This window comes from Parasteatoda tepidariorum, chromosome 2 (assembly GCF_043381705.1).
Source record: "Parasteatoda tepidariorum isolate YZ-2023 chromosome 2, CAS_Ptep_4.0, whole genome shotgun sequence".
NCBI lineage: Eukaryota > Metazoa > Arthropoda > Arachnida > Araneae > Theridiidae > Parasteatoda > Parasteatoda tepidariorum.
This window is the reverse complement of record NC_092205.1, coordinates 50,632,575-50,749,423: the sequence shown is the minus strand read 5'-3', so window position 1 is coordinate 50,749,423 and position 116,849 is coordinate 50,632,575. Positions and strand designations below refer to the sequence as shown.

The 116,849-nt window shown below is 28.2% G+C and overlaps 4 protein-coding genes and 2 non-coding genes across 7 annotated transcripts in view; 4 read left to right on the top strand and 2 right to left on the bottom strand.

Annotated features, from left to right (window-relative positions):
• LOC107456692 (cuticle protein 10.9-like) overlaps positions 1–32,945 on the bottom strand; it is a 56,537-nt gene extending 23,592 nt beyond the window's left edge. Inside the window, exon 1 of the mRNA XM_016074628.3 lies at positions 31,616–32,945. Coding sequence (XP_015930114.3) covers positions 32,131–32,589 — 459 coding nt within the window. The 5' untranslated portion in view covers positions 32,590–32,945 and the 3' untranslated portion in view covers positions 31,616–32,130. The remainder of the gene's footprint in view (positions 1–31,615) is intronic.
• Positions 7,655–7,726, top strand: TRNAE-CUC (transfer RNA glutamic acid (anticodon CUC)). The gene has a single exon. It is a non-coding gene; the product is annotated as a tRNA-Glu (tRNA).
• On the top strand, positions 17,890–18,868 carry LOC122269257 (cuticle protein 10.9-like). Its single transcript, XM_043041441.2, has one exon. It carries the CDS (start codon positions 18,213–18,215, stop codon positions 18,630–18,632), a length of 420 nt encoding a protein of 139 aa, XP_042897375.2. The 5' UTR covers positions 17,890–18,212; the 3' UTR covers positions 18,633–18,868.
• An 11,876-nt stretch (positions 32,946–44,821) lies between the features above and the next one.
• On the bottom strand, positions 44,822–45,790 carry LOC107456693 (cuticle protein 10.9-like). The gene has a single exon (XM_043041456.2). The coding sequence runs from the start codon at positions 45,481–45,483 to the stop codon at positions 44,995–44,997; it is 489 nt and encodes a 162-aa protein (XP_042897390.1). The 5' UTR covers positions 45,484–45,790; the 3' UTR covers positions 44,822–44,994.
• A 4,185-nt stretch (positions 45,791–49,975) lies between these two features.
• Positions 49,976–97,092, top strand: LOC107456694 (ADP-ribosylation factor-like 5). 2 transcript variants are annotated; one of them, XM_043041447.2, is made up of 6 exons: positions 49,976–50,006; positions 84,320–84,380; positions 86,050–86,197; positions 87,269–87,352; positions 88,439–88,590; positions 94,486–97,092. In XM_043041447.2, the coding sequence occupies exons 1-6, from the start codon at positions 49,991–49,993 to the stop codon at positions 94,535–94,537; spliced, it is 513 nt and encodes a 170-aa protein (XP_042897381.1). In that variant the 5' UTR covers positions 49,976–49,990; the 3' UTR covers positions 94,538–97,092. The 2 variants fall into 2 exon arrangements, with proteins under 2 accessions (XP_042897381.1, XP_015930118.1); XM_016074632.3 differs by lacking the exon at positions 49,976–50,006 and adding an exon at positions 58,501–58,763.
• Positions 97,093–102,605: 5,513 nt separating this feature from the next.
• TRNAV-UAC (transfer RNA valine (anticodon UAC)) lies at positions 102,606–102,678 on the top strand. Its single transcript has one exon. It is a non-coding gene; the product is annotated as a tRNA-Val (tRNA).
• Positions 102,679–116,849: the final 14,171 nt, after the last annotated feature.

Below are 116,849 nucleotides of genomic sequence, written 5' to 3'. Positions count from 1 at the left end.
CTATGTTGTGTATTATGTCATATTAAATTTCAATTATAACTAATATTCTTCTTGCTATTATGTAAATCTACTACCATCACATACAATATTTTCCTATTATTTAAGTGAAAAATGAAAGTTTCATCAGGAACATGAATCTCATAATTGATCACACAAATGCACGCTTCGGGCATTGTTCCAAGAAGATGGGAAGAAATCCTCTCTTAAGTGTAACTCATAGGGACGTTCTAAAATGTTAATCCGATTGACTCGAAATTAATTTCATTCAATTCACCATGAAAAAAACATAAAAGAATTTCGTTATTGCTTTTCTAGACGAAATTCAATTCCCCCCCTCAAATCCCTCCCCCCAATTCCCTTAGCGAGGGAAGTGTACAAAAAAAAGTAAAGGAGCTCTCAGACACTATTTAAAATATCAGAACAAATTTTTTTGTAAAGAAAATTTCTTGGCTGGCAATTATTCTGGAAAAACACCCTTGCCTTTGCTATAATTACTAGACTAATTATAAAATAAGTGTAAGTACTTTAACATCAATTTTTCCATAAAGGAATTAAGTATTGTATTATTAATGAAATATAGTGTATATTATTAAAAAAAATCAAAATCAAAATAATATTTTTAAAAACCACGTTTTTGTAGTGGAGAATAATAATTAAAAAACAAAAATTTTAAAAATGAAAAACGTGGGGCACATGAAATACATAACATTAACAGTATGTGTGCTGATGAGATTATGTGTATGTATATCAGTAATTATATCTGAATGTGGATGTGGTTGTGCATGTGTATGAGTAAGAAAATGTGTATATGTATGTGTATATGTACTGTTATGTATTTCATGCGCCTCACATTTTTCGTTTTTCAAATTTCTGTTTTTTAATTATTATTCTCCACTACAAAAACGTGGTTTTTAAAAATATTATTTTCTTTTGTACTCATTTCCAAAATCTTAATTTTTTCACTCACTGCACACAAAACTTTTCAACTGACATGTGACACTAATTTGAAATAATCGAATCGACAACAAAAGACAATCGCGAAAATATTAATTGTTTCTTTAATTTTAATTTTATTTTACTCTGTATGTCTTTTTTCTCTTCATTTTCATGCACTGTCATCCAATTCTGAAATATGTGCCAAATTTGAAGTCTGCAGCTAGTCGGGAAGTTTGTTTAAAATCGATTGCAAAATTCCACTCAAACAGACATACACAAAGGCAAGTTGATATAAACGTGATAAAAAAAAGAACAATATTTCTTATGTAACAGCCTGTTTATCATCAATAAACCAAAATAATTGAGAAACAATAGTGAGGGGTGGTTGAGGGAAGCGAGCAGATGGCAGATATAGCACCAAGTGATAACATTGATTAAAATAGAAAACTACTTGCAATAAATATCAAATTTAATAATTTTTTTAATAGATAACATTCAAAATCGTCACAAGACTTTTTTTAAAAAAACCACATCAAAATTTTGATATTTTTAAGGAAAATAAATATTTTTAGGCCGCATTTTGAACTTCAGCTGTTATTGTTATGGCCTAAATCTGAGATGGCTTCCAATCCAAAATTGAAGCTTCATATGTGTGTACCATGTTTTATTCTTCTATCATTACAGGCGCGATTGTTTCCCCTATCCGCAGTACTATATCACGATTTTAATAAACTTTGTTTCCATTATTAGAATTCGTATTTAATACTTTTCAGTCGGTGAAAACAATAAGCTTTGTTCACTCACGAGAAGTGTAAAAGGAATTTTATTCAAATTTCGCGAAACAGAGGAAATCGGAATTCACTTCCACGAGAAACGAATGCCATTTTTCTTTTGTCTTGGCTCACTGAAATCTTATTGTTACCATAAAGTTGAATTCTAGGAAATAATAACATTTTCTCATATAAAAAAAAGAAAGAAATACTCTAGTGTATTGAAAGAGGACATTTTTATGACTTTGATTCCGGTCCCACACTGTAGCAGAAAATAATAACATATTTCATTTTAAGCAGGTTTGAAAGTCACATTAAATACCTTTCCAAACTTGAATTTCTTCAATTAGACTGCTATAAGAGCATTGTTTAAACAAAGGACAAAATTAAGGTATAAAACGTAAATTTCTGAATTTGTATTAAGAAAATTAAGAGCTATGTAAATAAACAATGAATAGACTAATTATGCTAAAAAATTTTTAACAAAATCCCGATATGTATTAAAGTGTGAGATAAGTACTTGACTGAACGTACGTACGGAAGAACTTTTATACTCTTTATAAATGGAATATGTATTTAGAGGTAACGATATTTCCTAACTCTCCACACTTTTACTCTCTCCGTTGCCATGGTATCCGCAAATCTTTGCCAGTACGTTCCCACTTCTAAATTAAACGTAAATATAAAGAATTTTCGTAACCATGGTAACGGAGAGGGGGAAGTGTGAAGAGTTGAAAAACCGCGTAACATTGAAGCTTCTAATCTCTTGACAAAAAGTATTGTTAATGGTGAAAGAGGATTCAAGATCAATGAAAGTACGCTTCATGAAGGTGTTTATTCACAAGTCTAGTTTATCCCAATGGACACAGGAGTTCGCTTGCTTTCTGCGCAGGATTCAAAATTACAGGATTAGGGAGTTGAACATTGATAGTCATAAACTCGGTATTGTTCAACACCGGTTAAAAAAAAAAAAAACTTAAAAGATAATGAAATATTTTAAAAAGATATAAGAACCGGGAGGATTCCGGGGATAGAGCGTTCGCCTCTCAATCATTTGTCCAAGGTTCGAATCCCAACAGTGGCTGGTTGATACAAATATGCACTCGGCTTGCCCCGTTATCTATGGTGACGTAACATATCCTCAGTGGTCGGATTATGGAGTAGCGGAATATGGGTTAGAATCCCGCTATCGTAGGGTTAGCCGTGGGAAGTTTTCATAGTCTTCCTCCCCATGTAACGCAAATGCTGCGTTCTCTTCTGCGTTGGGTTCAAAATCACAAGGTTACGGAATTGAGCATTTGTAATGGTATATTTTATATGGTTCTTATAAATTTATATGATATTAATACCATATAAAGATATTAAATTTCAATTATAACTAATATTCTTCTTGCTATTATGTAAATCTACTACCATCACATACAATATTTTCCTATTATTTAAGTGAAAAATGAAAGTTTCATCAGGAACATGAATCTCATAATTGATCACACAAATGCACGCTTCGGGCATTGTTCCAAGAAGATGGGAAGAAATCCTCTCTTAAGTGTAACTCATAGGGCGTCCATAATTTGACGCCCCTTCATTATCTCCTCGCGATACAATTGCCTAGAAAGGTGTTATAGAAGCATCAATAACTTCTCCCCCGCAATTTATTTACACGAAGAATTTCATTCCTTGCTTGACATCAAAATGCTTACAAATTGTACCTCTGCCAAAATTATGCATTTTATGAAGGAAACGCGTGTCTTGTATTATTACATAAAAATGAACAAAAATAAAGGGAAAGCAGAATTAGGACACTATAATAATTTCAACATGAAATTAAAGGTCGTCGTATGTATTTGTTTAGATGATTTTGTTTTGAAGTTTTATTTGCATAATCAAATAAGACAACTGGTGGCATTCTGGATCAAAAAATGCATCGGGAAAAAAAAGCATGATTGGCGAAGATTCCGTTTTGATTCAAAGTTATAAGATAAAATTTATGTTCAGAGATTGTTATTCAGTTGCTTTTTTTCGATTATTAAACAAAAAACAAGTTATATTTACTTTTGTAATAAATTTTATATACAATTTCGTACAATTGACATACGAAGTACAATATACATTGTGTACTGTATGAACCAGGTTATCTGGTGGAGTTCTAGATTCCAAAAGGGCGGGAATAAAGCATGATAGGCAAAGATTCAGTTTTGATTTTTTAAAGTTATAAGATAAATTTTATCCTTAGAGATTGTTATTCAGTTGCTGTTTTTCGATTATTAAACGAAAAATAAGTTATATTTATTTTTGTAATAAATTTTATTTAAAATTTCGTTCAATTAACATACGAAATATAATATACGTTCTGTACTGTATGAAACAGGTTACCTGGTGGAGTTCTAGATTCCAAAAGGGCCGGAATAAAGCATGATTGACAAAGATTTAATTTTGATATACAATTAAAAGATAAAATTTATACTTAAAGATTGTTATTTGGTTACCGTTTTTCAGTCGTTAAATGATATAAGAGTTATTTTTATAATAAACTAGTTGACTCCCCGTCCTGAGTACAGGTTGAATAATAAGAAAAAAAGAAAAAAAGTCAATAAATCAGTATTGAATTACGAAATCTTGCACAAAACTGATGAAGTACCAAGCTTACCAAAATACTTAGTATATCTATATAATAGGCCGGGATAGCCTGGTCGGTAGGGCGCTGGGCCCATGTCCGAGAGTTCTTGGGCTCGAACCCCGAAGGCCGAAACTCCCCGTGAAGTAAAGTGACTGATGTACGTTAAATCTGTCGAGTCGCAAAAGTCCTCAGAGGTATTGACTTGTTATGTTCCCATAACCCTCTGGGGGTACTGGATTGGAAATCGATCGTTCTCTGATTCAGGTTAAAATTACGATTTGTGGATGAATGAATGGATGTATGAATGGGTCCGCCCTATAAACGGGTGCGACGTATGGTGTGGCAGAAGTCGAATTCTTGGCCATATATGGCACCACTGAAAAACAAGAAACGCACACTTTGCCTTAAATTTGCTCGGTTTCACCACGCAGATTTGACCGTGTGGCAAGTGGCATTCGCAACAACAATAACAACATATCTATATAATTATTGTCTATTATAAGCAATTATAACATTTATCACTTTCAAGCTAATATAGAATTAATAATTATCAATTCTCAACCTGTTATTGATTGTAATTTGGCACATTCCTTGTGTTGAAAAGAATTTATATAACAAATCTGGTTTTTTTATTTAGTTTTATTTACTGTTCGAATTGTTCCATAAGTGCATCGTTTTATGGCATTCGCAAAATGTTGCATCGATTAAAAAAAGAAAACAAAAATCTTATATTAGAATAAAAGCAATTTGCATTTACGAAAGAGTTTCTGCGTTAAACCATTTATTTTCTCATTTAAAAGGTATTTAGGAGTTAATTAATTAATTCGAGACATAAAATAAGAAGTTCCTATGTTGTGTATTATGTCTTCATTTTTTACGTTGCCAAATTAATGCATTAATAATTTAAATAATGCGAATGCAGTGTGCCATTGACAATTTTCTTCGTTAGAGCTTAAATAATGATTGTGTTTGAACTTTTCGATATTTGAATTGAATGTGAGGCACTATGTTGACAAAACTTACAGGAAATTTTTTTAAGGAATAATTTAGACTTACTTTTTAACTTGCGATTATACTTCTATTTCTTATTAAAAATTTTGATTCAATAGAGTTTGAAAGGCAACTAAAAATTTTTAAAAAAAATCAATACCTATACCTTAAAAGTAATATAGAAAATTTGTGTTCCTTCTTCCTTTTAAATAGATCACCATTCTTTGTTGGCCACCATCATTCTGACCAATATTTACTTCATACAATCAAATGACCAATTACTAATCCAATTGACCAATAATTACTAAACTCATGTGCAATGTGAATTTACTTAATCGGAATGGTGCAAAACTGTTAGTCTAACTTTTACACAAATTGGCTAATTGTATAATCCAGTTCTCTGCAAACAGCCTCCACCATTTTGTAATTTACTATGATATTGAAAAGTTTCCAGTATTTTTTAATGCTTAATGCAGTGACATAAATTTAAGCTAATTAAAAAATGTGTCACCTATTGCTTAATTAACGATTTATTTCATGCAGTTTGCAGTAAGCTCAGAGAAATGAAAGCTTATTAAAAATAGCCTTATTAAAGGATTATGGCGACAAGCTTAAGCAAATTCAGTTTGATTGAATAATTCTTCGCATATTTCTTAATTACCATGAAGTCATATATCCTGAATGTAATCAACGTAAAAAAATATCAGGCTAAAAAACTTTTTCAATCAGCCTGGTGCATTCTAAAGTTTCACTGATGTTTGCATAGATCGGATTTTTCAAATAGCCTTAAAACATATAACCTATAGAGAGCATATTCACGAAGATATAGATGATTAAACTTTCTTTCAGGTCTCATAATTCTAACAGACGAAACATACAGGAGGAAAAATTTTATTTTAAAAATTTAAATAGTTCCTATAAATTTAGGGGTCCTAAACTATGGGGGGAAAAGTAGAAAATTTGCTACCGGCAAGTGGCCAACTTCAAAACATGTAGTTACTTTTTCAACATTTGAAAGTTTTATAAGCTATTAAATAAACCTAATAATGTAGGCATTTCTTTTGAAATATTTCTTAAAATATGGTAAACAATACAAGATTCAGTTCTAAAACAAAAAATAATTTTACGCGACAAGCCTGAAATAAAATTTCTTCAGGATATTAAAAAATAATTATACTTTCACATTTATTAAAAAAATAATAAAATGCACAGGGAATGTATTTTTTGACGAAAAAATGTAGTGATCGGGTGACCGCTGCCAGAAAATTTTTTGATCGCCATTTGTTGCATTCAGTCGCCGTTTGGCGACATTTAATTCTGCCCTATGACCTAAACTGTACCCCTCAGGCTTTATAATAAATCAAACTCTAATTAAAATTTAAATCAGGCAAAAGAATATTTAAAATAATTTAACTAGAAAATAATTATATAAAAATTTAAACAAAATGTCATACAAAATTCAATAAAATGCTGAAAAACTTTATTTTAAACTTTGAAATAAAAGCCAATTTGAAACTTTTAGTTCATATCATCCGTTTTTCAGTTTATATATATTTTTATTTTGACAAAAATATTTTTACTTTAATCTCTTATTATGCTGTTGTCTTATTTCGCTATGATAGATATCAATTATTGCATAGATTCATAATTTTAAAAAAACTCACAATTTCGCAATAAAGTTTTACGTTTCATCAATTGTCACTTTCACTTATTAAACAAATTAAAGCAGAAATTTATATTCCACAATTTTTATAACTTACAATGCAAAAATAATATTTTAAAACATTTAGAAAAGTTTCTAATTTACTAATTATGAAACTTTAAGTTACGAAACCTTAAATTATAAAACGTTAAACTAATTATAAACATTCTTTCTTGTTAAACATTCGAAGAACATTAAAACATTCGAAGTTGGCCAAAGAAAGAGTAGAAAAGAAGCTTTTTTTTCCGCATCTATATCCGTCCATCTTTCCATTCCTCTAGCGATTCTAGCCTCTCATTTTTATCCCTTCTACTTTTTCTGTTTTGTTTTCTTATTAATTAATTTAATAGCATAGAGATTCTTTATATGTAACTTCAAAATCGCTTTTTTTAAAAGTAAAGGCAACTCACATTTGCTTGAGGTCGGTATAGAAAAATACTGCACTCAATTGCAAGCAATTTTACCTTAATTTTCAATGGTTAGGTTATACAATTCGTTTCATTATAGTTGTTGATAACTATTTGAACAATCGAAGTTATTCTATGATTTGAGAATGATAAACTAGAAAACACTTCTCATTGTGTATTATGAAAAATAATTTTTTTTTACATATTTATTGTTAAATCATTTGCAAGTAAGTCCCTCGTGGTCTAGTGGTTAGGATACCTGGCTCTCACCCAGGAGGCCCGGGTTCAATTCCCGGCGTGGGAATGAATTTTTTTTTCCTTTTTAAAATTAATATTAAAATCTTTTTAGTTAGAAAATATAATATAATTCAAAACAATTGAAATTGTAACACTTAATTCTTCAAAAACTAGAAGTTCAGCTTTTTCTCTAAAGAAATTTTTTTAAAATGAAATGTTAAACTGAGTAGAAACGTTTCTATTCTAACCAAATATAGTTAACTTCTTAACTTAATTACCTCTAAGTGAGTTATCCAAAGGCATGGCCAAGAGTCAAGGCATGGCCCCCTTCTAGTTGGCCATGATCAAGGCCACTCAGTAAGTTTGTGATGTCCCCCACGGAAATTCTAGAATCCATGCAGTTGCTCAGATTTATATTAAATTCAAATCTTTTACATTAATTTCAATTCTTTTTTGAGGGAAGTAAAATGTCTTTGCTTTAGGTAATCTGTTTTATTAATTGAAATTCATGTACCGGACGCATGCATGTGATTCAATAATAAAGCTAAAATGATTTTAATTTTTTTTTATTCATTATTATTTGTTGTCCTTCCCGGTGGCTTTATGTTATTAAATTGAGTAAAATACGTTTTTTGTAGTTCATTCTATCAGAATTGAGATTAACTATATTCAGCATCACTGGCCATGATGTTATTGCTCGCGGTCATTTCATTATAGTCAGAATTTACCACTATCAAGTAGTTTTCTCCGGTACATATCCCTTTCGAGAGGCCGTAAGACCAATACTGAGCAGTTTTAATAATTGTCAAATATATCACTATAATACTTTATACGTGTTCTGACTGAATACCCGTTCATAGTACAAGGTGGTAAAAAGTACTCAGCCAATATATCAGAACTAAACAACGCTACGAAATCCTACTCAAAATTGAAAGACTTATACTAAAGCTGTTAAGCGTGAATATTATCAAATAAAAGCAAATAGTCGACTCAGTGTTATTTGTCATTATTTTTTAATATTCGTTTTTGCAGACTTTATTATAAGCTTCTTAATCACATATTGAAAAAAGTCGTATTTCATAATTACAATTTTTCTTGCTTATTATTCGTTAACGAATATTATATAATATAAAATTAGCAAACTTTTCGTACTTTCACTCGGGAAATAAAACAAATTTAAACATCATTTGTCTTGTGTTGTTTTATGAATTCTAACCAAATAGGAAACTATCTTCGCAAATAAACATCAGACGTCGTTAAAGTGCTGAAATTTTTATTATTTGGAAACCTAATAAAATAAACAACTAAGTCTTATTTCCAAAAGAAATAAAAATTTAATGACATTGTAGACGCTTATTTACTCTTAACGACAACCTACTTTGATATGATTTAAATTTCATGAATATTTATGCTTGAATGCAGAAAATTTCTGTGCATTAAATAATAATTAGAGAAAGGCGTTGCACTTAAGGACAGTTTGAAAACAAATATTTTTATTTTTACTTGGGTAAAGATTATAGTAGAAATAAAAGTAATATCTTATTGCTTACCATTTAAAGAATCTATAAATACTTTAAAACTAAAAATGTATTATTTGATTAGGGAGTAATAAATTATTTTTTCACAAAAAGATACCTTGCAAGGTATCTCAAGGTACAGTACTATGATGTAAATAAAAATCAAAAATAAACTAAATGAAAAAAAAAACCTTGGTACTAAATGAGAAATAAACAAAATATAGCAAATAAATCTTATTTAACGAATATTAAGTACAAAGCATTACAGAAAAAATTTAAAAAGGCTTCTGCATCTACCAGAGACATATCTAAAATTCGCAGGGAACTTGAGTGATTGTTACTGACGCACTGGGAACCTTATTTCTGAGGGTGAAGGCAATTTGCATATTATCCCATCTTCATCTATTTCATACATCGTTTCATTTCTTAAAAGGAAAGTGTTCGTTCCCGTTTTATCAAGGTATTGGGTTCGTCCTATAAGGTACAACTTCAATTTAGTCCCTAGTTAAAACACGAAGAAGAAAGACAAAAATATAGTTTGTAAAAGTCTGTGCGGTTAGTTGTTCAGATTAGTTAACCATACTATTAAGTAGAAAATTAAAAATTCAACTACTATCATAATATTTGACACTAATCAATTAGGAAAAAACAAAGAAATTTTTTTTTGAAATAATAATAATTTAATGTTTTTCCTTCTATTTTCTTGCTCCTATAAATCGAACTTTAAAGTTGCTAGCTACTATACACTAACTCTTGGTGGCTAAGGGAATGTAGTGTATCTACCACTACAAAAATGTAATTCCAATTCATTAGTATATAAGACATCTTAACTCGATTCTATGGTGGGGTAGCTTTTCATAGATGAAGGTTGACATTGTCGACAACAACTCGCCCCACAGGAGCAACTATGTCAGGATAGTTCTGTTAGTCACCACCTATTGGTGGTGGGGCTATCCCAAGGTACCAAGGTAAAGTTTTATATAACATAAGGTGGAACCTCTTAATTGACGGGCAACATTCAAAGGTTCAGCAAAACTTAGTGTGGTTATTAGTATAGAAACTCAGTAAGTAGCAATGACTAATGATAAAAATATCAACATTTTTATTTCAGCATTGATTGGAAAAAATATTGTGTAAAAAACAGCTTATAACTTCTTGCAAAAATTTAGCAGACATTAATAACATACACTTGTCCAAGGTACGGAAGCACAGAGACTATGGTGACATAGGAAAATCCTTTATACACTAAACATAATCGTAGAAACCAAATCAATATCGTTTGCACATGTGATGATCTAATTAGATGCAAGAAGGAATAACAGTGGTAAGTTTAGTTGTAACATGCCTACTTCCTTGAGGAAATCTAACAATACCTCTAAAACGGAGGTAATGTACGTCGTAGATTGATCTTATCAATAGAAGTCATAATGTGGCGTTATCTTTCTATCGCCATCTATAAAATTAAAATAAATAAACATTTATTCAGCTGGCAAGAATTAAAATCGATTATGTCTTCGTCATCAGTGAATTTGATTTCCTGCTATCTATGGCCAATGCATGTCAAAACAATTCTTCCCATTTACCTCTCAAAATCTTGATATAGCTAAGAATTCTGAAAGGGTGTTGAAAATTATTTTTCATACCAAAAAAATAAGTAAATAAATTGAAGCAGAATATCTTCAGCATCTCTCTTGATTATGAAAGAAAGGTAAAATTATTTTTGATAGAACTTCATCACACGGTTAAAAAAAAAAATACTTAAAGCGTAACAATACTGTTTAAAAAATATTAATCTGATTGTTTTTCAAGTATTAACTCACAAGTTTCAGATTTAAGGCATCGAATATCAATAAATAAGTAATGAATATTGAGTGCACTGTGAAAAATTACGAATCAAATTACAGTAGAAAGTACCAGAACTTTGGGTGCATCAAATTCATTTTGCAGTAAAATTCACCACAAACCATTTCACCTTACTTTCTACAGTCATATTTAATTAGAGTGATTCAGCTATTTCACTGTATTACTATAAAAAAATTATGGTATATCAGATTTTTGAAGTTCGTGATATGATCTAAAATTCTTCAGCGTATAGTTTATGATCATCATCGTATCGGATATAATTCTCATCGTGTAGTACATAATTCATTACAATTGCTTTAAATATTTTTTTTATTAACATAAGTCATGGATCTTAATAATACTTCGAATAAAGTGTTAGAAATTACTTACTTTCAAGTGAAAGTGAAATTTTTTATCAATTTGAATATTCTCTTCTTTTTGAATTCTTCGTTCCGGTCATGCTTCTTCGAAGCTCAAAGGAAAACTTTTATTTTAAAATTCATGATGAACGCAAGAATTCAGGTTACCAAGAAATATTTTTAATCCAAAAAATATAAAACTGAAACTTTAGAACGGCTTAACGTTACTCACTTCTTAGACGTACAGGAGAAAAATGGTTATTTCAGTAAGCAAACGTTTTCTAATAGCATTGATGGTAACAGCACTTGCTGTGGAAGTGCATATGCAAACACCAGTGCAGTCAGTTCTCAAGCAGCCTGCACAATTTACCAAACCTTTTACTTATGGTTATGAATTTGGTGATGGATTGGGAATGTCCCAGTATCGACATGAATCTTCTGATGAAAATGGATTTGTTACTGGCAGTTATGGCTACCGGGATCCATATGGCGTGTACAGGAGAGTTCAATACAATGCTGGTGTCGATGGATTTCGTGCCAATATTTTGAGCAATGAGCCAGGACTTGCAAGTCATGTACCTGCTGATGCGCCTTATTCCGCTCTACCACCTCCACCAGCAGCCGTAGTTCAAAGTTTCAGAAGAATACCTGTATTTACTGCAATTCGAAAATGAACATAGTGTATGAATCTACTGGATTTTCGAAATATTGTGTGTTTTAGGATACGGAATATCATTTCAATGTTTCTTGGGGTATGAAATTTAAAAAAATACTAAAATCTGCAGAGTGTGTGGTACAGAATTATTTAATAGTAGACAAAATTTTGAGGCAACTGCATTTTCAATGGTTATGAATTTTTTGTGAAATATTGTTCAGTAATTTTTACGTTAGCATTCAGTAACTTTTGATTTCCGAATTTATATACTTAATTTTGATATTGCAAATAAGTTATAATTCATATTTAAAGTTTTATCTGTTAATATATTTTAGAATAATTCAAAAGTAATAAAATGTTTTCTATGTATGTTTGGTAAAGACAATCGCATTTATGATGCACAAAATGGCCCACATTTAAAAGCTTTTTCAACGAAATTTATATAAGTTTACATTTTTTAAGCAGTTAGAGGGATTTTTATTAATATTTAAATAATATTTTAAATATCTAAATCATTAAAATTTTAAACAATTTTATTACTTAAATTACTATTTGTTTTCTTTTTATTGTTAAGTCTTGAAAGCGAATTAGATGCCAGTTATATTCGGTAATACCATAAAATTACTTTTTTCTTCTTAAATAAATCGAAAGAAAGCATTTGTTTTTAAAGTTAAAACGTTCTAGATAAACTTCAAAATGTAATTTAATGGTTTCAGGTGTTACCGGCGTTTTAGATCAGTCCCCCCCTAAAAAATAACACTTTGTAAATATTATTGAATTTTCAAAACTAAAAAAATATTTAAAAAAATCTATTCATTTTATCGGAGTCAGCGAAATAGTTTTATTACAGCTTTATAGCCGTAGCCTCGCTTGGAGTCTACAGGAAAGTTGAATACACCGCCGGTGTAGATAGATTTCGGGCTAACATACTGAGCAATGAACCAGGGCTAACTAGCCACATCCCCGCACTTGTCTCGTATTCTGTTGAAGCACCAACCTTAACAGCCATTGCTCAAAACATTCGAAGAATTCTGCTTTTGCGAGTAATTAAGAAACGAATAACAAAAGTTGTTCCTATGTTTCTTTTAAACAAAGTGTTTTTAAATAATGCTGTTGGTTTACAAAAAATTTTATCATTATTTTAATTTCGCTTATTTTCTTTAAAAAAAAGCCATTTGAACTTATTGCCTATCTCTAGTCTTATCCCAGGCATTTTTTAAATAACTAGTTTTATCACGGAAGTAAATTTTAACCATTTTGGAAGCTTTAAGTTCAAGAAATATTTGACACCTGTATCGACTTTATATTTTAAAAAAGCAATTAGTAATTAGTCTCTAAATATTATTTTTGTTTAGTTAAGGTTTCCAGCTGTTGTGTTAAGTTTTAGCAAAGGTAAGTTTAGTTAAAGTTTCCAATTGGCTCTTCAAAAAGCAATAAATATTTAATATCTAAATACTATTTCTGTTTAGTCAAGGTTCCCATTTATTTCATCAGTTCTTCAAAAAACAATTAGCAATTAGTAATTAGTCTCTTGACATTATTCCTGTATAGTCATGGTTCCCATTTGTTTCATTGGTTCTACAAAAAGCAATTAATAATTTGTCTCTTGATATTATTCCTGTATAGTCATGGTTCCCATTTGTTTCATTGGTTCTAGAAAAAGAAATTAATAATTTGTCGAGATATTATTTCTGTTTTTTCAAAGCTCTCATTTGTACAGATGGTGCATAAATAATTTCTGACAAATTGAGAATGAGAAATTTATCAGAAACTATTTGTGCTTGGTTACAATCATCGCTTGTATTTAATTCTAAATATAATGGTACCAATTTTCAAAAAAGAAATTATTTTACAAACTTTTTACTTTTAAAACAAAGCTATTGATATCATATACTTTTTGCAACAAAAAAAAAAAAGAAAGAAAGAAAGAAATAACAAACATGACTTTTAAAGCACTATTGCCATAATATCAATTTCAACCCATTTAAATGCTTTATTGAAAAATTATTAATAACCTTAATAACAAACTTAAATATTTGATTAAATTCCAAATTGCATAGCGTTGTTTCAATTGCAGTAGTAGAATTTAAGATATTTATAATTTTATTTTTTTCAAGTTTAATTCAATCGTCAATTTTTTTTCCTTTTTGCATATTGTAGAATTTGTACATGCTAGAGCTCATTGTTTAAAATAGATTCCTACAAAATACGCATTCATTATGAATAGTGAAGAAAATTATAAAGCTTGATAAATAAGTTGAAACGCCAAGATGGTCCATCATTTTAAAGAATGAAAACATTTAAAAAAAAAAAATTCAAAGTATTTATTGTATGTGCATTTGTCACATAGTAGAGTATTAAAACTGAATAGTATATTGATCTTTATCTAGAAACAAAAATTGCGAAATTGTGCCAAAAATGTTTCATACATGCATATTATGTAACGTTATAATAAAATTTATTGTGAGATTACTCATTTTAAGGTTTCATGATTTAATTATTTTATCAATAAATGTTTTTATAATTCTTCTGAATTAATGTAAATATGCCTAACTTGCTAAATGATATTAAATATTTATACCTTACTGCATTAGAGACCTAGGAATTATTTAATTTTTTCATCAATTGTTCTGACAAAGAATTATACTATTAAATCTTATTGCGTAATGTAATTATAAATTAAAAAGAAAAAGTGTTTTCTCTTTGTATTTATTATCAAAATTTCCTGTCTTTACAATATCTTTGCTAATAAAATTATTTTTTGTAAAAATTGTTTTAATCTTTCTTGAAAAATTACATTTAAAAAAAAAGAAAGACGGCTGATATCATGTTTCATAAATAAGATATTTGAAAACTTTGATGTGGACTTAATTATAATTTCAATGCACTTTTGCATTTATTTTAGCTATGAAAGATTTTATTCAAACTGTGTATTTTCCTTAATTTCAAATTTAGAGCTCTTATAAACGTTCTGTATATAAAAGAAATCTGTAATGGATTAAAAAAAAAGTTTTTACACACATAATGGTGTGCTCTTTCATAATTTCAAATTTTCAAAAAAAAATTCTAAAGTGAAAGTAAAATAATTTCTATTGAAAGCTTTCTTATATTTGATTAATGCATTTTTTTAAACATTTTGGTTCTGTTTTATTATTTCTTTCATTTTTTGCTAACATTGCGAATACATTATTTTCTTTCATGTGTTTGGGACACAGAAAGACTTTTTTCTTTTAAATTTACACACAGTAAAAATTATTCATAATTAGTATAAAACGAGACAATATTTTCGCTTCCAATTTCTATTCAGTTGTAATTTTAATTTTTCTTTAAAGAAAAGAGAGAGAGAGATCTAGAAATAATGATTAACAAAAAACAACACCTATTTATACTGGGGAAAGTCTAGAAGTAGTTTTGGCTTTCCTGCAGGAATTCAAATAATATGTATTGTTCCCGATCTCTCTTAAGAATAATATAGTGTCGCCATCTGTTGAACATTTTAACCAGTTTTTTAATTCCCTTATTTTTTTTCCAGCAGAAACAAGGTTGAGAAATAACTTTTCATTAATTTGTTTGCATCTAAATTGAACAACAAAAAAAATTCGATGAAGTATAATTTTAGAAAAAAAAAATCGATTTTTTTTTGTACCTTAAAAAAATATAGCTTTTTCACTAGAATTTTAATATCTTCATTAACGTATTTATAAAAAAATAAGCGTTATTGTATTTCAATAAAAGTCAAGTTTCATTTCCAATAAGTAGATATCTAATTTTTATTAATATTTTAAAATGTAATGTTCATCGTAATTCATTCAATAAATACTTGTGTTTTAGTTCGTTTATAAGAATCCACACCCAAAAATATCACAAGAATAATGAATAAATTTATAAGAATATGTGAAAAAATCAGAACAGATGAAGTAGATTATTTCCTAGTAAATAAATAATGTTTTACATAGTAATAAAATGATGGATTATAAAATGGATGATGCATGATAATGATAAAAATGGATTATTTTCATAATTTTAAAATGTTCGATTATTTTTAGACTAATTTTTGTCTTTTTTTAATACAAATTTTAAAATTTAAATAGAAATGTTAAATTGTAGCAAGTTAGTAAAATCATAAATTATAAAAGGTGTCTATATCAGCGAGCAAGATTTCAAAATTTTTTAATGAATAGAATTTTTTATGAACCCGACGAAAAAAGTAAACAAATGCTGCTACACATTATACTTAATATTTTCAATTAAATAAATTTTTCAACTTTTCGAACCAAATTTTTCGACTTTTATGCAATAATATGTACTTTTCAAAAATACAATTTTGAAAGCATTGAAATACATTAAATAGTGAAAAAAAAAAAACATTTTCTTACAGGTCAAAAAGAAAAAAAGAAAGAAAAAATGCTATCGTTTATTTCCCGAGTACGTTTTACCTATTCATCTATAAACTCGTCGAAATCATTTATTTATCCCTCTCAAACTTGAATTCAGGATGTTTCTAACAAAAGACACTTTAAATAAATATTAATTTATAGGGATTAAATTAATTCACCTTTACGTGACCCTTTATTAATGGTAGTACACATTTAGAGCATATATGCTACTCTTTTTATTTCTGATAATAAATTTTTATTCATTATTATAAGAAGAAAAAAAAAACAGTTGAAGCAATTAATTGCAAATAAAATATAGTAATGTGAAAACTATTTTGTTATAAAAAAACATTAAAAAAACATTCAAGCTCTAAATATTTTATTGCTACTTACGTTGTAATGATATTGCGTATAATTTATCGTAAGATTCGTGTTCCTTCACTATATTTTATTCGCACGTAAAATTAAATAGGTGATTGCAAAAAAATTATTGCTACTGTCTTATGCCACTAGTCAAAACTGACCAGCCGATTTTTAAGGCAGAGGGGTGTGCTTCTTCTTGTTTTCTAGTGGCACCATCTACAGTCAAGAATTCTACCACACACATACGTCATGCCCGTTTTACAGGGAGGACACATTCACACGCAATCCATCCATTCGCAGATCGTAATTTTGATCTGAACTAGAGCACGATCAATCCCCTGTCCATTACCCCCAGAGATATATGTTTGTAATGGGAACTTAAAGGACTTTGTGACCCCGACAGATTTAGCGCGCACCAGGAACCATTTTGTACACGGGGAGTCTTCGACCGGCTGGGATGGTGCTCACGTTCTCTTGAACATATGCCTGAAGCCCTACCATCTAAGCTATCTCGGTCTATAGAAAAATTATATTCCTTTTTNATGCATACCAAAACAATTCTTCCCATTTACCTCAAAATCTTGACATAGCTAAGAATTCTGAAAGGGTGTTGAAAATTATTTTTCATACCAAAAAAATAAGTAAATAAATTGAAGCAGAATATCTTCAGCATCTCTCTTGATTATGAAAGAATGGTAAAATTATTTTTGATAGAACTTCATCACACGGTTAAAAAAAAAAATACTTAAAGCGTAACAATACTGTTTAAAAAATATTAATCTGATTGTTTTTCAAGTATTAACTCACAAGTTTCAGATTTAAGGCATCGAATATCAATAAATAAGTAATGAATATTGAGTGCACTGTGAAAAATTACGAATCAAATTACAGTAGAAAGTACCAGAACTTTGGGTGCATCAAATTCATTTTGCAGTAAAATTCACCACAAACCATTTCACCTTACTTTCTACAGTCATATTTAATTAGAGTGATTCAGCTATTTCACTGTATTACTATAAAAAAATTATGGTATATCAGATTTTTTAAGTTCGTGATATGATCTAAAATTCTTCAGCGTATAGTTTATGATCATCATCGTATCGGATATAATTCTCATCGTGTAGTACATAATTCATTACAATTGCTTTAAATATTTTTCTTATTAACATAAGTCATAGACCTTAATAATACTTCGAATAAAGTGTTAGAAATTACTTACTTTCAAGTGAAAAGGAAATTTTTTATCAATTTAAATATTCTCTCCTTTTTGAATTCTTCGTTCCGGTCATGCTTCTTCGAAGCTCAAAAGAAAACTTTTATTTTAAAATTCATGATGAAGCAAGAATTCAGGTTACCAAGAAATATTTTTAATCCGAAAAATATAAAACTGAAACTTTAGAACGGCTTAACGTTACTCACTTCTTAGACGTACAGGAGAAAAATGGTTATTTCAGTAAGCAAACGTTTTCTAATAGCATTGATGGTAACAGCACTTGCTGTGGAAGTGCATATGCAAACACCAGTGCAGTCAGTTCTCAAGCAGCCTGCACAATTTACCAAACCTTTTACTTATGGTTATGAATTTGGTGATGGATTGGGAATGTCCCAGTATCGACATGAATCTTCTGATGAAAATGGATTTGTTACTGGCAGTTATGGCTACCGGGATCCATATGGCGTGTACAGGAGAGTTCAATACAATGCTGGTGTCGATGGATTTCGTGCCAATATTTTGAGCAATGAGCCAGGACTTGCAAGTCATGTACCTGCTGATGCGCCTTATTCCGCTCTACCACCTCCACCAGCAGCCGTAGTTCAAAGTTTCAGAAGAATACCTGTATTTACTGCAATTCGAAAATGAACATAGTGTATGAATCTACTGGATTTTCGAAATATTGTGTGTTTTAGGATACGGAATATCATTTCAATGTTTCTTGGGGTATGAAATTTAAAAAAATACTAAAATCTGCAGAGTGTGTGGTACAGAATTATTTAATAGTAGACAAAATTTTGAGGCAACTGCATTTTCAATGGTTATGAATTTTTTGTAAAATATTGTTCAGTAATTTTTATGTTAGCATTCAGTAACTTTTGATTTCCGAATTTATATACTTAATTTTGTTATTGCAAATAAGTTATAATTCATATTTAAAGTTTTATCTGATAATATATTATAGAATAATTCAAAAGTAATAAAATATTTTCTATGTATGTTTGGGAAAGACAATCGCATTTATGATGCACAAAATGGCCCACATTTAAAAGCTTTTTCAACGAAATTTATAAAAGTTTACATTTTTTAAGCAGTTAGAAGGATTTTTATTAATATTTAAATAATATTTTAATTATTTTAATTGCTAAAATTTTAAACAATTTTATTATTTAAATTATTTGGTTTCTTTTTATTGTTAAGTCTGAAAAGCGAATTAGATGCTAGTTATATTCAGTAATACCATAAAATAACTTTTTTTCTTAAATAAATGGAAAGGAAGCATTTGTTTTTTAAGTTAAAACGTCCTAGATAAGCTTTAAAATGTAATTTAATGGTTGCAAGTGTTACCGGCGTTTTAGATCAGTTTTTCGCTCCCCCCCCCAAAAAAAAAACAATTTGTAAATGTTATTGAATTTTCAAAAATAAAAAATATATATTTAAAAAAATCTATTCATTTTATCGGAGTCGGTGAAATAGTTTTAATACGGCTATAAAGATTCGCTTAGAGTCTACAGGAAAGTTGAATAGATGTAGATGGATTTCGGGCTAACATGCTGCGCAATGAACCAGGGCTAACAAGTCACATCCTCTCGCATGTCTCGTATTCTGTTGAAGCACCAACATTAACAGCCATTGCTCAAAGCATTCGAAGAATTCCGAGTAATTAAGAAATGAGTAACAAAGGTTGTGCCGATGTTTCATTTAAACAAAGTGTTTTTAAATAATGACGTTGGTTTACAAAAAATTTTATCATTATTTCAATTCCGCCTATTTAAAAAAAAATAAATAAATAAAGACATTTGAACTTATTGTCTATCTCTAGTCCTATCCCAGGCATATTTTAAATAACTAGTTTTATCACGGAAGTCAATTTTAACCATTTTGAAAGCTTTCCGTTCAAGAAATATTCGACACCTGTATCGGTTTTATATTTTAAAAAAGCAATTAGTAATTAGTCTCTAAATATTATTTCTGTTTAGTTAAGGTTTCCAGTTGTTATGTTAAGGTTTAGTTAAAGTAAGTTTAGTTAAAGTTTTCAATTGGTTCTTCAAAAAGCAATTAGTTATTAGTCTGTAGAAATTATTTCTCCTTATTCGATTATCACGTTTGTTTCAATGTTTCTTCAAAAAGCAATTAGTAATTAGTATGTAAATATGATTTCTGTTTAGTTAAGGTTCCAATTTTTATCATTGGTTCTTTAAAAATCAATTAGTAATTAGTTTCGCGATATTATTTCTGTTTTTTCAAAGCTCTCATTTGTACAGATGGTGCATAAATAATTTCTGACAAATTGAGAATGAGAAATTTATCAGAAACTATTTGTGCTTATTTACATATATGTTAGAGTTCATTGTTTAAAATTGGTTCCTACACAATACGCATATATTATGAATAGTTAAGAAATTATAAAGCTTGATAAATACACTGAAACGCAAAGGTGGTCCATAGTTTTAAAAGGATGAATTTAAAAAAGTGCAGAGTATTTATTGTATATGTATTTGTCGCACATCAGAATATACTGCATAGTATATTGAGATCAATTTACTGTATAGTACATTGATCTTTATATGGAAAAAAAGATTGAAAATTGTGCCAAAAATGGTTCATACATGCATATTATATAACATTATAGTAAAACATTTTCTGAAATTATTTATATCTGTTTGAGGTTTTCTGATTAAACTATTTTATCCTTAAATGTTTTTACAATTTTTCTGAATTGATGTAAATATGCCTAACTTGCTATATGATGTTAAATATTTATACCTTACTGCATTATAGACTTCAGAAATATTTAATTTTTTCATCAATTGACCTGGCAGAGAGAATTTTACTATTGAGATTTACTATTTATTTACTTTTAAAGAGAATTTTACTATTAAAAGAGAAAATTTTACTGTTGAAGAATTTTACTATTATTTACTATAATGCTATTATAAATGAAAAAGAAAAAGTTTTTTTTCTTTTCTTTGTATCTATTATCCAAATTTTCTGTCTTTAAAACTATATCGTTGTCAATAAAAAAAAATGTTATCGAAATAGTTTTTGACTATTCTTGAAAAAATATTTGAAAATTACAGTAAAAAAAAAAGCTGATAGCATGTTTGATAAATACGATGTTTGATGACGTTGACGTGGACTTCATTATAATTTCAATGCATTTTATTTTAGCTGTAAAAGATTTTATCTGATCCGTATGATTTCGTTTATTTCAGAATTAGAGGACTTAGAAGCGTGATGCTATGTAAAAGAAAATCTGTAATGGATGAAAAAAAGTTTTTACATAAATAATAAAGCATAATTACTTTATTATTTATGCAAATATAAGCTCTTTCATAATTACAATAAAAAAAATCTAAAGTAAAAATAAAATAATTTCTCTTTCAAGCTTTTTTTTTAATAATGCATTTTTTAGTACATTTTGTTTCTGTTTCATTATTTCTTACATTTTTGCTAACATTGAGAATACATTAGTTTTCATGCGTTCGGAATGCAGTTAAAAAGACTTCTTTTTTTTTTCCATTTACAAACAGTTAAAATTATTTATAACTAGCATAAAACGAAGCAATATTTTCGCATGCAATCTCTATCCAGTTGTAATTTCAATTTTTCTTTAAAAAAAAAAAAAAAAAAAGATGAAAAAAGAGAGAGAGAGAGAGTGATCTAGAATACTGGGGTAGTCTAGAAGTAGTTTTGGCTTTCCTGCTGGAATTCAAGCAATATGTATTGTTCTAGATCTCTACTTAAGAATGTTATAGTGTCGCCATCTGTTGAACATTTTGACAAACATTTTAATTCCCTAATTCTTCTTCCAGCAGAAACAAGGTTGAGAAATAACTTTTTTATTATTTTGTTTGCACCTAAATTGAACAAAAAAAAATTCAATGAAGTAAGCTTATTCAAAGATGGAAAAGTTAAATTTTTTTTACCTTAAAAAATGTAGTTTTTTTTCACTAGAATTTTAATAACTCCATATAGTATTTATAAGAAATAAAAATAAAAAGCGTTATCAATAAAAGTTAAGTTTAATTTCCACTAGGTAGACATTTAATTTTTATTAATGTCTTAAAATGTGATGTTTATTGAAATTCATTCAATAAATACTTGTGTTCTAATTCGTTTAGAAAAATACGTACTCAAGAATATCATAAGAATTTAGAATAAATGTATATGAATATGTAAAAAAAATAAATATAGATTAACTAGATTGTTTCATAGTAAATGAATAATGGTTTACATGAAAATAAAATAAATAGGATTATTTTTAAAATTTTAACACAGATTTTAAATTGGAGCTGGTTGATAAAACCGTAAACCATTTAAAATGTATATATCAGCAGGCAAGATTTCAAAATTTTTGAATGAATAAAATTTTTATAAACCTGTCAAAAAAAGATAAACAAATGCCGACGCACATAATACTCAATACTTTCATTTGAATAAATTTTTAAACATTTCAAATCAAAATTTACGACTTTTCTTCAATAACATGTACTTTTCAAAAATCCAATTTTGAAAGTATTGAAATATATTTATAATATAGTGGGGGGGGGGGGCNCTTTGTCAAAAAAAAAAAAAAAAGAAAATTCTATCGGCTGTTTCCCGAGTACGTTTTACCAATTCATCTATAAATTTATCGAAATCATTCATTTATCATCCCTCTCATACTTGAATTCAGGATGTTTCTAAATGAAGACATTTTAAGTAAATATTAATTTATTATTAATAAATTTTTATTCTGAAAAAAAAAATAGTTGAGGCAATTAAAAGCATATAAAAAATAGGAGTGCAAAAGCTATTTCTTTATAAAAAAAATACGTTGCAATGATGTCGCGTATAGTTTATTATAAGATGCTTGTTGCATCACTTTATTTTACATTAAATAGGTGATTGCAAAAAAATTATTACTGTTTTCTTATGCCACTTGTCAAAACTGACAAGCCTATTTTTAAGGCAGAGGGGCCCGTTTCTTCTTGCTTTCTAGAGGCGCCATCTATAGTCAAGAATTCGACTTTTACCACACTCATACGTCATGCAATTTACAGGGAGGACACATTCTCACACCATCCATCCATTCGCAGATCGTAATTTTGATCTGAACTAGGGCACGATTAATCTTCAGTCCAGTACCCCCAGTGGTATTGATTTTTATTGGGAACTTGGAGGATTTTGTGACCCCGATAGATTTAACGCTCACCAGGCACCATTTTGTACTTGGGGAGTTTTCGGCCTGCAGGGATGGAACTAATATTCTCTAGAACATGTGCCCAACGCTCTACAAACCAGGCTAAAAAATGATATTCTTTTTTTTTGGGGGGGGGAGGTTACACTACTTTTTCTTAGAGCAAATTTTATTTATTTTGTGTAAAACAAATACTTTTCATTTTATGCTACGTTTATTACCTACTAATTATTACCTATTATTATTATTTTTTTAATTTAAATACTTTATAAAAAGAACACGAAAAAGATTAACAAGTTTCTTTAAATTGGAGAGAAATTTCCTGCATTTAACAGAAAATTCTAAATAAAATTTTCAATGCAGAAAAGGCAAATTCTGTAAAGCATTTATTTGTAGTACAATAAAAAAATGATATAAAATTTCAATTGTAATTTGTAGCTATGTGTGCTTAAAAATTATTTTAAAAAAATAAAGCATAACAAGTCTATCAAATTTTTCTAAAAAAAAAATTCTTCCTTTAAAAAATCGTTGGTTCCTGGGATAAATTCATGTAGTAATATTCATGGAAATAGTAATATTCTTGCAGTAATATTCATTATATTCACGGATTCCTTTTAATATTCATGAAGTGGGTTCATAGCAAAAATCTTTTGCTTTAAAGGCTTGTCGCTCATTTTTGAAGCATATTAGTCATTTGCAAATTAATTTGAATTTTTTTTATCTACTGTGCTAATTTTTCATTCGATCTTTGTCAAATTTAATTTTCAAAATTTTTCGTTATTCTTCAACATGTTTTGTTTTAAATGGTTAAAACACACAACCTTTTGCAACTTAATCAAAGATGAGTTTAAACGAAATAATTTTAAGGTTATATTTTAAAAACAAATTGGTTAATCTGCATTACTTAATCTATAGATTTTGAAACTAATCATAATGGAATCGTTGGTTCGTTCATAATAGTTCTTTTTTTAAATATATATAAATAAGTTTTTTTTTATTTATTTTTTTTGCTGTAAAATTGTAATGCTGCATCTGTTGCGTTTACCAAGGACAAAAGATATAAGAATAACCAATATAATTTTTTTTTTTTTTTTTTTTTTTTTTGCAATAGCTGAGACCTGGAGAGATTTCTTCGATATTTTTGAGTAGCCATTGAGACTATATACTTTTTTTAGTGCATTTTTTAAATTTTCCAAACAAGATTCGAAAGCATGATTTTGCTTTGTTCAATGTGGGAGAGTGTGTTTACTGGTAGGAAAATTTTTAGATCATAGAAGTATTATGTTCGAGCATCTATCTCATCCTCGCTAAACCTGGTATGCATAGTTTCTTTTTCCTTTTGCCATACTTTATGCAAATTTGTGTTTAAAAGTTTGTTCGTATAGACACCAAATAACTTTCTTAATCAAATAAATTGATTATTTTATACGCATTGTGGTTCTGTTTAATATTAACAGTTATGTTATTGTTTGGTGTCAATTTTCTATTTTTTATTTATTTTATAACCGTTGATGAACAGCCAACCCAATTTTTGAGTTTACGGCTACAAATATTCAACTCCGTACCCTTGTAATTTTGAACCCAATTCAGAAGATAGAACTTCAGGATCAAGGAAGGGTAGAAATTTCCCGCTTTTGCGTTGCATGGAGAAGAAAACCACGAAAACCTCCCACGGTTAGCTTGGTGGCAAGGGGACTCAAAAGCAAAATCCGCCTACCACTGAGGATATCAATTTAATATTTGGCAATATTGTTTAGCGTAAAGCACCATTTCATCTAATTCTTTTAATTCTTATTATTCTGATAGAATCATTACGAGCGCATACCCTCTCGTGCATGAGTACACCAATTCATTAATTACAATTGGGATTTAAATAAATATTCGCTAAATGAAAAAAAGAATAACGATAAAACAATTTTATTCCTGATAGCTCAGTAATTTTTAGTAGTAATGGAGTTCCCCGCAGTATTATAATTCAACAAATATTTATTTAAATAACAATTGTAAATAGTGAATTATAGTGCACTTATGCACAGGCATAATAGGACTTGAAATAGATAAACAATAATTTTTTGAACGACAATGCATATTATTAAAGTAAACAAAGCAATTGGATACCCGCAAGTGACGTCATCGTAGGTAAATTGTGGTATTTGTCGATTCAGAAAGTCGCTTACAGATATCCAATCAAATCTGATTTAAATCACATGATTAGGCATAATCACTTCTCTTCTTCTCCAATTTACAAGTACTTAATTGTATGAAGAAAAGTTTATGTCCTGTCTATAAGCATTTACCAGAACCATGAACAAAAATAGTTATTATTTAATCATGAATTGTATTCTGGAATGTTTAGGAAAATTAGAAAAAACCTGGTTGGTGGATAAAACCGGTAAAAATAGCTTAAGAGTAAATTTATTGTACAAATAAAAATTCAACCAATTTAATTCATGGAATAATTTATAGAAAAAAAAATGCCTTAAGGACAGTTTCGTCCGATTTTTTCCTATTTAATACAAATGTAATTTAAAACACATTTCAACCTCAAAGAGTTTTAATTTTTAATAATATAAATTCCAAATCTTTTTATTGAAAAATTCTATTTGAACTCTAAATTCACAATATTTTTACTATTACATTAACTTATGACTTAAACTTATCAACTTTTTATGCTTACTTTAACTCATTTCTGTAAGGCATTAACTTTTTATTTACTTAAACTTATTATTTTTTTATTACTTTCTTATCTTTGATTTTAATAATGAACACCATTATTAAAAAAAAAATCAGTGTTTACCGTCTTTATCATTAATTTTAATTTACGTGTAGAAACAAAATAAAATAATCAAATTTAAATTAATATTATAAGACATTTGGCGAAATAGTTAAAGTTAATACACACACTTTTCACTGCTTTAGTTTTGTAACTATCCAAAATAGCTATGATAGTAAAAGACTGTTTAGAATCAAAAATAAAAAAAAACAGTTTTCAAATCTTCATCATCTAATCAAATCATATTTAAAAATTTATTTATTTCATTAGTTTTTAAATTTGCTTTTCAGAAAATTGTAAAAATCAATCATTTATTAAATGAAAAAATCTGAAGAAAAGCAGTTACTAAAGTTACAAATGTAATTCATTTATTTTTCAACAATAATTGAAGCAGAAATCATTGAAAAAGATAATTATTTTTGTCATAAGGATTTTTATGCGTTTTAGAGTGTTTCATTTCAACTCTCTTCAATGAATGAAATATGCGATTATTTCTTTTCTTTCCTGTTAGTTTAATGGTGAATTAATTGCTGTTATAATGCAATGTTGCGTTACGAACAGTTGTATCATGATAAATGAGAAAGTTTGATTTGATTAATGCATGAAACAATCCTTTTAAAGCTAGATAAAAGAGAAATAATCTTCTGAATTAATCATATTTAAAGCATAATATCGAAAAATAAATAATTTTATAATAATTATGTTTTGAAAGATTTTCATCCTTTCTTTTTAATGCTCAAAGCCTCTTATAATAAATTCTTCACTTTTTTCTTTTTTCTTTCACTTTTTACTTTTTCTAGTGTATTATTTTTTTTAATGAATAAAATTTTTACGCATTTTTATTTATGCGAATGGATTTATATGATGCATTTTATGCTTCAATTAATATTTTCTTAGAATTTTTTGATTAGAAATTAAAAAGTCTTATTTTTTATAAGGTTTTTCTCAAACGATAGGAATATTTCAACTGAAAATTTAAAGGAAGAGTTTAATAAAATTGATTGAATTGTAACTCTACATTCAGGTAAAAGTAAATTTTTTCTTTAAGTTTTTAAATTTTGTTTCTATTAAAACATTTTTTTTTAAATTCCTCCATATCAAAAAATTTTTTTCGTGTGTAAGAGAAAATGCCCATTAACCCAGAAAGAATGATTTTAAATTTTAGCTACTTCTTATAGTACAGTTGATCATTTTTCCAATCCAGCAATCCTCTTATTTCGTTTTTCAATGTACCTTTTTTAAGAAACTACTAATGATATCGCTTTGAAATTTTTTGGGAATATTTGAGATTATGTCTGTTGTATGCTGTAATAATGTTTAAGCGTTAAGAGGAATACTTTTTGAGTTATAAAAGTTTTTGATGAATTAAAAACAATAAACTAACTTTTCAAAAAATTAAAAGTTTTTAATTTTTTTAAAAGAATTAAAATTAAAAGTATGCCATAGATATGTATTAAGAGTTATCACAGTGTAAACATACATATGTAAATATTCTGTGGAAAAAAAACTGAAGCAGTTCATAATTTCTTTTTACTTTCGTTAATTAAGGTGCATCAAAAAAATAAATGTTTCAGCATTATTAGTATACTCCCCTAAATAGAATGCGTTTACACAAAATTTTAATAATTATACATTTTCGAAACAAAATGCTCCTTTCTATTAATCAACTTTTAGACTTTTATGGAAGAAAAACTTTAGAAGAAGATCCAAAGAGAAGGTTTATGACCATTATAGCTGATTCTGGGAAAAATTGAATTAGAGCACGGAGAGGAGCTGTTTTTCCCGGATTTTCTGAGTAATAACTCTCGGGGGAACCGATTTTCTGTTTTTTTTTTTTTTTTTTTTTTNTTTTTTTTTTTTTTTTTTTTTTTTTTTTTTTTTTTTTTTTTTTTTTTTTTTTTTTTTTTTGCTAAAACTTAGTAATCCTCAAAATGTTTTCGTAATTATTGCGTCTAATCGTAATTATTGCAAAAAAGTAAACGTAAACTGTTTTACTTTTTGTTCCTCTTGCTTCTGCCCAAACTTGTATTTTCCATGATTATATCTCTGCAACAAAAACGCGAGACACAAAAATAATGTTTATAAAAACACAATGTAATTAATTATACTTCAGATCAAAATATAAATGCTTATATTATAGTTAGACAAAACTATATTTTTTGAGCAAAATAAATTCTAATAATGAAGTACTTATGGTACCACATTTTCCGTTTTGGGAAAAAATGGTCCTTTTAAAGAAATTTTGTCACAAAATCCGTCAAAAAATAAAAATAGATTTCAGAAAAAGGGTTTTATTTTATAGGCATAAAGCATAAAAAATAAGACTAATATTTTTGTTTCTCAAGAAGTTTTGCTTGCCTTCAAAATTGCAGCTTTCTGGTTCTAAAATTGTTTAAAAAATGAAAATTAAGTTCAGAAGGTAGCTTTTATTTCAGAGGCATGAATCTTTAAGGGCATAAACTTATTGGTAAGACAAAAATGAAGTTACGAAGTTTGATTTTAGATGAGATATGAGATGACGTTGGATAATAATATTACGAATAATTATAATATGAATAATAATAATATGAATGATTATAATATGAACAATAATAATATGAATATTAATAATATTGCGTACTAATAATATGAATAATTGTAAAATATTTATTTAAATAGTCAAAAATATTATGCTATATAATAACATTCGCCTATCAAGTGTTATGTCTTGCAGTAATAAAATCTTAATTGCTCACTAAACTTTACCTGTCTAGTTATTTTTCATTTCAAGTTCGTTAGGCAGGTTCTGATTTTTATCACTTGTTTGCCCTATTACCAACAGATAGAAGATAAAATTCTTACGTTATTTAATTATTTATTTATAGACTAGCAAAAAAAAATTTTATTTTCATTTTTTGCTAATCACGGAAGAAAGAAAAAAAAAATTTAACACACTAATAAAATGAACATGATTGCATGTGATAACTTCATTATATTTCCCTCTCTCCCCCATAAAAGGGAAAAAAGTATGATATCATAAACAGTAGTTTATATTGAATATAAAATTTTTAAAAAATATCGAAAAATAGCGGTTTTTTAAAATGAATGGTAGTTGCAAAATAAAAACTTTTCTTAGAGGTAAAAATGTTTAGTGCTGCAATCTATCGAGGACTTTTGGTAACCTTAAAAGAATTTATATTGCATTGCAAGTAAAATTTAGAAATCATTTATTGCAATAAATAAAATAAAATAATTTTTTTATATCAAAGTGTAAAAAAAATTTATTGGCTTATTTAATGAGTAATGTGATTTTTCTCCCTGTCATCAAACGTATAAGAGGAAAAGATCTACAGCTTTTATCGCCTGTCTGTTCTATAATTAAAAATTTTCAAGATAATCTCCGAATTCTTTAAATTCAGCAATTTCATTAAACTAACAGTCAAATTATTGAACCAAAATTAATGAAAAAGTTTAAATTATCCTTTTTAGTGCATTTCTTTTAAAGTTTCATCAGAGCACTCAATTATTGAGGAAAAAATTATTGGTTTATTTAATGAGTCATGTGATTTTTCTCCCTGTCATCAAACGTATAAGAAGGAAAGATCTACAGCTTTTATCGCCTGTCTGTTCTATAATTAAAAAATTTCAAGATAATCTCCGAATTCTTTAAATTCAGCAATTTCATGAAATTAACAGTCAAATTATTGAACCAAAATTAATGAAAAAATTTAAAATATCCTTTTTAGTGCATTTCTTTTAACGTTTCATCAGAGCACTCAATTATTTCTAATTGATGGACTCTTATAAAAATGTACGCTTACGTAAGACGGGACAAAGGCCTAAAACAAAATTTTATTCATCTTTTAACGATTCCATCTTAGATAGAATTAACTGCAATATGCAAAAAAATGTATACAGAGTGGCTAAACGCAATTAAAATTAAGCACTGAAGCATCTTGGAAAAATAATTATTAAATCTATTACTGGCTATCCAATTAATGTCTTGTGCCGATCAATCTATAATTATTATTACTCTATTGTAATATATATATTATTGACTCTGGTGAAAGAAGCACTTTATTAAGTAATTTGTATGAACAGTATGAAATTTCTGTAAAAAAAGTATTTGTGATTTTACTATTTTATAATCATTTTTTGAGAACAAAGCAATGCACTGTTAAAAATACCTCTGTTTTAGCAATATAGTAAATTTTTCCAAGGAATTTTTTTTTTGTTAATGTTTAGCTTTTGTTTTTTCAGAATATTTATTTAAAAGCTTTCCCACTATTGCACACCTCCGTGTTCGTTATTTCCATGCCAACAGCTTCCCGCGTTCATTTCGGATCATTTCACTATCTGAATCGATCGGCATCAGAAATTAAAATTTAGCACAATAAGTCTAACAACCCTTATTTCTGCTGATTAATAAATGTATTTTAAGAACAAACTATTTAACTCTCATACTGAAGAAAAGTTTGGACAAAACTACCAGAAAATAGTAAAATTTACAGTGCCTCTGGTTTCATACGAACACCAAAAAGCTCGATAATTTTTACGGAAGCGCTTTGGTAATGATTTTGGTAAAATTAACTTTAATTTTGTTTTATAATATGTGATATAATTTGATAGAGAGTGTAAAATTTGGTAACTTTATATGAAAACATTCTATGAAAACCATTTCTTCGGTGAAATTTAATTTTCAGTCTTGTATTTTTTATTCAACGTTTGGTAATAAGAAAAATGATTTTGTAACCAAATATGCCATTGCCGTAAATTAAGTAATTTTACCATTTTTTTTCTCCATGCAGTATTGTCACATATTTCTTATGCCGCTTATGGGCGTATATTTTTCTCAAACGTAGAAGAAAAATTTCAATTTGAAATTGGTAAGAGCAATATTTTCCATTTATTTATGTTTATTTATTTCTTAATACTAAACATAGCATATATTTGAAAGGAAAATTAAAATGGAGGAAAAATGTATGAAGTATATTTCTATCACTTATATTTTTATTGGTAGTTATTTAAATTTAAGAAAACAAGTTTGAATTCCTCATATATTTAAGTTTGGATAATTTATCCTAAAATTATCACTTCTATCAGTTACTAACGGGTAAAAAAAGAAAACAAAAACTGATTATATGCATAGATTTGTCTGCTCGTGATTTGTTTTGTGAAATTCATTCATTGGGTCAGTGCCGTGTTTAAATTCTCGTTTTAAATGCAATAGAAGCTTGTCGATATTTAGACTAAAGAGATTCATTATTTCACCATCAGACGCATTCACAATTTAAACAATCATTTGCATAGAGAGAATTCTGATTAGGTTAGTTTGTTTATGTTATATTGAGATATCAGTAAGAATTCATAACTATGAACAGCGCACAATGCTATCTCAATTAATTATTTAAAAGTAGATTGTGGTAATAATCCCTTGGAAATGATATAAAGTTTCCTTTCATAATTATGATTTAATTGAACTCTTTAAGCACTAGAAATTAAAATCATTATGACTTTGGTTAAATAAAGTTCAGTTATCCTTTGATGTGAAATATTATTACAAACATGAAACATTACAAACTAGACTTTTACAAACTAGTTAATTTTAAGGAAACTTGCTTGAAATTGGGAGTTCGAAATTCCTAAATCATACATTGATTTTTAGTTTATACATATCAAATAAAAAAATGTACTTACCTAACAGTTTTGTTTCTCCTTCAAATCCTTTGCCATCATAATTTTCTAATTGAAAGAAAACCACATCTGGTGCAAAGCATCTTGTAATTACCTATTGTTAGAAAACTGAAACTAAACCTAATAATATGAACTACCAAGTCAAAATAATGATTATTACTTTGAAAGTATAATGAATAAAAATAGTTTACGAGCACTTAAAATTTATTCATAAATATTGGCACGTACAACAGATTCAAATAAGAATTTAATGCAGAAACAGACATTGAGGGTACATGTATTGACATAGCTGCTCTTTAAATTTAAGACACTGCACACAATACTCATAAGTAATCACATTATACGTCACTCGATAAGAAATATCATTCAATAAATAAATAAAGTCTTATTTCTAAAATAAGACGCAGTTCAGTTTGATATCAATACTGCAGCACGTGGAAAGAACGACGTGTTCGTGTTAGTTCAAATAGAATGAGCAATTAGCCTTTGAAAAGTTCTTAAGAATCATCGATTTGAAATTACGCCTTAGCATTTCTGGGATTAATATCATCTTGTAAGTCTTGGTTAACAACACCTTCGGGTGGTGGTTCAACGATAAAAAGTGCATCAGCAACGTTCTGATTGGCCGTACCAGGCTCATTACTTCGAATTACAGCTCTATATCCATTATCATCAGCAGTGTACTCAACTTTTCTGTAAACACCGAAAGGATCCATATAACCATAGCTGCCCTTAACTGCTCCAGAGCCATCAGAAGATTCACTTCGGTATTGACTCATTCCAAATCCGTCTTCCAATTCAAAACCAAACTGATATGGTTTAACTGTATAGGGACCATCTTGGTCCTGTCTGTCTATTCTATCCCTATCTGATCTTGAAAGAGCACCAATACGCCTATCTTTTTCTTGAATTGGCGTTGGGGCGCCAGCTGCAAAACCGACCAAAGCCAAGAGAGAAGCAAGAACACAGAGATGCATGTTGCTAGAAGCTGAAAGCTTGAAGTGATTTTTGACGAGATGGTATGATCTTATATAAGTTGTAAATGTGCGTGCATCTCTGCTGCGCTGAAGTAATTTTGTATCACGCTAGACAGATATTTAAAAAAGAGCATGAAAATCTCCCGGAATACGGTAATAAAAACCCGGTTTCATTCCTCACTGTCAAACAAAAAATAATAAACATTTTCTCTTTTGATGGACACTATTAGTTGACCTAGCGTTTGCCGACACGGAACTGAAAGGTCAGGGAATCGCACAGAGGAATATATTTCAATATTTACTACAGGATAATAAATTTTCGATTCATGCATATCAGCCAAGCATAAATAAAAAGGTTTGATCTTGAAAGTTTCCATTTGCCTTCTCTGCTATTGCATGTAAATTTATTTACATATTTATTTTATTCAAAAGATACTTTTTTTTGTGAACCAGATATCATAATATAACGATCGGCTCAAGTGTAAATTAGAGTAAAGCTTTAAAAAAGTTTAAATAATGCAATTGTTACTTCCTTTAATTTAAAAGAAATTTAATTTTTTTTTAAATGTTTACTGTTCTTGATGCAAAGTTAAGATTCAGTATGATTTTTTTAAAATTAAGAATCGGTTGTTCAATCTCAGGGGTGGCCAACTTTTTGGGTAAGAGAGATATTTATGGTAGAAAAATATATTATGCTTGCCATCTCCAATTTTTCCAACGTATTAAAACATTTAATTATGAGAAAAAATTTTATTTTTCATCATATATCACGTCTTTTCTGTATGACTAAATAGCAGAGATTAATTCTATTATTAATATAATTAATAATAGAATTAATAAAAATTAATATAATTAATAATGCAATGAATGCAAATAAATATAATTAATAATACAAAAATGCATACTTACGTTTTATTGTTTATAAATAGTTTAAAGATTCAATTGATTAGGTTATGAGTAAAGTGAAAATGAATAACTTGACGCACTTAATTCTAAATAATGGTTAAACAATTAGTAATTAATTAAGGTGATTTTTTTAATTTATTTTATGCAAGGTCATCTAGTTTACTAGGATTGGTTATTGATGATATGTATTTATTAAATTGACCATTTTTGGTGCGTACCAGTTGATCTCAAACGATATTTTGGTTTTGTTATGTTCATAATAGAAAACATTCGATCACAGTCACATGTTGAATCGATCTTTTAGCAGTTTTAAAGTTAATTCTGTTTGTTAAGTTATGCATAAAATAAAACTGAATAACTTGATTTATTAAGTTCTAAATAATACTTTCTTTGAGAAATCCGTAATTAATTAATAATCGACTATAATTACTGATTGATTACGGTTCTTTTCATAATTCTGAATGAAAAAAAAATTCCTACTTATTTTTCAATTTTTTCCCCCCAATCATCTAGCACATTAGGATGAGTAATTGGTTATACGAATAAAATTCAGCTTTTCTGATGCACGTCAGTTTTTATGTTTATAATAAGTTTGTTATGTTCATAATAGAAAACATTTTAGCACAAACACACATTTCAAGAGTTTTAAACGTTCAGTTTATTAGTATATGCATAAAATAAAAACGAATAATTTGATAATTTAAGTTCTAAGTAATTATTAAACAGTCAGTAATAGATAATTGTGGTTTTTATTGATTTTCTTGCCAGGTAATTTTTATTAGAGTAGTCATTATCATACTAACAAAATTAAGTGTTTTTGGTGCATATCAGGTAATTTTAAATAACATTTTTGTTTCATTTGATTCATCATAGAAAACATTTGAGCACAAACATATGTTGATTAAAACCTTTTACAATAAATGACAGCTAAATAGTGTAAGTTAAAACCTTGCTTGTTAGTACAATTTTCTAAAATTCAATCTAATTTCAGCAATCGGGTTCAATGAATCTTGACTAAAATCCTGAAGGCTACATTGTCATTTTTCTGTTCATTTAATTTATCGATAAGTCTTCATGTGCCACTTTGCCATGCTGCAGTGTGTGGCACATATGTTGGGGATTGACCTTTCATGTTCTGCGTCTACATTTGTTAAAATAGCCAGCTTTAATGCACCTTATCTCAGAAAATAATGAAACAATATTCAAAGACTTACTTTTTTGTCATAATATAAATTTTAACTCTGTGTATTTTTTAAAATTTTTTCTAAATGTTTCATTTATCTTTATATTTAGACACTCAGTCTTTATTAACTAAAGCATTTCCTGATTTCCAAATTTCAACTATAAAAGTAAAATGATCAAAATTTTGAATAAATTATTTTTTAATAATTAGAGAATAAAAATTAAAAAAACTCTTTGTATTAATCAATTCGATATTTTTTTAAAGTTAAACATTCTAATATAGACTGGAATAAAATATATATGACTCCATTTAAATCTTTGAAAAACATTTAAGGGATGTAATATAGGTATTTACTTATTTTTTTCCTACAACTTACGTGGCTCCCTCTGGTACTTTTATTGACTTCAATAAAATCGTTTTTTTTTCCGGCTTTGCAAAATTAAAAAAAAAAAAAACACGCACTCAATAACTTACTTATAATCACACGTACTTATATATACACGTACTTATAATCACACTCAATGTGTTATGAAACAACGTTTATCGTGCTTTAGAATTTTATATTAAATATCAACTGATTTTTAAAAAATTACCCACTATTATATAGTAATTTAGACACAGAGTTGTCAATGTGATGGGCAGGGGTTCGATCCTCAGTGGGTGCTTGAAGCCCGCCCAGCTTCAGATCGATGAGTATCCGCTTGCCTGGGAAGTAAATGCGACTTGGGCGCAATGCTGACCACATTACCCGATGATGTTGTTGGTCGTGAAATTGTGGATCTTTAATCTGCAGGACCCCCCTGGCCTAAAACAGTGATTAAACTGTTGTGGACGAGGTTGATTTGATTTCAGCGAGGCCATTGATTTGAGTGAGTGAAAAATGATTTACTTTTTTATTATGCAGCATATTTTTGAGATTTTCCTTTTAGAAAAATTATCGACCCATCAATCAACTAAATAAATTTTAAAAAATTACTATTATTTTTTGCATTTTAGTACTCTCCATTGAACGAAATCGTATGTTTATTCTGTTATCTAACAATAAAATATATCAGTGATAGATTTATTTAAATTAGCTTAAAAAAATAAACTTCTTTAAAAGAATTTCTGCTTCTCACATGATTCCGACGTAAGTAATTTCTGACTCAATTAAATAAATCTCTGATAATATAATGATAAAAATTTTACAAAATAAATCATCTTCTATTATATATCATATTTTTTTAAAACTTTCTGTTCTGAAAAATTATACTGTAAAAAAAGGGTTTCTCAAAATTGAGCAAAAAAATGTCATAATAGCTCCGAAATAAATATAATCGAATTTGAAAACTCCATCGACTCATTATTGAGAAAAGTGACATACTCATATTAGCATATACTCATATTTTAGACTATACCCACACTCGTTTATGCAACAATTTATTCAAAATGCGTCACTTTTGAGACAAATAAGTTTGTGCTGCTTTGATCACGTCACTGTGCTCAATATTGTGAGTACAAAGGTTTTTTTAAAAATTTATTTGCATCTTGAAATGTTTTTGATCTATTTTGAAGAAGCACTTTTTTATAGTGCATCGATCCGTCTATCAATAATAATAATAAAAAATATTATTATTTTGCATTTTAGTATACTTTCTACTGAATGATATCATAGGATTATACTATTACCTGTTACCAGGCAATAAAATATTTCAATATCAAATTTATTTAAAATAGCGTCAAACAAATAAGCAAGTCAATAACGCAAATTTTAATTTTTAACGGAAATTTTCATTAAGATATATTTTGTACCATTTTTCAAATGGGATGATATACCTTTTTTGTTTCTTAAAAAAAACTGCATGTTTAAACGCTATTTGAGTTGTAAATAAACAAAATTGAATTTATGTCTCAAAACGATTCAAGCAAGAAAAGTATAATTTACTTTTTTTCCTTTAACTGCACCTTTTTTTTCCAAATAGGGACTTCACAACTTTATTAGCGATTTCTACAAGGTGACAACACAATACAAAAAAAAAAAGCTATTGCCAACTTCTTACATGGGAAAAAGAACCAGATTGGCAAGTTTTTAAACGAGTAAAAAATGTTTTACTAATCAGGCTCTTAATCACATGCGATTCATGTGATTCTTAAAAAACCTAATTTTGAACGATTTGTATAAATTCTAATTTCTATTTTTCTTGATCTTCAATTAAAGTCAATTCCTTTTTAAGTTGCAGGTTTTATTTATTTCTTTATTAAGATAAGAAAAACTGGCTAGTAATTTGAGTATTTTAATTTCATCTGCATATCACTTCATATCACTTAAATGACTCACATAGCATACTTAAATTTTACCAGAAGATAATTCATGAGTTTTAAAGACATGATCCTTCGTAGATTTTTTATTACAAATAATTCCTATTTTTCCTAAAATGTTCAGCTAACTAAATTTAATTTTTAAATTAAAAATAAAGTTTTAATTTTTTTTAGTTTTAACACCTTGTAACTTGCATATTTATCAAATAAACGTGATAAATTTATCATTCATTTATATTTTAATACATCTATTGATAAAGTGATTTCACATAATATATATTTTAGGAATAGTAATTAACAATGTGACTTTTAAAATTAAGATACTCATTGCAGAATTTTTTGTATATGTAATGACAGTGAAAGTTTTATTAAGTTAATAAAAACTATTTAAATTAAGTAAACATTTAAGTCTACAAATGTTAAAAAAAATTGAAATAAATTATTTATTTAAATAAGTTATTTTGAAATAAAAGAGTAAATAAAAGGTTTAAAGATTAGAATAAGAAATTAGGATAATGGAAAGTCGATTTTTAGCAAAATATCATCTTTTTATTGTATGCATTAAAATTATTTATTTCTCTTTTATTGTAAAACTTGTGAGCATTGTATTTTATTAAAACAGCAACTTTACATTAGTCTTTTTGTTTTATTTTTCTATTATCCACCATGCACATAATAACCACAATGCACTCAACCACTTTTTATGCATTTATTTTAAAAAATCTATTAATTACAATAGTTTTTCAGATAAAAGAAATCACTTATATAAAAACATTCTTTCAAATATTACATTCAAATAAAAACCCAATGTTTAGATAAATATTTTTGATACATAATTATCACAAAAGATTCAAACAATAATTCATTTAAATAGTTCCCTAATCCATGTAAAGCAAAAGCAATCTGTTCAAAGCAAGTTTAAATTATAATATAAACGAAGAAAAAAATATTCCATTATACATATATTTTGAAGTATTCATAATAATAGCATTTAACTTTTTTTCCTGCTGTTTCTTTGCTTGAAAATATAGTGTTTCTGTAAAACTCGTTTTAAAACAGAGATTTCCTGGTTCATTGTTTATATTATCGCCTGCCATATCAAACTATACCAAAAATGCAACGTAATTTACTATTTTTCATTTGTTTATAATAGTTTAGGAATATTAATTTCCTTTCTATGCTCAATGAACAACAATGTACTAACAAAAAAATAATATCGATCATTAGAAAAGTTATGATTAAAAAAAACCTATAGGCAACAATTGGTGTAGTGCTTAAATTTGACATTTTTGTATAATAAGCTACATATTGCAAAAAAATAAATTTTTTTTTTTTAAATATTTTTTAATTACAACTTTGTTTCTTATTCGTTACAGCAAATATTTAGCCACAAATTATCGAATGTATTTGGAAATATTTTATATTCCATTGCCTTTTTTCGTATGGTTTAGATTTTGAGTAAAAGATATTTATTTAGTTTCGAGATCACCAAAGTGTTGCAGCTGGAACGAAAGCGTGTAAAACTCATACAAATCATTCCAAAACGAACTCACATCAAATATTATTATTACGGGATGATTTAATATTACGCCAAAGATAGACACGCGCTCAAACCCTTTTATGGAAAACCTTTGAAATTCGTAGTTTTTTTCTCAATTTGTTAACTAAAGTATCGTGACAGTTTGTGGTTTGTTCTCTAAACACTGTCAATAGCTTTTAAAAGCTACAAGCATGGAATTTTTTTTATCTTTATTAATTTTTAAAATATTTTTTACAAATTTGTAAAATTCAGTCTAAAAATAATTTTTTTAATGCATAGAAAATAAAATCGAAATGTTGAAACTAAATTAAAAGACGTTACGAGAAAATGATCTTAATGTTTAAAATAAAATAACTAAAACAGTTTGTATTCCCATATTAGATGAATGTAAATAAAAATAATAAATTTCAAATTTTAAATATTATTGCATGTGTTTAAAATAATTCATTAAAATTCAGAAGATAATCAATTAAATACACACGAATAAAAATATTTTTGAATATTATATTTCATACACGTTATAAATTGAAATTCCTTCAAATGTACCAAAAAATATCAAACTTTAATATCATTTCTATATTTTACAAAATAAGCTTTGGAAAAATTTATTTTACATATATTAATAAGATTTTACAAAATATAAAAAGCCTTCAAAATTACGAAATGTGTTATAAATAAGCAATATTAAGTATGTCTAAAAAATGAAATATTAAAAGATAATATTTACAAATGAACAGTAGTTATTATTACGCTAATCAAATCACTCTAAATTTACATCAAACTGAACTTGCGTAACTAAGCACAGCTTTATATAATATATTCACAGAACATATATAAATAAGCACTAATTAAACTTTTGTAAATAAACACAAACTGAACGTATGCACTGAGAAAAAAAGTATGGTTAAAACTACCAAAATATGGTAAAATTTACCGTGTTTCTGGTTCTATGAGAACACCGAAAAGCTCTAAAATTTTTACCGAAGCGCTTTTGTAATAATTTTAATAAAATTAACAACAATATATGTTGTGATAATATATGATTTGGTAAATATGGTAAAGTTTGGTAATTTTATTATACCTTTGACCATGGCAAGAAAAAAAAAACATTTATTCGGTTAAGAACTATAATTTTGAAAATGAGAATTTCTGGTAAATCGTTACCATATGAACGGAAAAATTACTAAATTAACGGTTTAAATAGCGTAGATTATGTTGTTTATTTTTTTTTACATGAAATGTCATTATCATACAGTACAGTATTTTTAACAGATTTTTTTTTTGCCGTTTGCAATTCAGCACAGTTTTATGTATTATGTTCCCATGCACTTTGATCAAAGAAGATCTAGCTTTTTTTAAAAACTCATTTGTATATATTTCAGTTTCACAATAAAGAAATAATAAAATAATGATAAATAATAAATATACTTTACAGTTTTGTCTTTTTTACTAAATGTGTGGTTATAAGATCTATAATTTTGAAAATCAGAATTTCTGGTAAACTGTTACCATATGAACCGAAAAATTACCAAATAAATTATTTAAATACAGTATGTATTTTGGATTTAATAACCAGAATTATAATTTTTCTACTAGATACGTGAGTACCATGCGGTACGTAATTTTACCAGAATTCTTTTCTCTGTACTTAAATAAACACAGGTTAATATATTATGTTCCCATGTACTTTGAGCAAATAAAATCAGTCTTTTTCTCAATTTCATTTTGTTGTATTTCAGTTTAACCATAAAAAATAGAAATCAACTATAATCCCGGTCACGCTATAGTTTTAATAATTCACAATTTTTTTAAATTACAGGCCTCATATAATCAGCAAACATTTAAATTGAATCAAAGAAATATTATTCAAATATTTGATATAAAATATTTAAATTTACTATAAATTTACTCCTAATTTAGAAAATCAGAATCTTTGATACTCCAAGCAAATATACTCCTTCAAAGCATATAACTTAGAAATATTTCAGTTTAAAGTGAAAGCGAATTAGAAATTCCTTCTCAGTTATTGAATATTATTAAGAATTATAAGTAATCATTTTATACATATTTCAAAGAGCTATTCAAATATATAATTCAAAGAGCTGTTCAAATATATACTGATCAAATAATGTCTTAGATTTAAATGGAAATATTTAAAATGCTTTTCTGACTTTAATGCATTTACCTTTGAAATACGTTGCATAAACTTCATGATTCTTCACTTGAACAAAATTTTATTTTAAGATTAGTTTACATTAGAAATGTAATGAATAAATTGTGCTCCGATAAAATAAATATTGTTGAAACTGCATAGTTGAAACTGAATTTTCTGGAAAATAATACTTTTAATAAATTATTTTAAAGGGTCGGAAGATGTGTTTAGAGAATGTATTTTTTATGACAAAATTGCATAGCAAAATTTGCTGTTCTGCTGATAATATACTGAATAAGGTTTGATAATTACAATCATGTGTGCACTGAAAAATGAAATTAACCAATAATAATAATTAATAAAAGGGAACTTTTTCCTGTCATCAATTTTCAATACAAAGATAAAATAAGAAATGTATAAATAAAAACACATATAAAAATCAAGGCTGCTTCGACTCAAAGACAGCATATCAACTTAAAAGTTCTGCCAATTACGTAAATAGTCATATAACAGAAAAATGCTGATAAAACAAAAGGAATTTTTGTTAAAAAGAATGAATTATTGCTTTTACCTTGCAACATTAAAATATTTAAGTATTAAAATTATTATAATGATAACCATGTACTGTGTACAATAACTATCAATTATTTTTGTAGCATGATAGCCATAAATATATTCAAATGCTAATAATAGACATTTTAGGTATTTAAAAGAGATCACAGTTGTAATTAATGCAATTAATTATATTGATCACAATTATAATAAATGCAAGTAATAAGAATTGTCATTGCTTGCTTTACTCCACGAACTCTACTATTGTTTAAATCTTTTTATCTTCATAAACCTTTCAATATATATATATATAACATTTCGTAAGTTCACTTTGCCAAATGTACATATTCAGAAAAAATTGAAAATTCCTGATAGATAAAAAACATTTCATGAAGAACTTGAGTTTAGCATTTAGTTTCGAAAATTATTTAGAATCTTGTACAGCTATAAAACAACATAATGGAAGATTATAAGTTAAAAATGAAAATCACATACTTGAAAACATAATTCCTTACATAAAGTTATTTTTTGAACTTATCAGAAATTATTCTTTTACGTATTTTCATTTTTATTTATTTATTTATTTATTTATTTATTTATTTTATCAGCATGGCTTTATTTACAATTTTACACTAGCTGGTTATATTTTTTCCGTTTTTAAATAATAGTTAACAATTTTGAATTTGCTAATAACAATTAGTAATTTGTAAGTAATTGTAAATTTTCTTATAAATTTTATTTTCTGATAAATTTTCTTACATTTTTTTCAATAGTTAGTAAAGCTTTAATTAAGTAACATAATAATTTTTATCGAAAAGTTTATTATTTAATGATTAATTTATTAATAATTTAGTTATTATTTGGAAATTAAAACATTATGAATTTCCAAATTTTATAAAAATTGGAAACTAAGTTAAATTTATAAATAGAAATAAAATTCGCAATACAAAATTTTATTTATAATAAAAGTTTAAAACAACTGTAAACCATGGTGGAAGAATGATTTATATCCCTTTTTTCACAAAAAATGAGGATTTGATCGCCACCTGTAATATTTTGAGGATTACTAAATTTCGACAAATCAATAACGTGAAAATTTGTTTCTCCTCGAGAGTTATTACTCAGTAAAGATGAGTCATNATTTAAATTGAATCAAAGAAATATTATTCAAATATTTGATATAAAATATTTAAATTTACTATAAATTTACTCCTAATTTAGAAAATCAGAATCTTTGATACTCCAAGCAAATATACTCCTTCAAAGCATATAACTTAGAAATATTTCAGTTTAAAGTGAAAGCGAATTAGAAATTCCTTCTCAGTTATTGAATATTATTAAGAATTATAAGTAATCATTTTATACATATTTCAAAGAGCTATTCAAATATATAATTCAAAGAGCTGTTCAAATATATACTGATCAAATAATGTCTTAGATTTAAATGGAAATATTTAAAATGCTTTTCTGACTTTAATGCATTTACCTTTGAAATACGTTGCATAAACTTCATGATTCTTCACTTGAACAAAATTTTATTTTAAGATTAGTTTACATTAGAAATGTAATGAATAAATTGTGCTCCGATAAAATAAATATTGTTGAAACTGCATAGTTGAAACTGAATTTTCAGGAAAATAATACTTTTAATAAATTATTTTAAAGGGTCGGAAGATGTGTTTAGAGAATGTATTTTTTATGACAAAATTGCATAGCAAAATTTGCTGTTCTGCTGATAATATACTGAATAAGGTTTGATAAGTACAATCATGTGTGTACTGAAAAATGAAACTAACCAATAATAATAATTAATAAAAAGGAAGTTTTTCCTGTCATAAATTTTCAATACAAAGATAAAATAAGAAAAGTATAAATAAAAGCACGTATAAAAATCAAGACTGCTTCGACTCAAAGACAGCATATCAACTTAAAAGTTCTGCCAATTACGTAAATAGTCATATAACAGAAAAATGCTGATAAAACAAAAGGAATTTTTGTTAAAAAGAATGAATTATTGCTTTTACCTTGCAACATTAAAATATTTAAGTATTAAAATTATTATAATGATAACCCTGTACTGTATACAATGACTATCAATTATTTTTGTAGCATGATAGCCATAAATATATTCAAATGCTAATTAATAGGCATTTTAGGTATTTAAAAGAAATCACAGTTGTAATTAATGCAATTAATTATATTGATCACAATTATTATAAATGCAATATAGTAAATACAATTATAATAAATGCAAGTAATAAGAATTGTCATTGCCTGCTTTACTCCACGAACTCTACTATTGTTTAAATCTTTTTATCTTCATAAACCTTTTAATATATATATATAACATTTCGTAAGCTCACTTTGCCAAATGAACATATTCAGAAAAAATTGAAATTTCCTGATAGATAGAAAAATTTTCATGAAGAACTTGAGTTTAGCATTTAGTTTCGAAAATTATTTAGAATCTTGTACAGCTATAAAACAACATAATGGAAGATTATAAGTTAAAAATAAAAATCACATACTTGAAAACATAATTTCTTACATAAAGTTATTTTTTGAACTTATCAGAAATTATTCTTTTACGTAATTTCATTTTTATTTATTTATTTTGTCAGCATGGCTTTATTTACAATTTTACACTAGCTGATTATATTTTTTCCTTTTTTAAATAATAGTTAGCAATTTTAAATTTACTAATAACAATTAGTAATTTGTAAGTAATTGTAAATTTTCTTATGGATTTTATTTTCTGATAAATTTTCTTATATTTTTTTAAATAGTTATTAAAGCTTTAATTAATAAGCTTTGATAATTTTTATCGAAAAATTTATTATTTAATGATTAATTTAATAGTAATTTAGTTATTATTTGTGAATTAAAACGTTATGAATTTCCAAATTATATAAAAATTGCAAACTAAATTAAATTTATAAATATAAATAAGATTCGCAATACAAAACTTAATTTATAATAAAAGTTTAAAACAAGTGTAAACCAGGTGGAAAAATGATTTATGTTCCTCTTTTTACAAAAATGAGGACCTTTAGTATTTTGAGGATTACTAAATATTAACAAATCAATAACGTGAAAAATCATTTCTCCCCGAGAGTTATTACAGTAAAAATGAGTCACACTGTGGAAAAAAACTTCGTTTCAACGAATCACCTTTTCCTTACCGTTATTTAACTTCACAGAGCATCATCAGATGTAGTTTTTCTATTTAATATAAAATTGGATTTAAAAAAAATTTACAAACTATTTTATTTTATATCCAAATTAAATTTATACTAATTTGAAACAAATGATAATAAAACGAATTTATTCACTAAAAGAATCTTTTAAAGTACGGAGTAGTGAATTAACTTAATTAAACTGGATTAAAGTAGACATAATTAAAGTGGATCTGAAAGTTCCAGTTCAAGACTATTTCCTTAAAGAAAATAATAATTATTAAAATAAACGGGAAAAAAACACCACTATCACAGATAGATTCAAAATTAATACTATACAGGAAAAATAGTATTTTGTAAGAAAGTTATTGTAATTACATGCAATTACATCAAACTATATGATGCATAAAAATCGCAACCACGTATGTATTGCCATAAACATAATCTCAAGATGCCCCAATTAGTTACCCTTTACCTTTTAAAATTTTCTGTAGCTAATTTTCAATTCAAAAATTATAGTTTAATCATCAACATGGTAGGCAGCATCCTGAACTGAATGGAATCCCATAACAACGTTCGATCAAAGAATTTCACACATTCACTTCCCTGGCCTGTTCGAAGTCACAGCATTCGGTGACACATTTGGATCGGAAGACACTACTATGACAGCGTCACCATTATTCAAAGCTTCGACGCCTGGTTCATTAGACTGAATCACGACACGATATCCATTAATGTCGGCAGTGTAATTAACAGTTCGATATATACCTTCCATGTCTTTGTAACCGTAACTTCCCTTAATTATTCCAGTACCATCAGATTCTTCATGGCGATGTTGGCTGTTTCCAAGACCGTCTTCAGATTGGTAACCAAAAACATACGGATAGGGTGGATCATCTTCAGCAGAAGCAGAATCTGGTATGCCCATCTGCTTCTCGCCAGGAACTGGAGCTGAACTAGTATGGAACACACAAAAGCCTAAGGTTAGTGCTACAAATTGCTCCAAAAGAGACATCTCATTCCTCGTCTCACTACAGCAAAACAAGCTTAAGCAGGAAGTGCCATTGTTTATATATCTGAGAATCATGTCGCTGTGACTTAGTTATGGATTCAATAATGCGATATCCGACCCTCGCGGAGGTCTTGAAAGTCAATTCAACCTAAAGTTGGTCACCTAGAAATCTCAAGAAAAGGTGCTAATTCAGCAATTGAAGTGAAAGTAGAAGCGAAAACAAAGATCATAAATATACATGAAATGGATTATGGTAAAGTGAGAGTTGACAAAGATTTGTTTACTTTTTTGATGATATATAAGGCATTGTTTTGAGAAATTTGTAATGGGTTAAAATAATCTACATACATATTTGGAAGAAAAGTGAAAAGGAAATCTTTCTTCTTTTTTCCTCAACCAAACTTTCTTTCTACTTTTTGGAATTTTAAGTTTTATGTTCAGTAATACATTGTTCATTTACAAAAAGATAGTTTTGTTGTTTCCCGTCATTTAACCTTCAAACACACCTAAGAAATTTTAATTGAACAATGATTTTTGCTTTCAAATTTTTCTGCTTTCAAATTCTTAAACAAAAGTTACGGTATTTCATATCTTTAGTATCTTTAACTCAAATATTTTTTCTTCTATTTTCAAACTACAGCATAAGCGACCTAACTAAATGATATCCATAATTATTTTGAAATAATTAAATTTTATCACGATTATTGCAAAACAGCAAATAACTAACAATGGCTTGACAAAAGCACTTTTAATAACTCCTATAATTAGTTTACTGAAGTGATTCCTTATATAATGATAAGTCAGTCTCTTTTATTTTCAGCAACGTTTTTTTTTCCTTACCTTTTCGAAATCAATCTTAAGCATATGCATAAAACATTAACTATTTTAAATTTATCGTTTTAAGAAATTGAAGTAGTTAGAAAAATATGGAATTTTAATTTTTTGATCTAGATCATGAGTCTATGTTATTTTATTCCTAAATTATAATTAAAAAAGACTCTTAAATTATTAATGACGACCGTTCGATTTTCGCTCACGTTTTATCTTCGATTGAAGGATCCTTTGAGCTCAAAAGTTCAAACATTCAATCCCGTAACTTCGCGAATAAATAAAGGACTTTCTTAAAGTGAGTTTTATCATGCTTTTTCAAAAGGAAGTTTTAAATCATTTGAAGCATGCAATGGTATGACAAAATGCAATACAAGGTATTCTTCCTCGTATTATTGCCAATAACATGCATGCTTGAACTATAAAATCATTTTCGAGAAATCGTCTAAATAGAAACCATTTTACCTATCAAACTTACAACTTTTTCTTAATTCAAGAAAAGGCTGCAAGTTTGATAGTATTCTAGGTAAAAATATCTAACTTTACCTATTCTAGACTTTCGTATTTGTTACTACATGAGGTGTTGCATTCTCCTCCATGAGCAATACCACTCAACTCAAGAGCTCTGATCTGTTGCGAAAAATGAAAAACTGCAGCTTAGTGAATTTGAAGGAAAAAGTAATAACGCACCGCATTGATAGCGTCTGAAATGAAGAAATCAATCAATCAATTAATTATCTTCCATCCAGAGATATATTGTAGAAGATAATATGTCTCTGGAAGATAATATATCTCTGGAAGATAATATTTCTCTGGTTGTAACATCGAGTCAGATAATCGGATTAGCTGTTTAAAACCGGTAATAAAAAAAATTACTAAATAATAAAAAGTATAATCCTTATAATGGAAAAAATCTAATTTATTAACATTTCATATTTTTTTATAAAAACTTAAATTACAAACACCTATTCATGATCAACACTTAATAAATTTTAAGTATGAAACACTTAGATAAATAAATAGCTGTAAAATAAGTATTCAATTTATAAATTATAAGTTTAAAGTATGCTAGCTAAATATGTTTGTTAAATATGTAAATTTATAATATGTATAATTCATATTTATTATCCAGTGTAGAATTTATATTATTGATAAAATAATTTATATTAAGTTACATTATAAATATGTACCTATTTCATGGTCTGGAATTGAAACCTCGACGTAGATTAGGAGACAAGATTTTAGTTAACTTAAATCTCCTTTTGTTGTAAGAAAAACAATGAAACCTCATTTGATATCTTTAAACAATTATAATTTTTGTAATTTATAAATTCTAAAAGATTGTGAGCCTTAAATAAACTGATTTAAGATTTGATTTAAGTTTAATATCATGACATAAATAAAGCGTAAGTTTTGTTTTGTTCCGAGTGTTATTTCTTATATGGCTATATTTAGGTGAAATATCACCGTTTATTCATTTTCAGCTTGCATAATAGCATGCTTGTGAAGTTTTTGTAATTCGTTTGTAGTTGTCCAATTTGTTTGCTAGTCTAAATTCGTTTGCAGATAAATTGGAGGAATGCTACTAATTGTAAACACTACAAGCAAAATAATACTTGAAGTCGAGGGTTTTTAAGTTTAGGGGTAAAAATAATTTGGCAGCGATAACTAGGACGTTTTGCGATGAATTTTGAGCCTTAGCGCTACCTAATCTTAGCTTTATACTGTTCTCTATCCAGAACATTTTCTTCTTTTTATAGTTTGATACAATAAAAATGAAGGTGAAGTTTTTTTGTAACAAATTTTATACATTCAATATTTTTTAAAGGAGTGACACAAGAAACTTAATTTTTCTTAATTGGGTTTTAGCTACTCGAGAAGAAGAAATCGTGATTTGGCCCTAACATGTGATTTAGGGAGCATTCACACTGCATTCGATTGCCTTATGTGCAAATGGTTAAAAACTAAAAGTAATTAGAGTTGGGCAAAACGAATCATCAAAGTAATGCGAATCAATTCACTTTGATTATTCGAATCAGTGAGTGGTTCTATAATGAAATTGATAAAAATGAGATAAAAATGATTTATCTATTATGAAACTGACATTAAAATATTTCTTTTCTCCATTTTTTTGGCAGTATTTATGTGCCTCAATTTCATTTTATAGTCTTCTAAAAAAGTATTAAAATTATTCTTCGTATTTACCTTACCGTTGAAAGGATGATTTAAGATTATCGTGTTAATTTTGATACAAATATAGTGCAAAAAAAAAAACACACGAAGAAGGAAAAAAAATAATAAAAGTTGAACTAGCTCGTTGCGTTTACCAGTCCCCGAATTGCTTTTGTAATTTCTTTCGAACTGCTTTTTTAATAGTAACACATTCAACTATTTTGAAATTTTTATGAATAGTGGTACATTTTTTATTTGCATCCTGTGAAACCTTAGATCTATATACTTTTTGGAGGGCCATGAAGAAACTTATTGCTTTAGTACCTGTACAAGTACATTATCTTCCTACAATCTCAATTAGTCAAGCATCCCAAGTGGTAATAACAGCTTAACAAGCATCTACCACAGCGCTGACGTCAAATATCCTCATTAGTCGACGGATTTTGAATAAGAATCCCTTTGTTGTCGAGCTAACCACGGGAGGTTTTCGTAGTTTTCCTCTCCCTCCAACACATATGTGGGTTAGTTTCATTAAAAAGTTCTCCACGATAGCTGGTTTGATCCAGGAGCTCCCTTGTTTTGCTTTGGGCTCAAAATTTCTAGATTACGGAGTTACACTTTGATAATTGTCAAAAAACACTACATATTTTTTTTAACCTATTTTGTAAAAAAGAATAACATATAAAAAATAAAAGGAACATGTCACAGTGTTGTGTGACGGTTTTTTATGTAAATAATTTAAATTTAATTTAATCTTTCATAGTTGATAGTATTTGTACTTTTCCTTTTTTTTCTCTTTTCATTTTTTATCCCTATTTTTTTTCTGTGAAGAGAATTGGAAATGTTTCTTTTACTTTTACGTTAATAACACATTTTTGTGTCATCTTTTTTCACCTTTTGCAATTCAAGGTCGCCTGACCCCACTGTCCTTCTCAAGGACGACATTCTTTTCCCTCACTTTCTAAATTTACGTCACCACTTAACTTCTTCTCCCATCACTTTCACGTAACCTTCAATTTTGCACGTGGTGATTCTGGTTCCAGCCGGATTTTTAGATTTTCTTAGAATTTTTGGGGTGTTCACGCCTTTTTTTGGGGACTTCTTCCCTTTGGCACCTTATTTGGTATGATGTGGGAGTACTCATTTACATTGATTGGTTTTGCTTTACCCGTCCTGTGATCCAATCACAGTCGTCCTCTCCTCCTTCTCCTAGATAACTTGAATTTTCCCGCGCTTAAGGGGACGCCATTATTATTTTTATCGTTTTTGGTACTGTCAAGTACACTTCTCTCGGGGATTGCGGCGTGGCTGGTGAGCTGACCTCCGTGGTCAGTGAGCCATGCCAAACCCCCCCAAAGCTACATTTTTTGGGCCATTTCCCCCCCCCTTTCTCTCTTATCATTTTATATATATGAATTTGGCCAATTCTTACCAAAATTGATTATCTATACCCTTCTCACTCAGGGTATTTCGTTTGTCCCCTGTAAAAAAATATAATAAATGTAATGCTCATCGAGAATCTGTCTCCCTGTTTTTTTTTCTTTACGGTGTGTTAATACCACGACAACTCAAAGATGTTTTCATGATTGTCCATCGAGGTGAGTAACTCTTCCGTTTTTTATTTGTATTTATTTGACTAGAGGGTAGTTACCACTCATTTATTGTTGTGTATAATTTCATAGATGTTATTCAGTCGTCTTTTAACTTTATCTGGGTCTGGTNTCAAAGATGTTTTCATGATTGTCCATCGAGGTGAGTAACTCTTCCGTTTTTTATTTGTATTTATTTGACTAGAGGGTAGTTACCACTCATTTATTGTTGTGTATAATTTCATTGATGTTATTCAGTCGTCCTTTAACTTTATCTTGACCACGAGCCCTTGCTGTTGGGTTAATTCCAGTGGCACTTTAGCAATGTTTCCTTCCACTATTTTCGAACACTTTTGGCCTTTCCGTACATCAACTAATGATGATCCAAATTTATTATCAAAATTCATTATTTAATTAATCTCTTTTAATTCCTTTATTTGTTTTAAACTTTATCGACTGAATACCTCTATCAAATTTATATAACCCATTTCTCTGAATATAATATATTTTAATTGTAACAACCCCCCTTTTCTTAATATATTTAATATCGGTACCTCCTAATTTATAATCAATTTAACATCGGTACATATGAAATTGTTTAAAATTAATTTTACTTTGGTACGGAACACTAGAATGAATGCATGGGAGTTGCTCCAGAGCTAAGACTGCCGCGAATCATTTAGAAAAAAATGGGTTTACTTCTCAGAAGGTGTGATTTTTTTACTTATTAATATATAAATTATTGTTACTTTTTTTTATCCTTAACAACAGGGCGACCCTGGCCGAGCGATATCGCCCGCTAAATGCTGTGCAAAGCGTGAAAGTAGTTACACTGAATGTTATCCTGGTTCCCGTAGCTACCCTGAAAATATCTTTATGCTGTCCTTCTCTGTATTGTGCTATCTGTCTTTCGATTTGACAAAAGTTTATAAACCTAAAGTGAGCACACAAGCCTGCAAATGTATGTAATTCCATTTTTTGTCGTATGCCTGTTTAGGCAGAGGTGGTGCGATTGTTCTTGTTTTTAAGTGGCGCCATCTATGGCCAAGATCTTCTGCCACACCATTCACACAGCCACAACCCGTTCTTAGGGCGGTTAACATTCACACACACAAAGGAGAAGAACATAGAACACACAGAGAGAAAGATACTTCCATGCCTTGCCCGGGATTCGAATCCAGAACCTTTCTGATGCAAGGACAGTTCCCTGCTTTCTGCACAGACCGGTCTGCATATAATTCCAATGAACCAATTGTAAACAACTAATGTTCCACTCCTTCCAGCTTCCCAACTCCCAAGAATTTTAAATTCCGAGAAGGGGCTGATCGGCAGATTGTTGGCTCGGCATTAATTTAGATGACGGTAGAGATTTTATTGATTCCTGTTTCAATTGATTTGCTTTTCTTTTTTCTGAAAGTGCTGTTTCCAAAAGGATTCATACTTTTCGTCTTTATTTTTTCATACATTAAATTATATTTTTTTCGTACGCTGTACTTTTATTTTTTATTGTTCAAATATCACATTTAATCTGTAAATATGAAATGAATAATTTTTTTAAAATCAAAAATGGGACAAAAGACAAGTTACAGTAAAACACTCGGCTTGCGCTAGAATAACGCAGTGACAGGGCTGAATTTGAATCAAGTGACTCAAATAACTGATTCAAATCATGGGATTTTGATTAGTGATTCAAGTCAAGGGATTCAGAGCAGTTAATTCAGATCAGTGGTACGAATACAGAGATTTGGATCAATGATTTTGAATCAAATAAATTGGACCAATGAGTGATTCAAATCACTGATTCAAATTATATGCTTCGGATTTTTCCTCGAATAAACTGATCAGGATCACAATTTAAATCAAGTGGTTTCAGAGCAATAATTCGAATCATGCGATCCTGATCAGAGATTGAAATCAAGTGATTCAAATCAATGATTCAAATGTTGTGATTCAAATAACTGTTTGTTATGAAGTGATTCAGATCAATGATTCGAATCAAGTGATTCGAATGATACGATTTGGTGCACTAACCGAATAAATTATGCAGATAACTGATTCAAATCATGCGATTCGGATCTCTGATTCGAATCACTGATTCTTATGAAGTTATTCGAATCACTGACTCGAATCATGCGATTCAGATTACTGTTCATATGAAGTGGTTCAAATCAGTGATTCGAATCAAATGACTCAAATCGTTGATTCGAATCAGGTGATGCACCTCAATGATTTGAATCATGTGATTTGGATGAATAATTGAATCAAGTTTGAAACATGCTATATGGATCAATGATTCAAATCAGTGATTCAAATTATGTGACTCGGATCACTGATACAAATCATGTGATCATTGATTTTTATGAAGTCATTTGTATAGCTGATTCGAATCATGAGATTTGGATCACTGTTCGAATCAAGTGATTAATATTAGTGATTAAAATTGATCCAGATCAATGATAAAGTGATCCAGATCAATGATTCGAAACAAGTGATTCAGGTCAGTAATTCGAATCAAGATATTCAGAAATATTTTTCAAATCATGTGAATTGAATCACTTTACGAACCAAGTGATTCAGATCAGTGATTCGAATTACGCCATTTGGATCAAAGTTTTGAAAGAGATTCAAATCAAGTGATTCTAATAACTCTGATTCTTATGAGGTGATTCAGATCTCTAATTTGAATCATGCGATTTATATCACTATTCGAATCAGATATACTGATACACGTCATGTGTTTCAAATCTCTGATTCTTACTAAGTCATTCGGATCACTGATTCGAATCGTGATATTCGAACTACTATTCAAATCAAGTGATTCAGATCAGTGATTCGAATCAAGTGATTTAAATCACTGATTCAAACCATGTGATTCGAATGACTAATTGTTATGCACTGATTCAGATCACTGATTCGAACCACGTGATTTGGATTACTATTCGAATCAAGTGATTCGAATCATTGATTCTCAGGAAGTGATTCGAATCATTCGATTTGGAGCACCATCCAAATCAAATGATTCAGATAACTTATTCAAATCAAGCGATTCGGATCCCTGATTCGTTTCACATGATTCGAATCATTGATTCTTATGAAGTGAATCAGAGCAATGATTCGAATTATGTGATCCGGATCGCTATTCAAATCAAGTGGTTCATATCAGTGATCCAAATCATGATTCAAATTAAGTCAAATCATGATTCGAATTCACATTAGTGATCCAAATCATAATTCGGATCAATGATTCGAATAAAGTGATTCAAATCACTGATTCAAATCCTGTGATTCGATTCGGATCTCTAATACGAATCATATGATCATTGATTCTCATAAAGTCATTTGAATGACTGATTCGAATCATGTGATTCAGATCACTATTTGAATCAAGTAATTCGGATGGTTGATCTAGAAAATAATTCAAATCATGCTATTTGGAGCACTATCAGAATCAAATAATTAACGTAACTGATTCAAATCATGCGATTCATGCATGATTGATTGATTGAATCAATGATTCTTATGTAGCGGATCACTGATTCGAATCATGCAGGTAGATTACAATTCAAATGAAGTGGTTCAGATCAGTGATTCGAATCAAGTGATTCAGGCAAGTAATTCGAATCGAGAGATTAGATGTTTGATACCAAGTCATTTGGCTCACTTTTCCTATCAAGTTCTTCAGATCATAAATTCGAATCATGCCATTTGGATAAATAATTCAAATCCAGTAATTCAAATCACTTATTCAAATTATGTGATTGGAATAACTGATTCTTTTGAAGTAATTAAGATCACTGATTGGAATCATGCGATTCAGGTCACCATTCGAATCATGCGACTTGAATATTCATATTCGAATCATGTCATTTGAATCACTGATTCTTATGAAGTCATTCGGATCACATTTCGCATGTGAGATTTGGATCACTTTTCGAATCAAGTGGCTCAGATCAGTGATTCGTACCCTGCCATTTAGATCAATGTTTCGAATCAAGTGATTTCGATTACTATTCAAATCAAATATTTAAGAACAGTGATTTGAATCAAGTGATTTAAATCACTGATGATGGAATCAAGTGATTGCGATCATTGATTCAAGTCAATAATTCCAATTGTCTGATTTGGATCACTTTTCAAATCAAATGATTCAGATCAGTGATTCAAATCATGCCATTTGGATCAATGATTTGAACCAAGTGGTTCAAATAACTGAATCTTAAGAATTAATTTAGATCACTGATTTGAATCATGCGAGTCGGATCACTATTTAAATCAAGTGATTTCTATCAAGTTCTTGAGATATCATTTCGAATCCAGCTATTTTGATCACTGATTTGAATAACATGAATTAAACGACTTAATGGCGAATCATGTGAATCGAATTAAATTATTCAAAAAAAGTCGAAATTGCAAAAAATTTACTTTCCTATCAATATTTTTCCTTTAGCTAATGTCGATAGAAAAAAATTTATTATTTTTTCTCGCTAAAGAATTCTCTCGCGCGTAAATAAATGTACTTATTACATATTTCGTATAATTATATTGTATATTTTGCTAAATGCTATAAAAAAACTTTTAACTATGGTAAATTTTAAGAAACTACAAAATAAATTTTTTGTTTTATACTTATTTTTTTATCTGAATTCATTGAATTCTTTAATTGGAAAATTTCAAGTCCTTAATAATGAATGTGTTATAATCTTTCAAATTTTACTAGATATTTTTAACTGTGTATGACATTGTATCACTGTGAAACAAACCTGACTAAAATTTAAGAAACAGTTATTCACTGTAATTTAAATCTATTTCGGTAAAATGAACTTAATTTGAATAAACTGATGCGGATCACTGATTCGAATCTTGATTCCAATCATTTGCAAGTTGGTGATTTGTATCACCGAATCAATTCAGTGATTGGAGTCACTGATTCGACTCATCGAATGAGTACCCAACTCTACATGTAAGATGAACTGTTCGTGTGTGCGTGAATCGAAACGATGTGTGGTTGCAAATGTGAATCACATTTAGTGAGATTGCTTCATTACCACTTCATACTGGATGCCTCTCACAAGATGCGAAAAATAAATCGCATGAACGTATTTAGAAAAGCCTGATTGTCGTGTTTTTTGCGGGTAAATATCAGGTCAACACTAAGGAACCGTTCTAACTGCATGCAAATTTGCTAATGCGTACAATATCGTAGTACAATCCTATACAACTGAAAAGAAAAGGGGAGGGAAGGGAGAAGGGCCAATGGCATGAAACCCTTAGATGGCGTCTCTCCCTAGATGGCGTATTCGAGCGTTGCGATAGCTAATAGTTTTGTTCCTTTTTGAAATATTTTGCTTCGAAAGCAGCAGTTTTTGAGTTTAAAATATATTTAATTAGCTAGAGTAACGAAAGGTGTAATAAAATTCACTGTTTGCGTTTGGCACGCTATAACGGTTGCCTCAANTCGGTCCCTACGCAGACTGATCCAAGTGGTCACCCACCCGCACACTGACCACAGCCAGTGATGCTTGACTTCGGTGATCTGCTGGGAACCGTGTCTTAACGATCAGTCCACTGCGGGACGTCAAGACTGGGGAACCGTTCTAACTGCATTCAAATTTGCAGATGCGCATGAGTACGTGGCGGCAGTCACTCATAAAAATTATGCAACGATAGTTCGTTCACCAGGAGTGGGCACTTGGCTCCGCCTACATCACGTGATATCCGACGATACTATTTCGCTATTTTGGGGTGAAGGTAGTCAACAATGCTGAACAAGGTTGCTATTTGGCTATTGTATGACAAAAATATTTATTTCGCAATCTTTATGTGCATTTTTTTAACATTAAATATTTCATAAATTTGATGATATTTCTCTCTTTTCAGTGAATTGGAGATCGAAATGGGCTGCAGGTGGCATAGAGCAGAACTCCCTACCTATGGCAACACTTTGCATGCTTTCCCCAGTAGCGTGTGGAGAGTCATAGAGGAAGAAAGTACGTTAGTTTCTCTCTTGATTTTCATACAGATTAAAATCTCTTAAGTTGGTAAACTGTATGGAACTGAAAGCTACATTAAACATAGTTCTAAAGAAGAGCATCACGGAAATTTTAAAGAATATTTTTATGAAATGAAAGGGGAAAATATTAAGAAATGGAAAATATCGTAGTACAATCCTATACAACTGAAGAGAAAAGGGGAGGGAAGGAGAAGGGTCAAAGGCATGAAACCCCTAGATGGCGTCTCTCCCTAAATGGCTTATTCGAGCGTTGCGATCGCCAATAGTTTGTCCTTTTTGAAACATTTTGCTTCGAAAACAACAGTTTTTGAATTTAAAATATATTTAATTAGCTAGAGTAACGAAAGGTGTAACAGAATTCACTGTTTGCGTTTGGCACGCTATAAGGGTTGCCTCAATTTAAAGGGCGGAGATATTTTTCCTCTTTATCCCGCGCTGAAACTAATTCAGCGTCCGAGGAGGTGGAACCAAGTTCCAACTCCTGGTTAACGAACTATGATCAGGTTTTTAAAAGCATCTAGGAATTTTCATATTGAATTTTTCTCTTGTAATATTTCCGAAATCGCATCTGCGAATATTTTGTATGTTATGAGAATCGGTCTTCTTGTTTCCACTAGCAGTTTAAGAAAGCTTAAACGCTTGGAAAACCGGTTTAATTAAGCTAAAGTGAACATCAAGATGGTATGGATGGTGTTTTTTACACTAGGGAACGCTGCAAGCTCTATACTGCCTATACTTTCGGGTTACTGTTTCCCGTGTATTTTAAAGCCATTTGGCTCACAACGTGATCATTGTGTCTTGAAATTCTTTCAAACGTGGTATTTGATTATATATTACTCGTGTCTTCAATGCAAATAATGCTTTTGTTTACAATGCTAAAGGCGCGAACACTGACGTAAAATGGTGCGCAGCTTGCAACAAGAACAAACACTAATAAAGAAATGGAAAGAGGCCGAATAAGCACTGCCAAAAAAGCGAGTTATTCAAAATCTAGTAACCATGCCACCTTTTTTAACACTTGTAGTTGTAGTTAATTTACGTCGCACTAGAGCTGCACGTTGGGCTATTTGCGACGATCTGAGAAACACCCCTGAGGATGATCCGAAGACATGCCATCACGATTTTGATACTCTGCTAGGGGATGGCACCCACACTTCGGTAGCCTGACGACGTCGAGCACTTTACAGTAGAACAGTTTAACGAGGACCAATACCGCGCAACCTCGGTCCCTACGCAGATTGATCCAAGTGGTCACCCACCCGCACACTGACCACAGCCAGTGATGCTTAACTTCGGTGATCTGCTGGGAAACGTGTCTTAACGATCTGTCCACTGCGGGACCTTTTTTAACACTATGTGTATCGATAACTGAAGCAAATTTTCACATCATACTCACCGAAATTACTCAATAACATCAATATCTTAAGAAATACGGCAGATTTGAGCTCAGAAATTATCTGATTTACTCCTATTATCGAAAACAAAATTATCCGTTTGAAAATATCGCCTCGCAGAATGAGCTGTAGCAATTGCAAACTTTCTAACCGGTGCTAGAGCAGGTATACAGCTCGAGATTGTTATTGTTTACTTTTATATTGAATACACCATCCATAAACCTACTTGGAGAAAGAGTCTTAACACGCCACATATGCATTTCTCAGATGATGGATCATTGTAATATGTTCGAGATGTGAACGAGATGCGATGATATAAAATTCATGAGCATCTTCACTGAATGCAGTTGCCGCCTCCTCGATTAATGCCGAGAGAAAAAAAGAACCTGATTGGTAAGTCTCTCAGGGTGAAATACATTTTGCCAATTCGCGATCGCAACACTCGAATACGCCATCTGGGGAGAGACCGGTTTCATGCCTTTAGCCCTTCTCCCTTCCGTCTCCTCCTCGTTTCAGTTATATAGAAATGCACTACGATATTTTCGCTTTTCTTAATATTTTTCCTTTTTGCTTAATAAAAATATTTTCTAAAATTTCCGTGATACTTTTCTTTAGAACTATGTTTAATGTAGTTTTCAGTTCCATATAGTTTTTCAAGTTAAAAGATTTTAATCTATATGAAAATCAAGAGAGAAACTAACGTACTTTCTTCCTCTATGACTTTCCACACACTAATGGGGAAAGCATGTGAAGTGTTGCCATAGAAAAAGAGTTCTGCTCTACGCCACCTGCAGCCCACTTCGATCGCCAATAAGGTTTTCATATTTCTCCGACGTAATCGGAAGTGCAACAATCTCAACCAATGGGAATGCTTTTGAAGGACTATTCACACTAGGTACAATTTTTTTCACTTGAAAAAAAATCGCATTCAGTGTGAGTGGCCCTTAAATCAGGTTAACAGTCTCAAAAATTCTTTTTTAGCAGTGAGAAGAGTCCCTTCTCCAGTAAAAGTTAGAATCGAACCTTTAATAAAATACTTCTTGAACCAATGAAACACATCATACTAATTTCCAATTTACTAGCGACATCTACTGAAATTTATGAAAACTTTTGAAATCTTATCAGAAAGTGTAAGTATGACAGTCTACAAAATAACAATTTTAATCAAAATTAGCCACAGAAAGAAATTGTAAATATGTTTCGTGGTTTGGTCTTTCAAGATCACAGAAAAAGAAATGTGTAATGTCGTAAATCAAATTAAAGGAGAATTTTTGTGCTTTTAATAAATTCATTATTTCTCTGAGCGTGTTTAAACAATGGGTATTCTTTTAGCAAAATTGTGGAGTTTGTTTTCAAATGAAGGTGAGATTTTGAACTGGATTTATTTGTTTATATTATTAAGAAGGCAGAACTTACTCATAACTAAACAGTAAAGTCATACTGTGTAATTTATTCAAATTATTTTAAGACTTAGATATTTTTGTGCGTTTAGCTTTCTATATTTGAAGCATATTGTAAACTTTGTTAACTTTTATTCATCGATAACCTTTAATCTAGTAATGGTACTGTTATATGGCAAAGCAATTTTTTTTTAATTAGGCATATTATGTGATTGAATAATTGTAATAAGCTGTCCCAATATTTGTCTTTTTTTTATACTTTATCATTTCTTAAAAGCTGTCACTGCTTTGCTTATTGTAAAATATGTTAGTATTAATTATTTGAATGTAAATAATAGTATGGTAGAAATTTTCAAGAATCAGTTTTCATCGTAAACTTATCAGGAAGTTTTGTTGCAACTGAGTAAAGAGAATTTTCTTAAAGAAACATGATTTTAATTTTCTGTGCTATATTAAATTCTATTTCATAAATTCAGTTTCTGAAAGAGGCTAGACTTATATTTGATAATAATTAAAAGATTTCCCTATCATGATCTGCAGCAGAACAATCACCCAGTCTTGACAGCTTACAAAGAGCGGCTGTGAGAAACCAAAGACATCGCAAAAAGGGGGCAACCTGTAGGGTATAACTTGTAGGGACCCACAAGCACACTTCTTTATTTTTTCTTAAGAAATTTTATAGTTTAGAATTCATTTGGCACTTAGATGATTGTAGTTGGTGCGACTGATCACAATATGGAACTATCCCAAAATTAATCTTAGCAATTTTAATATATTTAATTTGTTTTTACATTATCGGCACGAACTTATAACTAACTTTTATTAATATAATAGGCAAGAAATATGTATTTAATTTATAATTTTTTTCAAATATTAATATTGGATTGAATTTTTATTAACTTTACTTTTGTGGAACTTATTAAATTAATGTAGTTGAGATGAGAGGTCTCATGACTGAATATTCCTTATATAAGTACACAAAATTAGAAAATACCCGAAGTATTTTTATAGAGTAAATGTGTGTATCATTTTCTGCTTATAGATTTTTCATATTTGTGCTGTTTATTAGAAACCTTTTAAATTTTTGTAGAAAGTTTTTTTTATTATTATTATTATTCTCATCATTAATATAAAATAAGTCGACTTAATTTTACATGAATAATTGGTGTTTTTTATTTGATTTAAGGCAATTGTTTGCTAATGGCATTTAACTTTCAAAAGAGTTCATGTAATCAGACTCACTTAAAATGATGAGAGAATACTTGATTAATTTTAATTAGTAGTTTTAAAATGTTTAATTAAAAAAATTATTTCTTTTTTAATAAACTAAAAATTAAAATTTTGTTACTTGAAAGTTTTTTGGAGGAAAATTCAAAATATTATTTAGGTTCTGCTAATAGTGGCTGGTGACATTTTAAATTAACAGATCACAAAATAAAACTCGATATCATATTTGCAGAACTTAATAAGTGTATCTAATTATTTTAAATTACACAACGATAATATATTTCATTTTACGTTGGTACCACTACCCTTCTCGTGGTAACTGCCGTCTGTGGTGGGTGCACCTATATAATGGCATTAACATTGTTGTACCAATTTTACTCATTGTCTTTGCTTAGCAGTTATTAATAAGTAAATAAATTGGATTGAGCATAGGAAAACTTTCAAATTATAATTTAGATTCTTAGATTATTTATTAAATTTAGATTATTATTCTTTGTTTATTTCACAAACAAAGTTTTTGTATTTTATGACATCCATTTCTAACTTGGTGAGTGTTTTAAATTCCCAGTCACCAAAAACTATTTCTCATATTGTGCTGCTCTATGCTCTGACTTATTCAATGTTGCCAGGTTGGAGTGAAACAAATCAGTCTCTTAAATGTGTGCAAAATGGTCCAAAAAAAATTTATGGATAAATTTTTTATGCTATACCTATAAAATTATGATATGCTTATATTATTATTGTCATTAAGATACCCACTCTAGTTGTTTGCCTCATAAAGTTGTTTCCTATTCCTATAAAATTACTATATACCTTTATTATTATTGCCATTATCAACTCTAGTTGTTTGTTATATAATTCAATGATTAAAGATTTAATTAACGCTCACACCACTGGTGGAAATCTGGGGGTTGTGAGTTCGATCCTTGCAGCCGACTGAACAACCTGTGTGCAAATGCAGTAGGGTGCACATTAAAACTGACATGGCAAAAAGTCCTCGCGTTGGTTATAATGTGTGTACCAGCTCAGGCGCTGTTCATGTTGTCTGACCGAGATCAAAATTAGATGGTATTCTTTTCGAAGCTTTTTAAAAATAGAGCCCTATAGGTACTTGGTTGGTGTGATTATTTTCCATTGGAGTAGGTGTTTTACAATTTGTAGAATGTGCTAAAATCAGTTTTATTCATATTGCTGAATGTTACTTCAATGTCATCATTACACTTTTTTTTCTCTTATTCTCCATTAAAGAACCTATTAGCACTTTAACAAATTCTTCAGTTTTCGCTTGCTTAGTTCATTGTGCCTGACTATCATGTGCTGATAATCATATCGAAGTCGAAAAAAGAAAAAAATCTGCTTTCAAATATTTTCTGTTATTTTGTTTTCTTTATGTTAGGGGAGGAGGAAATTCCATAAATTTCTTGCTTTATACCTTGCATTATATTGGAAAAATAACTTTTAAATGTCAGAGTTTTTTTTTTTTTTTTTTTTTTTTACTAGCGTGATTTTAAATATTTTTCCTCCCCTTGGCAAATAATGCATATTTCATAAAGTTTGCACATGAAAAGAAATGTACTTATAATTATTTCATTAATAAATTTGTTAATAGGTTAATTATGTTTGATTATTAAAATATATAATAAGTTTAATTAAGGATAACAAAACAATGATTAATTGTTTAAGTTAGGGCATTAGTCTTCTATGTTGTACTTTATGGTAGTAATGTTAGTTGATCTGTTGCTGTTGTTGAAACCTTTTCAATCTGATGTGTAGATGTGCATAATTTACTTAAATTTACATGTGAGATCATGTGTAATTTACATGATCCCACAAATTCTTACTCTGAAAGCTTTTCATGCTCTTGGATTTTTTTTTTTTCATAACTCATTGAAAAATTGTCTTTTCTGAAAATAAGGTAAAATAAGGTAAGTCAGTGATCAGTTTTACATTTTTGAAAAATAGCTAAATTTGAGTTAGAATTTTGTGAGAATAACAAAATATTATTACACAACATGAATTATTTTCTACAACTTTTGCCAAAATTTAGAGATCATGCTTGTTGGTAATTAGTTATAAGATTTAAAAAATTGTTAGTTTTTTTAATTAAGTTTTCATGTTTGCAAAAAGTTTTTCATTTTATCTGCCAGTGCTAACTTGCCTAAGTCTTATTAAGGACTTCTATGACAATTATTAAAAAAATATGTATGCATCTAATCCTAACCATCTAACTTACAGTTTTATAAATTTTACTTATTTATTTACTGATTTTTCTCTTTTAAATGGTTATGTTGGGATCCTCAGAAATTTATTTATGTTAATTTGTTAGTAAATTTATTACATTTTATCTGTTTTAAATAATTTTATTTAATTTTATTTTTATTATGTGTATTTTAGTTCAGAAATGAGGCTAAATGTAACTTAGTATTTTGTTTTCATAAGTACAGCATAACTTAAAACTGAATTAGTTTCTGGGTTCACAAGTACATCACATGTAAAGGAGTGTCTATATTAAAATTAGTCCTGCAGTGGACTGATCGTAAAAACATGTTTCCCAGTTGAGCACTGTAGTCAAGCATGACTGGCTATGGTCAGTAGGCAGGTGGGTGATCACTTTGTTCAGCCTGCGTAGGATTCAAGGGTGAGATTTTATTTTTTTCTTGTAATGAGATAAGAGACAAGGCACTAGACAACAAAACACTAGCTGTCATTCTTAATATTTAAAAAATTACTGTGGCTCTTGATTATTACTTTTTTTTCTAACGGCAGGTACTGAACTTTTAGTTCTTCACCTCGGAAGATGCCGGAAGTGTTACTCATTTAACGTTACCTAAACAGTATATATGCTTTAACTATCCCATAAGAGGAATTTCAAACACTTAATGCATTTTTAGAAAATAAATTAACTTCTTAATTTTCATAAGTGCCATTCTCTCACAATGAGTGAGTAAGTGAGAAAATAAGTATTATTTGCTTTTGAAGTATATTCATATAAATACAATTAAATTAACATATATTCTTTAATTATTCCATTAGAGGAAATTAAAACACGTGTTAATCCATTTTTAGAAAATAAGTTAACTTCATAAATTTAACTGAGCAAATGAGAGTGTCATCATAATACTTATCCAATTTGCTTGTTCAGTTCCTTTTTACACTTTGAAGAACTTCTCCCAATTTTAAAATTTTTTCAAAACATGTGCACTGTTTCTACCAAAATAATGGTATCTATCTGGAATATTCTGAATCGCAATGAGTGAGGAAATGATATAAATTATGAGTTTTCAACTTTTATGCTGAGTAAAAACCTATTTAAAAAGCAAAAAATTAATGCATAGAAATAATACAACTGTTAATTTTAAAAGATTAAGGTTTAATAAGAAAAGTATTGATATTTCCGTGAGAAATGTTTTTGTTTATAGGTTAATAGAGTTGCAAATGAGGGAATGAGATATTTTAGGTTTAAAAATTAGTAAAAAATATTTTTTTCAAATAATACTTCAAACTTATATGGTAATAAAGACATCTTCTAACTATAATATTAAACTAATAACTTTTTCATTTTTCTATAGAAAAAACTAAAATAAATTTCCTTTACGTCATTTTAGGCTATTTGCAGAGAATTATCAGTAACTAGATTATTTTTAAAAAGAACAATATAAATTTGTCTTAAGAATTAAACGATAAAAATTAAACGATTCTTATATTTTTGACAAATATGTATGATACGAATAAATCTATAAATAAATTTTTGAATTTAAAAACATTTGAAGTTTTTCCTATTTTTCAGGGGTTATTTCAAAAGAAATTTGGAGCCGTTAAAGTTCCCTTCCCAAAAGATTTTTATCGCGAAAATACACCATCCACTCTTCAAAATATGTTTTATTTTAAAAACTATACTGATATCTCCAAATTTACTGGCATTAAATGTTTGTTTTCGATATTTTTTTTATCTTAAACTGTACTGCTAATTAAGCAGTTTATCGTATTTTATTTACATTCTTTAACTTACAACTGATTCAAAAACAAATTTAAAATCAAATCCTCAGATGCGTTATTCTCAGATGTTAGTTTTAAATATACAGGAAACGTGTGTATGTGTACTTGTTTTTCGATTAACAATAAATAATATATTTTTTTTATCTACTTTTACCCTGTATTTTATCAATTTTTTTTAAAAATTTATCTCATTCACTAACTAATGTTGATTTTTATGAATTTTACTGTTAAAATGTTGTACCTTTACAAGAAAAAAATATTGCTCTAATTATTCAAAGCAAATTCATCACACTGAAGGTATTTTAATAATACACGCCTTACGATCGCGAAAATCAGAATCTTACTATCTGCATTCTTTTCATAGGCGAATTGGTTCACTGGACTGAAATTGGCCTAATTTTCGCTTTGATGCATGTCAGATTCGTTTCCTTCTTAAAAGAATAGGCAGCTTTTTGAATTAACTAGACTAGTTTATGGAAACTGGAAGGAGGTAGTAAGAATCGTGCATTTAGCGGAAAAAAACTTATTTTACTTCCCTAACTTCGTCTTTTGGTTTTTAACTCGTTATTTTGTTAGTCTTTAATGTTCTTAATATAATTACTAGTCCATTTAACTATTGTGACGATTTCTAAATTAAAATTTAAGATCTTTTTCTGAATTTTTATACGTGTTAACTTAATATTGTGTATTATTTTAAAGCTCTAATTTATTATTTATTTGTAGATAATAAAGCGTATTAATTGGGATTTTCATTTAACTGACTAAATTAATGAAAATGAAGCTTGATAAGATGACGCACTTCGTAGTTCGTTATTTTTTTTTTCTCCCGAAAACTCGTTTTACAACTCAGCTACTTTTATTTTGAAAGATAATTCATAATTTTTACAAGCATATATAGTAGTATCTTAGCATAAAGCATCTTATATGGCAATTGATATTGTGGAAACGTTTTTTCTGTTACAGAAAAAGTTTAAAACTATTAGGTATATAAGTACTAAAAAACATTTTTCAAATTTGTCTTATTGTATATTTTAAGAGTAGATTAAATTTCAACTTAAGATCTGATTATAAACTACAAAATTCAGATTATGAAAGAAAAAGAAATGCCTTGTTTTGAAGGAATCCTGAAGCTAGTAAATAATAATAGATTGCACTCTTTGTTTTGGTGGATATTTTATTATCGGTTCGTAAGATGTGTAGTTAGTTTCTTGAACCAAGGTGTTGAATGTAAAAATGTGCCTTTTTTTTTAAGTTACTCCATACATACTTATTTAATCGCTTGTACATTAAATTCTGAAAAATATCTTCAATTAGTCAATGATGGTATTTTTTTGTGGGAGGAAATTTAAAATTTGATTCCTAATTTTATGCATTACTTAAAAAAAAATAACCACCCCGACTATTTAATATTGAAGCTCCATTTTTTTTGTTATTTGCTTATTATTTATTTTTGTGTCTATTTGTCTATCAAATGTATACTGTAAAGCTTTTGCGTATGAAACTTTAAATATTTTTCAAACCGTGGACTTGTTTTCAAACTCTACTAAACCGATTCAAAATATTTTTAAGGGTAGAAACGGTTGTTATCTTTTTACTTTGTTTTAGCAATATTTGAAGTTATTACCGTAAAGAAATTTATTTTAAATTTCTCCTCTTCTTATTCAAATCGCTAACTATTTATTTATTAATTTTTGTTACCTGAAAGCATTGTAGTAGTTAGAGTGGATTTGACTTCTAGGAGTAAGTAAACTAATATACATACTTTTATTTTTCAGATATTTTAAGAACTAGAACCCTGTTTTTTCTTTAAATAACAAATTGCCTTATTTTTAAAAAAAATATTTGAATAATTCACTTTTGAATTTTGATCAAATTTGGGCGTGTTTTATTTAAAGGAATGAATGGAGGATCATATTTTAAGTTTTGAAAAGTGTTTTGTTTCTTGCTTGCCTTCAACTTCCGTTCACATTTTCTGGTTTGACTAGAAATTTTGACAAGATTATTAACCAACTTTCATTTCCTTTGTTTCGCTTTCTTCCATTCATATAGAAGTTAATGCAGTAATAAATCTTTTAGTAATTGCACTCTTTTTTAAAATATCGTGACTTATATTTCTCTTCAAAAAGAAATTTCGAATTTACAATTTCATGAGCATCAATAAGATTCTTTTATTATAAACAGTTTTGTAAAGTTTATTTAATGTTGCAAAATCTTTTTTAGGGATGAGAATGTTTTAAAACAATAGATTACCGAGCGTTTGGTTCCAAAATAGCTCGATAAATTTTATGAAATTTTAGATGGAAAAAAAAAAAACAATACTGAAAGAGCTTGAAGGGGGAAAATATGTAATCCATGATTATTTTCAGAGATTTTTAGTTTTAGTTCAGAGCAAATAAATAAATTAGAATGAAGATGAAGAGTAAAATATAATAGTGCTGGTTGTGGTTAAAAAAAAAAATAAAGTTTCAAACAAAAACTACTTGGAATGATCTCTATTTTAATCAAAGTCGCTGAAGGAACTTAATAGATCCGCATAATGCAAAATTCAAATGTTTAAAAGAATAATTAGCATTCTCGCCAGTTTAGCGACAATTGTCGCCAAATGTTCTACAAATGTTGATAAAATCATATGCATGGGCGAGAAATTAGTCTAATAGTTAAACCCATTCATTATAAAATACTTGAAGTAATATATTTAAATTCCTTTTGCTTGCGGCAGTCGGACCAGAATGACTGGCCTCACCATGCTATGCGCCACAGGGAAAGGGTTGCGATATAAAAATTTCAAAAAATATCTACGATGTTATCGTCAAAAAACATCTCATCTTTTTTAATTATGATGATTACATTGGTTTAGAAGAAAATTAAATTAGTAACTAAGATCTTCCATCAAAATCAAACAATACAGTCTTACACTGTGTCCATTTATACTTAAATGTTCTGTTAACAAAATACGCATTTGTGGTTGAGGTGTTTTACATTGTGCTTTACCAATATTTCTAAAGAGAGACCTAAATAGGAATTTCATAAACCTATAAAAAATTGTGGATTTATAAACAATTTCAAAATCTTATTGCAAATTTAAGAATCATTATATAATATTTTTTTAAATAATGCAGATTATATACAAATTTACCCATGTGTTCCAGTACATAATCCAAACTATCACCTTTACTTTCTTTCAAACTATTATAATCTTTTAAGTTAAAAAATATTACTCTCTGAGTGAATCATTTTGTTCTACTTAAACTGTTTTTCTAAATTTCTCTTCACACTTTTTTCTGGGGGAAAAAAATGATATTTAAGGATAACTTCTAATTGTTTAAAGATCCATTTGTTTTTCTTTCTTTTTATTTTCGTTTAAATCTTTATATATTTTAAGTGCTGCGATACCTACTTAAAGTTATTACTTTCGATGGTTTTCAATTAATGTGTTTCAATTTTTATTATTGCTCAAATTCTTTTTTCCATTTTATTAACTCTTGGATGAAAGGGCAAGCTTCAAAACGTGTAATGGCTGATCTTCGTAAAAAATCCGGTTTTCTTTGTGAATTCAAATTCAATGCGATATGGTTTCCATCGCAGATGTTGCAGATTTGCCAACCAACCATCCGCATCCCTTGTAAAGCCATCTGCTAGAAAGGGACCTGCATCTTTCATATCGTATTCTCCATTTCCCTCTTGTATATTAAGTTCACCTTTACAACAGGTGTGCTTTTTTTTTTTCTATTGCATTATTATTTTCCTTATGGTGTACTAGAAGTTTTATTTCGTGTTAGATTCACTCAGTTATTATTCAACACTATTTCCCTTTTCTTTTTTTTAAATAATTTTCGAACAGTTTAATTTTTCTTACTGTTTTTAGCATTATGACATCTAGGATCAGACGAAACAACAAAACGAGATAAGATTGAAACTACATCTTTATGTAATCAAAGCATAAAACAATTATTATTTTAATCGCTAAAAGGGAGACTTACAACATTGGATCTAACCTCACATGGGAGCGACTTACGAAACTACAAACAAACTAGGTCTAGGACTTGACGAAACTACAAACAAACTGGATAGCTAGTTCGTTCCCTTTATTTAAACTAATGCTTGAAACTACATCTTTAAGGAACAAATATTATTATTTTTAAACTCTAAAATGAGGACTTGTAACATTTGAATCTAACTTCCAACGGTAATCTAAAACAACTACTGAAAAAATATGGCCACTCTTTTTTGTAGCAAACTTTTGAAATCGTAATTTTATAGTAAGTAAATTTCGGTTAAAAGAAAAACAAAGAAACTGTAAATATATTTAAAAAAAAATTTAATGTGATGCAAAACAAGCTCGATTATTATTTGTGTTAATTTGTAAAGAATTTTGGAAAAAAATATTTTTTTCGGGGAATAATTCATATATTGTTTATAAATTTCTCAAACTACTTCGTAAATTTATAATCGATATTTTTCTATCTATCTCTTTTTATGGCTAAAAAACCGATTCATGTGTTTATAAAATGTAATCCTATCTTTCTTTTTTTCTTCTAAATTTGTTAACCAGGTTGTCAGAAATGGATGTTGAAAAATTTAAATACGTTTATTATTGTATGAATAATACGTATTGTTCATGGTTGACATAACTTTGACACATAATTCTCAGAGAACTATTTGATACATCATGAGGCAATTTTATTTTTAGTGTTGAACAGCTTTCATTAGTTGACTGGAGTAATCTTCCTTTCGATTGAGAAAATATAATTGCATTTTTTTTTTAATACTTGTTTTTTTTTTTGCATTATTTTAATTAATCGATCCGACTACCTATTTCTTTTCTCTAAAACGTGCAATTGAACTCTAATTATTCAAATTTGTTCCATCCAAATACATCCATTAATCGAAGTTTTTATTTTATTTTTTTTATTTGTATTTTAAGGAGTGCATATACTTTTTTTCTTTTTCAAATTTCAATCATATGCTGTCTTAATTCTGGGCAAGCGGACTTCCAAATAAAAACTTTCTGTACTGCGTGATTATATTAAATTCATTATTTTATGTGGGTGTGAAATAAATGTTGGTAGTGTTGGTTTTGACTTTAATAAAATATTTTTCGCTATTTTCGTTGTCTCAATCGTTTTTTTTTCTTTTTTTCTTTTATTATTACGAGTGGACTCGGACTCCGGTTGGTTGAAAGTTAAGTACTTTTAGGTTTAAAAAAAAATAATAATAAAAAATTTAAAAAAAAAATCAATTTTTTAATCTTGTAAAAATTTCCTAGACAAATATTTACAATGAGTATGCGGACAGTAAATTCAATTATTAAATTACTCAAGTGAATGTGACACGATTATTAAATTGTAACTTGTCACAAATTTGAACGTTTTTGAGCCTATTCAAACAAAAACTACTNAAAAATGCCAATCGATAAACTTTTTGTGTTTACCGTTCTGTTAATTTTATCAAATTATCTATTCCCGCTTAATTCTAGTAGTTCATTAATAGAAGATTCACTATTAACCGCTTAAAATGTTTCATCAGTTGTTTTCCTTGCTGAAATTACACTGTAAAATTCATTTTAAAAATGCCAATCGATAAACTTTTTGTGTTTACCGTTCTGTTAATTTTATCAAATTATCTATTCCCGCTTAATTCTAGTAGTTCATTAATAGAAGATTCACTATTAACCGCTTAAAATGTTTCATCAGTTGTTTTCCTTGCTGAAATTACACTGTAAAATTCATTTTAAAAATGCCAATCGATAAACTTTTTGTGTTTACCGTTCTGTTAATTTTATCAAATTATCTATTCCCGCTTAATTCTAGTAGTTCATTAATAGAAGATTCACTATTAACCGCTTAAAATGTTTCATCAGTTGTTTTCCTTGCTGAAATTACACTGTAAAATTCATTTTAAAAATGCCAATCGATAAACTTTTTGTGTTTACCGTTCTGTTAATTTTATCAAATTATCTATTCCCGCTTAATTCTAGTAGTTCATTAATAGAAGATTCACTATTAACCGCTTAAAATGTTTCATCAGTTGTTTTCCTTGCTGAAATTACACTGTAAAATTCATTTTAAAAATGCCAATCGATAAACTTTTTGTGTTTACCGTTCTGTTAATTTTATCAAATTATCTATTCCCGCTTAATTCTAGTAGTTCATTAATAGAAGATTCACTATTAACCGCTTAAAATGTTTCATCAGTTGTTTTCCTTGCTGAAATTACACTGTAAAATTCATTTTAAAAATGCCAATCGATAAACTTTTTGTGTTTACCGTTCTGTTAATTTTATCAAATTATCTATTCCCGCTTAATTCTAGTAGTTCATTAATAGAAGATTCACTATTAACCGCGTGAAATGTTTCATCAGTTGTTTTCCTTGCTGAAATTACACTGTAAAATTCATTTTAAAAATGCCAATCGATAAACTTTTTGTGTTTACCGTTCTGTTAATTTTATCAAATTATCTATTCCCGCTTAATTCTAGTAGTTCATTAATAGAAGATTCACTATTAACCGCTTAAAATGTTTCATCAGTTGTTTTCCTTGCTGAAGTTACACTGTAAAATTCATTTTAAAAATGCCAATCGATAAACTTATTGTGTTTACAATTCTGTTAATTTTATCAAATTATCTATTTCTACTTAATTCAAATACTTCATCACCAAGAGTGTCTGTCTATACGTTAAGATAAAGTACTAGTCCCATTTTCTATAATGGAATTTTGTGTAGAAATATTTTTCTAACAATTTTCAAAAAGAAAAATAAAGTTTAAAAAAAATAGGTTTACGGCTTGTTAGCAATTTTGAATGTTACATCGTACCTTGATTTGCAATCAATCACTTCTTTTGTTACCTTGTTATTAGGTGTCTGTGATATTGTATTAACTTTTTTTTTTATTAATTGGAATTTTTTGATTGTTTGAAATTCAGTTTGATTTTATTTTTTAACTTCCTTCATACATTACTGCCTCTTTCAACATTTAAACGTGCTTGTTTACGTTTCACTGAGCAGGAAATTGTATTCATGTTCATTTATTAAAAACTTTTTCCTTAGTTTACTTTTATTAATACCCGTGGTTCATCCAGTTGTATCAAATAACAAATTTGTATTTTTTTATGATCAACAGAAATCAAAATTATTAATTTTAGGAACTAAATTTGACTAAGATTAATAGTAAAATTTGTATTTATTAATCTATATTGTCTCACTCCCCTTTAATTTTCCGTAATATTTATAAATGTCTGTCTTGTTAAAAAGCTCAAAAATTTAAATTTTTTATACGATAGATTCTGCAATTTAATAGTATAAAATAAAATAAATATTCTAGCAAATAACTGACCTATATATTGTAATTATCATTTATATTTCTGTCATCATGTCTACTATCCATTTTCCTCAAACATACAGCTTTGTCTATTATATCTGTTTTAATGGCTTTCTGTGTGACTTACTCATTTTACTCTAAAATGTATTATTCAAAAAAAAAGAAAGAAAAGAAAATGTAAACGAAGTAAGTTTTATCTTTTCTTACAGATTGACCTCTTGCTATTTACGGTTCTCAAACTTCCTTCTCTTTTTCGTTCTTTTGTACATTTTCTGACTTAATTTTTTTCTCTTTCATTTAAATGGCATTTGAGCAAAATAAATTTGCGAGTTATAAATAAACTTCTCCTCATAATATTTTAAAAGACGCGAAAATATTCAAGATTTTTCTTCTTAATTTTGAACCATTGGCATACCCTGGGCGACCATGTTTCTTTGTTTTTAGAAAACATAATGTTAACCGAATTCTTTCATTCTTTATAACCAACAAAAACCTTAGTTGGGTTTTACAAAAGAAAAAAAAAGAAGATATCATCTACGGTGATTAACAAATTCTCTGAAATAACTTCAGTTTTTTGTAATTATTGGCTAGAATCTTGTTCTCCTCTGAACAATACCTTAGTTCAGTTAAATCACCACATTTTCCTAATAGTAATCCTCCTTTAAAAAGTAAATAGTGAGAATCTGAATCTGCTTAATTTTTTTGCGTGCTTCCAGAACTGTTTCTTGTCTTGGTATATCGTTCTCGGTTGGAACAACATGTCATTAACTTCTGTTCCATTGTACAAGTTGTTCCTTTATGAATGTTAAGTAAAGCGGAGATGTCGTTTATATCTTCCATTCTCATGATGCTGGTATTTTTCAATGTTTTTCTAGTTATTTTGGAATTAGTATCTTATCTTTAGCAGTGTAGATGTATCTTTATTGTTTTAAGAAAAACATTCCGCTATGAAATAATTAATGTGGTTAATAATAACCAATCTATTTTATTCTTTATAATCAATAAAAACTTTTGTTGCGTTTTATAAAAGGGAAATCAATAAATTCTCTGAAATAACTATAGATTTTTTATTGTTATCATGAAATAGAATTCTTTTATCCTTTGAACATTACCATTTATTTAAATCATTAATTTTTTAATAGTGTTGTTCTTTTAAAAAGTAAACAGCACGAAATTGAATCGGCTTAATTTTTTGCGTGCTTATAGAAATGTTTCTTGCTCTGGTATATCGTTCTCGATTGGAACAACTAGTCATTAACTTTTGTTCTGTTGTGTAAGATGTTGCTTTATGAATCTGTTACAATGAAATGAAGAGTTTATGTGCCTTCTTTGTCTTTGTCTCAATCATTACGCTAGAACCGTTTGGAAAGTGGGTGAAAGGGACAATATTTAGTCCTGGATCTTAAAATTTGTCCAAAATTTTTAATTAGATTGTTCGGAAGAGCAGTTTGAGAATATGGAGTTTTCTCATTTGTTAAGCGTTAACCATTGTTTTAAATTAAACTAGATTCTGTTTTTTCATATACTTTTAATCATACGTTTGCTAGCTTATAGCTCTATTTGAGCAAAAAAAAAGTTTTTTCACGTTCTTTAATATTAAATTTTTTTTTATTCACTATGTCAGATAAATTCAATGATCAACATTAACGTGGTGGTATGGGCAAACTACGCCACCAAATTAGTATTTTCAAAGTTATCAGAAACTACGTGTTCGTTTTGGTCGTAGTAATTGTTTTAAAGTGTCTTTCCATGAAACTAATTTAAAGTCAACGGTAATTGAAATGAAAACCAATTAGTCATGAAAGGCAAAATTAATTGAAAAATGGTTCTAATATATTTAAGAGAAACGTAAAAACAGCTATTCTGTTATTGGCGTTTAATTAATGTTAGTAAGATATATTAATTGAAATTTTAAAAAAAAATAATATTAAGCTATGTATTGAAAAGCAAACTTAAAGGAGAAAAGATACTTATTCAATTTTGGGAACCGTAGGAAATCGCCTTATAATTATTGAAGCTAATGCCTAATTACTTTTCGTTATATGTATTAATTGAAATTTAAAAAAAAGCTATTTCACTAAAAAGCAAAGTTATTGGAGAAAACGTACTAATTTGTTTAGGGGGAACCGAGAGAATCGCCCTACTAATATTCCCGAAGTGACGCTTAATCATTCTTGGTATAATATGTGCTCGTATTATGGTAACTGTTGCAGTATTAACCCCTTAACGATCGGTTAATTTTCAAGAGAACGGTCATAAAAAGGCCTAGTTTTTTCACATATCACAAATACACGTATTTGATTAATGCTGACATCTAGTTTAAAATAAACTAANAATTTTGGGAACCGTAAGAAATCGCCTTATAATTATTGAAGCTAATGCCTAATTACTTTTCGTTATATGTATTAATTGAAATTTTAAGGAAAGCTATTTCACTAAAAAGCAAAGTTATTGGAGAAAACGTACTAAATTGTTTAGGGGGAACCGAGAGAATCGCCCTACTAATATTACCAGGCCGAAATTTTAAAATCAAATCGAATTCTTTTATGACCCTGATAATTACTTCAGAGCATGGCCATTTCTTCATCTGACCTTCAATATACTGTTTAAAATATTTATAATTAGTGGCGGGAAAAACTTTATTTTAATTTTAATTTGTTAAAACACTATTTTTTCTACCAGTGAAAAAAATATCTTCTGAAACAACGGAAAATCAGTAGTAGAATTTCTTATTAACCGATTCCTTCTCGCTCCCGTGAAAATGACGGGGTGAGGTTTCGCCTTCTATTTCTCGCCCCCGTGATATTTCCGGGCTGGAGTGTTCAGTAGTAACGCACCAATAAGAATAAAACTAATTAATTTCTCTTTCCCGGAAAACATTTATTTCTCATTTTACACACCAGATGGCAGTACCAGGATATTTTTAAGGCAATTGTAGGTAGTTAGTTTATTTTATATGTAGTTAGTTTATTATTATTTTTTTTAATATTGAAGGGTATGTAATAGTTACCAAATCTACTAATATAAGTACAGAGTATTATATTAATCTTTTTGGTAATTAATAAAACTGCATCAATGAACTGTTTTAGTACAGACCCTCGAAAGGATAAATAACGGAGAAAGTTACTGATTGTGATACCTTTTGACTATCATGAGTTGGCCGTAACCGGTAGCATCATGCCAAGTGATACTGAATACAGTTAATCTTTATTCTGATTGAATAAACTACAAAAAAACATGTTTTGCTTCATTTAATGGCGTAAAGTCACCGGGAAGGGCCGCAAATAATTAATAAATGGATGAATAATTGGATTAAGTCAGTATATAATTTTCAGATTTATCGATGATTTTGTAGTGTTGCTTAGGGCCGATTTATTGATTGTTTTCTTTTTATATTCACCCCTTACAAAAAAAAATGGTATTCAGCTAGTATTAAAAAAAGTGGAGGTTATGGTTATAATGCTGTTATTTTTCCAAACAGAAACAGATCTAAGAAAAGAAGAAATAAAAATCTTGGAACAATTATATTTATGCATTCTAAATACGCACGAATCACTTTCAACGATTATTTACATTGCTAGAAAAGCTTGTTTATTTTTTGTATAAAAGTACTAATAATCGTGCTTTGTGCGGTCTTGAATATCAGCAAATGGATATTTCAAACTAAAGCCATTCTTTGAACTGTGTGTTTGTTTCCTCTAACTTGTGTTTATCTATCTGATATAATGTTAGATGTTGCCACATGAATGGATTGTTGCGAATTTATATTTCCAGAAAAACGAAGTACATAAAACACTGATAAATATTTGCGTCGCGTTTAAAAGTTTGGATTACGACGTCACTTCTCTAATAATAGCTGATTTTAGTTAATTTAACAAATGGTGTTAATGTTATATTTTGTCACCAATATAATGCATTAGTTAAAATGACAAGAGTATTTTTTTTTTTTTGCCACTTCGTTAGTCAGTCAATAAGAGATCATCGTATCATAAATGAATTTTATCAAGTAGGAAACTAACATTTACGAACAGTCTATCTTGTCTGCCGATCTTGTCTTATCTGCATTTCGACTGCAGCAATTAGCATGAAAGTTTAAAAGTTGCGTTATGTTTTTTAATTATTTTTTGTTAATTTGCGATTGCTCTCTTCCGCTTCCTTGCTTTTTTTAAATCAAGTTTTAACTTTAACAAAAAAAAAAAAAAAAAAAACTTTATTGATAAATAGTTTACGAAATCTTTTAACATGGAGGAAACAGATTATGAAATAAATAAGTAAATAAACCTAATATTTTTATTTTTTTCTGGGCTGCTGTATCAAATAAATAAATAAATACAATGTTTTAGAGTGTTTCTTCGTGAACTTAAAAGTTTAACTACTTCAAATTTATTTATAGTATTTTATTTTACAATTCTTCTGCTTCTACTTTTCCTACTGTTTCCAATTTTTCTTCTACTTTTCTTATTTGGCACTACAGCCAAGAAAAGGCCTTGACTGCCCCATTCATTTGCCTATCCTTGCCAAAGATTTACAATTTTTAAATCTCAGCACGCTTCCTCACTTATTGCATTATTCCCAATATTGTCACCTTTTTTTTCTTTTTTTAACAAAATATCAGTTTGTTTGTTTTTTTGCCAATTTGTTTTTGAAAAAAAGTAAAACAATAATTTTAAAAAAATATNGAAAAGAAGAAATAAAAATCTTGGAACAATTATATTTATGCATTCTAAATACGCACGAATCACTTTCAACGATTATTTACATTGCTAGAAAAGCTTGTTTATTTTTTGTATAAAAGTACTAATAATCGTGCTTTGTGCGGTCTTGAATATCAGCAAATGGATATTTCAAACTAAAGCCATTCTTTGAACTGTGTGTTTGTTTCCTCTAACTTGTGTTTATCTATCTGATATAATGTTAGATGTTGCCACATGAATGGATTGTTGCGAATTTAAATTTCCAGAAAAACGAAGTACATAAACACTGATAAATATTTGCGTCGCGTTTAAAAGTTTGGATTTCGGCGTCACGCCTCTAATAATAGCTAATTTTAGTTAATTTAACAAATGGTGTTAATGTTATATTTTGTCACCAATATAATGCATTAGTTAAAATGACAAGAGTATTTTTTTTTGCCACTTCGTTAGTCAGTCAATAAGAGATCATCGTATCATAAATTGAATGTATCAAGTAGGAAACTAACATTTACTAACAACCTATCTTATCTGCCGATCTTACCTTATCTGCATTTCGACTGCAACTTTATTAATAAATAGTTTACGAAGTCTTTTAACATAGAGGAAACAGGTTATAAAATAAATAAGTAAATAAACCTCATACTTTTATTTTTTTCTGGGCTGCTGTATTAAATAAATAAATAAATACAATGTTTTAGAGTGTTTCTTCATGAACTTAAAAGTTGAACTACTTCAAATTTATTTATAGTATTTTATTTTAAAAATCTTCTACTTTTCCTACTGTTTCCAATTTTTCTTCTTTGACACTACAGCCAAGAAAATGCCATGACGACCCCATTCAGTTGCCTATCCTTTGCCAAAGATTTACAATTTTTAAGTCTCAGCACGCTTCCTAACTTATTTCAATATTCCCAATATTGTCGCCTTTTTTTTAATCTCTTCCTAGCAAAATATCAGTTTGTTTGATTTTTTTGCCAATTTGTTTTTGAAAAAAAGTAAACCAATAATAAACAATATAATTAATATTACATAAAACATCTTAAGAATTTGTAAATTATAATGCTCTCTCAAAATTAAAAATTTAAACAACAAAAATGATCTTAAAATTCTGATAAGCCTTTCTAAAACCGAACATAACTGAAGTCTTATAAGCCTTATTTTGAACAGTTCTGGATGCTTTTTATGTACCATTGCATTTTTTGTATTTACAAAATTTTACAGAATTCAATTAATTAAAGGATAATTGAACGAAATTTAATTTAATACAAAAATTTGTAGCTTGTATTGAACCACATTTACTAAAATTCATTGTTTAACATTCATTGTATTGCATTTTTTTTACTTACTAAATTTTAGAGCATTTATTTAATTAAAGGATAATTGAACGAAATTTAATTTAAGAATTTGTAGCTTGTATTAAACCACATTTACTAAAATTCATTGTTTATTAATGAATTACAGCTCTCATTTTTCATTTCTGCTATTGTTAATTGGAGAATTTGATAAGTGATTCAAATGACTTATCATATTGTAGTAATAACTTCATTGATTACAGATACTCCCTCAAAGATTGCTAATTATTTCACACCCGTGTATTATTAGATCGGAGAATCGCTATCATTTATAAAATCTGTGTTTCATTCTGAAACATTCGTGATTTTGGGTTATCACATCAGCTGTTACGATCTCCCACGCTGTTTGTTTGTATTGTTTATACGTTTACGTCATCATTCGCTTGATTGGCAATGCAACGTTTCTCAGTTAGATAGACTCGCACACTAACTCAATGATCATCTGCCTCCAATGCAAACATATTTTCCACTCAAACATATCAGGTGCTCAGAAATATCTGCATAAGATAAAATAAATATCTCATCATTAATGTCTCATCACGCCCTCTGTTAATTGAAACAGGAAACAATTAATTAAAATCTAAATGCCATTAAGAAGTAATGAATAATATAATTTTATGACTTTATTTATTTAGTTATAATTTATTATAATGTATTTATTATTATTTATTGATCATTATTTATTTATAATTTATTATAATGTGTTTATTATTATTTATTTATTATTATTCATTTATCATTATTTATTTATTATTATTTATCATTTATTTATTATTATTTATTTATCATTATTTATTTATTATTTTTTATTTATTGATTTATAGTTATTATTCGTAGTGTTTCATTTTTTTAATTACTAGCGCTGCTAGACGATTCCGTGATTAGCAACAACAACAGAGTTTAATTTTGGTATAGGATACCGGAATCCGTTATGTCTGCAGTTGATCTCCTCTGCACTTCCCTACCTTTGTTTTTAAAGGCTAAACCAGATCAGTAACTTAACTGTTACGTATTTTTCTCATTATACTTAAGGAGTATTCTCACCGAATGCTGCTTAAAATGAACTGTCACAGAGTGTCTGCTTCCGGTGGACAACGCCCTCTATGTAAATAATGGTTTAAGTTGAGACTATAGTTTGTCTAAAGTAAAAACTCCCCTAGCCATTCGCCTGGACCGGTAGCGGTGACTATGGTAACGAGGTATAACTATTTCAAGTAGGGGTGTGGGATCTTTGTTTAGGACAGGCTTTGGCTTGGGCCGACGAGAGAAAGGGAATATTTTTCTTCGGTCTATTGTGTTAGATCTAGAGTGAAAAGAAGCTACCCTCCCGAAATGCGCTATTCTTGTTTCCATAGCAGCAGACGGTCTCAGACTTAGTGGCGGGGGGAGTTCTTACAGTAGACAAACAATATACTACTCGTTATATCTGGACCTAGGTTTGCTGTTAAATACTCACTTTATACAGTAGAATATATTTATTTTAAAAAAATACAAAGGCAGTTTTGTTTATTTTTAGTTTTTTTTTAATGCAATTTATAAAAAGTGAGATTCTCAAGGGTCCCCTGAGTGCCTGGGGCCCTCGGGCACAGCCAACACCTCCTAGAATGAAGGCCTCAGCACGACACACCCCTCTCAATCCTTAGTAGTCCAACGAGAATCCTTACCGCGTCTTTTCAGAAAAGCTTCGATCGGATACTTTATATGAGTTTGTTTTTAATTAGAAACTTACCTTTCTGAAAATAAAGTTTTTTAAGCACTTTTCGTCTCTACTGAAAAGAATGAAATTTATCGAACATATACTAACATTCTGAGAAAAATTATTTTAATTGCATTATCAATTGAAATAAAGATATTAAAAAAAAAAACTGTACTATAATATACCTTTTGTAATTTATTTAAAGGAATGACACAATATTATTTGACAATTTATCTATGTAAGCATTTATTATTATTCTTTCATTTAAATATATACATAAAACAAGCTATATATAATAAATAATTTTATCATTGAGTAAAATTTTTTATGAAAACAAATTTTCATTTTTAAGACAGCTGATATAAAGTTATATCCTTAACTTTATTGAAATTTGAACACAATTTTAAATTAGTGTAGTATAGTAAAATTATTTACAAGTTACTAGCTTTTCACAGCTTTCAAAAATGAAAAGTGATGAAACAAGCAACAAAACTGTTTATTTCAAATACAAATATAGAAACAATGTAAGATTTCATTTTAAATCTCTTCAGCTTATTAAAAATATGACCACTTANGCAGCATTTTCAAAACAAAATCGGTAAATTTCATTGCTTAAAAGCTGAAAAATTTGATTTTTTACCTCCGTCTCACTCATACAAAACTTACAAAATATTATTTCTTTTAGCCCTCTTTTTTTTTCTCCTTTTTTTTCTTCTCCTATTAGCCTTACATTACAAATTTTCACTACTTTTCTTCACGCTGCAATTGAAATAGGTAGACGATGCAAAAGTATTTATGTAAGGAAAATGAGTAAACAGATAACTTGTTCTTTATAATAATTTAAAAAGCATTCATGCCAGTTAATAAAGCATCACGCTATTTTCAACGAGATAAATAATATTTGATAGATCTTGATAAATCAGATTGTTTGCGTTCACATTTTAAATTAAGTTCATCACCTAAACTAATCTTCATCGAGTTGATGTTTTGATTAGCGATAAATTAAGTTTTTCAGTCTATCGCGTTGTTCTACTACGTTCAGTCTACTCGTAACTGTTAGGAAATGTTTAAAACTTGCAAGATCAGAAGTAGGGCAAGGTCAAAATCTTTACATAGGTCATGGAAAACGGACCTCTTCTAGACATTTTAGTGCTCCAGCTAGTTGGAAAGTACTCTCCATTTCAATTTAAAAATTCCATTGTAACAAACATGGAAGCGAGTTGATAAAAGTGTTGTAAATGTAGTGCTTATTTTTTTTTAAGATGTAGTTTTTGTATAAAATTAAATTGCTTGTACAGTATTCAAAAGGTATATTTTGTGCCTAAAAAAAAAAGCTCGAATTAAGCACAGAATAAAACATTTCTGTATCTTATTTGTGTTTCATTCACGTTTTTTTTAAATTTTTTTTTTATTTTGTTTACAAACTCATTCAGATGCAATATTTCATTTATAATTTGTCTCTTGCATTATGAAATGCCATTTACAATCAACTTCAAACGTCTGCGTTTATTCACCTACCCTTATTAAAAATGAATTATCCTTTTTAAAAGAAATACTTTAATTACTGTTCACATCTTATCAAAGCCGGTGAATGGTTTCGTTAAGAGTAAAGTTAAATGATCTCTCTGCATCGAAATGTCAACATTGTGCTTATCGTTCATTTATTTGCTTTGGAACATTCATCACTTAACTTGAAGTTTTAAAGTCAGCGAAAACTTTTCTTTATCGGTACATTCGTCGAACTTCGACTTTTTATGGCTATTTGATTGTTATTCTTTGATCTTTTAGCTATTTGAGGACTCTTATACTGTATATTTTGCCCCTTACCCTTTACCCCCTTTTACTTAAGACATATAGTGTGCAAAAGCAAGAAATTAAAATTTACATACATGGTTTTCTTTCATATTTTTATTAATATTTACGAACATACCTCTATTTATTTTAATCTTTATAATGGACCCGTTACCCTTTCCCCCCCTTTTTTTTTCCTCTTCTTTTTAACATGTATTTATAACGTGTGCATAGGACAAGATGATAAAATTTACGAAATTTTACGAACTTGTGATTGGTATCCTGAGTTAATATAATTTATTTTATAACCGTCGTTGAACAGCAGACCCTATTGTTTTGATTTACGACTACTAATGTTCAACTCTATAACCTTGTAATTTTGAACCCGTTCCAGAAGACAAGGGAACTCTTGAATGAAGTAGTATTGGGAAAAATTTGCCTTCTTTGAGGGAACTAACCCGCATTTGCGTTACATGGAGAAGAAAACCACCAGAGCCTCCCACGGTTAGCTTTGCCAGCAAGGGAACTCTACCCCATGATACGTCGACCACTGAGAATATTTTACATCAGCAATGTGGTCAGTACAAGCCGGGTGCGGAATTCACTTCGACCATCGATTTTTAAAATATGATTATATTTTTTAACCAAAATTTAAGTAATTTCTCTTTTTAAAATAAATACTTTAAAAAATTATACGTCTCTGAATCGTTAAAACTGGCATTTAAGTTGTATTTGATTTAATACTAAACTTACTTCAGATATACTCCTAACAGTAAAAAGAAAATGTTTTCCTGTTTTGTTCTTAAACTACATTCCCCTCCCCCCTATTCATGCTAGAGAAGCCCATTGTGGACGAATACTTGAAATAGACAAGATAATCGTTCCATTCTTTCTTTACACGCAAAAGAAGCCGTACTAAATTGTGTCTTTCTAATACGCATGGGAAGTTTTAGTGACTGGTCTACTATTTTCCTTTCGAAGAGAAATTGGATTACTCTGGTTGTGCTAAAAATAAACTGTGTTGTAAAAAATAAATAAGATTTATCAAAAATGCAATCGAATCTCGTTTAAAATCTTCTCATGGGCAGAAGGATTAAAATTACCCTAGTTATTTTTGGCAATATCAGAAATTATTAAAATCGTATAACGGAATAAATGTTTTTTTCCCTTCTAATTTCCAATCAGAGTCACGATGACTCAGTGAATCGAGTGCTCGCCTTCCAATGAGGTGACACTGGTTCGAATAATAGCAATGGCTGGCCGATACGAATTCTGTTCCCGAATACTGATTTAAAAGCATCCTCGGTGGTAGACGGATCAGTTTAGAATCTCTTTGCCGAAAGATTAACCGTAGGAGGTTTTCCGTGTAATGCAAATGCTTGTTAGTTCCATCAATAAGTTCTCTACGAAGGCTAGTTTTTCCCTATGCTTCTCTCGTCTTCTGGATTTTGTTCAAAATTACAAGGCTACGGAGTTGAACATAGCCGTAAACTCAAAATTGGGTTTGCTGTTCAAAAGCTGTTCGCCTCGATATGGGAATCCAGGATATAATCCCAGCGATGGGTGATCGATGCAAATTCTGCTCCAACTTGCACCGACCGCAGTGCTGACGAGAAATATCCTAGGTGGTAGACGGATCATGGGTTAGAATCCCCTTGTCTTCAGTTCAACCGTACAATTTTCGTAATTTTTACCTCCGTGTAACGCAAATGCTCGTTAGTTCCACCAAAAAAGTCCTTCACGAAGACTAGTATGTCCCGGTGGTTAATTTACAATTCAGCGGCCTTTAATGTATCGTTGTCTCCCTCTCTCTTTTTTTTTTAATTGAGATTTTTCTCTTGGTTGTAATTAGTCGCAGTTGCAACGCAAGTTTTTATTTCTTTAAAAATTTGATGCCTAAGCTAAAATGTCAGAAATTCTTTTAATTTAATTTAAGAAAATACCAACCCAGAAGTGTGGGCTTGTAAAAGGCTGATGGATTGGAAAATCTAGTTCCGATCCAGGAGTCCTCGTGTCTTTTGGGTTGGGTTCAGAATTGCGAGGCTACTGAGCTGACATCAATGGTCGTTAACCCGAAAATGGGACGGCTGTTAAACGTTGAATCAAAAATAAAATAAAATTACCGCTTTTAATTAAATAGCATAGAATAGGAGTAAAGCTTTCGCTTCAGAGTAAGCATGCTATGACTACACTTTAGTCTTTGCTGTAAATTTTCCTGCCCCACCCCAGGTACTATTTTTCTTTAACGTGTATTATTAAAAAGTATCAATTGTAAATCGAAAACTAACCCATTTTCCTAATTTAACCAACGTTTTATTCTTTAATAGGTACTATTAATATTTATGAATGAATTATCATTTATTCCACAACATATCTCTAGCAATAATTAATAAGTAAAAAAAAGTAATTTTTGCTTTTTTTCTATGTCGTGTACGTACCACAGTTTGTAGAAGGGTTAATTATGCTGTTTTACGAGATACCTTATGTGTTTGAATCAATATTCATACCACATGAATATTAAATTATTTTTTTCTTCCTTGCCTCAGTTTCTTACTCAAAAATTATTTTTATTCCCCAAATCTCTGGCGCTTATTGCATGAAACGTAATTAATGGTAATAATTCTTCTTTCGCATTTTGAAAACTTGGAGAGATAAAATGTAGCTGTGAATATCAAGATTTTTGGATTGATTTATGTTTATATGGATACTCACTTTTTTGTGTTGTGACTTTACTTCTTTCTCTCTCACACTGGCACGTTTATTTATTTTTTAATGAGACAAGAGATAAGATATTTTTAATATATAAACTTGTGTACCTGCTGCCCTTTAATGCTGTCCATATAATGTAGGAACTGTTTTTTTTTTTTTTTTTTTTTTTTTTTTTTTTTTTTTTTTTAAATTTTTATCTCATAATTTTTGTTTCCTTAAAGAACAAACGGATATGAGGGAATGGGTTAATTGGATCAATATGCATTTCAGAAATTTGTTGTAGAACCAATTGTACTGCTATGTTTTGATACATATGATAGTAGTGATGCTTAGAAAATACAGGTTTAACCACTAAGTAGCTCTTATAACTTTTCCTTCTCCTTGGCTATTTTCAGGTTTTCTTTATGCTTTTTTTTGTAGTCATACTTAATTTCTAGCACCATTTTTGTTTGTTACTTGGAATATGAATTATTATTGTATAAATTTTTTACCTTAAATTTAGCTAGGATGTAGTTATATCCTTTTTGTGGGTCATTTCATTGAACTCTATTATGTGTAATTTTGCATTTAATATATTTATTTTATTTAAAAAATTTTGAATTTTTTAACTAAAAACTATTTACAGCTAATATTAAAAATTCTAAAATTTACTTTGATTTCTTAAATTGTGATGCTTATATAAACTGTATGAAATGTCATATTTAGAACATCAAATATAAATATGTATATTTTCAGAACACAAAGTTGTGATAGTGGGTCTTGATAATGCTGGAAAAACAACTATTTTATATCAGTTGTAAGTAGTTATTCTTTTTTGTTTTAAAAACAAAAAATCCTTGTATCTTAATTTATTTTCCTAAATAGCCACTTTTTGCTCAGTTTTTATAATTATTATAATTTTTTTATGCAAAAGATATCCTCTATCAACAACTATAAATAAAATGTAAAAGCGAATTATAATTAACGTAAAAATAAAAATTCTTAGTGACATTTTAGTGAACCCGAGTAAAATTTATTCATTGACAATAGGAAATAAAAAGTATACCTCTGTTTCTAGTCTCTAATCAAGTTAAAATCTCTGAATCCCCATCACTGATTTAAACTGATGGTGGTATCATAGCATTTGCATATGACATAAGAATTTGTTGACAAAAAGAGAAGTTTACTCTTTGACTCTATAAGAATCCAAAGCCTGACTGAGGCAGATGCATATGGGACAGTTGAGAGGGTCTCCAAATCGCATAGAAAGTTTATTTTACGTTTAATTTTTTAATGAACTTTTTTTAAACAAAATATTGGTACAGTGTAAAATCCGTCAGTTTTATGTAAACTTCTTTATTACTATATCGTATGAACACAAAAAATCTATATTTCGTAAATCCATGGCTTTCCAGGGCAGAATTCAGCTCAATTTTCGCAATTATGGTGGACAAATTTGACCAATCAAAAGCCTGTATTTTTACATATCGCAAAGTACTTTTGATTGCCTTAATTGAGCCATCGTAATTGAGAAAATGTAGCTGAATTCCGTTCTGTCAGAAAGGATATGAATTTTTCGCAGCTAGATGACAATCAGAAAACTGCATTCGACATGATGAGCATAGAGAAAATCAATTAAATGGACAGAACGATATTTCGTCTGACCATTGGAGGGGGGGGGACTTCATAGCTATTTTACATTCTAGTCAATTTTCTCGTTATGTTATCTATAATGAGGCGAAAAATTTAAATACCTTTATAAAGTCCTGTTCTTTATAACTGAAGTAGTAAAGCAGAGAGGGCCCCCAAAGAAGTTTTTGCCCCGGGCCTCAATTAGGCTAAGTCCGGCCCTGTGAGGATCCGCTACAATTTGAGCTGGTTGTCAAAAGGATGAATATATTTCAAGTTAGCTGAACAAGACTATCTAAAGAACGGAATGGGGTGATTTAGAACAAGGAGTGCAAAAAATTGGTGAATGGATCTTGAATAACCACTTGAAAAGAATGATGACACCTGCTATAGACTCTTTGTTACCCAATGTGCTTTGAACTTTCTTCCACTTTAGAAAGATTCAAAGTTTGACTTAATTCTTTCATCCCCTGATACTTGCAAAATTAAAGGATAAGCAGAATAAATTAAAGCTGCTTAGTTAAGACATTTTACATGGAAGATATTTTACCTAAAAATCTCCATTTTCTCAAAAATATTAGTTAGAACATTCTTTTAGTTAGCTTGTCAAATATGAATACTAATTAATACTTCTCTTCTTAATTCAAACTGCTATAATTTCATAATTAAAGAAAATGTATATTGTGTATTACTTTAGTCTAATGGATGAAATTGTTCACACATCACCTACCTTATAATTTGATAATTAAAGAAAATGTACATTGTGTATTATTTTAGTCTAATGGATGAAGTTGTTCACACATCACTTACTATATAATTTGATAATTAGAGAAAATGTATATTGTGTATTACTTTAGTCTAATGGATGAAGTTGTTCACACATCACCTACCATTGGAAGCAATGTGGAAGAAGTTGTATGGAAAAATGTGCATTTTATTATGTGGGATCTAGGAGGACAAGATTCTTTAAGAGCTGCTTGGAATACTTATTATAGTAATACAGAAGTAAGATTATTAACATGCTATGTGATCAACTCTTAAAAGTAAATTTTGCAAACATTTTTTTTTAACACTTTGAATATGTACCGATTTATATTTACTTTAAGAATGAAAGTGCTTTAAGTTAGCTTTGTATTTACTTTAAGAATTATGTTTAAGTTTGCTTTAAGAATGGAAAGTAATTTTTCCAGTAATTCCTGAACATAGCACATGATTCAAATTATGTGTAGATGTACAAGTTTTGTGAAGATGTTTAAGTACAGTTTAGGTAATCTTGATATTTGCAATTATACTGAATTTTTTTCATTGCAGTAGATAAAGTTTAAGAAAAATCTTACCATTATTAGTCTAGCGTTTTTAGTATATCATTACATGCAGAATGAAAAGTGGTATATGAATCCCCTACACAGGAAATAAATATTTCCTGTGTAGGAGACCAAATTTAATATTCAGCTTGCTGTTTTCTAATAAAAATTTTAAATTAAATGACCTTTTTTTAAAAAAGTTGTTATTTAAGTGTTGATCAACAAAAGTTTTTAAATTTTAATAAAAACGGTTTTCTTCCCAAAAAGATTATTCAATGCCTCTTTTTAATTTTTAGATTTTGATTATGTTCATAATGGGTATAAATAGTATGATGTGTTCCTAGCAAAATAAACTTAAAATTCTCAGTTTTATTTAAAAATAAAAAGCTTTTAATCGAGGATGCACAACATGTAGCCCATGAACCAAAATTGGCCCCTGAATAGTTTTTTTTTAAGCTTTGGAAAAAAAATACTGTTTTATTATATTATTGTTATTATTATTTTATTAAATTTATTTTTTACTTGTCTTACTACATTGTAATAAACGCCTGAACTTGACTGTAAGTATTTTGTTTTCTAAGATCCTTCATTGTACACTATTCTTACGAATTTTACAAAAAAGTTGTAATCCTAATTTTAATTATTGGATTTCATCTATTTATATTACCTATTTTCAATATCTTATTATCTCTTTCATTTTCAAATTTAGACTTCTAATACTTACCCTGAAAAACATCACCTTTTTATTGATGGAATTTATATTTTTTTATAGTTTCTCATAGTAGTTGTTGACAGCACTGACAGAGAAAGATTATCTATAACTAAAGAAGAGCTATGGCGGATGATTGCTCATGAGGTTAATTTTATTTATTAGTTGCATTTTTTGTTTTTATAAAATGTTAAAAAATTCTAACACTGCACTTTAGATTTTTTTTTTTTTTAAAATTGTTTCGAGCACTAATACTATAAATCCAATATAAAGAATTTATTTTTATTAGCAATTTTTGTGCAAGTTTGCATTCAACTATTAATCTACACTGTCAAGGTCTTAAAACCTCTTAGCTTATTTATTATATGCTAAATCATGAAATATTGTCTGATTAATTATTATATTTCATTATAGCTTTCGAATGCTATTAATTCTGAAGCAGTTACAGGAAAAAATTAAAGTAATTTCTGTGTCAATGTTAATCGAAAAAAATTTATGTTTTTCTTGATCAATAATATTTTGTTTCGTAAGTATGAAGTTACTTGAAAAAATGCAAAAGGTCATGGGGCAGAATGGTAAATATTTGACTGATTAAACTTCATTTCATCTTCATTATAGCTTGCGAATGCTATTAATTCTAAAGCAGTTACAGGAATAAATTAAAGTCATTTCTGTGTCAATGTTAATCGAAAAAAATGTATGTTTTTCTTGATCAATATTATTTTGTTTTGTAAGTATGAAGTTACTTGAAAAAATGCAAAAGGTCATGGGGCAGAATGGTAAATATTTGACTGATTAAACTTCATTTCATCGAAAATAAAAAATAAAAATTGTGTTTTATTTCACACTAAAAAATCACAATTTTCTTCTTAACCCAATATCTACTATGTTAATTAGTTTTTTATCTATGCTGAACGGCATAAAACAGAAAATGTAATAAACTTTGTACTGTTTTTTCCTTTTTTTTTTATAAGACTCATTACATATGCCAAGAAAAAGAAAATCAAGTTTTTCAGAATCCAGTAGAATTGAATTAAATTTTAGTGATATTAACTGGAAAAACTAAAAATTTTAAACTGAATGAAAATTAAAAATTTAGTATTATCATTGTTGTTAATTGCTGTATTTATGCTGTTTTAGAAAAAAAAAGAATAAACTGAAATCTAATTTGCTTCTTTGTTATTTGTAAAATATAAGGCTAAAGGAAAATTAAGTTTACATCTATTTTTTTAGGATTTAACAAAATCAGCAGTTTTAGTGTTTGCGAACAAGCAAGATATCAAGGGATGTATGACACCAGCTGAAATATCAGAACAATTGAATCTTACATCATTAAAAAAGCATAGATGGCATATACAGGCTTGCTGCGCATTATCTGGTGAAGGGTAGGTTTTTAAATTTATAAAAAATTTTCTGTTTTGGTTGCTAGGTTTGGTGCTTTTCAACCTAAAATATTTTATGATTGGAATAAATTTTCTCTGCATATATATATATATATGTAAAATTATTAAATTATAGCACAAATTTTTAAATACAATCTATCATATTTGTAGGGAGGAAATGAAAAATTCAAAATATTGAAAGTTGGAGTGATCGAAAATCATACTTAAAAAAATATTTTAAAATAATATTTCCTCGCGTTCTTACAAATTAATGTATTTTTTTATTGAAACAAATTATGTGCCTAAAGAAAAAATATTAAATAAAATTTTTTTTTAGTTGTTTGCGGAAGATAGAATGATGTTTTATCAATTACTTCGTACTAGAGTTCAATAACTTTAAATGTATTCTTCAATATACTTTACTGACTTTCAACACATTTTCTTGTAGAACATGCATCAAATAATCCTTCTTTGTCTCTGTTATTTTGTGGTTTTACCTCATACAAATATCACTGATCGTATGCTGTCACTAGATTATCAAGGCTACAAAACTATAGAATTTCATATTATCGAGTTACATGAATACTTTAATAGAATGATATCAAAATTTTTAAAAGCCACCCTCATTTCTGATAATTATTATTATTTTTTAAATTTCTGTGTTCTAGAATTTAAGTTATATTTTCAAAAAGGAAAAAAATGCATTTCTAGAAAAAAGAAAGAAAAAAACTTAAAACAAGCTTTAAAAAAAAAGAAAATTTATTTGGAAATTTGAAAAGAAGTTCAAAAAATCAAAAATGTCCTGAAACTGATGTTCGAATTCACAAGGTTTAATTATATGTATATATTTCTAATATAGTGTTTATACAATACAGTTTTATGTTATGCAAAGGCCATTAAAACTATAGTGTCATGATTGAGGTCTTAAATGTGGACAAGCAATGAAGAAGATTATAAATATTAAATTTGAAAGTACTTTATATGAATGTGAGTACAAAAGATATGCGTGTTAATAAAAATACATGGTATAATAAATCATGAACCAAAATGAAACTGCTTTCCACTAATAGATTGTGATGTAAGACCATGATAGAGGCCTTATGCTCTAAATTAAAATAAGTATGAAAGTGAATATATGTATATACATGTTATAGAAAAATAAATTGACTATCATATTTAAGACTTTGTCTACCATCGATGCATATATGTTAACCATTGGTGTACACTATGACCGCAAACGCACGGTGGACAATGGTTTTGGCTATTTACTGCTGTCTTTTCTGTATGTTTTGAATTTATTTCTATCATATGTGTCCAACACTCATAAAAAACTCATACCTCCTTGACTTGCTACAAGAAAAAAAAATTTAAATCTTGTTTATTTGGCCAGTAATTTCCTGTATCTTAAATTTATTTCAACTTATGCCAAACATGTGTGATTGTTCCGTTAGAATATTGTAATATAACATTTGTGGTGCATGTGATTTTCATATTATTTGCTGTGGTTACTAGCATAAAATTGAACAGCAGTTTCGAAAAATTTGTTGACTTACATGACAACAGTGACTTACATGAAACCTTAGATTTGAGTAAAGATTATAAGGGGGAAATACACAAAATGCACCAAAAAAGTCTCCTGTTTCTGTTTTGAGTAATATAAAAATTAATAAGGTTGTAATTATGTATAGATATAAAAATATAAGCTAAGGAATACTTAGTACAAAGTAGATTTTAATTCAAATTTGAATTTTGATGCTGGTGAAATGCTTTGAACTATTTCAAACCCATATTACATGTATTTAATGATCAAAATTCTGGAATGAAAAGAAGTTTAACTTCGAAATGCATATCTTTAGATGCTTTACAACTTCTCTTTTTCGAAGAATTAGTTTCCTATATTACACCGGAGTTGAAAAATGTTTTGATATTAGTGAACAAAAATACTTCGCCTAAAACACATTCTTGTATGAATTTATCAAAAGATGCATCAATATATGAAAGGTACGAGTTTTTGACCATAATGATGCAACAGAAAACATATTCCCCTGGAACAGGAAAGCTTTGAATTTGTAGGGAATTTGATTTTGGAAAAAAAGGAAAACAAGGATGAACCTTGTAAAAACCTGGAGAAAAGATTTTGAAATTAGTGGTCACAATAAGTGACCAATGATGTTCAAAGTTTTACATACATTTTTATTATATCTTGAAAAAATATAAATATTAAGTTTTGAAAGATACTCTTTGTTAAAAAATTTCCTGTTTAAAATTTTTTCTTCGGTCGTACATTTTTAGTTGTTTAGTAGCACAATGTAGTGATTCGAAGCTTTTAAAATTAAACTTTTTGTATAAATTAATATTAGTTTGTAATCACGAGTTAATATGATGGCTGAGTCTATAAATGATATATCTCTATTTATAATTTGTTTCATTAAGTTTTAAAAACTTTCCTAGTCTCTGTACAAAGTTATGTTTTTATATATAATTTTGAAATATACTTGTTTCGTAAGCTTTCATCTAAACTAAACTTATACTAACATATACTTGTATGTTATTTAAGTAATGTTAAGCATTTATCTAAAGATTTTATTTTTTACAAATTTAATATTTGGCAAATTGTCTGTAAAAAAGCAAGTTTCAATGCTAATTGAGTAAAAAAAAATATTTTTCTGATGATTGATGCTTGTAGCAAAAATATAACCTGGAATAATATAATAAAAACTCATTTTTAAAAAGCTATGAGATTTTGGCAAATGTTTCATTTTGGTAATAAAAACATATAGAGGGATGTCCTATTAATAAAAATTGAAATATAGCAATTCCTGACTGTCGGGAATAAAATGAGTTATTCAAAAATATCGTCAAGGGAAAAAAGTGGGTGCTGAGAAAGGAAATATAGTAAACCTACCATATTGTTTGACAGATAAGGATAGATATTTTTGTTTGAAAGTTTTAAATGTAGCAGGAAATTTTAGAAGAAAAAAACCTGTTTTCTGCAAGAAGCATAAAAGAAAAATAAATAACAAAAGAGTATACAACAAGAGATTATAAGAGTGTTCAAAATATGACATTAGATTTTGTGTTAAGACTTAATTTGAGATTAATCATATGCATTTGAACTATTAATTTTCTTATTGTTCTTTCTTAAACCAAAAGTTTTGTTTACATATAGAGTGATTATGCTTCTTGTTATTTGTTCAATATTTCAGTATCGAAATACTTACATTATAATTATGAAATTATGACATTTCAAAACTTTATCATTGGAAAATTAAAAATTTATATTGGAAAATTAACACTATATATTGGAAAATTAACAATTTATATTGGAAAATTAACAATTTATATTGGAAAATAAAAAAAAAATGTTAGGACACATTTTAGAATAGAAAAAGTAATCATAGTTGGATTGAGTGCTATATTATAATGTGTCACTTCAATTGAAGAAAATGTAGATAACTTTCATTCTTTGATATATTTTACAGAAATTTTCTTCTTAAATATAGTATATCTATGAAATATTCTTAAAAAGTTGTCTGTTATTCATTCAAAAAGATCATAAATATTTTAGTGGTAAACAAATTTGTAATCAAATAAAAACAGTAAAAACTGTAACCAAAATATTTATATTGTAGATTTTAATTATGATCCTGTTGGTGAATTATATAATCAATTACCCNATGACTGTAATTAATCTCCCTGTCTGACACCAACATCAATATCTAAAGAATCTAAAATCTCATCCACAAGACAACAGCGACTTTAAACCCTCTGGGCTGCAGGAGCAGATGTCTCGGTTAGGTGGTCTGCCGAACGCGAAACCCCCAGTGTTTAGTTCTCAAGCATGCTTGGTACTCATTTATTGACCTACATAAGGGATGAAAGGCTGAGTCAACCTTGCCTGGCCCGAGGATCAAACCCAGGACCTGTGGCACGGGAGCGCGAAGCCCTACCACTCAGCCACCAGGTGCTTAAGATCACTAAAAAAATGCAAAAATGGCAATGTTATATTCATAAACTTTTCTAACTATGTTACGGGTAGTAAAGATTTGTACAGTTGTTAAGTAACCTGCTCTAAAGCCACATTGATACTCATATTATATTCTCAGCAAAGGGTAATAATTTTCTATAAATTAAGCAAGTGAAAATTTTATGGAAACTATTTAGCAGAATGAAAACCTGTTAATTGTTACAGTCCAATTTGTCACCCTTTTTATATATTGATACGACTATTCCCATTTCTTCAATCGCTTGGATTTAGTTATAGAAACTTATAAGCTTGACAGGATTAATATCGATATATTTTGTAATGCGAAACACTATAAACAGTTTACAACTCTTCTCATAACGAGATTTGATCCTCGATAGATATTTTATGTAAGAAGCCCAGAGATTAGATACAGCCCTTGAATGGAAAATCCCACCTTCTAGCAAAATAATGATAAGAATTTCAGAATATCCTACACAAATTGCGTAAGAAAATGTACGAATTGTTTTGTTTTTAAATCATTGTCATCTTTTTAAGTCATGAACTAACCCATAAAAAACCCAGAAGTTTTAACTTAAAGATTCCAAAATGCAGAAAAACCAATTCAAATGTTTCTATTTAATTTTTTTAGAATTTATTTAATCAAAACATAATTAAATGAAATATAGTTCAGGGATTCATTTTTCACAACAAAAAGATACAAAACTATATTAAATTTAAATAATGAATGTCTACAAATTTTAATTTTTTTATTAATATTAAAAATATTATTTATGTATTTAGTGTATATTTTGCATAATTTTCTCTACACAAATGGTATTAATCTTATTACATTTTAGGATACTTTATCTATTAATTCACATAAAAATTAACTTTATTGTGCCTCTCAAAAGTACTTTTCCCCCTCTAGTTCTAAAAATGGTTGTGCACCCATAATCCAAGCTTTATTGATGTACTACCAAAATAATAAATTAATTTTAATTTATTTCAAAAGTTTTTGTCACGGATCATAATTTGTAAACTTAGCATGGAATCATCATGGCACTCATGCCCGTTTTGGAATTAAATGAAGTCTTTTGTCCTTTTAAATAACTTTCTTGTTAAAATAATATGTTATTTTTTTTCTATATAAATTACCAAACACTTAGAGATCTATTGTTTTTATAATAATATTCAGTGTTATTAACCCTATATAACTAAACAATTGTCAAATGGACTCGCAACTTTTGCCATGTTACCTTAAGACATTAACATCTTCTGAGATTTTAACTGTTAAAATTAATTGCTCACTTATATTTGGTACCTTTCTAGTTTAGAGGCCATAAAGAAAACAAAAACTATTGATGTGTTTAGTGATTATGTAGCTGTATTTATTTATTTATGATATTAGGTTCTCCTAGTATTGTGTTAATTGTCAATAGATGCACTAATATACAGATAGTGTNCATCTTCTGAGATTTTAACTGTTAAAATTAATTGCTCACTTATATTTGGTACCTTTCTAGTTTAGAGGCCATAAAGAAAACAAAAACTATTGATGTGTTTAGTGATTATGTAGCTGTATTTATTTATGATATTAGGTTCTACTAGTATTGTGTTAATTGTCAATAGATGTTGTAATACTTCATACACTAATATACAGATAGTGTATTTATAGTTATTTTGCGGCCACTAAGACACATAAGTTAAACAGATACGTAATTAAAATTTTAGAGTATTTCTCTTAAATTACTCTGACATAAAAAAAAGTGTGCATGTTTTAAATTTGTAACGTATGAGTCATATGGTTAAATTAATGAGTAACATAGGTTTTCTTTTTAATTATCAAGTGTTAAAACTAGTTAATTGCTTTTGAACTGTACTGTATTTCACTTACCGTTTTTCTCAAGGTATTAATTTGTTTTCCTTTTCAGTCTTTATCAAGGACTTGAATGGATATACTCTAATTTGAAAAATAGGAAGTGACATTCAATTTCCTATTAGTGCCTGAAAATTCTTCCCTAATATCAATTGATGATTCAAAACGAAATACTCTCTATCTTACTCTAATATTGTAAATGAACAGTACTTTTTTACTTAAATTTGTATTTTATGGAATTTATTTATTTGTAAACTTTTGTGCACTTATAAGTTTAAACATACCTTTTATAATTTCTTCAATCGATTTTCAAATTGGTTCGTTGAATGACTACTTTGTCATGAGTTACGTCAAAATAATAAAATTTTACCTTGAGCATGATTTTATATGAACTCCACAATGACTTCCTTCGTGGTTTTGGTGTAAATAAAGATATTTTGCTGCTAGCAAAATAAATCTTAAATGAAATCATTTTTTTTTCTCTTATTATTATTAGTTTTGTGTGATATATTATTTTTTTTTTAAAGTTCACATGTTTTAACTAGGACTTTTGAATTTAATACTCATTTTATTACTTAAACATTTTCCTTCTGAAAATTGGTTGCATTTATAATGGCTGTAATATTTTAGGAAAGTTACAGATTGTTGTATCTAGAAATTTTAGTCTTAAGCCTCATATATAAAATCATTTTTGTTTTAGTTTTTTTTAAAACTTTGGTTAAATGGAAATGAATACTTATTATTGTTATGAAATATTATGTATAAGTAATTTAAGAACAATATTTTGAAAAAAAAACAACAACTTTCTATTATGTATGGTGACAGTTGTGGTATTACAATTATTTTCTTCTTTATATTATCTGTTGAATAATTAAAATATATTTTTTCATTAAGATTAAATTACTATGTAAATGGATGTAATTAAGGTTCAATAATTATTCAGTAACTATTTTCATTGTTACACTTTGAATGGATTAACATTAATTAAAAGTATATAATTTATTCATATTTTATTAATTATAAATGAACTGTTTAGTTGGTATTTATTGAAAATGTTTTATAGATAGAAATAAAGCTATTCATTATCATTATTTTCATATTTGTATTTATAACTTTCATATCCATATAAATCACATGTAATATTCATAATATTTTCTATGTGTTTGGATTTTTGGCAAGTTAATATTTCATTGCTCATTTATAAATACTATTTTTCAAATTCATTATTATATATTGTTCTTTATATGTGATGCACTAAATTCTGTAAATATTATTTAAAATCTATCTTCCAGTTTGTAATAATTTGCTTGTATGTATAAAAAGAAAAAATTAGTACACAAAACTGTGAGATGGTCTCACTACAGGAAAAACATGATTTTATGAAACATTGCATATATTATGTGCAAAATAATGCAAAGCTTATGCAACTATCCAATAATTACTGTTATTTTGAGCTCATAGTCTAAGTTCTAATATGCATTTGTGTATGCATTGTGTAACAACTGACATAATTATATAATTGTGTTTTGTAAATTCATTATATAAAGTTTTTCATCATTTCTATGCATTAAAATTTTTTTATAATACATCAGTTTCATTATAAAATCGAACATATATATGATTAGAAACCAAATATTAATGCTCAGAAATTTTCCATTGCTTTTCAATTTANAAAAAAAAAAAAAAAAAAAAAAAAAAAAAAAAAAAAAAAAAAAAAAAAAAAAAAAAAACAGAATAAATAACAGAAATATGTTTTTCATTATTTGCATGAAATTTTTATAATATATTAATCTCAATATAAAATCAAACACATATATGTTTAAAAAAGTAGAAATTTTTCAAAAATATTGTCTTTCCATTTTTTTCAAATTTCTGTCTTTTTTTCAGTGTGAGAAAGGAATTTCATTAAAAATAGTACATAAAATTGCTGTCCTTAATTATTTAAAATTTTAAAGGGGTCGTAACCATAGTATGTTTAATTTTTTTGTAAAAATAAATTTAATTATAAATGTCCTATAGAATTAAAAAGATTCATCATAACTTTGAAAAATGACCCAAAATGTTGTCATTTTTGGAGCTCAACACATTCAAAAATGCATTATGTGAAGGTTGGAAGCTAATTGTTATGCACTTGTTAACATATATACCTTCAAAGAAATGTTATTAATAAAAAGTTTTACAAAAATCCATAAAGATGTTGGGCTGCTAAATAAAACTATAGAAAGGTCAGATTTTCCCGATATTTTTAATTTCCATTTAATTTGTGAATGCCCCTTCAGTTTTATTAACTCTTTTGGTTTCTAAAAATTGTAACTTGTAGATAATTAATTACGTGTAAAATTTCTATCAGCATTACAGGAAACAATCTTTGTTACTATTAAAAAACTATGTAATTTAAGTATGTCACTGCTGAAAAGTATCACTGTAAGCTGAAATACATGCATATGGTTTCAAAAAGTAGAGATTTACTAGTTGTGAAATTAAGTGTGAACTATGTGCTCAAAATTGCAGTAGTTATTATTCTTTATTTTTTTGTAATTAAAAATTTCTTTTTATTTTACAGATTTATGTCAACTGTACATTTTATACTGATATTTAAACCGAATACTGATAAGTGTATCTATTTCTATTCTGAATAATAAAAAAATACATTTTCTTTTCATTTGAATTTTTTTTTAGCTCTCTAAGTGTGAAAACAATTGAACTATAAAAGGAGTTTACTTAAATATAAAGTAAATTACTATGCTAAAATCTAGATGGAACTCCAGTATCAAATTATTATTTTTTTTATCATTAGTTACAGTTTTAAAATGTATGCATTTTGCACACAACACATATTAATCAGATTATAATTGTTTTTAATACTTGAAAAGATTAATTTTTTTTCTTATAGAGTTTAATATTTGTTTAGTTGAATAAAATTCAATTTAATAATAGAAAATTTTCACCTTGGTAAAAATAGTTAAACGAATTGTATGAGACGCAAATGATTTGATATGACTGAATTTATAAAAAAAAAATTCTCTAAACATTGCATTTTAAGTTATGTTGATAGTCAAATTGTGGATAAAATTGACAACATAATTGCTAGCAGACCTGATATTGATTAGGTGGAAGAATAGCATGCTGAATGATGTCCACGTTAGGGCACTGTATGAAATATTTATTCCATTTTGCAGTATTTTTTTTTTAATATTTTTGATGAGGGCATGATATTCATTAATTTTCTGTTCTCTTTCTTTATTGTGAATAAATTTTTTTTTCTTTTGTTTTTAATTTTTATTGTCAGCAATTTTTTTGAGTATTTTTTTAATGTTTTACCCTGAAAAGTAAACCGCTCTCTTAAAATTTTTTGACTTCCATTTATCCAATGTACAATAACTAATGAATTAATACTTTAAATCAAATAATTGAAGCCAAATTTGGTCATTTTAATTCTTCAAAGTTGTATCCTGTAGAATCATTAATTCATGTCTGTATAATTATCAATTTTGAAAATTTATCCTAGTATAAATTTGGTACAGTATTTGCAAGTTAAGAAAAAGTAAAGTTAAAGCATTTATAAAAACACTTACGCTAAAAATATATGAGTAATAATTGAAATTTAATTGATCTCGCAAACAAATCTTTATACATTAAAAACCAATGAAATGACTATTTCATGCATTCTCATTGAACAAGTAAATTGATAAGTTAAATGCATGGCAGTAAACGAATGTGATAAATAAAATTGATAACCTAAGCCAAATCTCCTGAGTTAGTAAAAATTTGAAATAATAAGATTAGGATCATAAACTTTTTTTTTAATTCTAGAAGGTGATAATTCTTTAATATTAGGTTATCATTATGAAAATGTAAGCATGATTACTTAAAGTTACCATAATGTTACAGTAAACCAATGCTGTAAGCAAAATTTACACAACTTAAGCAGGGTTCCATGGTCCTTAAAAACTGCTTAATTTTTATTTTGGAAATAAGGGCCCTTAAAAGTACACTTAATTTTAGTACAAGGTTTAGTTAAAATTCCTTAATTTTTCAGCATCACTATAGTTGATAGGAACCAATCTTCAGTTCAATTTTTTAAAACAAAAGTTCTTTTATCACCTAGAATTAGACCATACATCGAGAGTCAAACATTTTAGAGAGACAAAAAGAAATGTGCAAGTGGGGGGAGGGGCTACCGGCAAAGGAAAGAAAGCATGTCCTTTTATTAATATATTGGTTCTTTTATTAATATATTCTGCCTTTGCCTAGAATGATACTCTACAAGGAGAGTGAAGCATTCTAAAAGAATAGTGTGGACAAGGGGGATACTGCACATAGGAGATTGTGCTTTTTTCGGGTTGGGGGCAATTTTAAGGTACCTAAGTAGAAGACCGAATAAATTTATAATATTTTAATGTGTAATCAGTAACTGTAAATTTATAGAAAACAGTAACATATTGATGATTGTACTAAATATTGATGGAAGTACTAAATATTGATGATTGTACTAAATATTGATGAAAGTACTAAATATTGATGATTGTGACATATTCATGATTGTACTAAAAATTAAACCGATCTGTAATAAACAGGGTTTGAAAAATTCCTGCCCACTTAGGTTTTTGATGAAAAACCTTTGCTTTTTAGATGAAAACCTCAAGTTTTTTTTAAAAAATACTTAATTTTTTTTCCTGAGTACTAAATAAGAAAGTATGATTTGCTTCCAACAAGAAAGTTAAATATCTGGTAAATATTTATAATTTGTTTTGTTGCAACATAGTTTTTTTCCTTTTGTAGTTTTAGATCAGTGGTTTCCAACTGGCGGCCCGCGAAGCCTTTTTTTGTGGCCCGTGAACTAAAATATATTAGTTGTCATTTTTTTGTGGACAATTTTCGTAAAATCTCTATATGGGTTTAAAATACTTTTCTCGTTAATAAAAATCTAATTTCGTCGTTTCTGTGAAATTTAGCATACCAACAGTGCAAAATATTATTTTTTTTTCAAGTTTTGCATCCAAGAAAATATTTATTCAAATACAAAAATAATCGTGTATGTTGCTCTTTTTTATTTCATTTTTTCGTATTTTGTGAATATAATTTAGCATATGTCTATCAGACATTTTCTAGCAGAAATTCTCCGATTTAACTTTTTGAAACCACTCATTTTGGAGAAAATATTTACACATTTGTAAATTTAAAATGTAAATATCTATTCTCTGGTGGTTGCAGCAGACAAACCTCAATTTTGTTATTGAACATTTTGTGTGCTACTATGTAAGTTTTAATACCAACCTTTTAAAAGTTGTATACCTTAACAATTAAATATCTGTTGCACATTAATTGTTTACTACATGGGTGCACACTAAAGTTATTGTAGTTTTAATATGCAACTAAATATTTTTAAAAATCTACTTCTTACTTTAATTTGTAATTCAATACTTTTGTTTTGTACAACTTGGTAAAAATCTGACAATAATATTTAATGTTCTTCTAAATAAAAGAGTCCTACATAAAATTTTGATAAAGTTGCGGCCCGCCATTTGATTTGTGCTTTTATTTGTGGCCCCCGGCCTCATGTAAGTTGGAAACCCTTGTTTTAGATTGTTACGCTATTATTTTTATTTCTTAAGGATAAGCAGATTGTTACATAAAAATTTAAATCTTCTCAATTAAAAGATCCGTAGATTTTAATAATAATTTTATTCAATTTACATTGCAACTTAATGTACTGTTTTCAATTTTTATACAATTTTTGGTTGCTTTAAAATCAGTTCATGTTTTTCACCAGATTGTTTTATCATTTTTTTTGTTTTATTTTATCATTTTTCATTAAGTAAAGTTGATTCCTAATAACAGGTTTTGCTGGAATTAATTTTGTGTAAAATTCATTATAAAAGTAAATATAACACATTTGTTGTTTAGTAATAATTTCAAAATTGTTAAATGCCATTTTCAATATGTTTTTCATAAAATTTTTCAATATTTTCTTACAAAACGTTACCTAATATGGTGATATTACAGGATTATTTTATAATAAAGGAGTACCATTTTCAGTTTTTAAACTTAATTTGCGATAAAAATAAAATATCAAATCATAATAATAGTGGAGAATAATGTTAAGAATGATAAAGAAATATTACTAGTAATTATTTATATTATAAGTATTTGTTAATTAAGGAATCTTATCAATTTTCTCGCCATAGGAATGTGTTTATACCTTTGAAAAATCGTTTTAGACACTTTTATTTATATGTTTCACCGAGAACCAATAAAAAACAGATTGGTTTGAAAATTATAAATCTTCTCAAACATAATTGTATTTTTATTCCATAAAAATTTTCATAAAAATACTTATTGCTATGAATTTAAAACAATATGCTAAGCGTAATGAAAAAAAAAAAATTAAATGACTTAATGTGCTTAGATATTAATATGACCTGTTTTTAATTGAAATTGGACTTAATTTAACATGACAGAGTTAAGAAAACTATTCTCATGCATAACTCTAATTCAACTTTTTAATATTAATTATTCAAATATATACCCTTATAAATGACACATTTTATTAAGAGAATAGAAAGAATTTTTTTGGTATAGCTGAATATTTAACAAGATTGGAGCACAATTGAATATGTGATGCAGGTCTAGTAGCGAAATATAAAAACTTATTGTAATAGTTCTTTCAATGGTTTTGCCATATTTCTTTATTTACTTTTTTTTAATATACCTGAAAAAAAAATTGCAAATCTTAATTTCTGCTCTTAATTTTACAATTAAGTTTTAATGAAATCATTAAAAATAGAATAAGGATTAGTTTCGTAAAAGATGTTAACCTTTGACAATCTGAAAATGTTTAACAAAAACCCGACACAGGTTTGCAAAAATTGCCTGGTACTTCTTTGGCAAGCCCTGTTAATTAATACAATTATATCAGTGCTTACATTATAGTAATATTTTTTTTCCTAATTGAGGGAGAGGCAAATGCCTAAATTAACTCCCTCAGTACCCCGATGGTTTTGTATAGAAGTCCAGGAAAAAACATGACATACAAATAACCAATTTAGAAAAGAAACTCAAACAAAATCATCAGAAAATAAAATAAAGTAATTTTATAATAATTCTTAATTTTTAATAATTTTTTTAAATATTTTGTTTCTTTTGTAAACTATTAAAAAAATTATTATTTTATTTTTTTTTCAATTTTGGTGGGGTCCTGACCCCCCCTCCCTGCTGGATCCGCCACTGATACAACTATTTCGGTACTTACATTATAATAAAATTGTATTCTGTTGTTTTTTTTTTTCATTTATTGAATTTCGTTTTTAAGAAAGTTAAATAATTGGCCTTGTCTCCGGTGGTATATGTATATTCGATAATAAACAATACTATTTTTAAATTCCTTAATTTTTTAGAAAAGTCCTTAATTTAAAAAAAAAAAAAGTTCTCAAAAGTGCTTAATTTTTGCTTTATTAAAAGCGTGGATCATCTATTATAATTATCTATTATTACATATTATTATTTACTATAATTATCTATTATATATTATTATATATTATTATTTATTATAATTATTTATTATTATTATTATTTATTATAATTATCTATTATTGTTACTATATATTATTATTATCTATCATTTACTATAATTATCTATTATTATTGTTATTATTATTTTTATTATTATTTATAATTACTATCTATCATTATTATATAGATTTATTATTATTATCTATTGTTATATATTATTATTATCTATTGGTATTATCAAAAAATTTTGACTTCTAAAATTCTTTTATATTTTAGAATGAGGTTACTTTCAATTTTAAACAAATTGTGTGGTTGAAAAAATTTATAACTTCTCGCTATATTATATCAAATTATCGAAAACTACTTGAAGAAATGAAAAAGATTTACTTTATAACGTTTTCTTATCAATTGTAGAATTAGGTCATGATTTATGAAAGACGAAAACTTACTGTCATGAAATTTTTGTTCACCTTGAAATAAAATATTTATCTATTGACTGTTTATCAATTAATGCATGATTACTTAACTCGAAAAAATTAATCTTGCCTATTTATGTATCATGTTAGAAAAACTTTTACTCCACAAACTCAAGATATTCGAGGTTTTTTTAATTTTGGTTTTATTTTATTGGGTTTTAAATTTTTTTAATCCATTCTCAGTCGCGGTTCCGTAGTGTAGTGGTTATCACGTTTGCTTTACACGCAAAAGGTCCCCGGTTCGATCCCGGGCGGAACCATGTGAAGGTGCCTTTTTTTGATGTTTTGCACGTTTGAGAGGTTTTGAATAAACTATTCTCAGATCATCAATCTAGCATTGCAATGAACTTTTCATTATTTCTATTAAAATGGGAGGAAGAATCAAAATAAACTTTGCGCTACAATTGAATAGAATATTTAAATACATTTTTTTTACCCCTCAAAATGATTTTTAAAAAAATCTACCCTTGTAATACTGGATTGACAAATCTAAATTAAAGAAATCCAAAAATACTGTTTATAAAATTGCAGCACATCTATATAAATTGATGAAGTGTGTGAGAATTATAGTACTTGATAATGGTTATGTTTACTCTCTTACGATTGAAAAAACTCAAATAAATTATAAATATTTCTGAAGATATTTTTTAGTTTTATTAAAACACGGTAAATTAAATTAAATTCATCATAAAGTTTAGTATTTACTTCATAGTAATTTATATTGTGAGTTTTCTTACTTTTCAAGGATATTCAAATTTTTATTATACTAGAAACAACAACAATAATAATAAATATATTGTTTTTTTTTATTTTTAATATTGATTTACACAATGGATACAAATGGAAACTGCAAAAATTTGAAATTCTTAACATTTGCATGAATAACATCATTAAAAATTAATAATTTTATTATTTTCTGTTCAATATTTATGGCCTGCATATCTGCATTTTTCTTACTTTTACCTTCAGTCCAGCCAAAGATTGGCAAATAATATTATAAAATATAGAACAAGCTGCTCTAGATCTTAATTTTAAATTTTGTGCATTAATTTTATACTTTTTATAGGGAAATTAGTTGATATTTTATTGCTCGTTTTTTAACTTTGTCGTATCCATGAATTATAAAATTTTTTTAAAGTTTTGAAACCAAAAAAAATATGAAATAACAGCTGGAACACAAAATTTGGAAATTATTTTAGGAATGACTAAATAGGACAAAATAATACAGTATTTCCTACATATTTCTTTTATGAGCTAGTGCTGCCATCTCTAGTCGGAATTTTTAAATCTGGTTATTTTCCTCAAAACATTTTGTAAGAATCGACATTTAAAATTTTTTATATTTTCAATGAGTTTAAAAATTTTTTTTGTTCATTTTTGACATGAAATATAAGTTCTGATTTTTCTAATGATAGATAAGTTCGTACGTTTGTTTTCAAAAATATTTTGCACTTTTTAAATAAGCCTCATTAAAAACTGAATTGAAAATTTTCGTACGAAATTATATTTTTAAAATTATAAGAAACTGCATAAAAAAAGTTTGCATTGTATATCTGTAAAAAAAAAAAAAAAAAATTCATCTCAGAAGTGTAAAAAAGATGTGTTTCTTCAAAACTATTTTTTTTCACAATTTTTTTTAAAAACTATTTTTACTTAAATATTATTTAAAACGAAACAAAGGATCTTAATTTAAGATGTTGGCTCCTATTTTTTATACAAGAGACTAAAAGACTCATTTAAGGTATCCAATTGGTTAAAAGCCACAAATTGTTGTTCATTAACTTTCCGAAATTCTTCAAAATTCTTATTTTCGATCTTTAGAAATGAAGTTACATTTATTTTTTCATACGCTGACAGACAAAAACGAAACCGGATATATGACTCACTAAGACGAAACTATAATGCTTTGGTTTTTGAGCATTGAAACTGTAATTTATTTGAATACATTTAAAATTTTATTTGAATTTGTTCATTTGAATGAAAAAGTACTTTTAATACAAATAAAATTCCTTTTCGGAAATTAAATTTCGAAATATTGTTATTTTTTGTATTAGCAGAATTTCCTTTCCTTTAAAATGCATTTTCTTAGGAACATTAATTTTGAGAAATTTCTTAGCCATAAAACATATCGTAGAAAAAGTTTACTGCAGAATTCGTTGAAATTTCGAATGTAGATTTTGTTTGCATTTTTTTGAAATAAAAGTTAATGTCCAAGTTTGAATTTATTTTTATCAAGCTTTAAGTAAGAATATTTAGAACTTTTCTTAAAAAATTCGGCGTGAAACAATGCATTTAGTTCAATTTCGTTGTTTTCTTAAGATTTTATTTCAAAACACAGGTAATCACATTATTGATTTAGATTAAATTTTCTTTTGAAACTGATGCATTAAAATTTGTTGAAGAGCTGTTACCATGCCGTGGAAAATTTGTAGTTTTAAACTCAAATTTACCCTTAATTTGAAAAATATTTCCTACATTTTTAAATTTATATTTCTAAGCCCCCTCCTGCTCACCAAACATATACTTAAAATTTAAATTGTGCCTTTTTTAAAAAAATGAAATTGTGACAAACCAGTCGAATACTTTAAAAAGAATAATGATGAAGAGGAAATGATTGCATGAAAATGTGTTTGAAATTTCATATAATTATAAATCATAATATACAGAAGCAAAATTTGATTTAGGTGTTTTTGTACAGTTTCATTTTATAAGTTAAATATATCTTCATATTCTGAAAAGTTTACAAAAAATATTTATGAGAATTTAATTTTGATCAGCTGGTGCTGCCATCTCGTTTTTCAATCATCAGCTATCTAATATGACGCTCCCCCATCCCCAGCCGACTCTCTCTTTCTATCTTTTTTTTCCCCTTGTGCAGTAGTAACAAAAATTATAACAACTGAAGAGATTTAAATAGATAACTGATGCTTATTTTAATCAAATGAGGAATTTAAATTTTGGGGGTTCATCTGTGGATTAGTTCTTACAAATTCACCATATTGTAAAGTTTTGCTTCCTAAATGTCACAGTTAAAAATTTTTGATTGAATTCTTTTCAAGAACCGAAGTGTTTTTGATAGAAATTAGTAACTTTTTTTTTGATAAATTTAAAGAGTTAAAAGAAATTTGTATACAATTATTGTAAGGATATAAAATATGTTCTTATAGGTTTAAGGTACTAAAATAAATGTGAGGAAATTAGAAAACTCTTTAGGATACCAGGAAATAGAATAAACAACTTTTGTGCATTGAGAAAAAATAATTTCCTTTTTATTTTATAGAAAATAAAACAAAATTTTACGGAGCTCACTTAAGTATATCTGACTATATTTTATTGCAAATTAAGTAAATTGGGTAGACATTTATTGCAAATTAAGTATAATAGATGGCGCTATATTACGAGACAAAATTGTAGTCCTTTTGTTATCAATTTGGTACGATACGAAAGTTATATTTCGCAGAAAAGTGCACAGTTTTAAAAATTATATATATAACATAAACAAATTGATTTAATACTTAAAAAACATAAATCACAAGATATTAATATTTTTTTACTTATTTTGAAATTTTAGAGTTTAATTTTGGAATAAAATAATTAAATACAGCAATTCAGTTAGTTAAATGATTGCATGAAAACATAGTGTTATTTTGTTCATAAAGAAGTTTTTTTATTTTTATTATTATATTTTTTTTTAATAATTTTCAAGTTCGACTTGGAAATAATTTTCCACAATTTCAGGAGGAAAAGTATTTGTTTTATCATTTATTCATTGATTTACTCATTAAGCTATTGATATCCAGCAAATATTGTAGTTCAGTTAATACAATTTGAACTACAGCAACCGTCTTGTTCCTTGTTATCGATTCATAGTTATACAGGTGATCATCACCATTATTATTACATATTTTTGTGAAATTGTGATAAATGAAGTCAAATGTTCCTACATTTTAGGAGTCACAGATTAACACTCAAGCAGCAAAAAATGAAACAGAAAAAAAAAGAAACAAAAGAATTCCAGCTGGAAAAAAATTGAATAATTACTAATGAGTAAAGTAAGATCAAAAGCATAAAATTCAATTTGATTGCCGGATGAAATTTAAAGGTGTTTTCGGGGAATCGTGCTCCACCTCCTTTCTATATATTTTTTTTCTTCTTTTTTTTCCACTCAATCAGATTTTTGTGTTATTCATCTCGCTTTCCTCATTCGATTTAAAAAGCATTTTATTTTCTTCCCTTAAACAATTCTTTTCGACCCCTAATGTATGTAATTTTGACTTAATTTTTCACAAGAATATATATAAAGAGTGGTGATTGCAAAACACCGACACTCAGTGGAACCATGACTCTTTGTGGTTTTAATATTAAACGTATTTAAAATATTAAACGTACTTTATATTTAAATGAAAAGAAACATAAATGAATTATACTTATTTATCAATAATGAATTAATTATTTTCAACGAATTTTCATTAAAAAATAAATTGTGTACTGTTATTTGTGATAATTGAAATACTGATGATAAGTAAATATAAATAAAAATTCGAACTTATCTTAATCACTATTAATTAAATATAAAAATAAATTACTTCAACTATGTTTTTATGCTAATATGATATCCTCATGTGAGACCTATTTTTAATTTGATTATCATAAAAAGATAATTGTCATCTTTCTGTTTCATTCATTTTCACTTGACCTAAAAATCATACCATATTGTCATTATTATACATCCAATGTCCAGGCAATTTTAGTTAAAATCAGCATAAAATTAAATGTTTTTAGTTAACTGCACATTATTAAAAAAATATTTACCCATTAATTATTTATTTAAAAGTATTTACCTGTTATAACTATTTATCATCCTTTAGTAATATCGTATATATGGTAATAATTTATCTACAATAGAGTGCCAAGTCAACAAAAATATCGAATAAAATATAACAATTTAACTTTTGCGGATCAATATTTAGAGTAATATTCGCGCACAATTGCTGAATAATCATTTTGGCAAAAAACATTTAATGAGTTTTTATTGTAAGAAAAAAAATTAAGTACCTAAAAAAAAAAAAAAAAAAANAAAAAAAAAAAGAAAAAGGAAAGCGGATTGAACTTGTTATCAAGAGAGATAATTTGGTTTAAATTTTATTCCTATGTATTTGGAACGAAAATTGTAAAAATACAATATAAATTTTTGGGATCTTAACTGTGTACTTGCAACTCGAGAGGAAGACGATTACTCATAGCCAGACACGTGACCTATGACCTCCACGGTAGCTAATCGCTCATAAACTAGATGGCGTATTAAAGTCCAGCTAAGTTTCTCCATATAAGTAAGAATGTTAACTAAGGTAAGGTTAATTAAATACAACGCCGCATCACACAAGGAATTTGTTAAAATATTAGTCTTTCTTGTCTATGTCTTTCACTTAACTTAGATTTATTATTTATTTAAGTATTTTACTGCAACGTGATATATCTTGGGTTTTATGTACCGGACAACTTAAAAAAAAACGCATAATTATTTTGTTTCTGTTCTGCATGGCTTCCTACCTGTCTTTGTGTTATGTAATAAATATTTAGTGAATGAATAGAAATTTTTGTGAAAAATATTTGTGAAAGAATATAATAGAATGTGCCCCTTAAGAGAATTGACACTTGTGCCCCTTAAGAGGCTTGGCTTACTCGAAATAGAAATTAAAGAACAGTCGCTAACGTAAACAAATGCCACGTTTCAACAACCAATCAGGATCGAGATACCCATATCCTTGGTGGTCGTTAAATCGTATGCTCGAGGCATGTGGTTGTTTGAAGAAGACAGGAAAATTTCCCGGTTTTCCACTCCTTGTAACAGAGAGATGCCACTTACTTTCCGAATGTTGTCACCGAGAGATGTGGTTGCTCGGATAGAGCGCTCACCTCTAAATGAGGTGACACGGGTTCGAATCCCAGCGATGGCTCATCGATGCGAATTCCGCACCCGGCACAGTGTAGACGAAAAGTATTTTCCATGGGAGACGGATAATGGGTTGGAAATCCCTTGCTGTCGGGCCGACCGTGTGAGGTTTTCTTCTCCATATAACGTAAATGGTCATCAAAAAGTCCTCTACGCAGGTTAGTTTGTCCATGCTCTATTCAGAAGTTCACTTGTCTTTGGGTTGGCTGTTTAACGCCTGATGTAAAATGTTGTCACCTACAAGTCACTAAAGCATAGACGTTTTTGGAATGGGGGGGGGAGCAGCTGGTGCAAGTCCACCTCAATAATTAGAAATCTCTATATGCCCCCCTCAATATTTCAGACCAATAAAGAAAATTATCATGAATCGTTCACAATTTAAATTCATTAGAGTATAAAGAAGAAAGAAATAATGTATCATTCTCAAAATATTTAATAGATTTAAGAATTTTTTTTCTCTCGCCCGTGTTAAATTTATAGAACTATTGACATCTTGTATTTTAATTTCCCTCGCTTCAAAAGCCTGCGACGCCCATGCTGTAAAGAAGAGTTTGTCTCAATATTCCTCATCACGTTTGGACTCAAAATTTCGATTTGGATTGGAAAATAAAAGATGAGATATCTGAAATATTAACAACATTAAATAAAAGTTGAAATTAGAACCATATTATAAAAATTTTTATTAGCAAAATGTGCTTCTCATGATAATATATTAGAGAGCAAGTTTCTGGAAAACCTTGGGAGAGCCTTCTGGCATCCTGTCTTCCGAAAAATCTCCCTAGATAGAGCTATCGGTGTTTCATCTTTCCGTTTGTTGACGGGGCACGAGTACTTACAGGCGCACTTGCACCGTGCTGGTCTTTCTGACTCTCCTAACTGTACTCTATGTACAAATAGGGCCCATATGAATGGCAGGCATCTATGGAACTGTTCTGCCCTCCAGGAGGCCTGTAATTCTTCTAGTTTCAAGACGCTGGAGATATTTCTTTGTTATATTGGACTGCAAGACTTCTCCTGCACGAGAGAGCAAATGATGGACGTAATTAAAAAAAATAATAATAATATATTTTATTAGAAAATTTTGTTTTGCTTAGCAATTGCACTTAATTAATAGAAAAAAATTTATTTGTTTTCCATAAAAATCGATATTTTAGGGTAAAACAATGGGGAATACGAAACTATTCTAAGGGCTGGCAAACGTGGTTTCTTAATGCTTCAAAAAATTGTCCAGGTCTGCTAGGACCATGTGTATACATCCCAGGGTTTAAAATATCCCCCCCTTTTTTTTGCTCGAAATCTCACTAATTCTGGTACTTATTGAAAGTTTTAAATAGTTTTTTGGCCCTTATCAATTCGTCCCTAAGTTATAAGGCCTCCTTTTTTTACTTCTTTGAGTAAAATAAAAAGTTTTGTAACGGGATTTCATTTTTAAAAACAATACTCCATGGTATAATATATATACATATTTTAAAAAAAAGACATTACTTCATGGTATAAACAATATTCCATGTGACTCCTCCTATGTATAATATTTTTATTTAAAATATTGTTGAAATTAAAAACAGTCTATTTGATGTAATTACAATATGTTGCTGGAGTAATATAAATATTGGAGAACTTTTTGCGTTACGTTTACGTTACGTGGACGGTATAACACTAACCTTATTTTCTGCTCCTTAGAGATACTACTATGCTCAGAAATTGCGTATCGCATTTCACGAATGGCGCAGTAACGTTAATTTTATAGCAATAAGTATTTCTAAAATGGAGACCAAAAAACGCCTAAGTTGGTATATAACCGAACCTATTTTCTACCGAAAAAGAAAATTAGTTAACCGGAGTTAGGAAACCATTTTTTCGGTATTTAATATTTGCAAACACAATATGGTTTAAAAAGTGCTACTTGAGCAAGAATGTATTATAAACAATCTATTACAGTATGTAGCTGTTGTATTGGAAATGAATTATCCTGAGAAAGTTAATTGCTCTAGCAGAGTTTGAGAAGCTTTAAGCACAAATATAAAAAAAATGTAAATTTAAGAAGAACGTTCTTCAATTAATTGCTTGACTGACGATGGTAAATAATTAGTGTTTGGTTTTGCAGGTTTCGAATTGTATATTATAATTTCAAATTCTTAAAATCATTCAGTTTCAAATACGTTATTATTTCAGTTCATGATCAGGGAGATCATAGCTAATCGAATTTTTGAACAGTGAATAAAAATAAAAATGCCTTTATCTTTGGAAATGAGAACACTTAATAAGTAAGGTCAATAATATTATTCATTGAAAAGTTTAGTAAAATGATACGTCAATTCTGCTCATAAAACGTTTTGCAATTAAAAAAAATATATTATGAGAACAGCATTCTGATGCTCTAAGTTGATAATTTCAAATTCATTAATAAAGTACTAGACACGTTTTTCGTTTGAGAAATATGCGAAAATATAACTCTTACGGTATCATAATTTTACATAATACAAATCAGCATTATAAATTCTTCAAACGATAACTCTATCAGCAAATGCAAACGAGTTATAAATTTCAGACCAAAATCAGCGCCATTTTTACACAAAAAGTTTTATAGTGAGTTAAAATATTTTCTAAGCGTAACTCAAAACCGATTCTAAAGATTTAATTAGTTTACTTGGAATTCTTCTCTCATTAAAATACCCGAAAATTAAGCATCATCGATTAAAAATACTCCCATTCATTACAGAGTTATTAATTCTAAAGTTTCGGCTTCTTCTGACGCTTTTGAATCAATACATGAAAAGCTATTTTAAATTAGTCTCTTTTCAATCTAAAAATTCAAAATTGACTTTAGTCGGGTAAAAATCTTGTTAACGCCATCCAATTTAGGAACACTTTTTTCCCCTCCTATTTGACTCTTCTTGTGTAATTTAAATAGCGGATCACACACATAGCAGGTTAATATCATTCTATTATATTAAAAAGGGTTTTAAGATTCGCTTCGCCAGATAAAAATTTTATCATCATCCCATTATGCCTTTACAACAAAAGCCCGGCTTTGAAGGTAATATTTCCTCTGTTTACTTTTCTCTTGATTAATTTTTTCGCTTCGGTGGTCTTACATGGCCGTGGTATGTACTAAAAGCGAGATATCTTGCTTTTTCGATATTGATAAAATTCTATCATCAACGAAAAGATACTAAAGATGAAGGTGACTCCAAAAACTAGCCTCGAGGCGATGAGGAACGTGGGAGAAGCCATTGAAGGTAGAAAGATGGCGAAAAGCAGCAGACCCGTGCCGAGTTGTACATCGCGAAACTCGCCAAAAGTTAAATATTTACGTTTCTGAAGTTACAGTGGCTTGCCCTCTAGCGCGTTTTCTTTCATTGATTAGTTAAGAAGCATATTATTACTTTGGCGATGAGAGTGCGACGTATGGCCCGAAGGCGTCAGATTCTGACACTGACTCGGCGTCAAGAGTGCTCTCGTGCTCTGAAGAATTTACTGATTGGAGAAAACGCATATTTCAGGGGCTTATAGAGATTGTCACGAGAGTTTGATATAAAAGTGCGTGTCTGGTGACAGGGCCAGTAGTGAGTCAACAAGTCGCCAAAACCTTATGGAGAGGCTTCGAAAGAGGCTCAGCGATAACATTTATGCTCGTTTGCAATGGAATTTGAGAGGAAAAGTTCGATTGTGTGACTTCCACTAATGTTTACTTGGAGGATAATTAGACCACCCAAAAATAGAGCTCTAAATTTTAAAGTTCGGGATATGTTTTCGTTATCAATGGGAAAAACTGGTTGAATGAACATATGAATTTGCCTGAAAACTCTCTATTCTCGCAGGAATGACTTCAACAGTCTACAACAGACTGATAACATCCGAGTATTTTTGGGGTTTAAAATATGGCAGTACACACACACACACACACACACACACACACACACACACACATACACACATCACTTCACNGATGCTGAAATAATTCGTTAATTCGGGGTTAAATATTCGTTAAATCGTGAAATTCGTTAAATAAGGGTTCGTTAAATAGGGGTGCGACTATATATATATATATATATATATATTTGGATTGGATCCCAAGACAATTGTGCCACTCTTTTCCTCCCCCCCCGTTAAGTACGGCCGTGGCTACATTGCATGTAAATTACTCGCATAATTTTCTCAAATTGTCGTACAAATCATAAATGCCTGCTACTTATTCACTAATATTATAATATTTCTAAATTTGCCTCAAATTTAACATGATAATACCCAATTTTACCTGGGTAGTTTGACCTTTTCTAGAAGAAAAAATCATTTCTAAAAATAGTAATACATCTATAAATTTTCGAGATTGATATATTGTATAAGACCAAACAATGGATATCGTGGCTAAATCAAACAGTTTCTAGAACGAACAGTTTACTTAGATGTAACTGGTCATCGAACTTTAACTAATTGTTATTTTACCCTTTTAAATTAATAGAACAGATTTTTTTTTATATGAACTCTTTGCTTTAACGTTTTATTTCAGCCCAACTTATAGCTTAGTTCAGCGTTTCTCAACCTTTCAGTATTCGCGGCCCAGTTTTTAATCATAATTTTCATCGCGCCCCCCACTTACANTGTAACTGGTCATCGAACTTTAACTAATTGTTATTTTACCCTTTTAAATTAATAGAACAGATTTTTTTTTATATGAACTCTTTGCTTTAACGTTTTATTTCAGCCCAACTTATAGCTTAGTTTGTTTCAGCTTTTCGATGCCAAAGCATAAAAGAAACTTATGAGTTTTCGCAACAATATTCGCGTTAGTGTTTCATATTATATCGATTAGAAATAAATAAATATAGAGCAAAGTGAAGGCAATAAATGTTTGTTTAAAATGCCCCCATTTTATAAGTTAATAGATTCCTTTGTTACTTTAAAAACATGACTGCAAAATAAGAATGAATTTTCTATCACTTTTTTTCTGATACTATCTCAAAATCTTTTTTCAAACTCACTCCGGGATTTCACGAATTCAAACATACAGCGCCTATTTGAATTATTTATGACTTTTTTCATATGCTTCATAACTTTTTGAAAAATCTCTAAAGATTTCACTTACATACTAGTACAATATTCATTTATTTCTTCATTTGAAATCCCAAATTTAGAAATTTTTTTTTTCAATTTCTTAGATTATAGTTAGGTTTGATCATTGTGTTTTTAGATTTCGAATCTATGTTTTTCGTTGTCAGAATGACACTTGAAGCAAAGTTGTGTTGTAGAATAATGTAGAGAAAATTAAAAAAAGTATCGAGGAACTTATTTAGTTTAAAACAGTTATCAAGATTTAATAATGTCAAATTATTATTTTAAATAATAATAGTATTAACAACAATAATAATAATAATTATGAAGGGGAACACGAAAAGAGTTAAATAATTTTATATTCCAATCTTAAAATTAATTTTATTTCTAGTTTATAATTAATATAATATCTATATCAATAATAATTTAAAATTAATTTGAATTTACTATTAATATTATTTATAAACTAATTTTTAATTTATTATTATTATTGATGTAATAAAAATATTTAATTATCACGCTTTTCAATTTTTGTAGTTTTTCCGAATTTCGGTTATTTTAATTGTTTTAATTCTATTTCGCATAAACAATTTGCAGGAAAATGAAAGTAATTGGTGTTCCTTTACTCTTATCTTCTCTTATTAAGAATCTCTTATTAAGAATACTCTTATCTTCTCTTAATAAGAATTACTCTTATTAAGAATCTTATTCTGTTGAGCATGAATGTGCAATTGATATATAATTTATATTAATAATAAATTAAATTAATTTTTAATTTACTATTAAAATTATTAATAAACTAATTTTTAATTTATTATTCTGATTAATATAATAAAAGTTCTGATTTAATTATAATTCTTTTCAGTTTTAGTAGTTTTTCCGAATTTCGGTTAATTTTTTAAATTCTATTTCGCATAAAAAATTTACAGCAAAATGAAATTGTTTGGTGTTTACTTACTAATATGAATCACATTGTGTTGATTGTTAAACGCTAAAGATATAGAATAATTTTTAAATTTTGCAGGTAAAGTGAAAGTTAAAGAAAGTAATTTATAATATTAGTAATCAAGTTAAATTTTTTAAACTGTCTCTTTAAAAATTTGTTCTTAAATAACTTATTAAATGTAAAGTAAAGAGAATAAATTTAGCTAACTGTTTCCAATTCCTCTAGTAGATTATGGCAATCTAGTGACTATAAAAGTTACGTTGTATAGTTATAAGTTTTAACGTTGCTGTTACAAGTTTTCCGTAAAAGAATCTAAACACACATTTATTTTGCAACATTAAATGCAAAGAGATAGTTCAAACAGGTTTACCAATTTATTCGTAAACAATAAATTCAAGAGTGGTGAGCAGTTGCTTTAAGGTTTAAACATTCATTACATTAACATTCTTATAAAATGTATTGACAATTGAGTTATAGAACTAGAAGTGATTTGTGTCGATGTTGACTTTCTCTTTGAGTAGCGAGTTGTGATATTTACATTGAGAAGAAGTAAACATAGACTGTGTCTGTCTGGAATTGGAATTAACGATTTCCACCTCTCCAACTTCTGCCTCGTCGGACTAAAACTATTTACGAGGTGCGTAAACAAATTAAACAGACTGAGTTTTTAAAAATATTTTTTCGGTCAAATAAAATTATTTACAATTTCATGCTGTCTTCTTCAGAGATTCGTATTCGAGAAGTCCCACATCTTTTGAAACGATTTGAATACTATTCATTGCAGGTTGGGTACTTGGGTAATAAAACTGCTTTCAGTTGGCCAGTTACATCTATTTTTAATGTCTTGATTTTTCAATGTTAGTTATTTATCTTTTTTGTGCCTTTGTTGTACAGTGCGCAAAATAAGAAATGGACCACCTCGAATAACTTTTGATCTAATGGTCGGATCTTCGCGATCTAGAACTCAATCTTAATGGTTTGAGGGCATGATTTCAAATATGCGAATTAATTAGTGCAGACGATATTTCAAATTACGAAATCAGACACAAAAACGTACTTTCTCTGAAGAAGCATAGCGTTTTTTCGACGGATTTGGATTTATGACTTCAGAAATATAGGGGGTAACAGCAATCTGGGAAATATGGTGCTTCATAGAGAGGTATGGTCAGGAGAGCAGTCCAAAGTTTGAACCCCTTAATGTTAATTTTACTTTAAGCATATTTCGCCATATCTCGAGAACTTTTTAAGCGAAATGAAAAAAAAAATTTCAATTTGAAGCATTGCTTTAAAATATATATATATAGGCTTAGATTGTTTGAATATCCAAAAAGCTCGCTTTTTTATAGGTATAATCTAACATTTTTTCACGTAACTATTATAAATTGAAAAGGCTTTTAATATCAATTTTATAGAATTGATTGCAAAGACGCAGACAAAATCTACTAAGGAAATGTAAACCTCGATAAAACTCTTCATTACCCTTTCTTTCCCTCACAATTTTTTACGGATGTACCTGAATTTTTTAAGCGAATTTAAAACTTTTTTGCGCACAATAATAAAATTCGTTTATCCCACGAAAATTACAATAAAAAACAATTCTTAATTAGTTATTGCACTTATTTCATATATTTAATAATTGTTGGAAGCATTTCAAATTGCTAGGTATAAAAATTCTTTCATGATATTTACGAGAGTAGCATATTTGAGGTCACCTTCGGGAACCATTAAGTTTCAGTCTAAATACGTGAAAATATGATAATTAAATCAAAACCTATTTTATGCATTCCATTCTTTGTGTACTTGCGAAAGAGCATCCTATTTAATAAAAGGTTTTACTGAAGAGTAGAACCTTGCGCGTTCAAATCAGAAGTTAGTTGGACTTGGCTAACGTAGAATTTTCACTACAATAGAAATTAAGTTATTTCAAGAAAGTTGTCAAGTCTTCCTTCGACGTCTGAATTTTTATTAAACGTAATTTTTGTACTTTTTGCCTCCTATTTTGTATGAATGTAGATCAAAATGAGTAAAAACTATTATAAGTAGCATTTTAATGCATGGTTATGAAATAAAGCCTGAAGCACTGGTGCCTTTTTCTGCGTTTAAATGTAAAATCTTCCAAACAAGAGTTTTTCAAATTTGCAATCATTGGATGTTACTTAGATTTGACAGTTATTCATCATGGAAATTTTTTTAATTCACTAAATCAATTATTGATACAGTTTTTAATATGAAAGAAAATTTTACCACTTTTTTTAGATTTTAGTGCAAATATATATATATATATATATATACATCAGAATTTCCTTATTCATATCTTATCTTGCTCATTATTTTTCTGTAGTGTCTCTCTTTTATTCAATTTTAATTGAAATACTTTATAGAGACATCAGGAAAACAAAAAGCTCCATAAAGACAAACTTATCGATGTCTACACCTCTATGAGACTCTTTCGAGACATATATATATATATACATATATAT

Coding starts and splice junctions, on each gene's coding strand:
- LOC122269257 (XM_043041441.2), top strand. CDS start 18,213: ATGGTTATTTCAGTAAGCAAACGTTTTCTAATAGCATTGATGGTAACA.
- LOC107456693 (XM_043041456.2), bottom strand. CDS start 45,483: ATGATTCTCAGATATATAAACAATGGCACTTCCTGCTTAAGCTTGTTT.
- LOC107456694 (XM_016074632.3), top strand. CDS start 58,718: ATGGGTATTCTTTTAGCAAAATTGTGGAGTTTGTTTTCAAATGAAG. Junction 86,198..87,268: donor CTTATTATAGTAATACAGAA/GTAAGATTATTA, acceptor ATTTTTTTATAG/TTTCTCATAGTAGTTGTTGA. Junction 87,353..88,438: donor GGCGGATGATTGCTCATGAG/GTTAATTTTATT, acceptor CTATTTTTTTAG/GATTTAACAAAATCAGCAGT.